General features: G+C 45.2%; 3 protein-coding genes and 1 pseudogene across 5 annotated transcripts; 2 read left to right on the forward strand and 2 right to left on the reverse strand.

The window, feature by feature from the left end:
• Positions 1–13,007: 13,007 nt before the first annotated feature.
• MYH10 (myosin heavy chain 10) lies at positions 13,008–87,906 on the forward strand. Of its 2 annotated transcripts, XM_069952593.1 has the most exons (43): positions 13,008–13,106; positions 20,564–20,934; positions 35,270–35,426; positions 47,758–47,785; positions 55,108–55,210; positions 56,342–56,371; positions 56,942–56,959; positions 58,838–58,930; positions 60,010–60,073; positions 62,882–62,980; positions 63,114–63,257; positions 63,426–63,521; positions 65,940–66,058; positions 66,381–66,533; positions 68,336–68,509; positions 68,645–68,818; positions 69,456–69,570; positions 70,157–70,350; positions 70,865–70,986; positions 71,214–71,283; positions 71,367–71,527; positions 71,784–71,892; positions 71,981–72,112; positions 72,238–72,444; positions 75,956–76,093; positions 76,442–76,565; positions 76,660–76,831; positions 76,967–77,179; positions 79,036–79,180; positions 79,283–79,489; positions 79,915–80,019; positions 80,522–80,674; positions 80,779–81,027; positions 81,127–81,339; positions 83,959–84,171; positions 84,261–84,422; positions 84,510–84,638; positions 84,768–84,856; positions 84,960–85,083; positions 85,316–85,524; positions 85,667–85,775; positions 85,857–86,029; positions 86,583–87,906. In XM_069952593.1, the coding sequence occupies exons 2-43, from the start codon at positions 20,590–20,592 to the stop codon at positions 86,734–86,736; spliced, it is 5,988 nt and encodes a 1,995-aa protein (XP_069808694.1). In that variant the 5' UTR covers positions 13,008–13,106; positions 20,564–20,589; the 3' UTR covers positions 86,737–87,906. The 2 variants fall into 2 exon arrangements, with proteins under 2 accessions (XP_069808694.1, XP_069808695.1); XM_069952594.1 differs by lacking the exons at positions 56,342–56,371; positions 56,942–56,959.
• A 16,800-nt stretch (positions 87,907–104,706) lies between these two features.
• Positions 104,707–110,478, forward strand: LOC138772230 (nuclear factor 7, brain-like). 2 transcript variants are annotated; one of them, XM_069952482.1, is made up of 2 exons: positions 104,707–104,785; positions 107,990–110,478. In XM_069952482.1, the coding sequence occupies exon 2, from the start codon at positions 108,021–108,023 to the stop codon at positions 109,623–109,625; it is 1,605 nt and encodes a 534-aa protein (XP_069808583.1). In that variant the 5' UTR covers positions 104,707–104,785; positions 107,990–108,020; the 3' UTR covers positions 109,626–110,478. The 2 variants fall into 2 exon arrangements, with proteins under 2 accessions (XP_069808583.1, XP_069808582.1); XM_069952481.1 differs by lacking the exon at positions 104,707–104,785 and adding an exon at positions 107,281–107,343.
• A 16,196-nt stretch (positions 110,479–126,674) lies between these two features.
• On the reverse strand, positions 126,675–130,864 carry LOC138772078 (E3 ubiquitin/ISG15 ligase TRIM25-like; annotated as a pseudogene).
• Positions 130,865–138,272: 7,408 nt separating this feature from the next.
• Positions 138,273–141,428, reverse strand: LOC138772260 (nuclear factor 7, ovary-like). The gene has a single exon (XM_069952534.1). It carries the CDS (start codon positions 141,412–141,414, stop codon positions 139,867–139,869), a length of 1,548 nt encoding a protein of 515 aa, XP_069808635.1. The 5' UTR covers positions 141,415–141,428; the 3' UTR covers positions 138,273–139,866.
• Between the last annotated feature and the right edge of the window lie 2,751 nt (positions 141,429–144,179).

Raw genomic sequence — 144,179 nt, forward strand, 5'->3', positions numbered from 1 at the left:
TGGAACCCTAGCAGAACTGTGCTACCTACCCAGGATATCAGATCGTGTAATTAGGCCTCCACCAAACTTAATCCGGCCCTGGGGACTTCCTGATAATCGGCCCATGTAAAAGGCCTATATGTTATAGTGTATACCTTCCCTCCATATAGTCCTGTCTAAAAATGATGGGAAGCCAGCTGATACATGTAGGGGCAGGAAGAATCTCACAGGTAATTGAATCCCCCTTTTTACCCTCCTCTACCAGAAGAAAAAAAAAAGTATACATTTATAGCTGGAAAGTGAATATAAACAACTTGAAGTCCTTATGGGGAGAATGGAACCAGCCAGCAGCAGCAGCCATAGACGTCACATTACATGACGCAGCTCAGGTCCTAACCTTGTGTCACATTATCAGTCAACCATGGACACAGATTGCAGAGAGACAACAATCTGCTTGGAGAGTCTCTTCAGTCACTTCCCATTGTCTCCCCTGGGGTAAGCCCTCAGTCTTCACATCCTACTACCAGCAAAAACATGTACGCCTGGTGACACATTCTACCACAAAGAACCTCAACATAAAATCATGTTTTAGGACTGAAGACATCCGACTGCTATCCTTATATAAATAAATATATAATTAGTAAACATAAAATGAGCTTCCTTTATACATGTAATACATATCCTGTACTGATCCTGAGTTACAGCCTGTGTTATTCTTCAGTGCTGCACTCACTATTCTGCTGGTGGGGTCACTGTGTACTTACATTACTGATCCTGAGTTACAGCCTGTGTTATTCTTCAGAGCTCCACTCACTATTCTGTTGGTGGGGTCACTGTGTACTTACATTACTGATCTTGAGTTACATCCTGTATTATACTCCAGAGCTGCACTCACTATTCTGCTGTTGGGGTCACTGTGTACATACATTACATTACTGATCCTGAGTTACATCCTGTATTATACTCCAGAGCTGCAGATGCACACTTCACAGCAATAATCTCCCAGCATACCCTGCTTGTTCGGTGTCTGTATTTGTGGTGATTTACATTATGGACAGTCTATATTAATCTTATGTAGAGAACAATAACCCTCTGTATTAGAGAAGCCGCAGCCGCCATGTCAGGTCATTTGTATATAGTGTTGATCTACAGTATAGGTATTCCTATAGAGACTTCTATATAAACTTGGTCAGGCACGCTATGCCTCAATAGTGTACGGTATAGCGGCCTGTGCAGGATAATCTGTCAGATATCCCAGAAAGAAGCTGCGGCGCACATATAAAATTATCTATTACTGTAACCATGGCAACTAGATCAGCATGACACTAACAGATTGCTCATTGTGTAGCATGTGTGATGCAGCGAGGGGGTGTCCATGCCACTCACTGCGCACCATGGCAACTATAGGGGGCAGAGGGCACTGAAGGTCATCAGAACAGTCATTACCACAATGTGTGTGTGTGTGTGTGTATATATATATATATATATATATATATATATATATATATATACTGTATAGTTCAGGGATATATACAGGATCTAGATGTGCAGGTAGATGCCCCATAGTTGTAAGGGTATGCTGCATTATTTGCAACAATAATAAAAATTCAGTTCCCTATAACAGTGATTGCCAACCTGAGGCTTCCTGAGTATTGCAGAACTACAACTTCCAGCATGCCCTGATAGCTTGCAACTGTCCAGGCATGCTAGGAGTTGTAGTTTTGCAACAGCCGAAAGGCGACAGGTTGGGGATCACTGTCCAACAGCAAGCAGTGTCTTACCAATTATTCATAGGATGTAATGCTGAAATTGGCCTCTAGATGGCAGAATTGTTACAAGGAGATGAATTTTACCTTTTTTTTTTTTTTTTTTTAGTTTTCAGATACTAGATAGAATTCATGTTACAAAGAGCTTTATACATAGCTGACTCTACAGAGAGCAAATATTTCGTTCACATATTCTTATACAGCATGGGTACTTACCTGGCCCTGCAAATAGAAAATGGTCTTTATGTCTCACAACCTTTGTTATTATTGTAAATGAGAAAACCAGAGGACTAAATAAATTGAGAGCAGATCGCAACATCAATTAAAGAGGTTATCCCCCTTAAACTAACTTGTCCCCTATCCAAAGTAAGAGATTGTGGGGGTCTGACCTCTGTAGCCCCCTGGCAATCTCCCTGGCGCCATAGGAATAGATAGAACTGCGGGTCACCAGCAACTATAATCATTTTTAATAGCGCATGTTAAAAGCCAATGCACAATGTCGGCTGATCGTGGTTGTTCAACATGTTGAAATGGTCAGCAATGGTCTGCTGCGCAAATTCAATGGGCCAGCCGGACAATCTACGCGGCAGCTCCTCTCGCATTTCCCCGCTTGCTGTCTGTGTGTGTAATAACACAGGCAGCGAGCAGGGAACAAGGAGGAAGCGCTGACCTGTTGCTTCCTCCTTAATATTGTGCCGTGTAATACGGCCTTTACTTGTCCCTTATCCTGTGGATATTGGGCAAGTTAGTTTAAGGTACTGCAGTGTCCCAGCACATAGGTTCTTTCTTTCTGAAGGCATTCTGTTAGTTTAGTGCTGGAAAGAGTAATAGACACTGGAAAAGCTTGTTTTATGTTGCCCCCCAGTGGTTAAGTCTGGTATTGCATCTTATTCTGTGATTATACTACTCATGTATATCAATTTGCTTATTTGTTAGTCATGTGGTGTGGTGATGCAAGAGGCCTAGTGTCACGTGATCCCCTGCTGCCATAGCAACTCCAATAGCTATCAAGCTTTTGGCTTGGGGTTCAGTAGAGTTCCTCTCTAGTCCTCAGGAGAGAAGGTCCGGTACCACCAGCCTCGTGGTGTGGACGCTTCGCTACCACTCCTCTGTCAGATATATATATATATATATATATATATACCCATTCCGGTCCAGTCAAGACCCGCTGTAGTCTCCAAAACTCCTGTCTACTCCAAGATCTGGGTTCCTTGTTCAATTCTCCATATTCTCCTCATCATCGCTAACTGAAAGTATTCTTCTCATCACTACTATACCCAGCATCAGTATCTCAAGGGAACTACTACTCCCATCCTCAGTAAAGATTCTTCCTAACAAAAGAGACACTTACAGTTCACGGCCTATTGCAACCCCACCCATCTCTTCAGTTATAACTAATTCTGTCTACTGCCAAGTCCATTATTCCTGATTGCATCCAGAGACTGTTGCTGCTCAAATAAACATACAACTACCATTGTTTCCGAACCCTGGCATTGGCCTCGTCATTGGTGCCTTGACTAGGGACAACGAAGAATTGGGCTGCGTGACCAGGCTCCTGTGGACTAGCCACATACCCTTGTGCCATAGCCGTGACCATACCACCTTGCAAGTGGAAACCCGGGGCCTGGTTACCGCAGTACACCTCAGATCAGACCCATAAAGTTGTCAGACCTCAGATCAGAACCATAAAGTAGTCAGACCTCAGATCAGAACCATAAAGTAGTCAGGCCACAGATCAGAACCATAAAGTAGTCAGACCACAGATCTGAACCATAAAGTTGTCAGACCTCAAATCAGACCCATAAAGTAGTTAGACCTTAGGTCAGACACATAAAGTAGTCAGACCTCAGATCAGAACCATAAAGTAGTCAGACCTCAGATCAGACCCATAAAGTAGTCAGACCTCAAATCAGACCCATAAAGTTGTCAGACCTCAGATCAGACCCATAAAGTTGTCAGAGCTTAGATAAGAACCATAAAGTAAGGCAAGTTCCTACTCCTGATCAAATTCCCCCTGCCTGCTGCCAGATTTTAAAGATGGCTGGACTTCTCCTTTTAGCTGATTCAGATCCCAACTTTGTGGGACCAAACACAAAATCCTGGTGGCCAAGAATATAACTACTATATAAAGATGGCTGTCTATTGTATACAGGGACCTCCCGAATCTCCTGACAGATGAGACGGATTGGATACGACTGATTTTGACTACCTGATCCGTCCCTTCTCGGCTGTTTTTGCCAGCTTTCCTTTGCTCCTTATTGTCGGGCTTCTTACAGAGATGTTTTCCTGGGATGCAGAGCGATCATTTCCCCATATATGGCTACGAAAAAAAAGAAGAAAAAAAAAAAAAAGAAGTAGAAACAACTGAAAACAATAAGTGACAAAGAACAACCTTAGATTAGTGGAATTTTCATCCAGAACAAACAGGCAATAAATCATTGCTCAGATATTAATAGCTGCGAAATTGTGGCCAAATTCCTACAAAAACATCCAAACTCCGCAGTTTCCTCATCACTTGGAGCGCACAGTCTATGATAAGAGAACAGACTCAGATGTATCCATACAGCCTGCCCCATTGTGACATATATCTATGTATGAGACTATGTATGTATCTATGCTATAATGGACTCTCACAATGAGCACTGCACCAAAACAGTGGTCTCCAGCCAAACTACAACTCCTATCAGGTTCTGGTTATGGAGGATAAGTTTAGCGATAGATCTGCTTTCCTTTACCTTTAGGGTAATATAATATTGCACATGTTATAGTACAGACTGTGTGTGGTCAGTAGATAAAAAAAAGATCCCTCTTTGGACGTTGATGGGATCTGCCAGCATCTAGTTGGAGTCACAAGAGACTCATCTCTGTTGAACCTTCCTCCTAACCCGACCAGCTCCTGTCCCTGTCACACTTAGCTAATTTACTTTGGCAGAACACCAACATCCCATGTCATTCCAGAAGCTCAGAGATTGTTGTCGGAGGCCGTGATGTTTTGAACAGATGGGCTGATAGGACAAGTGAGCTTTTAAAGAACTGACTTTTATAAGACTTGTTTATATTCAAATTTGAAGGGGGAGGGGGAGGAGGGGTCAATAGCACCCCAAATGTCTAGGTTAATTGTAAAAAAGTGCAAGAATGTACAAGAAGACTGCCCCATGTACAAGAATATAACTACTATAATACTGCCCCTCTATGTACAAGAATATAACTACTATAATGACAAGTCAGTAGAGAGCAGAGCCCACACTAGAGGTGTATGCGGCTATATGGCTAGGCTACAGGTGTTCGACTTGTGTTATCCAGTGAGCCGAAAGCTAGGGTGCAATGGTGGAATCCAAGACTGTGTATGGCATAAGCAAACAGAGATCAACAAAATCCAATGCACTCACCAGCAGGTACGGTCTTCACGGGTTTAATGAACACACATCACAGGCGGGAGGGGAAGGTGGAACAGGTGCGGGAGCGGAGATAGACTCAACAGTTTCACGCCGCAGCGCTTTGTCAAGTGAGAAAGCGCTGCGGCGTGAAACTGTTGTGTCTATCTCCGCTCCCGCACCTGTTCTACCTTCCCTTCCCGCCTGTGATGTGTGTTCATTAAACCCGTGAAGACCGTACCTGCTGGTGAGTGCATTGGATTTTGTTGATCTCTGTTTGCTTATGCCATAACTACTATAATACTGCTCCTATATACAGTAATATAACTACTATAATACTGCTCCTATATACAAGAATATAACTACTATAATACTGCTCCTATATACAAGAAAATACCTACTATATTACTGCTCCTATATACAAGAATATAACTACTATAATACTGTCCCCTATACAAGAATATAACTACTATAATACTGCTCCTATATACAAGAATATAACTACTATAATACTGTTCCCTATACAAGAATATAACTACTATAATACTGCCTCCTATATACAGGAATATAACTACTATAATAATGCTCCTATATACAAGAATATAACTACTATAATACTGCCCCCTATATACAGGAATATAACTACTATAATACTGCTCCTATATACAAGAATATAACTACTATAAGGCCTAGCGGCATTAGTATCAGCCATAGATGGGATGTGCAGCCGTTCCATTCTCTACAGTTCGTGTATAAATACTATAATACTGCTCCTATATACAGGAATATAACTACTAAAATACTGCTCGTATACAGTGGCATAGCCACCGCGGTCGCAACGGTCGCACCCGGCGGCCCCCCTCCTTGCCAGAGCACTGCCCTGGCGTCCCCCGCCGGCCTCCGACGACGACCGTCCCAGTGATCGATCACTCTTGTGACCGCAAGCAGTGTTTTGCTTGTGGTCACAAGAGTCTGTGTCGGACTGGCCCCCGGCTGATCCTGGCTCCCTGGGGGTGTCCCCAAGATTCCCGGCCAGCACGCGTACCAGGGAGCTGTGTGTGCAGCGGCTGTTACTTCCGGGTCAGGCAGCGCTGACCCGGAAGTAACAGCCCCAGCGCACACAACTCCCTGTTGCGCCTGCTGCCCGGCAATCCAGGGGACACCCCCAGGGAGCCAGCATCAGCCGGGGGCCAGTCCGTAAGAAGAGAGCTGCGACGGGGGACCTAGGTGTTAGGTGCGACTGGTCTCTGCAGAATTTGTCAAACATTTTAGACTCCTCACTCTGGCACCATCCTTATCTCTTTTTAAACTCCACATCTGCATTGGCCCCTTTGTGTCCTCACATAGAGGGTAGGCCCAACTCTGTGCCCCTATATAGTTTTATGCTCCTATATGCAGCTCATATGTAGTATTATGCCCCTAAGTACAACTCCTCTACAACTCTACTTGCAGGCCCCATATAGTATTAGGCCTCTCTATGCATCTCCCATAGAGTAAATGGCCCTCTTTGTTAAGGCCCAACATAGTAGATGTCCCTCTGTGCTGCTGCTGCCCCCTAGTAGACAGTGTCAGACCTACCGCCGCATCTGGGGACCTGGTGGACTGATTCTTTAATGGACTGGGCCCTTTGAGATGACATCACTTGCAGCACCCAGCGGCCGAGCTGGCCTTCCAGGTGCTGCACATAGTCTTCCCAATGTCCGGGATTCGGCACTTTAACTGCAAACGCTCCTGATAACTGATAAGCGCTCGCAACTAAATGCAGGGCTGTGATTAGCAGGGTCATAAGCCAATGGTTCCATGCCCTGCCAACCACACTTCTGCCTCCGACCACAAGAGGCCACTCCCTCCCCCAGTTTTGAGCTCTGAGTAGGGAAAGGAAGGAGACGCTGGAAGCTGCAGCTAGGTGAGTATTGTTTTTTGTTGTTTTTTTTTCCACATGGGGATGTCTGCACTGGTGAGGGGGGAGTATACTACCTAACAAGATGGGATGGTGCCTACATGGTGGGAGAGTGATTCATTTAATGGGGGATGCTTATATGGTGGTGGTGGGTTTATCTTACAGGGGTATGGCCTGAAAAGGGAGAGGGTTAATTTAGTTAGTGCCTACATAGAGTATACTACATATCAGTGGGCATACTACTGGGAGAGAACGTTACTTACAGAGCAATGCCTACCTTCCAGGGACACTACAGATGCAGGAAATAGTCAGAGCAGCAGTTGCATGTGCGTCTTAAAGGCGCACACACCATTGAATGAAATAGTGAGCTTACCTTTGGCAGGCAAGACAAGACAGGAGCAACTTAGAGACAACTCTGTGAATGTCCTTGAGTGGCCCAGCCAGGGCCCTGACCTGAACCCAACAGAGAGACCTAACAATGACGTCCACTGACGGCCCCCATCCAACCTGACAGGGCATGGGAACAAAGGGCAGCATAACAAAATGGGAAATAAAAAGTGAAAGCGCCTGAAGACTTTCTTAGTGTCTTTAGCTACTCTACCTCCGCTGCTCGTCCATATACACCATGTCCCCTGTGCTCTTTGTACAGTCAGGGAGATGTCGGCTCTCTCGTAGCATTCCTCCTCTTCCTTGCCCGTTGTGGTGCAGGTTAGAGGACTGCAACTAGTTAGGACTGGCCAGCAGCCAGGCCTTCTGGTAACGTTTAACAATGGGCCTGGCACTGAGCCAGGCGTTCTCGCTACAGAGAGATGACTGCTGTGACACAGCGTCTACAAGACAGGACGGCGTTAACCCATGCCAGGACATACCCAGCGCCGTACAGTAATCACTACCGACACTCTGCCCCTGGGCGGCTGCGTCTAAGCGCATCACATACAGTCAGTAGGCAAGGAAACTCCACCATCTGTATCCTCAGTCCCCACCAGCCTCTAGAAGGGGAAAATACTCTTTAAGTTTCGATAAAGTAATATCTCCTTTTAAGAATGCTGGGTGAAAACAAACATGGCTGACATGGCAATATCCCCTTCATACAGATGTGGAGGATGTATAAATGTATAAGTAGTGACATTGGAGACCTAAATGACAACCTGCTGTATGAGGGGTCATGGCATTGGTAGCCAACTTTTTACTCCCTCAAGGGTGGTCACCCAGTCACAGCGGAGAAGAGGATCTATACAGATTTGGCTGACTGGACACCTAACAGCCATACTAAATCTTTCTCTTTTACATCAACAGTAAGTTGTATAGATTTGTAATTTATTTTTATTTAAAAATCTCAACTCTTTCAGTACTTATCAGCTGCTGTATGTGTGGCGCTGTCTTTAAAAATCCTGGAAAACCCCTTACATTCATCAATCCTCTGGGCCCAAGGAGAACTGTAATAGCGGCCATGTTAGTGGTCACCCAGATATTTTAGAAACAGATATGACCTATGACTTCCATCTGGGGAACAGGTGATCATCCTCCAACACGTCGGCCTGAGTCACCGCAGAATAGTCTCCATCTAGGTTTAGCCAATACCGGTGAGTAGGTGAAAACTAGACTCATTGTTATTCTCACCTCTGACAGATTCTAGTCCAAGTATTTGGCTGATGGTGTCATGTCCATCTCCCGGGAGTCACAGCTCCGCACCTCGGGCCGTCCTCCTGATTTTCCAAATATTAGAGTGGGACAGAAATAGCCTTTGAGTTATTTGTACTAGCCTCAAACTCTATTTATATCTGTCATATATATAGTTATCTATGTCCTATCTATCTATCTATCTATCTACCTATCTATCTCCTATCTAATCTATCTATCTATCTATCTATCTATCTATGTATCTATCTATCTATCTATCTATCTATCTTCTATCTATCTATCTATCTATCTATCTATCTATCTATCTATCTCCTATCTGTCTCCTATCTATCTAATCTATCTATCTCCTATCTAATCTATCTATCTCCTATCTATCTCCTATCAATCTATCTCCTATCTATCTATCTCCTATCAATCTATCTCCTATCTATCTATCTATCTATCTATCTATCTATCTATCTATCTATCTATCGATCGAAGGGGCTCAGTTGCGAGTCTCAAAACATGGGAATAGCCATATATCTCTCTCTAGAGAAGGAAGCCCATTGCCAAGGGGTGACTCCTAGTAGGGAGAACACCAAACCACCCTGATACGTAGCCCCAAAGGTCCTCACTGTTGCGAGCACTGGGACCCAAATAGGGAAACACCAGGGTGGCCCCTATAAGTCAAGTTGAAGCCATTCCTGTTCCACTGGGAATTCTGGGAAGGAGGATATGCAAAGCAACTCTCTGGTGCCACCTATTGGAGGTGTATTCTAAGGTTTCTTAAAGGAGCCAAACATGGAAAGCCACCTCCAATTAGTCAGCCATTTTACATAAAACTATAAAAGTAGTTGTTTCCAATTGCCTTGGCACTCATCATTGTATAGGCACTGCATTGCCTTTCCTCTGCTATATAGACTGTACAGGAAGTTACAGATACTTGGTAAACTAGGTAAACACCTCATATTTCTGGAGGTTTATTCTTTTCTGTGCTCTCTGCTGCCACCTCTGTGCGATGCCCTGACCCGTGAGGGTCACTTTGCAGTGCAGGTGTTGTGAGCGGGCAGGAACAGGGGCAGCTGCAGGGTATAGGATTGTCACAGTGCAGGGCCTGAGGATGGCACAGCTGAGGGACCGGTCTGCAGATACTGCTGTATACTTGCTACTGGGCATGCGATTCTTCGCTGTACCTAGTCAGGGCACCAGTAAACGGACACCAATGCCAGGGTTCAGTAACAGCGTGCCAGATGATGGGAGTAGTAGTGAGAGAAGAATAGAGATGCTGGGTGGACTTAGAGTACTTGCGGTATAAATCTTAACTTGATGAGGAGATGAATAACAGGAACGACACCCAGATGAGAGGATACTCCAGGCACTTGAGCAGATGGACAGCCAGGATCTGTTACAGCAGAGCACCAGGTCCACTCTTCTGAAGGTGAAGAGAGACACACAGGAACACAACTTGTCTCCTGAAGGTGGAGTACAAGACTGAGCTAGAACAGGAAGTCACATGGTACTCCTGGCCAAAGCTCGACGGCCATTGGAGGAACCATGGTTACAGGGCTTGGTCACGTGATCCTCAGCCTTTGCATACCACTGCACAGAGTTAAACACATGTACAATATACATGAACCTGAGAGAAATAGGGACTACCTAGTAACAGTTGCAGTGCAAATAGAACAGGCATGGCTGTAATGACAAAAATAAACTGACAGTGAGAAACAGACAGCGTGTTCTGGGACACTGCATATGTCCATGTCAGGAACTGTCCAGAGCAGCAGCAAATCCCCATAGAAAACCTCTCCTGCAGTCTCCATTCTCCTCCCCAGGCATGACATTTGCCCCTCTTTGCTGGGTCCTGGCCCATCTACTTCCATATACCTTACCATAGGCAATAGGATGGCACGTAACCCCATTATGTTCTGTATGGGTAGCGGGTCACTGCAATGGCCACATAAGCCTTATTGGCTGAAACTTGACCCCTCTGCAGACAACGTCGCTCTCCCGCATTCTCTTGAGATGACTTTGTGGCCAGCAATGGTCTTGGAAAATAAACTGCTAACAATCCATCAGGTTCTATGTATAGTCCGACGTATCTCCATCTATTATAATATGGACAAGTATGGCATCAAGCCTTGTATGATCATGGCCACTGGTCATCCTTCGGAGCAGCGCTCTTATATATAACCAGACACTCACCCCCGGTGAATTTGTGAATGACTTTATAGCTATGTAAACAGAATGACACATGAGAAGCAAGAAAATATGACCCCATGTAAGATGCCGCGAGGGATGTGGCGTCACTGCCAAGTAGTAGGAGAAATGGATCCTGGAGGAAACAACGATGTCCTGAGGTCTCCCATACCCAAAACTACAAGTAGCCTGACAGGATAGCTGGGGTACAGGATAATAACACCCTGAAACTTGGGGTACAGGATAGTGACACAATGACACTTGGGGTACAGGATAGTGACACTTAGGGTACAGGATAATGACACGCTGATACTTGGGGTACAGGATAATGACACGCTGATACCTGGGGTACAGGATAGTGACATGCTGACACTTGGGGTACAGGATAGTGACATGATGGCACTTGGGGTACAGGATGATGATACTTGGGTTACAGAATAGTGACATGCTGACACTTGGGGTACAGGATAGTGACACGCTGACACTTGGGGTACAGGATAAGGACACGCTGACACTTGGGGTAAAGGATAGTGACATGCTGACACTTAGGGTACAGGATAAGAACACACTGACACTTGGGGTACAGGATAGTGACACACGCTTCGGTTAGTATGTCACACGCATAGGTTACTATGTCACACACATCGGTTAGCATGTCACACGCATCGGTTACTATGTCACACTCATCGGTTACTATGTCACACGCATCGGTTAGTGTGTCACACGCATCGGTTAGTATGTCACACCCATCGGTTACTATGTCACACCCATCGGTTACTATGTCACACACATCGGTTAGTATGTTACACGCATCGCTTACTATGTCACACGCATCGGTTAGTATGTCACACGCATCGATTACTATGTCACACCCATCGGTTACTATGTCACACACATCGGTTACTATGTCACACACATCGGTTAGTATGTCACACACATCGGTTAGTATGTCACACGCATGTTACTATGTCACACGCATCGGTTAGTATGTCACACGCATCGGTTAGTATGTCACACGCATCTGTTACTATGTCACACGCATCGGTTACTGTGTCACACGCATCGGTTACTATGTCACACACATCGATTAGTATGTCACACGCATCGGTTAGTATGTTACACGCATCGGTTACTATGTCACACGCATCGGTTAGTATGTCACACACATCGGTTAGTATGTCACACGCATCGGTTACTATGTCACACACATCGGTTACTATGTCACACACATCGGTTACTATGTCACACGCATCGGTTAGTATGTCACACGCATTGGTTAGTGTGTCACACGCATCGGTTACTATGTCACACGCATCGGTTAGTGTGTCACACGCATCGGTTACTATGTCACACACATCGGTTACTATGTCACACACATCGGTTACTATGTCACACACGGCTTGTACGCCAATGTAAGCGACAGTAAAAATTAGGCCACGTGTCAGAAATAAAAGGGAAAGACCAGCAGAGACGACTAATGGATGTGACAGTGCGACACACCACCAGCGCCGCACCGTCTATGAACCTACATCCAGATACTAACGTCAAGGCGGTTCACACCCGCGGCCCCAGAATCGTTGTGACGTTTAGGAAACGTGATCGTAATTACTGCGTGTAGACGGCGTGCGATGGATGGAAAGTGACAGGTCGGTCAGGTGACTCTATAGAATGATTCTCACAGGGACAGGAGTGGTGCAACCAAAAGTCGCAATGTTCCACTGTGTGAATTGTAATGGTTCTGCCATGTAGGCCTAGAACATGATAGAACATGATGGACTCCATATTGGGGTCCACTATGAGGGGGAGTCAGGATAATTCATAGAGAGATCGTGACAGAAGAGACGTCGTGACCTGCGACTATTCTAATCAGCATTACACCCACGTGGTGCTCACACAGCTGTCAATCAAACATGCGCAATCCGGTCCAAGTGGCCCCGCCTACCCTACCGGGTTCCATGGAAACCCCATTAGCCAATGAGAAAGCCGAGTTAATGATTGACAACCGCCTCCAGCCTCTTTCCTGCAGGAGAGGGCGGGTAAAAGGGGGGAAAAATGATGGAGAGGGAGCGAAGTAACGGTTTCGGAATGACTGACGGCGCCGATGGCCAATGAGGGAGCTGAGAGGGGTGAAGGAGAGAGGGCGTTGGCCAATAGGAGAGACGGAAAGGTTAGAATGGCTCCGCCTGGTGTCGGTGGGCGTGGTTGCTGAGTTGACGGGCTGGTGGTTACCGGGAGGCGCAGAGACGGAGAGAGGGAGCCCAGGAGCCGCCGGTAAGAGGGGATGGCGGGATGTTAGCACGGTAGATGTAATTATGGTTCTGCTACCTCACCGGGTGGTTAGCGGGGCGCCCCTCACACTCCCGGTATTACCGCTCCTCTCATTGTAACCTTTATACTGTTACCTGGGCTGTGGCTCTGAGGGAAAACAGCGCCGGTATAATACCCCGATAGAGGGCAATTCTCTGCCGATGCCCCCACACTACAGCAGTGCAGCCTCCTAATACCCCATGCATGTAGTTACCCCTCACTGATACCCCCATGTATGTAATGCCCCTCACTGATACCCCCATGTATGTAATGCCCCTCACTGATACCCCCATGTATGTAATGCCCCTCACTGATACCCCCATGTATGTAATGCCCCTCACTCATACCCCCATGTATGTAATGCCCCTCACTCATACCCCCATGTATGTAATGCCCCTCACTCATACCCCCATGTATGTAATGCCCCTCACTGATACCCCCATGTATGTAATGCCCCTCACTCATACCCCCATGTATGTAATGCCCCTCACTCATACCCCCATGTATGTAATGCCCCTCACTCATACCCCCATGTATGTAATGCCCCTCACTCATACCCCCATGTATGTAATGCTTCTGTGTTTCTAATGTAACGCCCCTAACTACTACCCTCAGGTATGTAATGCCCCTCTCTAATACCCCTATGTTTCTAATACACCAGTGAAATGCCCTTCACTAATACCCCCATGTATATAATACCCTAGCAGATGCCCTCTAGCTAGCTAAATACCTTAAGTGCCCTATGCCAGTGATACCATCCTTCACCTGCCTAATGCCCCCATGTTATGCCCCTTCTGCATTGCTCTGTGCCCATGTTATGCCCTGTGCCCATGTTATGCCCCTTCTGCATTGCCCTGTGCCCATGTTATGCCCCTTCTGCATTGCCCGGTGCCCATGTTATGCCCCTTCTGCATTGCCCTGTGCCCATGTTATACCCCTTTAGCATTGCTCTGTGCCCATGTTATGCCCCTTTAGCATTGCCCTGTGCCCATGTTATGCCCCTTCTGCATTGCCCTGTGCCCATGTTATGCCCCTTCTGCATTGCCCTGTGCCCATGTTATGCCCCTTCTGCATTGCCCTGTGCCCATGTTATGCCCCTTCTGCATTGCCCTGTGCCCATGTTATGCCCCTTTAGCATTGCTCTGTGCCCATGTTATGCCCCTTTAGCATTGCTCTGTGCCCATGTTATGCCCCTTTAGCATTGCTCTGTGCCCATGTTATGCCCCTTTAGCATTGCTCTGTGCCCATGTTATGCCCCTTTAGCATTGCTCTGTGCCCATGTTATGCCCCTTTAGCATTGCTCTGTGCCCATGTTATGCCCCTTTAGCATTGCTCTGTGCCCATGTTATGCCCCTTTAGCATTGCTCTGTGCCCATGTTATGCCCCTTTAGCATTGCTCTGTGCCCATGTTATGCCCCTTTAGCATTGCTCTGTGCCCATGTTATGCCCCTTTTGCATTGCTCTGTGCCCATGTTATGCCCCTTTAGCATTGCTCTGTGCCCATGTTATGCCCCTACTTTTCTTGTTGCCCTCATTCTGCCCCTTCTGTACAACTCCATGCCTGCTTTGGGCCCCTCTCTGTACTCAGTTTATGCCCTGTCTCCATTACTCCATGCCCAGGTCATGGCCCTTCGCTATACCCCCATTTTGCCCCTTTTCTATTACACTATACCAAACTTAAGCCCTTGTTTGCCCCATTTGCCAGGATCCTTTGTGCCTTTAAACTTCAGTTTACAGATGCCCCTTGAAATACCAACTCCTAACTGTTAAGGTGCCACCCTACCCTCCAGGTCTCAGGCATTAGCTCCTAGATTCCTTTTCTCTTACTTCTTTTAAAAGGATGCCCACCCAATATTATATGTTGTGGGGTGATGCCAACCTGTAGGGATCAGACAACTGCTATCAGGTGATGCCAGCCTGTAGGGATCAGACAAGTGTTATCAGGTGATGCCAGCCTGTAGGGATTAGTCAAGTGTTATCAGGTGATGCCAGCCTGTAGGGATTAGTCAAGTGTTATTGGGTGATGCCAACCTGTAGGGATCAGTCAAGTGTTATCGGGTGATTCCAACCTGTAGGGATCAGTGAGGTGTGTTGTGGGGTGATGCCAGCCTGTAGGGATCAGTCAAGTGTTATTGGGTGATTCCAGCCTGTAGGGATCAGTGAGGTATGTTGTGGGGTGATGCCAGCCTGTAGGGATTAGACAAGTGTTATCGGGTGATGCCAGCCTGTAGGGATCAGCTTAGAGTGGCACAAGTTTTCATGTTGTTGCATTGGTTTATTATGTGCCAAGGTGTTTGCCCATCAGGAATATCTTGCTGTATTTCCCTGTATGGGGTACACCATTGTATATTGTGTGTGGTGCACTCTTTGTACCCTCCGTAGTGACCCCTCCCTCAAATTCCTTTGAGAAACCCCTCCCCTTTTTGGGGTGGTTTAACCCCTAAATGATGGGTCAATCCTGGGTCATTGTGGGTAAACTAAGGGTTAACTATTTCTGCTGTGCTCTGCAGAGCTGGCGTGTGTAGGGATCTGCCAGGGAAGATGCCATGCTGCCGGCTGGTCCTCCCCCATTCATTCAGTCACCCTGGAGGCGGCCATGTTTTGCTTGCTTCAGCACATGATGGGTTAATGAATTGGCCATATGGTTTACTCGCTGGATGCCTTCAAGGGCAGCTTGATCTTTACCCCCCCTCCCCTCGGTCTGGTGCCCATGTGTCTCGGGCCTGGGAGCACGCTGCCGTCTGCATGTGGTGGGCACTTAGCGGGTGACATCGTCAGCCGGGGCTTGTGGCTCAGCTCGTAGTCCCCCTCGCAGAACATCGAGCGGCCGCTGCATGCCGATGAATAAATCAGGGGCACCACCCAGGGCCTGCTATTCAGCTGCTGTGCAGCCTGGATGGTGGGTTTCGCTTGACCTTGTTTAGGCAGCGGGAGGGGGAGGGGATGGCAGGAAAGGGGTTAAGTCCGAGAAACAAGTGTGGAGAACAGTTACCCGGCACTAGGTGGGCGGCTGCTCAGATCTCTTATTGCAGCAGCTCCCAGGGAACAAAGAGCCTGTCTACATCATGACTTGCAGCTTCCATGCGCTCAGTCAGTCCTCCTCTGCTCTGTCTAGCCCCCTCCCCTGTGCCCCCCCACCACCAGCCTGCCCACCTCCTACAGGAACCGAACCAGCAGGCCCAAGACGCTCGCCCCTCTCCATATACCCCCCCCCCCCCCATCCTGCCCCAAATATCAGCACCCGCTTTGTCTGCAGCAGCCATGCGCTTCACGTAACATTTGGGGTCTGGGGGCCATTCCTAGGCGTATTAACCTGTGGACGTCTGGATCCGGATTATTAGGTGGCGGTATTATTATGAGAAGCATCGCTCTGTATGTAATCTTCCCACAAGCCCCCCCGACCTTATAATCGCCATTGTTAGAAGCTCGGATGCAAATGTTATAATCAAGGTGGATTTATTCCTCTTTCCTAAGAAGTTTTTAATTCTTCTCATATTCCGAATCCTGGAGGCTGAGTGGGCCCCCCCCCCCCCCCCCCCCCCCCCCCCCGCTGCTGGCGGAGACGTGGGCCAAGTTATAAGATGATGGATTTTACTGTGTTACCTGGGTATAAGCTGTGAACGGAGGAGGGGGCATTACTGGGTAGGGGTTGTTGGAGTAGGCATGGGGCATTGGTGACTTGTATAAGCAGTGGAGGGATATAACCAGTGCATTGAAGATATGGTGGTAATACTGGTCTAGTTTGCTCCACGTATTGGTGCTCTTGGCCCCCTGGGTAGTTGCAGATGATCCTATACAGTTGAACAGGACTTCTCTACGTGACCAAGGGCCAACATATAGGGACCCTTGTGAGTGGGGGTCATCTGCAGCTTCCTTCACAACCAGGTGGCTGGGAGGGACCCTTGTAGATCCTGAGAAGGATGGTGACACGGTAAGACTGTTCACATTTGGTAAGAGACCGGCCGTTCTGTGACCCGGACGGTCTCAGAAAAGATCATTCCGGCTGGTACTGCATTACCGGCCGGATGATCTTTAGCGCCGCTGAGTTCAGATGCGGGTGCATCAGTGCGCGCCCGCATCAGAATTCCCCACTGCACACAATGGAGCATGCGGCCAGAGCCGCATGCTCCATTGTGTGAGCTGACAGGGTTTTCTATTCAGTGGATATCGGCCGCAGAAAACTGACGTGTCAGTTTCTCGCGGCGCCGCTAGGGATCCCGGACGAAGTGTATACCATGAGTATACACTCCAGCCAGGATTCCCTCAGCCTGCAGCACTCCGTAAGTACCACAGAAATCACGGCCATTTTAACAACAGCCGTGATTTCTGCGGAACTTACGTAGTGTGAACATAGCCCAACAGTGTAATCCTGGGCACTAGTGCAGAATGACTCTCATGGTGGTGCTCTTGGTCTTCACCTGGAAGCTGCAGATTATGTCAGTTTCTTACACACCTGCAACTTGTCCCCATTCAAGTGCAATACTGTGCAGGAAAAACAAACGCACAACTGTTATATGGTCCTGGGTTATACATCTTCATGGTCTCCTGCACTTTACACAGTGTGTTGTTGCAGGCGGCCCATGCAATGCCAAGGGTTGCTGTGTAGCATCGCAGCTCATGAAGGTGAAAGGGTCGCATTGCAATACACACAAGTCGCTGTGACCTCAACTAGAAAGAATGGACATCGTGTTGTGTCATTGTAGTGCCAAGCCATGCTTGAATGGTAAAAGAAAGAGACCACCCAACGTATGGTGTGTGAACACTGCAGATATCTCACATTTACTAATAGAAATAGCAGAGGTCACAGGAGCCATGACCAAGGGATAGGCCAGACAGCCAGGTTATAGTTTCTTTAGTAGCCAGGCACTAAGGATTTCAACATCAACTTAAAAAGTTAAAGGGGTTATCCATCTTTAGAAAAACATGGCCATTTTCTTCCAGAGACAGCACTGCTCTTGTCTCCAGGTCAGGTGTGGTTTGCAATTAAGCCTCATTCACTTCAATGGAACGAAAACTCGCAGCCAAAGTGGAGGCAAGAGTGGTGCTGTCTCTGGAAGAAAGTAGCCATGTTTTTCTAACGCTGGATAATTCCTTTATGTTACTTGCAAATTTCTAGGTGCATTGGATGCCTGGCTATGCCCAGTCATGCAAAGGGGCATTTTTTTGGGCATGCAGTGTTTGTGTGGTATAATCATCACATTGTGACCATTTACTGGGGACCCCTGGAACCCTAAAAGCCTTACTGGGAGCCAGGTGTGATCACTGTTTTAGAAGAGGAGTCGGGCTATATTTACTTGTATGGTTACTACACATCAGTGGGCATTAATCAGGGCACATGCTATGTAGGGGGCACGATGTTACATAGGCATATATAATAGTGCATGGCACGTCAGGTTTTAGCATTTTATAAGGATTGTGATTTTTAAGGTGGGGCATTAATACTTCAGAGTATTGGTTCATGTAGATGGGATATAATAACAGGGCATGGGGTATGAGGTCAGGGGTGGTACCTGCAGATTGGGTACTTGGGAAGGGGTTGCTATAGCTAGAACTCAAAGGAAGGAATCTCCAGTAAAATGATCTGTAAGGGTCCTATTACACAGAGCAATAATCAGCCGAATCAGGCAGATTATCGCTCTTATATAGAGACAGCCGGTGACTACAGTCCTGACCTAAAATCATTGGCCACCGATCGCGCATTGCGAAGTGTAATAATAGTTACATAGTTACATAGTTAATACGGTTGAAAAAAGACACATGTCCATGAAGTTCAACCAAGAATATTGCGTGGCTTACAATTGTGTAAAATATAGAATGGTGTCTATGGCATGGGCGGAGAGGCGCGTGGCCGTGAACTGGTACGAGCAACGGAATCCGTTGGAAATTCTCCGCTCGGGTTCCGTAGTGTGAACCTACCCTAAGACAGCAATACAATTACTGTGAGGAAGACGAGGTATCAGCCTCCAGGACCAGCTCATGGTTGGAATCGAATAACAGGAAGTTGTGAAAATTCTTGACCAGCTCAAATAAGTGTTGGGCAAGTTTTTTTTAATAAGTTTAATAAGTCCATTGTTCCAGATATGGTGAGGGTTACGACTTTAAGGATTTTCTCTTTTGGCACCTCAGTGAAGTTTAGATGAATTTCCCCCTTTAGGATACAGATAGATGAGTTTGGTGTTTAGTGTTGGGTTTCTGGTCCTACCACTTTTTACTTTGCCGTGATTGAATTGTCACCTCTCATTGAGCATGTGTGGGCACAGTGGTTGCCAGGGGTCCTCTATATTGATTATAGTTTGGGGGAAGGGAAGGGGAGATCTTCGAAGTTCAATGGGATGATGTTATGGTTCTGCAGTGGCCTCAATGACACACACCAAAGGCCTCCTGTAGTTTTACAAGGGTCCTTGTGTCTGTGCCAGGAAAGAAGCGACAGGTGAAGTCATTAGTCACCCAGCTCTGTAATAAGGGAAGACTATATCCAGTCTGATTACTGAGTACATCCCCTACTGTGAGACAGCGAAATCCAGACTCTTGTCCAAGTAGGATGTCTCCTGGGATGTGCTAAAACTTGGCTGCTGTCGATTGGGAGGCTGTAGTTGTTATTCACTCAGTGATGCATTGTCATGTTTCCTAAATTACATGGTAACGACATAGGATTTATGTATGAGGCTAAAATAATACTGTACAAGAATATACTGACTAATATTGTCCCCTATATACAAGAATATATTCCCCCCCCACCCACCCACGCTAGACCTGGAAGTGTTGGTGCACTATACTTACCGCATTCGTGTCGACCCCCGTCCGCCATCTTGTGACAATGATGTCGTCTTCGGGAGGCCGGCTGAACCGCTCCATCCATCCCTCATGCTGGCCCCCCATGCCGCGTCATCAGCTGCTCAGCCGCGATTGGCTGAGCATAACTGTGCTCAGCCAATCGCGGCTGAGCAGCTGATGACGCAGCAGAGGGGGGACGGATGGAGCGGTTTGGCCGGCCTCTCAAAGACGAGGTCATTGTCACAAGATGGCAGACGGGGGTCGACACGAATGCGGTAAGTATAATGCACCAACACTTCCGGGTCTAGCGTGGGTGGGGGGAAACACTGGGAAGGGGGCCATTCACATACATAATACGCATTACAAAGTTGTATACCTTGCCAGTATATCCAGACACATGCCAGTATATCCTTGGATATGGACTCCCTGGTTTCAGTGATTTCTGAGGTTCTTCTGCTATATGGAGATAAATGCCCAACACAACTAAAACATCTATTACTTTTTGCTACTTGTTTCTTCTGTGTCTAAACCTATCATGTGTCATACTGTCTGCAGAGCAAATGTGTCCATTAGCTGTGTGTAACTTACTGCTGAGCTGATGTATCTAAGTGTACAAAGTAACAAACTGACTTCTCTTCTCTCCTCAGGTGTTTCCTAGAGACTCCAAGTCACAATGTCTCAGAGAGTGGGGCAGGATGACCCCGAGCGATACCTCTTCGTGGACCGCGATGTGGTCTACAATCCAGCCACACAGGCTGACTGGACGGCCAAGAAGCTGGTGTGGGTGCCGTCGGAGCGGCATGGGTTTGAGGCAGCCAGCATCAAGGAGGAAAGAGGTGACGAGGTGGTGGTGGAGCTAGCCGAGAATGGCAAGAAGGCCATGGTGAACAAAGACGACATCCAGAAGATGAACCCACCCAAATTCTCCAAGGTGGAAGACATGGCAGAGTTGACGTGCCTCAATGAGGCCTCCGTCCTGCACAACCTGAAGGATCGATACTACTCGGGACTCATCTATGTGAGTTTCATTAAATGCAGGAACATTGCTACTGTTCATTTGTTCTTCTGGGTTAATAAACTGTTGCTTTCTTCCAAAAACAGCACCACGCCATCCATAGGTTGTGTGCGGCATCTCAGCCTAGAACCGTTCTGTGCCATACCAGATACAATCCATGGGCAGGCGTGGCTCTGTTTCTAGAAAAAAGCAGCCATGTTTTTCTAAATGCACCAATGTAATGTTTTGTTTCTGGCCTCCCATGTTTACCGTCAGGGGTCACACCAGCAGATGCAGGGAAATGCAGCCAGAGATATGGACTTTGTGCACTGGACGCTTTGTGTTTAACCTGTTCAGTACCGATGGCTGGAATGAGTGTTCTAGATTAAATGTGCTATGTAAATCTCAGAGCCAAGTTCCCATCTGCAGTCACATAAACAACATTGTCATCTGCTTGGCCACGCATTTGAGCCGCTTTTCATCACCGAGTGCTTATTCCCATCTACAGGATTAGTCATTATTCTGCAGTCGTCATTAGTAAAACCCTGCAGGACTTTCTCTAATCAATAAGCGTGCATTAGGTCATTGCGTACACATGCATGTTTATGTATTGTAGTATATATGTTAAGGGGGCAGCCATGACAGTGCTGCAATGGGTGTGACTTTTATATAACGTGCTGCCACGAGCATTTTTTCTGCTTTTATGGGTATCCTAAATATAGTGATGTCACTTAGTGACATCATGTCTCCCTAAAAAGGTTTATGCCTTTTAAGATGCCCATGAGACGCCTTTCAAACTTTGGAAATTGGTTTGCTCGTACTTGGGGGTGGGGGGCGGCTGCCATCTGACTACTCATCCAAGACCCTACTGGGCTGACTTTCCAGTGAGTTCTTGAGCGCAGGTGATGGTCCTTCTAGTCATTTGGCAGAGCTGGTTGAAATCACGTGACACTTCTATAAATATATCTCTGATTCCTATGGTGGTGTGGTGGGGCTTAGGGCCCTATTCCACCGGACGATTATCGTTAGCATAATCGTTAACGATTAACGATCTCAAACGACCGCTATTGCGAAAGACCTGAAAACGTTCACTCATTTCCATGGAACGATAATCGTTACTTATGATCGTAATTGCGATCGTTTCTTCTTCCGTATTTCTTTGCTATTGCGTTCGTATCTATTGTGAACGACCGAACGATGTCTTATTCAATGCGAACGATTTGCGAACGTTTTGCGAACGAGCAACGATAAAAATAGGTCCAGGTCTTATAAAGCGATCAACGATTTCTCGTTCGGTCGTTAATCGTTACTGCATTTCAACCGAACGATTATCGTTTAGATTTGAACGATTTAACGATAATCTGAACGATAATCGTCCGGTGGAATAGGGCCTTTACTCATAGAGATTTTAAGGGTCATTTTAGTAGGTGCAATAGCAACCTGATCAGGACTATAAGGAGTGTCCCTCTGCAAAGTGACAGATTCCCTTTAAATATGTTATCTACTTTTATAAAGTGATGTTATGGTTTAAAGGGCTTCTCCGCTTTTAACAATCCCTGCTTGTTAGAAAGGTCTCTTGACAATAGGCTGATCACAAGATATCTGTGTTGGGAATCCCAACAATCAGGTGTGATCAGTGGTGGAATCTGGCATAAGTGTTAATTTTCTCTGCAGCGCCACCACAGGGGAAATTTGGTATTGGGGTCCGTTCACACTGAGTAAAAGTAGCAGAATTCCACGCGGAGCCCCAGCAGTGGACTCAGAATCCCACCTGCCTCAGTGTGTCAATTTGATGCTCGTGACATGTCAATTCTTTGAGCGCATGCGCGTGAAGCATTGCGTCGACGCACTGAGGGAGGCGGGATTCCGAGCAAAGTCCATGGCAGAAGCTTCGCGCGGAATTAGGCCACTTACTCAGTGTGAACAGACCCTTACACGCTGTGGATGTAATACCTGGACAGGGCAGGTCAAACAAACTGTTTTCCATTATGGTCAAGAGATGAAGATCCTTTATATCAGATTTTCTAAACTGGACAATTCCTTTAAGGTGTCCTCACCTGCTCCTTTAGATTCCTAGAAATGCTTTATGCATTAATAACCATTTGTCCTGATCTCATTTTTATGTGTGAGGCCTTGATACATCTAACATTACGTCTCCATCCCTATAAAGCCTTCACACGGATGTATGGCTAGGTTTTTGTGGTCCGCGGGCAAGACATAGCAAGACACTGCCAAGAAATGGTTGTGGTCTGCCCAAGTATGCTCTGTGTAAGAGGTAAGGAATGGAAGCTGTCACCGGTGTAAAGGAATGGCGAGCGCTTGCCAGGAGATAAGCTGTCAGACGCGGGATGCTATAGAAAGCAGACGTCTGTCACTTTTCTATTCCAGTCTGCGTCTGGAGGAATCCATGGAGAGCCCTTATCTGCAGCAGTAGATAAGTGGCGGCTGGTGGAGGGGAGGGATCGCCTACTAAATAAGATTGCTTCCTTATGACCTAATAAAGTTGACTGAAAGGAAGAAAAATGCCCGACTGATGTTGATGCTGGTTCTCTTCCACCTTGTGACACTTTTGTCTCACACATGTTATCCCCTGCTCGGCTATGACTAAAAGACCCTTTTTACACTGGGCCTATCATTGGGCCTGTGAATGCTCGTTATCAACAATCAGCATTTGTAAAAGGGCCAGCGCATACACTTGTTTTTTGAATGAATGGATCTTTGTGCAGCCAATTTATTGCATTGTTGTCGGCTGCACATTGCCCGGTGTAAACATGCGAAGTGTGGCTGACAGTGCATTAAATGGGCTGAACAATTACTATACCTTCATAAGGCATGAGTAAACAATTGCTGATCAAAGTTTGGTGCTCATTTTCTGTAGTCCAGGGGTGTCAAACTAGTGGCCCTCTGGCTGTTGCAAAACTACAAATACTATCATGCCTGGACAGCCAAAGCTTTAGCTTGATGGTAATTGTGCTTTTGCAACAGCTTAAAGGCTGTGGGTTTGACACCTGTGCTGTAGTCCATCAGTCCCTTTAATGTAATGAAAGAGCTCCTTTAAGGGCCACATGTCCATGGGGTTGAGGAGATCAATCTGGGATCGTTCTGCTAAGTGACTATAGGAAGGTTTCATTCTGCACCTTTTAAAAATTGCAGATTCTCTGAAGTTATTTTAGTCTCCTTCTGACTTCCTTTGGGTTAAGTTTTTTTTTTTCTCTCTCTTTATTCCGGGGAATGAAAAACATCCTCTCGGATTGTCTGTCTTGAAAAGCCTGTGCAGTGTGTATGAGGAAATACTCTTTCCTGTCAAGTCAGGACGAGAGGTGTCTTCTTGATCTTTTCCTGCTCACCATTTTTTTTGTTTGTCGCCAGCGATCCATGACTATGTCCCTTTTTCCCCTTTTGTAAAATATCAGGTTTGAAAAGTCTTCTGATCACTGAAGAAATTGCGTTCCCTGCAGTGCCCCTACAGGTATAGCCGAGTATTGAGCGTGCCGACCCCTAGAGTCATTTCTAGTTCTAGGTGAGGGAATCCCAGTTGGGGGCATTGATTATCTTATAGGAAGGTGCTTAGCTTGGGTTTTCATTACAGGGACAATTCGATTTTGCAGGCATGATGTGTTACTCAACACTAGCACCCTTTTCCGCAATTTACATTTTGTGATTTTGGCAACTGCATTTGGCTCCCGTGACCGTAAGTACTTGGATTGTGGATATTCAGCTTCTCCAACATTCAGGGGAAAAAAAAAGGTTTTGCAATACTATGAAAAAAAAATAAAGGACAACTCTACACGGTAGTGCAAATCATGTATTCCTCATGGTACTCTACAGTCTCCTTGGTGTGTGTATACCTCCATGGTAGACAATAGCACACTAAGCAGTTCGACAATAGATATTTGTACGTGTGTGTGTGTGTGTGTGTGTGTAATATATAGCGGATGCTGCTGTACACTAGCTTTAATAATAAGCATAGTATATTTGTTATTTGTGCAGTTTCCTGATCTTTGCATCCATAAGAGGGTCCAATACTTAAATTCGTCTTCCCCCTCAGCTCACATAATGGCGGCTGCCCTCCGACCGTAGACCATCCCTGTAGTTGTCCTGGAGGGTGCCTGAATACGGCTGCTGCTGCTCACAACCACAGTCCTTCCCTTTTTAGCCACAGTTATGTCAGGGTGAGGTTTGGCACTTCCTGCCTGCAGAGATTTCAGAATTGCACGCCTATCAGGGTGACATGGAGACAGCGCTGGATTACGCGTGACGAGGGGGGATGCCACACTTGTGTCTCATAATGCGTCCAGCTTTAGACCTAGAGTGTTCCCACTTCCCCTCACCACCACCGCCTACATACTGTACCTCTAATACAGGAAAAGGGAACCTTGGCCCTTGACTGTGCACATGACTGTGCGATGTATTAGAGCAGGGGTAGGGAACCTTGTCTCTCCAACTGTTGCAAAACTTCAACTCCCATCATGCCTGGACAGCCAAAGCTTTTGCTTTGGCTGTCCAGGCATGATGGGAGTTGTAGTTTTGCAACAGTTGGAGAGACAAGGTTCCCTACCCCTGCTCTAATACATCGCACAGTCATGTCGCCATCCAACTTTTCTAGAGTCCTGAAAGGCAAACCTACTTAATTATGCAGGCATAAGTCTACATCCAGAAGATACCAACAAAACACAGTAATCACTGAACTCAAGGAGAACAGCGAAAAAAATTCCAATGAAGTATCAATCAAGAGTCTCCACTGATGCCCCCAAAAATTTAAATATGCAAAACAAGAGTCCGTGGAGCCTCAGTTACGAGTCTCAAAACACGGGATAGCCAGATATCTTAGCCTGTTGCCAACGGTGTGCCTCCATGATGGGGAGAGCACCACACCACCCTGATAAATAACCCCTTAAGTCCCACTCGGTTGCGAGTATTGGAACATAGACAGGGAAACAACAGGGTGGTCCCTTTTGTCAATGTCTAACTCAAGGTGCGAGTATTGCGATCATGACAAGGGCTTGCAAAGGCAACTTCCACCCACAGACAGCCGTTTCAGGGTTTTTGCCCCTCGTCAGTGTGGGGTAGGATTCTGGCTAGTTGGGGCAATGAAAAATCAACCAACAAAACACAGTAATCACTGAACTCAAGGAGAACAGCGAAAAAACTCTTGTTTTGCATATTTAAATTTTTGGGGGCATCAGTGGAGACTCTTGATTGAGTACTTCATTGGAATTTTTTTCGCTGTTCTCCTTGAGTTCAGTGATTACTGTGTTTTGTTGGTTGATTTTTCATTGCCCCAACTAGCCAGAATCCTACCCCACACTGACGAGGGGCAAAAACCCCGAAACGGCTGTCTGTGGGTGGAAGCCTGCCTTTGCAAGCCCTTGTCATGATCGCAATACTCGCACCTTGAGTTAGACATTGACAAAAGGGGCCACCCTGTTGTTTCCCTGTCTATGTTCCAATACTCGCAACCAAGTGGGACTTAAGGGGTTATTTATCAGGGTGGTGTGGTGCTCTCCCCATTATGGAGGCACCCCGTTGGCAACAGGCTAGAGATATCTGGCTATCCCGTGTTTTGAGACTCGTAACTGAGGCTCCACGGACTCTTGTTTTGCATACATCCAGAAGATAGACAGACAGCAGTTACCCAGCTTTCCCAGGATCAGAAGTGTGGGAAGGCCTGAGAGTATCTGGACTCCAGGCGATGCTGTACTCTATACTAATACATAGTGGTAAGCGTTACATACAGTTCTGCTTTATTTGAGGTGTGAGCGAGGGTCCGAACACGGCTGATACTGTGTAAGTGATGCTACCTTAGTCACATTCTCTCATAGACTATAAAAGCCCAGAGATTTATAGCACATTGTCAGTTCTTCCACAATCCGTCGCTTTACCGTCTGCCCTAGCCGCACGGCCTCCATTAATATCACAGTCCAAGTCATTGGTCTAATCCCAGCGATCTTCTATGTTCCAGGCCTGGTTCCAGCTCTGGAGTACATAGTAAATCTTCCATATCTCTGTACTGGCAGAGGGGGGTGCTTTACCTTCCAGTATTTCCCAGGGTTAGTTACCCCTGACCTGGCTATTGATGGTGACTGGTCCTGGTGGGTGAGGGTGGTATTTGAGTCCCTGGCGCGGGGCCAGGCCACCACACATTCCAGCATTCCTTGCTGATAAACGGCGCAGAATACGCACATTCCTGACCCGATATGTGTTTATTTCCCTTCCTGCAGCGGCCATTCATCACCAGGGACCGATGACTGATCCCCCACCACAGTATTGAGTCCTAATACGTCCCAGGGCACAGGCTTAAGCAATGCTAAGAGTTGTAGTACGGCATCACAAGTACTTACAAAAGTACAATTCCCATCATGCCTGCCTTTGCAGCTGTAGAGTTTGATTTCCCCTGGTTTAGGATTTCCATCCACTCATTGTCCCTATGACAACACTGCATGTGATAGAAGTCAGACAGATATGTTGTCATGAGATTCTTACAGTAGTGCAGCCTCAGGCTTTGGGCCTGTAACTTCAAGCTATCTTGTTGTAGCCTTTTTAATGATTGAGTAATTTTCTTCTATTCAGTTCTGTTATCTTTACATGATGATTCTCGCTGTTCTTACTTCCCTTCCTCTGATCCCATAGATACAGCCGAGACCCCACAGGTAAACTTCCTATTAGGAAGCACAGACATCCTGAATGGTGGCTTTAAAAAAGAAAAAAAAATCTTTGGTCCCTTTAAAATGTAGCATTCATTTGATCTGTATTCTTGTTACTGCAAGGCTGGCCGCAGAGCAGAGCCCACTGTGCGCTGCCGCTACTCAAGGACAATGGTTTCATATGCAGATGGTAAATCTATACTAGTCTATACTAGACATCTTCCTGTACATTAAATACATTAGCTCAGAATCTCTCTTGCCCTGAGGGTTTGCTACAATGTATCAGGCTACACTGGGTACAGTCGTAACAAACTCTGACTGGGCATGCTAGGAGTTAGTAGTTTTGCAACCACTAGAGAGCCACTGGTTTAAAGGGGTACTCCGGTGAAAATCTGTCTTTCAAATCAACCGGTTTCAGAAAGTTACATAGATTTGTAATTTACTTCTTTTTATCTCAAATCTCAAGTTTACCAGGGCTTATCAGCTGCTGTATGTCCTGCAGGTAGTGGTGTATTCTCCCCAGTATGACACAGTGCTCCTTGCTGCCACCTCTGTCCATGTCAGGAACTGTTAACATAAGTAGCAAATCCCCATAGAAAACCTCTCCTGCTCTGGACAGTTCCTGACATGGACAGAAGTGGCAGCAGAGAGCACTGTGTCAGATTGGAATGTAAACTTCCTGCAGGACATACAGCAGCTGATAAATAATGGAAGATTTTTTTTTTTTTTTTTGTAGAAGTAAATTACAAATCTGCATAATGTTCTAAAACCAGTTGATTTGAAAGAAAAAGATTTTTGCTGGAGTAACCCTTTAAGACCACTGCTATAGACATTATTTAGTGGTCTCTCACCTGACAGTACAGGCCAGTGGTCAATTCCTAAGCAGGTGGAGCAGGCTTTGTTGCTTTATCATTGGAGTCCGCCTCAGATGGGAGCCTCTGCTCCCCGGGTTCCGCTATATAGGTTGGTTCTTGACACGTTTCCAAAAAAGAGGTTTCTCTCACTGAATTTCTCAGCACTTCGCTCGGTGCCAAAACCAACAAGCCTGGTGATATAGGGTGTCGGGGGGGGGGGGGTATTTTAAGCAGCGGGGCTGACAATCTTGAGAGGGTTTCCTGAATGTAATCTCAGCAGCTCAATCCCTCTGTTCTGGAATGTCAGGAAGCACAGAGACGGCAGGGTGGTGGGTCCAGAAAGGGCTTAAAGGGCAACACTGCTTCGTCCAAAGGGGTTGTGTGGGCGGATTGGGTGATAAGGAACATTGTAGGACCTCCGTGGTTTGGGAACCATGCATATGACTATGCAAACCATATACATAACACTAAACCAAGCAATGGCCAGACCACTATTATGGTCATAAACTCCTAGATTACCAAAGGGCTGTACTGGGGGCTACTAGGATCACAAACACCCCAATATGCACAACAAGTATGTGGAAAAAAAGGATTGATAAAAGTATTAATAAAGTTATAATACAAGATTTTTGCTTTCAGTCTGTGAATGGAAATCTTTCCATTTACATTACAAGGCTAAAAGCTCATACAGACCCCATCAGTTGCATCTGGTCCAGACAGCACTAAACACAATAGCACTGGGGGTCCAGTGTAGGCTGTCCTAGGAATACATTGCATCCTGTGAAACAGGAGAGGCCAATTTATACAATGAAAAAAGATATGCAGAGCAGCTCTTTCCCAATACCCAGTCATGTTGTAAGGCGGGATGGGGAACCTTCGGCTATTGCAAAACTACAATTCCCATCATGCCTGGGCAGCCAAAGCTAAAGCTTTGGCTGCCCAGGCATGATGGGAATTGTAGTTTTGCAACAGCTGGAGGGCTGAAGGTTCCCAATCCCTGATCTAAGGCTTCCAAACAAATACTGACTTGAAGGGAAAGTTACTGTCAAATGATGGCGTCCGACAGCTGCTTTGCCTATCCTTCCTCACATAATTCCCAGTGGATTTGGGGTGCTCTGCGGCAGTCCCACTGAAAAACAAACAAACCATTCACTGACAGCAAGCGGAGATCTTAAAAATTACATTGAAATGCAAAGTGCATAAACCCCTGCATTGTGGTGCTCCTTCCATCTTTGAGGTCAATGCTGTTCTGCTGCCTCCTGACCATTACTTTCCTGATGGTCTATATATAGTGGCCGTGCACCTGGCCGTTCCCCTCCCCGCTGTTATATTCCATCCCCCTCGCCATCTCTTCCACACGTGCGCACATATACAATAGGTCTTCCTGCACACCTGGCCACACATCCTCCCCTATTGTCAGATGGATGGTGACGCTGCAGCCGGCTCTACCACACATGTTTTCACTTTGGCTTTATAGAGCGGGCATTCCTGGCTGGTAATGACCCCCTCCTGATGCAGGGCTCCTGACCGCCACTCATTACCCGTCACACTAATGAGCGACAAATTAAAGGCGCTCGTAAAACTGCGCCATCCCACCTTCCTGGAAATGACATCATGGCTGCCGGGCAGCTGCTGTGATATTCACACCCTGTGCTTAGAGGGGCACTGAAGGCCGTACATTGCTTAAAGGCACGGTTTCTAGAGCATCGGAAGTAAAATGGGAATAAAGTCCTTTAACCCCTTAGAGCCAATTTCGATTTTTGCACTTCCGTTTTTTTCTTCCTTGTGCTTAAAAGGCCATAGCACTTCCATTTTTTCACCTAGAAACCCACATGAGCCCTTATTGTTTGCGCCACTAATTGTACTTTGCAATGACAGGCTGAATTTTTTCATAAAGACTGCAAAACCAGAAAAAATTTGTGGTGAAATTGAAACAAAACAAACAATTTGTTTATTTTGGGGGTATTTGTTTATACGCCGTTTGCCCTGGGGTAAAACTAACTTGTTAAATAAGTTCCTCAAGTCGTTACAACGATATATAACATGTATAACTTTTATTGTATGTGATGGCCTGTAAAAAATTCAAACCATTGTTAACATAAATATGTTCCTTAAAATCGCTCCATTCCCAGGCTTATGGCGCTTTTATCCTTTGCTCTATGGGGCTGTGTCAGGTGTCATTTTTTGCGCCATGATCTGTTCTTTCTATCGGTACCTTTGATCGCTTTTTTATTACAATTTTTCTGGATTTGATGCGACCAAAAATGAACAATTTTCCACTTTGGGATTTTTTTACGCATACGCAGTTTACCGTGCGAGATCACGAATGAATGCGATAAATTAATAGTTCGGGTGATTACGCACGCGGCGATACCAAACAGGTTTGTTTGTTTATTTTTATAACATGGGGAAAAGGAGGGTGATTCGCACTTTTATTAGGGGAGAGTTTTTTTTATCAATAAACACTTTGTTGCTCTTTTTTGCACTTATACTAGAAGCCTCCCTGGGGTTGGGGTTATTCCCCCCTGGGGTTGGGGTTATTCCCCCCTGGGGTTGGGGTTATTCCCCCTGGGGGACTTCTAGTATATGCACACTGATCTCTCATTGATCTATGCTGTATATAGTTATACAGCATAGATCAATGAGATCGGCACTCGATTGCTTTCGGCTGCTGCAGCCGAAAACAACAGAGTGACAAGCCGGGATCAGCGCCATTAAGGTGCAGACCCCGGCCTGCAGAGGAGGTGCTGATTGCTCCTCCAGGACAATGTCCCGGGGGGGGCGATCCACCCCACTAGACCACCAGGTAGGAGGGACAGCAAGCAATCAGATGCAGCTGTCAACTTTGACATCTGCATCTGATTGCTTGAATAGCGGACACGGCGATTGGACCGGGCCCGCTAATAGCCGCAGTCCCGGGCTACATGCGGCACCCGGACCACGGCCTCTCCGTGCGGCCCCCTCTAAAGTCCCTGAGGCGACCACAGGGCGTAAATATACGCCCTGTGTCGTTAAGGGGTTAAACAAGCATTCTATTATATGAGTGATTATTATACAATACCATAATATAGGTCTGTGAAGAAAGAATTATGGGGGATGAATAGTATTGATGGGTGGCTGTCATCATTACTGACAGCTCATTATCAGTGGCTGATACATATTACTATGGCAACTGTGCTATTAGTCACGCTAGTTGTCACCCTGGTAACTGCCTCCTCACTGGTTGCTGGTAGTTGACACCATGGTAAATAAGCCATTACTGCGGATGGGATAATTGTCACCTGAGTCCTTAAAGGCAGATGTGGTTATCCCCATGGTTACTGGCATTATTGGTCACTAATAAATTTCCCTGTAATAAGTGATCCTTTATTGGGGGTAGTTGTCACCATGGTAACCAAGTCACATGATGACTTGGTTATCTCCATGGTAAAGAAGCATTTACTATGTGAGTGTAGTTATCACTCTACATGAGCTATTAAAGCTTGTGGTAATTGAGCTGTAACTCTTGGCTGGCAGTTATCGCCTTGGTAACTGATCCATAACTAGCGTTCACAGTTATCACCATGGTATCTGAACTGCTACTGCTGGGTTGCAGTTATCGCCATCGTGACTGTGCTGTTGCTAGTGCTGGCAGTTATTGCCATGGTGACTAAGCTGGTTTACTAGTGCTGGCAGTTATCACCATGGTGACTGAGCTGTTACTAGTGCTGGCAGTAATTGCTATGGTGACTAAGCTGGTTTACTAGTGCTGGCAGTTATCACCATGGTGACTGAGCTGTTACTAGTGCTGGCAGTAATTGCTATGGTGACTAAGCTGGTTTACTAGTGCTGGCAGTTATCACCATGGTGACTGAGCTGTTACTAGTGCTGGCAGTAATTGCTATGGTGACTAAGCTGGTTTACTAGTGCTGGCAGTTATCACCATGGTGACTGAGCTGTTACTAGTGCTGGCAGTAATTGCTATGGTGACTAAGCTGGTTTACTAGTGCTGGCAGTTATCCACATGGTGACTGAGCTGTTACTAGTGCTGGCAGTTATTGCCATGGTGACTGAGCTGTTACTAGTGCTGGCAGCTATTGCCATAGTGACTGATCTGTTACTAGTGCTGCCTGCTATTGCCATGGTGACTGAGCTGTTACTAGTGCTGGCAGCTATTGCCATAGTGACTGATCTGTTACTAGTGCTGCCTGCTATTGCCATGGTGACTGAGCTGTTACTAGTGCTGGCAGCTATTGCCATAGTGACTGAGCTGTTACTAGTGCTGGCAGTTATCGCCATGGTGACTGAGCTGTTACCAGTGTTGGCAGTTATTACTATGGTGACTGAGTCTTTACTAGTGCTGGCAGTTATTGCCATGGTGACTGAGTCTTTACTAGTGCTGCCTGCTATCGCCATGGTGACTGAGCTGTTACTAGTGCTGGCAGTTATTGCCATAGTGACTGACCCGGTGCCCTTTAGTCTCATTTTATCCCGCCAATGGTGTTTCCTGGCTCTGACCTTATGCCCTCTCCATCCAGCCCTATAAATTAGCTCTTTATAAGAGATGAGTGTTATTTGGCCGCTGATCCTGCAGTCTGGGCCCGCAATCTAACAAGCAGTGTGGCCCAGCGCCAGTAACCAGGGAGGGCACCGGTGAGGCGGCGGCACCACACGGCCCGCTCCTCATAGCCTCAGCTGTGTTATATCACTGCTGTCACCGCTGGGTAAAATAAATATCAGACTTTTAGCAAGGAGGCGAATAAATATCGACCTCTGATTGGGAGCCCGGTCCGAGCGGCACTTTCCCACACATCTCTGGGGCCTTCCGTGATGGAGAAAGAATTCTCTGAGTAAACAGAAGTAGAAATCACACCGTGTTTTCTCAGCAGAGCTGGACCCGTCCTGCATGAGAGGGGTCGTGTCATTGGAGGGTGAATACAGTATATAGATGGATGCTGGGCTCCCTGGCATCACTGATGTAGTATATGTAGCAGAGCTGAGCGTGCCATGCCTGAGTTGCAAAGATGAACGGTTGTGCTAGCCATACAACTCATTGGGGTAACTGCTTTTACATAGGACTGCCTCTTTTATAGTGTAAAGTCTGCCGCTGTGCAGTTCAAGTCCCTGAGCGCTCCAGCTGTAAATTGTCTGTGACCTCTGAATACTTGGTCTCCTCCCCCAGAATGCACCAGGGGAAATGCCCCCTTTTTTCCCCTCTCTGCAGACGCCCAGCATTCTCATTACAGCGGCTGCCTCTCCCATCCAGTGACTGTGCTTGTCTTGAATGGACAACCCCAGCATCTTGTGGAAGGAAGATAAGGGAGAGGTGTGGGCTCCACATGGCCTGCAGGGCTGAGGACTTATCAGGCTCTGGGCCTCCCCATGGATGTCTGCAGATGGAGCAGAGTTTGTTTCAGTGGAAACCCCTAAATAAATAAATGTACTTTATTACTATAACCACCGGTTTACCACTCATTGCTTACACAGGGGTCCCAAGTCTCCTGGGGGGGGGGGGGGGGGGGGGGGGGGGGGGGGGCTGCAAGGCTGTCTATCTATGGGAGTTATGAAGGGAGCCAAACATAGCCTACCTCTGCAACTAGGATGGCAAGTGAAGTATGCTTGTAACTAGGTTTCAACAGTTTTTTTTTTATTTGTACACAGCTCCTATGCTAACCTATGTGTCCTGTAAACTACTACTATGCACTCTGCTGTGTCCAAATAAAATAGCTGTCTCTCCCATTGCCCTATACACATGCATGCAGATCTCAGCTGAGTGTGCACACGGTCCCAACTGGGAAAAGGGAGGGCATTTTAGAACTCGCCAAGAAATAATTTGTCCGGGGGAGATTTAAGAGCTCCTCTTAAGGCCCTATTACACAGAACGATTATCGTCCATATTCGCCTGTTACGGCCGATAATCGTCCTGTGTAATAGAAGGCAACGAGCCTCCAACATGAACGATGTCAGCTGATCGTTGCTGTTGTTTTGTCTTACAACATGTTGAAAGACAAACGACTATGATAGCAGCGATCTGCTGCCGTCACTCTGTGGAATAGGAGCAGCTGCAGCAGACCGCCGCTATACTCTATGGGCTGCCCAGACGATCACCCAGGCAGCCCCCCCCCCTCCGCAGCTCCCACGCCCCCCCCTGCACTCATCCACTTGCTGCCGACGCATGTAATAGCGGCCAGGTTGGACAGTCCTGGCAATTATCTCTGGTTATGCAAATATGTAGATCTTAGATATAAAAAAAAAAACGTGTACATACCTCTCAACGCTTCCTGATGTGTTGCTAGCTTTGGCCTCCTCCGTGAAGTGTCTGAAGTGAGAATCACTGACCGCAGCATTGTCCCGGTGATAGGCCTAGCAAGACATCTTGAAGCATGGAGAGGTATGTATAAGTTTATTATTTTACACTTGCAAGGGCTGCACGGACATCGCTAACGATATATATTGTATATACAGGCCTTGCTGCATGATTATCGAGCAGTATATGGGGCCAGTAAGCAAGCGCCAAACCATCGGCGCTCGCTTACATCAAGTCATCGGCCCTAAGTGAGAGCTGCAGTGTAGGATTACACTAAATGGCTGCGAGCGCTAAGAAAGGGGAGGAGCAGATCCAGCAGTCTTCCTGCCTCCTGGTGGACACTTTAGGAATTTTTTTGGACTTAATTGCGCCAGTTTAGCATGAGGCTCGCCTCCGGCTTTACTTGCCGCCTGTGCAGTAGTACAAATTTGTGCCCGTTTGATATCTTAATTACATTCCTTAACGTTAATGGCGTAATTTATGGCGCTTGTCATCGCGGCATCGAGGCGGGTATTAGTCATTTACTGAAGACAAGGTTTTTAATTATGGTTATTTTGTCTCCCTTTGGTGTCTAGACTTACTCCGGGTTGTTCTGCGTGGTGATCAACCCCTACAAGAACCTTCCTATCTATTCCGAGAATATCATCGAGATGTACCGGGGGAAGAAGCGCCACGAGATGCCGCCACACATCTACGCCATATCAGAGTCTGCGTACCGCTGCATGCTCCAAGGTGAGTGCATAGCTGGCTTCAAAGGTCCAAAAAAAAAAAATGACAGCTGTCTTCCTAAAATGGCGCCACTCTTGTCAGTGGGGTATGCATTGCAGTTTAGCTACTGTGAAGTAAATGGGGCTCATCTGCAATACCAGGCACACCCTGCGGACAGATGTGTTTGAGTCTGTACTGCTCCTTAAAGGGATGCTTCACATCAGATTTACAGAACAGTTTAAAGACTCTGTTTAAAGAATCTGTAAATGCCTTGTGGACATTATGTGCCCTCTCTGGCTACCCAGTGAACTGAACTTGAAAACCTTTTACCTATCCAAAAGATAAGTATCTAATAATGGTGGTCTGACTATTGATTATCTTCAAGGGGTAGTTCACCAAAAATATTTTTATTTTTTTCTTTCTAATCAGCTGGTGCCACAAAGTGCCAGAGATTTGTAATTTACTTCTATTTAAAAAAAAAATGTCAAGTCTTCCAGTACTTATAATCTGCTGTATGTCCTGCAGAAAGCGGTATTCCTTCCAGTCTGGGGAGCAGAAGAAGTTTTTAATGGGGATGTTCTACTGCTCTGGACAGTTCCTGACATGGACAGAGGTGGCAGCAGAGAGCACTGTGTCAGACTGGAAAGAACACACTGCTTCGTGCAGGACATACAGCAGCTGATAAGTACTAGAAGACTTGACATTTTTTTTTAATAGAAGTAAATTACAAATCTCTGGCCCCAGTTGATTTGAAAGAAAAAAATTATGATGAACTACCCCTTTAAGAAGTCCCTTCGTGATTGGAGCATGCTGCTGCGCCATTCACTTAGGAAACAAGCAACTCCTGTCCTGATTTTTGGGCTTTCCAGTGGTCTAACCAATCAGATAGTTATTACATATCCTATGGAGAGGTCATAAGTTTTAATCTTTGGATAACCCTGTAAAGTGTTTGCAAAGGTATCCCCTTTCTGTGTGATGGCGCTGTCCAGTTTGGTGAGGGGAGCCATGACGTGATATTGCCTGCAGCCTAATCGGGCCTTTTTGTTAAGCTAAAATCCTCTAGTAAGTAGATACACCCTGATACACCCTATACAGATGCACAATGGAAAGTTGACTGTGGATGTGACTGGAGTCATCAGACTAGATCCGTTTGTAAAGCTACTTATTTCTTGTGGAGGAGGCGACTGTCGGAGAACATGATGAATGCGTCTTGTCGAGTTATCTTCTCTCGCCCTCTATAGATACTTATCTATTATTAATCAAATATGGCATTTTCCCGGTTCTGTATATCCTCACAGGGGAATATTTTGGCGCTCACTTGCCACATGTATATACATTCTGCTGTTTGTGGAATTTTAATGTAAATCGGCCTGTCTAAACAACGGGAGGCGAAGCATCTGTGTGTATGGATACTGCTAAGCACCCATCTCTTCATACACTACAAGTATAGGAAAACTCCATTAGCATCTCGCCTTCATCAGTCTGAGGTTTATTTGTATGCCAGTTGTGGCACAGTGTTTCAGCACTTGTCCCATATGTCATGTTTTGCCTGCCTTCCTTTAACTTGATAATATAATTACTTAATGGGGTTAACGGGCGCTAGCACATTTTTAGCATGTTGCTGCCATATAGAAAAACATAACAAACATAACAAACATGTTATGCTTACCTCTCTGCACTCCCCTGGTGTCCCAGTGCGGTCGCCAGTGTCCCAGGACACTGGGGGAGCACAGAGAGGTAAGTATAACATGTTTGTTTACTTATAAAGCAGCAACATGTCAAAAATGTGCTATTGCCGGATAACCACTTTAAGCCTCGTCCTCACACCTGTGCATGATTGCGGATGGCCACTGATTTGAAAGGGAAGCCCAGACCACAAAAGAGACCATAAAAGTGTAGCTCCGACTTTTTTGGGGTCTGGGCTCCTGGCACACAGACTTGTGTGCATTGGCTTATAGACTGTAATGTGTCCTATACAGTCCATGGTCTCTTGGTCTGCAGCGCAGTGGGTACAGCCTATAGCTAGTTCATCCTTAGCTTTCAGGTGTAATTATAGATTTTTACCCTCTAAGGAAGCAATTTTTTAACCTGTTTCAAAACCATTGCTCCTGGCATGCTTGGAGTTGTAGTTTGACAATAGTCATAGCTGTAAGGGAAGGTTGTGTATGTCAGACCTTTATCTCTATTTGGTGCCAATAGGCCTGTGCTCTTCGTGACAAAGTAAAGTGCCCGTTTCCGTATAACGCGATTAGTGCGGCCGACCCTTGGCGCCCGGCCAGCAAATGTCACTTCGTATCATGAATCCAGCAGCTTTTGCCACTGACTGTTTCCTCCCTCATAAACCCTGCAGAAACCGCAGCAGACGTAAGGATGCGGGCACTCTGAGGTCAGGACACCAGACCCCGAGCTGTACCCCCACCCCACCCCCTTTCACTTCCTTCCAGACTCCCCCCACCTCACAGGGTTTGTAATGTCTGGAGAGTCTTGGGAGTCATTGTTTTAAGAATGTGGACTTGCTTAACCCCTCGATTACCTGGACAGAAATCAATTTCCCCAGCTGTAACGTATGTGGGAATACAACAAATGTTACATTCGTCTACAGCACCCCCTTTGGAGAAATGAGGTAATGCATGGCTGATATAAGCTGGCTGTCCGTGCAATGCAGAGACTTGCGGGGTCCTCCAGAGAGGCTCCTCTACTCTTCTCTATGTCTTAAAGGGCTTGTCCAGCCTCAGATGTTAAGTGATAACACTTGTGGTGTATGTGAGTTAGGACCCAATTCTTAGAGCGTAGGGACTATAGACGACGCATGGGGGTTGATGGATAGCATTAGAAAACAGTTACCCAGGATGCTTTGTGGCTTTGGCCCCTCATCTATGTATGCATGCGGCCACAGCGCTGGTGATAGACTCGTGACATCTGGGATTTCCTTCCGGTTGGTGCTCTCCTCCGCAGCATTCCAAGGATTGGCACATGGATGAGAGAGATCTGCTTGGGAGTCCGGTCCCAGTGGCCGCCCGCTCTGGCCACTTGCCATTTTTGTTCAGCCAAGCTGGTGCTTTCCCTCCTCTAACAATGCCCGCTCTGTTTTTGGGCATTCTGGCTGTGTGCTAGAACTGGCAGAACACAGTGCGGCTGGCAACCAGGCCTAGTGATCAACATCTTGCTTTGAATATGAGTGTACAGACCTGAGCGCCCCCATCTTGATGTCCATGTACTCATGTATATAGGAGCAGTATTATAGTAGTTATATTCTTGTATATAGGGGGCAGTATTATAGTAGTTATATTCTTGTATATAGGGGGCAGTATTATAGTAGTTATATTCTTGTATATAGGGGGCAGTATTATAGTAGTTATATGCTTGTATATAGGGGGCAGTATTATAGTAGTTATATTCTTGTATATAGGGGGCAGTATTATAGTAGTTATATTCTTGTATATAGGGGGCAGTATTATAGTAGTTGTATTCTTCTATATAGGTGCAGTATTATAGTAGTTATATTATTGTACATAGGAGCAGTATTATAGTAGTTATATTCTTGTATATAGGAGCAGTATTATAGTAGTTGTATTCTTGTATATAGAAGCAGTATTATAGTAGTTATATTCTTGTATATAGGAGCAGTATTATAGTAGTTATATTCTTGTATATAGGAGCAGTATTATAGTAGTTATGTTCCTGTATATAGGAGCAGTATTATAGTAGTTATATTCTTGTATATAGGAGCAGTATTATAGTAGTTATATTCTTGTATATAGGAGCAGTATTATAGTAGTTATATCCTTGTACATAGATGGCAGTATTATAGTAGTTATATCCTTGTACATAGATGGCAGTATTATAGTAGTTATATCCTTGTACATGGAGGTGCTGTAGTTGTATTTTTGTCCATAGGTGGTACATGGGGTCTTCTGGCACTAGGCAGGCCTCAGAATGTGTGTGTAGCCAGTATTTGCCAGGTAGCACACACCAGTCCATCTCCCAGGACACCATGTTTTATAATCTGGAAGCATGACCCTAATCCTCTTGTAAGGCCACCTCAAGACTGACTTTTGGTACTTAGTCTCAGTAATTCCTGCTTACGTCCTTGTGTCTCATCCCCAACTTGTGCCAAGAAAGAAGCTTATACAGATACAGAGCGCTCTCGTGCAGATGTGCTGCGTCTGCAGGGTGGCTTGTAGTTATACTGGGTGATGACTATACTAGTATAGGGGACCCCGTGAATGTTGGGTGCTTTGTTATTTTCCATATTTAATACATATTTTTTCTATTGCAGTCCTGGGATGGTTGAGGCTCTAGACTATAGCCATGCACTGTAACATCTTTTCTTTATAGTTATAGATGGTTGTCTAAAGCTTGGAGATCCTATCAGGATGGCACAGAGCTGGCGGTGTATCATTTTTCTACTGCTTTGTCTACTGGACAGGCAGCAATACATTGTATTTTCCATGAAAGCAGCTTAGGCCATCTTTTTAAGGCTTATGTGCAAATTCTCTTTTAGGTAAGTCTGTGTGTGACTGTCTAAAGCAGAGATGTGGGACCTTCGGCCTTCCAGCTTTTGCAAAACTACAATACCCATCATGCCTGGAGAGCCAAAGGTTCCCCATCCCTGGTCTATAGATTCCTTGAAGCATTGTGCAACGACAAGGTGAGAGCCAGTTCTTACTCGTGAAGAATTCTGTATGTTCTCTGCGTAATGAAAACCAAACGCCACCAAATTGCTTGACGCCCGTCCAATAATCCTCTCGTAGAGTCTCGGAGCAGCTCTCCAAACAATGACTTTCCCAAAGTCTTTTGAAGTCCTGGAAGTCCATTAAGCGATAACATTCTTCCAAGGTGCCGGAATGCTTCAGCCTTTTGACATATTACTCGTCTGCTTTGGAGGATTTGGCTTAGTTGTTTATCGGTCCATGGAAACAACGGGACACAGACAGTCTATACCTGCCTGGCTGCCGGTCAGGGCCAGAGTATAGGGAATCACCCTACACCCCCCCATGCACTAGCAGTAAAATTTAACTTTTAGATGTTTTTAATGCTTATTTATGCCAAGGATCATAAGTTAACGTTTCTTTTTAATTCGGCTTCACAATCCAGATGTTGATCCAGCTGTATATATGGTGGTGTACACTCGGCTTCAGCGCAGGGCAGACACAGTATTACTTAGCCAGTGTCTGGAGTATTAAAAAATAGTTTTTGATCCTTTACTTCTTTGTGGTCATGGCGCTCTCCAAAAGGATGGACCACGCTGACCAGTCAATATAGTCACGGTTAGACCTATAGCAGTTGTCTGTCTTGAGTTGGGTTGTCGGACGTTGACGTTTTTTTTAACGTTTTTGGAGACATTTAAACAACTTCATTTATGAAAGTGAGTTTTCATGAGTTTTCTGACCAGAAAGGATAGGTGGCCATATCGTCATAGATGCCAGGATTTATTCCTAATGTTGCCTTGTTCACCAAAATGTTTTTTTTTCTTTCACATCAACTGGTGCCATTGTTTTGTAATTTACTTCTATTAAAAAAAATCTCCAGTCGTCCTGTACTTATCAGCTGCTGTATGTCCTGCATGAAGTTGTGTATTCTTTCCAGTCTGACACACTGCTCTCTGCTGCCACCTCTGTCCATGTCAGGAACTGTCCAGAGCAGTAGCAAATCCCCATAGAAAACCTTTCCTGCTCTCCTGACTGGAAAAAGTACACCACTTCCTGCAGGACATACAGCAGCTGGCATGTACTGGAAGACGTGAGATTTTTTAATAGAAGTAAATTACAAATCTCATGGCACTTTCCAGCACCAGTTGATTTGAAAGATTTTTTTTTTTTGTGTGTGAACAAACCCTTTAAAGTGGATTTCCCCTTTAAATTGTTGGCAGTCCGACAAGAATACAGACCCTATGTCACTTAGACCCCCTCATGCTATAAAGACAGGCCGCTCGCTTTTCTATAAATGGATCCATTGTATGGGGCTTCTCTACAGTGTCTACATGAGGTTAATTTTTGACTCTAAGCCAATTCTTCCTAAAAATGTTTCTTTTTAATGTTCTTTATATAAAATCCAGGAAGGAAGTAATACTAACATAACCTCCTCAAGTCAGAGAGTGGAATTTCCTGCCATGATCATCTCTTGCAAAGGTATAATACTAAGGGATTTACTAGCCGGGCCGTCTACGAGGGGGTCAGTGCTACAGTATTGATGGTGTTGGTGTCAACATTGACGTATCAGACTAGGTGCCCTGTAGACACTACTCCTTTTTGGAAGTAGCTTTCCTGTTTGTTGACTTCCTTAAAGAGCCCTGACATGACTAGAGCTTCAGCCAGAATAGATTCTCTTGTGACGGGAATCGGACCATAGCCGTTTAGTGGGTCTTACACCTTAACACTGGCTTGGCAGGTGTCCCTTCACATATCAGAGGGGCGATCCTATAGTAACCTCCTTGAGAAGTGTATGTATACTGATGTGGCGTTCTTAGTCCCTGGGTGGCCTATTCGTGTGAGATGAAGGTGAAGCCCCCATTATATCAGCGTTGCACCTTTTTTGTTGGTCCCCCTTGATGGCACGCTCCGAGGTTATCATATAGCCAGTCTACATCTGCACTGCATTTATTTTAGTGTTTTTGTTAAACAGAACAATCTGTACGGCCCCATCTGTAGTCAATTTGTAGTGTTTTCTGCCCGATGGTTTATTTTTAGGGCACGTAGCCCCATCCGTCCGTCCGTACGGAGCGCAATCCTGTTTATGTATTGCTTCTCGCTGTGTAATGAGCTGCTGTAAACCACAGGAATGCAGGTCTCCGGGGGATTACTGCGGCCGGTCCCCGGGCTGTCAGCAATGGCGTATTAGGCACCCTGACTACGCCTGATGTCAAAGCTGCACTTCAGTGTATGTCAGCCACACACAACCTATACTAATGGATGGCCTTAGGAGTTTGGTGGTGGTGTGCTTTATGTTTTTGGATTTTATTTGCATCCTGTTATATTCAACCGTGGTCTCTGATTCCCATTCCGGTCAGGGACCATTAACCTCATCCGTCACCAGTTTGCGGAGCCATGCGTCCATTCCCCCTATCAGCTTCTGCCCTTTAGACATCTTCAACATAAAATCCAAGGGATGCAAACTCTATAGACTTGTATCCTGTATAAACATGGATGGAAGTAAGGTGGATCGCATGGATATTGTCTTGGTGGCCGGTGATAGAAAGTAGTGTCATAAGAATTATATCTGCTTCATACTGCTTTTATTATTTCTTCTACATCTTACACTCATGACTCTTAAAGGCCCCCATACATATTAGAGAAAGGTTGGCTATGGTTTGTGTATGGGCGGATGCACTGATGGGTCCCCTTTTGGCTCTGGCCGCCTGCAGACTATGAGAAGGATCAGTATGTTAGCTTTTAGCTCTTCTATATATAAGGTCTATATCCTTTGTCTTGTCCAGAGTGAGGAGACACCTCTCTGCAGTGCAGCCATGCTAGGGTTAATATCAATTACACTAAGAGCATTCATATGAACGGCATGTGCCTGATGTTATCCGCAACAAACAGGATGGAACGACAGGTGCGGAACAAGGATTCCTGGATGCCGGGATACCAGATATCTCATCCTGCACATACATTACTTATGTGAGCTGCATTACCTTACTGACTGCCCCAGTATATATACAGTATATACTCCCTCGCCCTCCTAGCACTGTATTCCCTATGTCAGAGCACATGTAATGTATACCAGAGGAAAACAAGGAAAAGATGGCAGGAGTAACTAGTTAGCCTATCATTTCCTAGAATTCAGATGTTGGATTTATGTGCCCCCAACCATCTCATGTGTGTGGTGGTCTCCAAGTCCCTGGACGTTAGTAAAGGCTCAGGCATGCTGAATTACAACAACCCCATCCACTTCTTAATTCCCCTGCATACATGCGTGTTCATCTCAGAAGATTGTCCATGTGCTTGCAACAAGGAGAAAAGCCGAAGCCAGACACGTCTAGTGGTGGTCAGAAAATCAGGGGTGCCCATCTTATCTCTGGGTATGGGACACCTTTAGGCCTTTGTTAGAGCGCTTCTAATGCATGCGCCATGGAGTTTGACTTACATGATGGAACCGGAGATGTCTGACCTTGTCTTCCTCCCTATAGAAGTCACTGGTAGAGTCCTTGACTGTAGCAGTTGCTTAAAGCTCTGGGGACCCAATGCAGATTTGTAACAGGCCCCGTGTACATTATTAGTGTTGTATTATATTGTAGGGGGCAAACACAGCCTTACACCCCCTATAGTTGTAACCCGGCACTCTGGTGCCCTGATGAGGCTGCGTTGTTATAGATCCTTTTAGATCACATGATGATCTGAAGAAGTACCGGTGACCGTGACTTTTTATTTAGTAATGCTTCTCATAGTGACCCCGGGAGATGTCATTTATTTCAGCGTCTGTGTCATACTCCTCTCATTGCCTTGCATGGCCCAGTAGTGACTCCTATGATAACCCTGTCACATGACTGAATGAGGTAATAATAGTGTGAGGCAGAGCGCCTACTAGTGGCTGCACTGCCAACTCTGCTTTTATTTGGGGCCCAGTGACCAAACTGGATTCCTGAATAGATTTTAGTGAGGGATTCTCCTTGTTGGAAAGTAACATCATCCACACTTAAAGCACTGGGAGCTGATTCTCCGTAGTGTGATCTTACCTAGGACTTAAAGGGATTGTTTAGCATTAGTGAAAACATGGCTGCTTCCTTTTTAATAGCAACTCCACATTCATCCATGGGTTATGTATGGTATTGCTGATCAATTGAGTAGCATGGGTTTGAGCTGCAGTACCTTAAACAAACTGATGCCAGAGATGGTGCTTTTTCTTTTTTTTTTTTTTTTATTAAATGCTAAATGACAACATAGTGTTACATTGTTGACACCTCTGTAGGAAGCCATTAAAGGGTTTATCCAGCGCTACAAAAACATGGCCACTTTCCCCCTACTGTTGTCTCCAGATTGGGTGGGGTTTTGAAACTCTGTTCCATTGAAGTAAATGGAGCTTAATTGCAAACCACACCTGAACTGGAGACAACAGTAGAGGGAAAGGTGGCCATGTTTATGTAGCGCTGGATAACCCTTTTAAAGGGGTTATACATTATTTTAAAAAAGCCACTTTCTACCAAACAAAGCACCAAAAACAGCGCCACCTCTGTATCCAGGTTGTGTGTAGTATTGCAGTTCAGCTCCATTCACCATGCAACTGAGCTGTAATATCAGACACAAACTGATAGAAAGAGTGGCACTGTTTCTGACATTAGAGCAGGAATGGGGAACCTTCGGCCCTCCAGCTGGTGAAAAACTACAATTCCCATCATGCCTGGACAGCCATTGCTAAAGCTTTGGCTGTCCAGGTATGATGGGAATTGTAGATTTGCAACAGCTGGACTGCAGAAGGTTCCCCATTCCTGCATTAGAGCTTTAGCTTTTAGTCGACTCCCATGATGCATCACTTCCAGCTTGTCTTTTCTTGGCGGAGGTTAATTAAAGGAGGATTCCACTTATAGTTAAGATGGATGCTAATGCTGCGTTTCCTTTATCTTGGGATGGTCCTCCAGTACAGGGACCAACCAAGACATGATGTTGATATAACTAAAGGAGAACAATATCGTCCATTTAGACCTGCTCAGAGGCCACAACCAGATGTTCTTAGCCTTCATTTTGTCTATCAGGATAACATTACTGACCATGGGTGAGCAGGTTGTTAAGTGCGTGTTCCGTGTCGGTCACCCTCTGAGGACCCGCGCAGCTATTGCATATAGGTCACATGAGCATGTGTGCAGGAATCCCTCCGCTCCGCTGGGAACAGCTGTGTATAGAGACAACTGTCCTGCTGCCGCTGCTTTTATGTGCCGAGCTCTAATAGAGAAGTGATTTACTGCAGGGAACAAACACCCATCATCCGCCTGTTACTGTATAATGGCTTTATTATAGAGGTACGGCCGCCGTGACATATTCCAGATGTAAGAGGCTGAAACCTACAGGGATTTGTGTATTAGAGTTTCCTTGGCCTGATCTAGGAGGAAGAGGTTAATGCATACAGAAGAATTCTACTCATACACTGCATACATCCTGTAGCATACCCCAGAGCTGCACTCACTATTCTGCTGGTGGGGTCACTGTGTACATACATTACATTACTGATCCTAAGTTACATCCTGTATTATACCCCAGAGCTGCACTCACTATTCTGCTGCTGGCGTCACTGTGTACATACATTACATTACAGATCTTTATCTATCTATCTATCTATCTATCTATCTATCTATCTATCTATCTATCTTCCACACTGACATGTTGAGGCTCTGGGATGACTCTGGACATGTCGGGGCTTCATCCTGGTGTTTTTCCCCTGTGCTGGCATCAGATCAGTGCTTTCTGTGTTTTGGTGACCTGGGCTCTTATTGTTGTTGGACTTTGGCGCTTCCTCCCTTTCCCCCATGTACAGGAATCTCATTGGTAGCGCTGATTCTGTGATGGTGTCGTCCTGCTGCCTGCAGATTCCCCATATAATATCCTGATTCCCTCAGACCCCTGATCATGGTGATGATCCCGGCCCCCCAGGCCTGTGTACTCAGATCTCCCGGAGTCCTGGAAGACATGGCTGTCATTGTGCAGCATACTAGAGAGGAAGATGTGACGTTCAGAGCTCTGGGAAAGCTGTGTCATATCCATTTTCTCATGTGTCGTCCACCACCTGTGAGCGTGCAAATCTGATGTATTGGGGGCTGCTGTATCTATACTGACATACAGGTCGGTGTGGTGACTGCCTGGTGAGTCAGGGGGCAGCTTGTGTCCTGTTACTGATCAGCCGCCCCCACCCCCCACCTTGTGGCAGATGCTCCTGGCTGGTGCTGGGAACGTTTAGCCATGTCTGGGCCGCCAGGAGCACACGCGGCCCCATCCATTACCAGCCTGTCTGGTGTCTGCCAGGGTCTAGTAGTCGATGACAGATGTTGCACAGATAGATAATGCTGGTCACTCAAGTGAAATGATGGAGAATCTGTACATGGTGCAATGCTCTGCAGGCCAGAGTATGGAGTAGTGGTATGCTGTGGCAGACGTTCATTGTAATGTATTCAGCCCAAGGGAGAGGAGTCGTTGGTGTTGGGGTCCCATGTGCATCACTGTTATGCTGTTCTAGCGCAGTGGGCGGGGTTAAAGGGATTGTTCATCATGGTGATTTCTGTTGCTTTCGTGCATGTGCCCCCCTGTTACATGCCAGCAGCCATCTTGCATTTGAAGGTGGGGTTCAAGGGATTTTTCATCATTGCGGCCTCATGTTAAGTATATAATCCAGTGCATCCATACCCATATGTCGGATAAGTATGGCCGTTATATGTTGTATCCCCAAGAGGTCATCCCGGGTGTGAAAGTAAACTTCTTAAAGTGCCACATCTTGGCTCTCCATAACTTAAAGTGATAAAGAATCTGCAGTCATCGGGCTGCTCCTGTGATGTGGCCAGTGTGGTATCTGATATGTCTGACCAGATATATGCCACCATCTACCAGAGTTGCACCCACCCTCATGTATGGGATGTGGTTGTGTCATATTGGGGGGGGGGGGGGAGAAGCAGCTGCAGTCTCCCCTTCGATGGTTGTCACCATCCTAACTGGTTCATATATGAGAGGAGCTTTTCCCTGCATTAGGAAAGATGAGTGACCCCCTTCTGGGTGATCTCTAATGACGGCCTTCATGGTTGTCACCCTTACTTGTGTATTTCCTGAGGCTCTAGCGGAGACGCCTACCATGCCCCTTTATTTGCAGTGTTTTTAGTCTCCTGACTGGCAACCTCGGCCCCGTCACTGTGCGGACGGCATTAAGATGAATCGGCAGCTGCTTGTGATCCTTGGCGTTTGCTTATAATAAGTGTCTGTTTATAAGCCTGGCTCAGAGCGGCGGCGGGGGTATATACAGTAGCCATGACATCACACAGACCATGGAGATTAATGGCCGTATAAACAGTCCTCGGCTACAGTTTCAGGTGTCTGCTAATGGCGGGATGATAATAATAATGTGTGCTTAACAGCCGCCATTCATCATCCTGGTGATGACACATGACTACAACATGGCAGGCGCTCAGACAGCAGATATACACAGACATATACTCTTACTGACTGCAGGCTCAGTGTAAGGGCCCTATTCCACCGGACGATTATCGTTCATAAACTCGTTCGTTCAATCTGATTGCTGATATTGATGCACGGTCCTTATAGATAGGTCTGTTCTGTAGAGCTGGAGAACCCCTTTAAGCTTTATTCACATACAAAAGGAGCCTCTTAAAGTTGAAATAAGATGCAGAATTTTAATATTTTCTTTCTTTCTTTTTGTCTTTCAGATCGTGAGGACCAATCAATTCTTTGCACGTAAGTTAACACCGGAGTTCATGGTTTGTGGCATTCCTTGACGGAAGTGCCATATTAATCTAGAATAAGGCTGTGGCCTTGGGCACCCTCCCCCTGAAACTTGGGCATCCTGATGGGTCACTAAGGCATGCCAGAAGTTAATTTTATGCTGGATTTCCCCTTTAAGCGTGGCAGCCCCCCGCCCGACATTGCTTCTGTCAGCTGACGCTTTTACACTGTTGAACTAATGGAGTATTTTCCTTGTGAGCATTACTATAGTATGGACAGCGCACGGCGGCAGACACAGGCCTCATTTGTCATCACTACAAGTAACCTTTTGTTTCCCTCCTAGACTTTTATAGTCCGTATGTTTCCTGAAAGTGCTGAGTGGTTTATGGCTTTTTTTGCCTGATTTGTTGGTCTAAACCCACAATACGAACTCTTAAAACAATTTTTTGGTGGGGGGCTGTCTGTTCTGTTAGATACTGTCTTATGGGGTCACTGACTGGAGATGTGATTCACTACTGGTGCAGGAAAACCTACTGCCCCCTTCATTATGGGAGATTAGCTAAAATGTGCTAAGCAGAATAGTGAGTGCAGCTCTGGAGTATAACACAGGATGTAACTCAGCATCAGTACAGGATCAGTAATGTATGTACACAGTGACCCCACCGGCAGAATAGTGATTGCAGCTCTGGAGTATAATACCGGATGTAACTCAGGATCAGTAACGTTATGTACACAGTGACCCCGACAGCAGAATAGTGAGTGCAGTTCTGGGGTATAATACAGGATGTAACTCAGGATCAGTAATGTATGTACACAGTAACTCCACCAGCAGAATAGTGAGTGCAGCTCTGGAGTATAATACCGGATGTAACTTAGGATCAGTAATGTATGTACACAGTGACCCCGACAGCAGAATAGTGAGTGCAGCTCTGGAGTATAATACCGGATGTAACTTAGGATCAGTAATGTATGTACACAGTGACCCCGACAGCAGAATAGTGAGTGCAGCTCTGGAGTATAATACCGGATGTAACTTAGGATCAGTAATGTATGTACACAGTGACCCCACCAGCAGAATAGTGAGTGCAGCTCTGGAGTATAGTACGTGGAGTGGCAGAACTGACCCTCCAAGTTTGCCCACTATCCAACCAAGGCAACAAAAGAAAAGCACAAAAAAATAAGTTAATGATATTAATAATTATGATTATTTTTATTAAAAAAACACAAAAACTTAACTGCAAAGTTGCCATCACACTTACCGAGTTTGAAACCACTGTGAGTTTTGCTGTGAAATCCGCTGCTGTACTCGGTACCATTATAGTCTGTGGCCCTCCATCCTCACAGCAGATTTCCATTCCACTGTGAGAATGTAGCGACAGTCTTGTTTAACTACTTAGCTGTCATGGCGTTATAAGTGATAAACAGCCGCTGCTTACCTGACCCCGCTCCCGCCTGCTTCTCAGGGTCACCAGTCTGAAATCCTGTTCAGCCAATTACTACGCTAGTCCTGTCGCAGCCAGTGATTGGCTGAGTGCGTTGTCGGTGACCGGGGACCCTGAGACCCAAGCAGGGAAGTGCAGGCAGGTAAGCAGGGATTGTTTATTATTTTTAACCTAGGACATACCAGTATGCCATTGGTGACTGTCCCCAGATGACCCTGGGCGAGCGCGCTTCATAGCAGGTGGGCGCCGGCTGCAGGGAGCCGCCCTGCCCTCACCGTTAATGACAGGCTGCAGCCACGATCGCGGCGTGTAAGTGACAAGGGCAGTCCCTGTCACCTACCGATCGGAACCCTCGCAGTTTGACTGTGGGGGTCCTGATCGCTGTATCGGCCCGCCGGAGATCTCTTACCGTCCTCCTTGCGGTCCGATCGGCTTTCTGCTCATTGAGTCTGCCACAGGCAGGCTCAATGAGCAGAACGCCTATATCACTGATCAATACTATGCCTATGGCATAGCAGTGATCAGTGTATGCAATCTAATGATTGCAGGTAAAAGTCCCCCAGGGGTACTTAAAATGTGTAAAAAAATACAATACCCCAAAAGCCCCTCCCCCAATAAAAGTTAAAATCACCCCCCTTTCCCATTATATAAATAAAACATATAAAAATAAATAAACATTATATACTGTAGTGTGCGTGACTGTCCGATCTATTAAAATATAACAATCGCTATCACGAACGGCGAACGCTGTGTGAAAAAAGTGCCATGATTGCCGATTGTTTGTTACATTATATTTAAAAAAAAAATGTATTCAAAAGTGATCAAAACATCCGATCTACACGAATATGGTATTAATAAAAAGAAGAGATCATGGAGCAAAAACTGACACCCCATACAGCCCCGTAGGTGAAAAACTAAAATTAAAAAAAATATACATATATAACATTAGAGAATCTGTGTAACCTGCATGTGGTTGTGTTCGGACTGTCTATAGAATAATGGTATCCTGTCTCTTTTACCATATAGTGCATTACGTAGACACAGGAACCCCCCAAACGTTACCATATTGCATTCTTTTTTTACGATTTCACTTATTTATATCTTTATAAATAATATATTTGGGATTCCATCATACATGTTATGGTAAAATGAAAGACGTCATTACGAAGTACAACTATTCCTGTAACAAACAACAAGCCATTACATGGCCTTGTAGATAGAAAACTGAAAGTTCTAGAGCTCTTAGAAGGGGAGGAGGGAAAAACGAAAGCGCAAAGATCAAAATTTGCGCGGTCCACTGGGTCATTTTGGGCCTCAAAGGGTTAAGCAGTTAAAGGGAAACTCCGGCCCATCTTACTTCGTGAGCAGCTCTGCCAACGGAAGTGTGACGTAACAGCATGACTGCTTTCCAGCACCGCCATTCTGTGCTGTGACATCCACTGCTGTGGCCACTTCTTCCTTGATGTCCCACCCTCATCTTCACGCACTTCTAGTGATAAGCAAGGGTACGGCTCACAAACGTCTGAAGATGAAGGCGGCACACAGGATCGGAAACAAGAAAACGGCAGACAAGTGTCTAAAGATGAGGTTGGCACACTTCCGGCAGCAGAGCTGCTCAGGAAGTTAGATGGGCCCGGAGTACCCCTTTAAACAAGCCTGTCACTAAGTTCTCATAGCGAAATGGAAATCTGCTGCGAGAGTGGAGGGCCATAGACTGTAATGGTACCGTGTGAAGAGAAGAATCTAACCTCGGGTCCTCCAGGTCGAGAACGGTGGCCATCAATGGAACTGAGCAGCTTGGCCAATGATCTCTTCATTTGCTTATGAATTTTGTGTGAGGAGCGGCGGAACCCACGGTGGAGGCACCAACGACAGATGACTCGGTAGATCCTCAGGGCAGGGAATCCCACTGGAGAAAGCAGCCGCCATGAGATCTTGAAACTACTAACTACACGAGAGAGCGGAGGGGCCTGGTCTAGAATATTCCTTTGGCCTCTGTATAAGAAGCTACAGCCAAATATCATAGTGTAAACACAGGAAGGAGATTTGTCTCAGGAGTTTGATGACAAACAATTTATAGTAATAACAATGTCTGCGTTGTCTGGTGTGTGTGTGTGTGTGTGTGTGTGTGTGTGTGTGTGGGGGGGGGGGGGGGTCATGCTTCTTATATTAGCAAAATCATTACCCAGATTACTCAATCAGGATCAACAATAATTCTAGTAACAATATATTTCTACCAAAGGGGTTATCCAACGCTACAAAAACATGGCCACTTTTCCTCCTCTCGTCTCCAGGTCAGGTGTGGTTTGCAATTAAGCTCCATTTACTTCAATGGAACGGAGTCCCAAACCCCACCCAAACTGGAGACAAGAGAGGAAAAAAAGTGGCCATGTTTTTGTAGTGCTGGATAACCCCTTTAAGCCCATTGCAGTCCTAGTTTTTCAACTTTTTAACGGGGCCTCATTTTTTATAAATTCACCAAAGGCAGTGCCTGTGTGTATTTGGGGCATCTACTCATGTATAAAGCTCTAGAGTATAATACAGGATGTAACTCAGGATCAGTAATGAGATGTATATACACAGTGACCCCACCAGCAGAATAGTGAGTGCAGCTCTGGAGTATAATACAGGATGTAGCTCGTAGCTCAGGATCAGTAATGTATGTACACAGTGACCCCATCAGCAGAATAGTGAGTGCAGCTCTGGACAGGGGCGTAACTAGAAATGGCTGGGCCCTATGGCAAACTTTTGATTGGGCCCCCCCCCCCCCCCCCCCCGACTGACCACTAAACGGTCAAGTGAAGTCATAACTACATAACTGCTAGCTCTGGTCAGGAGTGCTTGCAGTTAAAGGGACATTTGCAAAACCCAGGAGACTAGCAGGGCCACCCGGTGCTGCAAATGATGACTGCTCAGGGGGCCCAGTGTGTTGTAGGAGCAGGCCATGGGGCCCCCTGATGTGGCGGGCCCCATAGCAGCCGCTATGGCTGCTATGCACAGCAGGTAGAGAATGATGACGTTGCGGCACTCACTTGAAATTCATAGGAATCTTTATTAATATATTGTGGATTGCAGAGCACCACGCCAAGCTGTACGCTAAAGCAGACTGACCATAAGGGTGAGCCACAGAAGCAGTTGATTGTATACGGAATGTATATCTGTGTAAGGGAGTAGTGCCAAGTGAACCTTCTTGATTTTCTTGCTATGGCTGCTATAGTGGTAGTTACGCCCCTGGCTCTGGAGTATAATACAGGATGTAACACAGGATCAGTAATGTATGTACACAGTGACCCCACCAGCAGAATAGTGAGTGCAGCTCTGGAGTATAATACAGGATGTAACTCAGGATACAGTAAGTTCTGCAATGTATTTAAAAAGTCACTCCACTTTGGACGTCTCCACTGCACCAGGACGTTACTGAACGTCCTCGTGCCGCTATGGGAGTTCAGAGGGGGGTCGCGCGGTCCGATCGCCGTGCCCGCTAATTAAGTACTTAGAAGCAGCTGTCAAAGTTGACAGCTGCTTCTAAATACTTGCTCATATCCATCCCTGGTGGTCTAGTGGGGGGATCGGCCCCCTGCGGCGCGATTGCGGGGGGGGGGGGGGGGGGGGGGGCGATCCCCGCATCCATCCCCGCATCCATCCCCGCATCCATCCCCGCATCCATCCCCGCATCCATCCCCGCATCCATCCCCGCATCCATCCCGGGCCGGGGTCTGCGCCGTAATGGCGCTGATCCCGGCTCGGCATTCTATTGCTTTTGGCTGCAGCAGCAAAAGCAATAGAACACCGATCTCATGGATTCATGCAGTATAACTATACTGCATGGATCTCTATGAGAGATCAGAGTGCATATACTAGAAGTCCCCCAGGGGGAATAACCCCAACCCCAGGGGAGGAATAACCCCAACCCCAGGGGGGCTTCTAGTATATGTGTAAAGTAAAAGAAAAATGTATTTTTAATAACACAAAATCCCCTCCCCTAATAAAAGTCTGAATCACCCCCCTTTCCCCATTTTATAAATAAAAATAAATAAATTAATAAACAAACATGTTTGCTATCGCCGCATGCGTAATCGCCCGAACTATTAATTAATCACATTCCTGATCTCACACGGTAAACGGCGTCAGCGCAAAAAAATCCCAAAGTGCAAAATTGCGCATTTTTGGTCGCATCAAATCCAGAATAATTGTAATAAAAAGCGATCAAAAAGTCATATATGCGCAATCAAGGTACCAATAGAAAGATCACATCATGGCGCAAAAAATGACACCTCACACAGACCCATAGACCAAAGGATAAAAGCGCTATAAGCCTGGGAATGGAGCGATTTTAAGGAACATATATTTTCTTTAAAAGGTTTTAATTTTTTACAAGCCATCAAATCAAATAAAAGTTATACATGTTACATATCGTTGTAATCGTAACAACTTAAGGAACATACATAACGAGTCAGTTTTACCCCAGGGTGAACGGAGTAAAAACAACCCCCCCCCCCCCCCCCCCCCAAATAAAAAAAAAAACATTTTTTTCTTCAATTTCACCACACATATAATTTTTTTCTGGTTTCCCGGCACATTTTAGGCAAAAATTACATCTGCCATAGCAAAGTACAATTAGTTGCGCAAAAAATAAGGGCTCATTTGAGTCTCTAGGTGGAAAAATGCAGGCGCTATGGCCTTATATACACGAGGAGGGAAAAACGAAAATGCAAAAATGAAAACTGGCTGTGTCCCCTAAGGGTTAACGTTTCTATCACCTTTAAGACCACCCACACAGCACTGCACTTCTTCCTTTCCATTACTATGTACTGGTAGCAGCTATAAATCGAGTATATTTCCTAACCCCCGGCCTTGGGTTTCTCTGTGGCCATATACTGTATACCTTAGGGGCCTTTTGATTGCAGTAGTGTCTTGCCCTCACACAGTACAGAGGAATGAATGAATATTCTGCAGCTGTCTGATGTCCGGACTTCTCATCAGACCTCGTGTGCATAAGCATCATGTGAGTGCCCAGTGTCTGTCTGCTCCAGCGAGCCCTGTGGCCTGATGGGATGCAGCAGATGTGTACCAACCAATGCTCTGGATTTTATCCACATTCCAGGCCTCTTAGGTGTCACATTTGCAGCTGCCCACGTAGAGACTTAACCCTTTTACTGCCAGTCGGAGGAATAACTCACAATCCTTTTAATCCTCAGAATGACTATAAATTTTTTCAGCAGTCCCATTTTTGGCAGGAATTTTCCTCTGATTGATGACTGGACCATTGGCGCTCACATTTTCTGCCTTTTTAGTAACAAGAAGAAAGTCTTTAGTCTCTGCACCCAAGTCCAGCCATAAAAGGAAGGTCCGCGGCCAGACGGCACAATACACGTGAGCCAGAGATAGTGACTGGTAACAATTCGTGCCAATAACTGCACTAAATACCAGCCATCTTGTTAGTGTCTTGGTCGACAGCTGCAGAGAAGGTTACCGTGATAGAAACATGTACTGATCCTGAGTCATTGAGTGTATTACACTCCTGCACTATTATAAATACAGATGAGTGAATCTCGAGCGTGCTCAAGTCCATCCGAACCCGATCGGTCGGCATTTGATTAGCGTTGGCTTCTGAAGTTGGATAAAGCTCCAAGGTTGTCTGGAAAGTGTGGATACAGCCAATGACTATATCCACGTTTTCCAGATAGCCTAAGGGCTTTATCCAACTTCAGCAGCCATCAAATGATGAACGCTCAGGTTCGGATAGACTCCAGCATGCTCGAGGTTCACTCATCTCTAATTATAAACCATTGTCTGTAGTGAAGCTTTGATGGTTTTTTTTTTTTTTTTTATACCTTGGCCAGTTTTCTTGCCCTTTTTGGGTAAGTCGACTTTCTGTTTCTGTTTTCTTAGAGGTGAATCTGGAGCTGGGAAGACGGAAAACACCAAGAAAGTCATCCAGTACTTGGCTCATGTGGCTTCATCACATAAAGGAAAGAAGGACCATACGATTCCTGTAAGTTGTTGGGAGGAGCCCCATCCTGCCCCCTTAAGGCCAAGACCACTATTGGTGGTCTTCAGATGTGGATTTTCAGCCAAACATGAGCCGGCGTGGTTCCCTGTGCTGGTGCTTATCCATAAGAGCCAGCCGTACACATGAGATTGTCTTCAGAAAACCAAGATGTTAAAAGGGTTATCCAGTGCTATAAAAACATGTCCACTTTCCCCCCCTCTCTTGTCTCCAGATTGGGTGGGGTTTGCGACTCCATTTGGGAGTTCCATTGAAGTAAATGGAGCTTAATTGCAAACCACACCTGAGCTGGAGACAAGAGAGGGGGAAAAGTGGCCATGTTTTTGTATCTTTAAAGGGGTTATCTAGCCCTACAAAAACCTGGCCACTTTCTTCCAGAGACAGCACCGCTATTGTCTTTTAGTCAAGTGAGGTTTGCAATTAAGCTCCATTCACTTCAATGAAACTGACTTACAAAACCTGCACCCAAACTGTAGACAAGAGCGGTGCTGTCTCTGGAAGAAAGTGGGCATGTGTTTTTTGTTGCGCTGCATTTCCCCTTTAAATGGGCCCTTCATTACTTCTATGGTCATCCTGCTCAGGCAATATGGGAACCATTTACGTATGTAGCCATCCCATCGGGGACCTTGTAATGGTGCCCCAGGAAGGCATTGCTATTAAGGACGCCTGGTGAGGAGAACATGAACCTGGAACTTGGATGAAATCTTTGTTGTCACCATTGACACTACTGCTGTTTTTTTACTTGATGGTTGGAGTTGTCCATTGTGTATATAACATGGTACTCTGTATAGCGAGGGATGTACCATTAGAGCAATGGATAGGGGTGGCTGGGATTTTCCATGTGTGTACTGCAAGGTACTCTTCTCTAATCTTACATCCCTGGCTATACAGAGTACTATGCTATATACACAATGGGCAACACCAACCACCCCCATACATTGCTGTAATGGAACACCCCTCGTCATACAATGTATGGGGGTGGTTTGTGTATCCATTGTGTATACAGCATGGTACTCAGTGTAGCGAGGGATGTACCATTAGAGCAGTGTTTGGGGGCTGGTCAGTGATAAGTAATTTCCTCCTTACTAACTTGAGTTTATTTGTTTGCCATAACAGACGGAATCCCCTAAACCCATCAAACACCAGGCAAGTGGATTTCCTCCTCTTACCTCTCCTCGTACTTTCCTTTGTAGCTCCCTACCCTCACGGTAAAGGCGGCCATTCTGGCGGGCACCATTTGTTCCCTTAGCCTATATACTGGCCGCTTGTATTGTGACTGGTTCCTCCACCCTCTCCTCTCTCTCTCTACCCATAACGTATTCAGCTCCATGTATCTCACTTATAGTCCCATTAACAACGTAACCATTCCGTTCCTGGTGCTCACCTCATCTTAACACACTCAGCGCCCGCTCCCAGCTCGGGCAGGTGTCGGCCAGTTCTGTCCCCATAGACTTGCATGTGAGCAGGGTGACAACCCCCTTGTGGAGTCACGTGGTTCACTCTGCAGGAAGTTGTTAACCCCTTAGCCACCATCAGGCCTAAATTTGGGGTGTAGGGGGTTCACTAGTTGGCCGCACCTGCAGGTCCCCGTCTACCATAATGGGGGGAGGGTCTCTATGTATTACTCGAATCCCTGTGTTATATTTGGTGTGCTGCATAAACCATAACCATTAACGTATTTTTTTTTCCCCCCACTGTCATTTTGTTAAACTACAGAGTGGATCCTTGTTGTATGTGAGTAGCATGTAGCTCTCCCCTCCCCCACACTTACCCGCCCCCCAGTTTTGAATCTCTCATGCTCTTTTCACTCCTCCTCCCCCCTCACCACACTCACCCCCATCCCTGCCCGACCCCATCTCCCGCTATCATCTCACCTCCGTCCTCGCTCATTCCGCGCTCTGCATGACGCACTCTGCCTGTCTCCTGTCTAACTTCATCCGACTGCTCAAAGTAATCGCCTTTCCTGCCATTTTATAACCAATTTTTATCCCTCTAATTGGAAAAGCCTGAGGTTTAGGGTTTTGCTTGCTTTTCTGTCGCTGCAAAATGTACAATGATCCTCCCCCCCCCCCCCCCCCACACCGTGTTTACTGTGGTCTGTTCCTTTGCAATGGCCGGGAATATTCTTATGTGCACCTGCTTATAGGTGAAGGGTAAGAACACACTGGCAGGTGTTTACAGCAGTCGTAAAGTGAGAGATAACGCCAAGATATGTTCAGTTTTTACGAAATATAATTTCACTAAATCAGTATGTAAGTTTAATTTTTTTTTCTCCAATGAAAGAGCCGAAGCTGACGTACATGAGAGCCAATCAGAGGCTCAGAAGTAAGCTCCGCCCCCAGCTCTATCTACAGGAGGCACTTCCTGTCAGGGTAGATGGAAAGAAGTGTTGACTCTCCTGAGAATCTACATAAACAGAATCTTGGCAAATGTTGATCAAATATGAACTGATCCAGTAATAGTCTATTTCATCCTCTAGACCCCACCAGCAGAATAGTGAGTGCAGCTCTGGATAATACAGGATGTAACTCAGCATCAGTACAGGATCAGTAATGTAATGTATGTACACAGTGACCCCACCAGCAGAATAGTGAGTGCAGCTCTGGCGTATAATACAGGATGTAACTCAGGATCAGTAATGTATGTACATAGTGACCCCCACCAGCAGAATAGTGAGTGCAGCTCTGGAGTATAACACAGGATGTAACTCAGGATCAGTAATGTAATGTATGTACACAGTGACCCCACCAGCAGAATAGTGAGTGCAGCTCTGGCGTATAACACATAACTAGTGACATAGCTGTTTATGTAGATTAATGTTACACTCTATTGGCCTTCTCGCTCAGTATAGTCACTTCCATTCTTAATAGAGACTATTCCTGTCCTCTCCTCCCCCCCAGGCATTATTCTTCCCCAAGGTGTTTCTTGCAGTACTCCCCCTCAGTAATCACTCTCTGCAGGGTTTTTCCTCAGCAGCTTGTGAGACGCCAATAACTTACCCATAATTCCTGGCGTTCACCTGCCTGGTTGATAAGTGCTATTGTTTTAGACAAAGCCTCCTGCCCTGAGTGAGCTGCTGGGGCGGGCGGGTGGAGAGAGGTACAAAATGGTTGATGTATTGTTCAATGAGGACGTTTACATAGAAGTGCATTTCCTGTGTATTCCGCGCTTTGTTCTGCGCTGTGTCACTTACACGGAGGTATTGTATCGGGGGGAGGAACCTGCAGCGACGCCGGCTTGTTAATCGTGAAGGAATAGTGACGGGGGAGGGGGATAGGAAGTTGCCATGTAAATTATTCATCTGGTTATACATCCTGGGCAGCTGTTGCTTAGTTATTTTTGTTTCCAGGAAAGCTGGGTGCAGTTACCGCCTTGTCCAGGGGTTGTCACACAGCTTTCCCAGACCCCTGAACATCAGATGTGTAGACTATCCTGAAAGGTGATACACTGTTTAAAAACTTGCGTTTTTTCAAGCTTTTCTGTAGGCCCCTTGTCTGGGCATAACTTCCCATGGTGCCTTGCTGTGCAGTAGTGACCACTGTATGGTGATGCTTGTCTCTACTCTCAAGCGCTTTCTGATTATTGTGTGGCTTTTCTTTCTTCTCTCTGCAGGGTGAGTTAGAGCGCCAGCTGCTGCAAGCCAACCCCATCTTAGAGTCTTTTGGGAACGCCAAGACGGTCAAGAACGACAACTCATCCCGCTTTGTAAGTGACTTGAGGGGGCGTTAGAACAAGCTAGGCTATCCATACATCTCCCAAGTCTTTATAAAGCCTGGATTCACGCTAGCCTAAAATAGATGTATGGTTATGATCTGAATTGACAGCTGACCAATGGTCAGGCCAGGATCTACATCTGTATTTGGCTAGTGTAAATCCAGCCTGTGTGGCCAAAGAGGGGGACACTGTTCCTATGTTGCTAGGACATGGTACAGAGAGGGAGGTTAGCCATACGTACAGAAGCATCAGGCCTCTGCATTATAAAGCTCATTGCTGAGTCCTAATGCCCGGCCGGTGTCTGGTTCCTTTGAGGTAATCCGTCCAGCAGAGTCTCCCTTGTCCTGACGCCACCTGATTACATGACCGCCCTGCCGCCCGCCTGAAAGAGAAGCTCATCCTGTGAGCTCACCCAGCGGCTGCCCCCGGGGAGGCACAGCATCTGCCTTCTCTATTTCACAAATTCAAGTGTCTGCATTGGGTTTCCTCATTGTCTCCTGAAGCCTTCAGCACTGTCATATAGAACAGCTTCAGTCTGAAAACTAAATTAAAGGGTTTGTTCACAAAAAAATAAAGTATTTTTTTCTTTCAAATTAGCCGGTGCCAGAGATTTTCTTTCCAGTCTGGAGAGCAGGAGAGGTTTTCTATGGGGATTTGCTACTGCTCTGGACAGTTCCTGACATGGACAGAGGTGGCAGCAGAGAGTACTGTGTCATACTGGAGAGAATACACCACTTCCTGCAGAACATACAGCAGCTGATTTTTTTTTTTTTATTAGAAATAAATTACAAATCTCTGTCACTTTCTGGTACCTGTAGATTTGAAAGAATAAATATTTTGGTGAACACTTCCTTTAATGTTCTCTATTGGCTATTGTTATATACCTGAATCTGTAGACCCAGCAGCATTTCTATATCACATGATTGCAAAGCTGCATTTCCTGTCATGCCTGAACTTTTCATCCTACAATGATCATGTGATTCCCACCCTGAGAGCCGTAAGATGGTTGTGAATGTTGACGATTTATTGGTTATTGATGGAAAGTTGTTTATTTTTATTTTTCTATCCAGGGCAAGTTCATCCGGATAAACTTTGACGTGACCGGTTACATTGTTGGAGCCAATATCGAGACCTGTATCCTTTCATTTCACCCGTGCCCTCCATTTTGCCTCCTACCCGACCTCCGAGCCCCACGATATTCAGGAAATAGCAATGAGAAGTCGTGGCCGCTTTCAGGCATAATATAAGCTCAGATTTCCTGTTCCTCCACATGGCTGCCAAATTGGGTTTAGCTCCCAAATCTGTGTAAACGCTGCAGGTCCGATACAGTGAATTTATGGCGCCCGCTATATCGCACCAGTCATGGATCTTTGCTGAGAACTTCCTAAAATAGTCAGACTCGCACCCGTGTTGTGATCGGAGTGAGGAGAAGTATTTTTTACTTTCTTCTGGTCTGGACTTGGTACAGACGTTGTGTTCCTCCGCCAGCTGGGCGTGCTATCTCTCTGATTATTTTTATAACTGGGATGGGTAGACACGTTCCATGTAAAACGGATTGGCATGTGCAGAACTCATACGTGAACAGTCTTGTCAGTCATGCTGTGAATGGGCTCATTGGTCAGTGGGTAGAGTAGCCTGCACTGATCGGGGGGCTTATGTCTGCACTTTGTAGAGGATGGAAAAGGAAGCTGCGACCCTCCAGATATAGCAAATCTACAATTCCCATCATGCACGGACATCCAAATCTTTGGCTTTCTGTCCAGGCACGATGGGACTTGTAGTTTTGCAACCGCTGGTGGGCTGCTGGTTCCCTTCCCTGCTATAGGTTTATATGGGGAACTATAGCTGAACTTGGCCACTATGTGTAGTTGGCGCTCTTAGAGAGTTGGGTATACTGTTTTGCCAAATGTGGTGCAGGTTGGCAATTTGGCCATTTCCATTAATTTAATGGAGAGCGATGGCATGCATGGAGCCTCAATGTGTGGCTCTTGGGTGAAGCCAAGGCTCACCCCTAATGCCCCCCCTAACTATGTGTTGACCACTTTGGCAGTGAGCTGCACTCCCCGACTGGCTGAAGATCCAACTTTCTCCCTCCGTAGCCTGTAATGAAGTGAAGGAGTCAGGTTTGATTGACAGTGGAGGAGAGGCGCACGGTGCCACACACTCCTCTCAGCTGTTGAGACAAGCTGCCATCAGTCACTTTTGACACATCTGATGACGTGTCAGAAATTAGCATGAATGACAGTAACACTTTATTATTTCTCCTGCGAGTCTTCACCTCATTTCCACAAGATTATCATCTCCCCAGGAGCCCTGGCCCCAAAATCTCCTTGGGTAGCAGATTGCGCTCAGAGGACGGCGCGCCAGGAATCTCGTGTGCGCATTGTCTCATGTTACCGCCCTGGGAGTGTGGGTTTATCCGCCATGCCACAGGCTGTTATTAGTAGGGTCACCGTGGAGGGAGCGCGGCCCAACCTGTGGCATTTCTCAGCAAAAAATATCTCTACGGCAGGGAAATTAAATATCATTCCTGGGATTCCTCCCCGCGCCAAGTTCAGGATGAAACTCAGCTTTTCTTAATTAAAACCACTCGGCTTCCCTCCGATGCTGAGCTGGTTTAACACTGTGCTAGCCTGGAGATGATAAGGGGCAAGGTGGCTATATACTTAGTCTATAGATGGGTAGAGACTTCTGTCTGTAGCAGGTGGAACTGGTGTTTAGTAGTCCGGACATGCCCTGGAATTATAGCATTTAACCTGTATTACTGTGTAGCGGCACCTGTTCACCTGACCCAAGTACCTATCAAGGGTCGCTAAATAGCTTCACCTTTGCCGTAAAGCAAATCACTCCACCTTAGACACCAGTGAAATTGTGACCACCATGAGCCATTACCTGAGTACTTTTCTTCCTGCTGAATGGGGGAGGGGTCTTTATATCTACATTATTATAGTATTACTAGATGAATCTAACCTTCCTATTGCTCAGAGGGTGCCAAGGAGGTAGGTATGTCTCTTACTTTCTTCCTCTGAGCCGTTCCTGTGCTGTTAACAGTGTAATCCTCGGTCTGGAGCACCGTTAGAGCACTACCCCGCCCTCAGTTCCCCTGCTGCCCTGAGACACCTCCTGTACATAGGGCGGGTCCCTCAAAGCCAGGCAGGTCGGTGACATCACGCAATCACATGATCAGCTTTGCATATAATAAAGGCTTGCCAAATTTAAAGTGACACTGTCACACCCTTTGTGCTTTCTGACATCTCTACACAGGTGTAAAGGGTAAATCTAGCGTTTTTCATACCTTATTTCATATCATATGTCATGGTGCTTGTTCAAGTAAAAAGTGTCCTTTTATCAACTTCAGATCGTATTAATTGGGCGTGGCCCCGCCCCCTTGATGCCCATTGGTTGGCCGACATAAAGGGGGTGGGGCCTAGACCTTTCGACCAGCCTGTTCCAAAGGCTGGTGAGGGGGCGGGGCCAACCATGCCGTTGTGGGCGGGGCTAAGTGGCGCTAATGTCGCGAGGCCACGCCCACTTAATGCAATCTGCAGTTGATAAAAGGACACTTTTTACTTGAACAAACACCATGACGTATGATATGAAATAATGTATGAAAACCGCTAAATTTACCCTTGACACCTGTGTAGAGATGTCAGAATGCACAAAGGAGGTGACAGTGTCACTTTAAGCTAATTAGTAAAATTTAAGTTGCAGCAAAGCATGTTTGTTAGTAAAATGAAAACATAACTTGGAAAACCCCTTTAAGGTCTGTACCAACAAACCAGCAATACCCAACCATGGAGAATTCTCCTCAACTATCTTATCTCTACTGTAAAATGTTTCTTGCCACTTCTGTCTTTTCCTGGTTAGGAAATGCTGCATTACAGTCAGGAGATTGCACCGCAGATGTCCTGACCCTCGTGTTTCCTTAGCTTCACTCTCCAGACTTGCTAGAAAAGTCTCGGGCAATCCGACAGGCCAAAGATGAGAGGACTTTTCATATCTTCTACCAGCTGCTTGCAGGATCAGGGGAGCACCTGAAGTGTAAGTCATGTTCTTGTCCACTCATCCATCACATGTTTTTGGCCTTGTGCTGGTGGAGCAGACCTCAGTTCACCTTGCTAACAAATTCAGGAGAGGGGACACGTTAACCTTTTCATTTCCCCCCCTAATGTAGCTGATCTGCTGCTCGAGGGCTTTAGCAACTACAAATTTGTCTCGAATGGCTATATACCTATCCCTGGGCAGCAGGACAAGGACAACTTCCAAGAGACCATGGAAGCAATGCACATCATGGGCTTCTCTCACGATGAGATACTGTGTAAGTAAATTACGATACATGGGCATGGTGAGAGTTGTAGTTGTTGAGAGTTGTAACGGCATGTTGCATGAGTATTAGTTTCAGAAGACTTATAGGTTCAATGGTGTAGATCAATGGTGTAGGGTTTGCAGTCTAACCAACCTATTTCCTATCTCCCCTGGTCCTCAGCCATGCTCAAGGTGGTCTCTTCGGTTCTCCAGTTTGGAAACATTGTCTTCAAAAAGGAGAGGAACACAGATCAGGCGTCGATGCCGGAGAACACAGGTTGGTGCTATGTGGATTAGTGATGCTGCAACTGTGGTCACTAGGATGACGAACACCACGATATTACAAAAAGAGTTCAGTGTATATGTAGAATATCTGACGTTTTGGGAAGTCTTCCTGTGGTGAACAAAAAGGGTCTGATCGGTGACCATTGGGGTCCTTTGCCCTGCCCTGTTTCATTGCGTTAGCAATCGGACATGCACAGTGCCTCTCCAATTAACTCTGTAGTCCTGACTAAAATGGCCAAGTACAGTGGGACCCACGTTCTTTCTGATCAGTGGGGCCCCAGTGCAGATCACTTTCCACCCGTCCTCTGGTAACTGTTTGAGAAATTGGACCTTGATAAGTTTCTATGACAGCACAAAACTGCCAACACATAATTTAAAGGCAGGAGATAAATGGGTATTATAGGATCCCATTTTCCACACTAGCAGTGTTATGACTGCAGAACAGTGATACCCCAGCACATACCATGCTCGGACCCTCGGAAACAGCCCACGTGCCCCTCCCTTCTGATGATGTGCCTCTAATCCATCTCCAGAAGTTGGGGGTGGGAAGGTGGGTCTGGACGTGCGGTGGAGGCCGAATCTATGTAGCTTATTCTAAGTGTTTATTTTCATTGGGTCCGGACTGTAGAGAACAGAACTGAGGCCAAGAATCTGCAGCCAAACGCTCCAAACCCCAAGGGATGTGTGTACGCCAAAGAGAAAAAGAAATCACTCGCTGGACCCTCTAACCTATTGTTTCCTGCAATGCAGGAATGTATTGAATGTTCTAGTCCAGCAGTGGAGCAGTCACAGAATGGTTTTATGCTGCCCTTTAAGAGTCACCCCACTGGCGGTTACCACCCCTGATCCCTGTTTGTCAGACCACATAGATTAGTATTCTGCAACCCACAGCTCTTTAGTGGTGGTGGGACTACAACTTCCAGCAGCTCCTACCTATTTGATTTTATGCATTCTGGATTAAAGGCTCTTCACTGTACCTGGCTGTTGCATAGCCTGTCCTGATCTATCCCCCCACACATGTACGTGAGTCCACAGTAAAGTCCCCTCTCCATTTCCTTCATTTCTGCTGTGCCAAAAAGACAGTAATTTAATATTGGTTACTTCAGGCCTGCGCTATGCGCTTCTCCCCGGAGGCCCATCGTTCTAAGCACATAACGAACTCGGAAGTCAGAAAACTTTCTGATCTTACTCCGACCTGAGCTTAAAGGAAGCTGACATCTTCAGTCTATTCCTTGATGAAAGCAGAGATTATATGACGCTTGCTGTCGAGGAGCATTTATGTTAGGCAGACTATGGTTTGGCAAGTACAGGTATAGAACGGTATGTTTTTAGAAGGGGGAACTCATATTACAGATAGCTGTTACCCTCCATGCTCTCTCTCAGGCATACTGCAGAGCCAAGATAGGCTGGTGACACACAGTATAGGCTTTAGTATGATATTTAAGATATTATGTTATATTGCACTATATATATATTTATATATCTTGCAGTTGTGCAGGCTTTCTAATCTACATAAAAACCTTTACTCTAATAACTTGCCTAGTTAAAGGGAACCTGTCACCCCCCGTGGCGGGGTGAATGACGCCCGACCCCCCGCTAGAGCCCCAGATACTTACCCCATCTCGCCAAGTCCCGTTTCTGGAGCCGTCATTCTCTATGGGCATCGGACCCATCTCAGCAGCGGGCACGCCGGGCTTCAGACGGGGATATCTCCGTCCCGGGACCAGCTCCAGGAACGGGACTTGGCGAGATGCGGTAAGTATCCGGGGCTCTAGCGGGGGGGTTGGGCGGCCTTCACCCCAACACGGGGGGTGACAGGTTCCCTTTAAATAGCTCAAATTCACTATAGCCCACTGGATCTATGATAGATTCTAAGTTACATGCACTTGTCAAATAAGGCCATCTCATTTGTACAAAGAGAGTTAAATAAGGACTTTTTAGAAGGGGTTGCATATAAAATTAAAGAGGGGGGCTCAATAATGCACATAGCCGTACCCACTTTGAGCCGCCTTTCATTCTGCAGAGCTAAGATACACTGGTAACACACTTTGTTACAGGTTACAGAATGTCACCCGAGGACTCACTGACATTTTTGGGGACATTTACTGAATGTAGTTGTATTGCACAAAACCTATAGGCCATTGTTTATATAGTTGATTTAAGGTATATGCACTGAACAAATCCAAGCCCTCCCCAAGCACCACTCAGCAGACATGGGCCAGATCTGTTCTTGTGGGTTATTACTTAGCAGAATGCGAGGGGCTGATCTCCAGCAGCTGATAGCTGTTTGGCTCTGGACCCCCGCCGCCCCATACTACCGGCCTCATTCAGACTGTGGGGGTTACGGGGAGGTGAGCTGTTTGCTTGACATAGACCAGGTGCAAAGCCTCATCCTGTGTTCTCTCCACAGCCGCACAGAAACTCTGCCATCTGCTGGGCATGAACGTCATGGAGTTTACCCGAGCCATCCTCACTCCACGCATCAAAGTGGGCCGGGACTACGTGCAGAAGGCGCAGACAAAGGAGCAGGTGAGCCGAGGCTCTGTCACAGGCACGATGCCAGCGGAGGAAGCTGTGAACCGGGCACCGGTCTGCCCTGCCGCTGCAACACAAATAGTCTGGTGTTTATATACCTGAGGTTATCCAAACACACATACACATTGGAGACTTAGATATTTAACCTTAGATTTTATCCAATAGAAAGTATATGGCACTGAATTTACCAACGTTGTCAGAGCTCCAGGGATGTTTGCACTTAATTAAATGATGTTTGAGTTGGAGGAGCTCTTATATACAGATCATGTCTTATAGGAACCCTGACCCTGTTTTATCCTTTTTTTTTTTTTTTCAGGCGGACTTTGCCATAGAAGCTTTGGCCAAAGCTACCTATGAGCGGCTCTTCCGCTGGTTGGTTCATCGGATCAACAAGGCTCTGGACCGGACCAAGCGCCAAGGAGCCTCCTTTATCGGCATCCTGGATATCGCCGGCTTCGAAATCTTTGAGGTTAGTTTATATTTGAGGTGAAGTGGGGGTAGGGGGGTTGGTTGCATTAAACCCCTCTTGACATCATAAAGCTGGGAAGCTTGTACGCAGCGGTCTCGGGCAGAGCCTGATCCATACATGGCAGGTTCTGGTTGTTTATTACTGCTGAGACCCACTCTGTCAGTAGTAGCCATGTCTTCTAGTGGTGACAACCTTGTCTTTCAATCAAACCTTTTCTACATGATGCAACAAAGAGCCAAGATGAAAGCGCTTAGTACTACTATGTTAGGTTAAAGGGGTTATCCAGCGCTACAAAAACATGGCCACTTTTGCCCCGCTCTTGTCTCCAGATTGGGTGGGGTTTGAAACTCTGTTCCATTGAAGTAAATGGAGCTTAATTGCAAACCACACCTGACCTGGAGACAAGAGTAGGGGGGAAAGTGGCCATGTTTTTGTAGCGCTGGATAACCCCTTTAAAAAAAAAGGGGTCCCAGGCAAAAACAGATTGATGCCCTAGCCACAGGGATAGGTAATCAATCACTGATAGGCTGGTTGTCCCCTGCCAATTAGCTGTTCAGGTCTGTACTACAGAGCGGCCGGGACAGGAAGCAGTTGTCTCCAGTCACTGTAGTGTTTGGACCTGGTTACTGCAGCTTGGATTCTATTCACTTTAAATAGCAGCTGACTTGTCATGGCTACACAGTGAATGGAAACAATTGCTTCTGGCCCTGTTCACTGTGTACTGCAGGTGGTGAACAGCTGATTGTCCTTGGCACCCCACCCATAAGTGACTGATGAGCTGTACTGTTGATAGGACATCTATACGACTATACTTTTCCCATTTATTATATGAGAACAAATAAATAACATAAGATGTATCATGGCATCCAGAAATAACCTGCTGAATGCCACTAGAGAAGAAAAACAATCGCTGCAATCTGAGGCAGTGTTTTGCCACAAGGACAGAACCCTCACAATGCGGCAGAATTGCTGCTTTTCATCCTATTTCACCATTTGTAGGTATGCAGTAAAATGAAGCGTGTCATTAAAAAGTACAACTTGTCCCATAAAAATGTGGCCCTGTTGATGAAAAACAAAGTTATGGTTCTTGGAAGTCAAAGAGGAAAAAAAATTGTCAGATTCTCCAAGGGGTTTATTTGATGTTGAATTGTTGCTCCCGAGGTCAGTCATTTGTTAGTGATTTGCCCCAGTTTGATGAGGACGTCACCGGTGGAGGATTCATGACTCAGGATTCATAAATAGGTGCTGTGAGGTGTTACATCATTCATAATCCAATAGACTAGATTACAGGACATAAATCTTGGTATCATGAACTGGAGAGGTCACACTGTGCCAGGGCCCCTGAATATTAAATATAAAGAATATAATAAGTAATGCAAATATATTTGATTTTCTGTTACTTTCACAAAGGTCTATTTGTATCCAGAAAATCTTATGTTTCCCTGCTGCCTGTACAGACCAAGAACAATGTATTGAACAATGGCCGTTGTTTGATACGGCCATTGAAATAATGAGCATATCAGTTATTTCCAGTCATTGTGGATTGATCACAATTTTCACTGCAAAGAACGGCCATTGTTTGGCACCCAATAAAGCAGCCGTTGTTTGCACGTTGTGTGAACATAGCCTTATATTGTAGGTAAATTGCTGATAAAAAATTTTATGATCTGGTCTGAGCTACCGGGGCTGGGGCTGGTTCCTGTCTGTATTATGCTGACCAACTCTCAGAAACCATCAGATTTATGAGAGCAATCTGCTTTTCTCCATTAATGTCGCCACTGAATGATCCTTCTGTTTTGCAGCTGAACTCCTTTGAGCAGCTCTGCATCAACTACACGAACGAGAAGCTGCAGCAACTCTTCAACCACACCATGTTCATCCTGGAGCAGGAGGAGTACCAGCGCGAAGGCATCGAGTGGAACTTCATCGACTTTGGCCTAGACTTGCAGCCCTGCATTGACCTCATTGAAAGACCGGTAAGCCCTGCAGCCTACTCCGCTTAACCCAGCATTGGTTTTGTACTAGAAAGACGTGATCATCTTTGATGCCATTATTCATCTACTATGTGTATTAATGCCCCATCTGATGATGTGTGTATGTGTTGTGTGCAGGCTAACCCTCCCGGGGTCCTGGCTCTGCTGGATGAAGAGTGCTGGTTCCCCAAAGCCACAGACAAGACTTTTGTGGACAAGCTGGTCCAGGAACAAGGCACCCACTCCAAGTTCCAGAAGCCACGGCAGCTGAAGGACAAGGCCGACTTCTGCATCATCCATTACGCAGGCAGGGTGAGTCACTGTACCGCATTGTGGTGATTATATTGTGTGGACCTGTGCTATTCTGTCTGCTCATAGAGCATCATTCTAAAGGTAGCTTCACACGTATCGCTGCTGATTTTCTGCTGTGGATCCGCAGCAGACTAGACTAAATGAATGAACACAGCATCAAATCTGCTGCGGATCCGCAGCAGATTCTACAGTGCGGATTTAATGCTGTGTTTATTCATTTAGTGAAATCAGAAAATCAGCTGCGTTACGGTACGTGTGAAGCTACCCTTAGACAGGATTCCCCAAAATGTGGTTCTCCAGCTGTTGCAAGACTACTACACCCATAATACACAGAAAGCCTTTGGCTGTAAGGCATGATGAGAGCTGTAGTTTTACAACAGCTTGAGTGCTATATTTAAAATCAGTATTGACATTCAACATGTTATCAATTGTGTTAATTTGGCTTTGTCGTCTTGCATTGTGGGAAATGTGGTGTTTCCACCAGAGTAGATCATAGCATTAGTAGGGAAGCTCAGCTGTTGGGGTCTGTACTAGCAGACAATCTTTAATGTAGCTTTGGATGTGACTGGAGCATAAGACGTGATAATATTGGTCTGCTGTCTGTTTCCTGTTAATCATATTCAGTTTTCACCCATAGGTGGACTATAAAGCAGATGAATGGCTCATGAAGAACATGGATCCCCTGAATGACAACGTGGCCACCCTGCTCCACCAGTCCACAGACAAGTTTGTGGCTGAGCTCTGGAAGGATGGTACGCCCCCACACCACCATTTCTGTATACCCTAATGGTTTGGCAGACAGAGAATATTTTATTGTCTCGTCCTCTGCGGACTCTGATCAATTCTTGTGTCTTCTTTCGCATGCCTAGACATACAGACAGTCCAGAGAGCTTCCTTTTATGACCACTTATGTGGAGGTGATTGTATAGATGTAGTCAGCTTCTTAGCGTAGCCTGCATACTAGGAGAACAGTAAGGAATAGACTGCGCCCCATAGAAGGCAGAGAAGACTTTGCATAGGACACTGATGATGATAACCTCCTTCTTTTGCTGCTTCTATCCTATTGTTAGCAACTTTCTCATTTACATGTTAATTTCTTGACCATTTTCCAAATCTCTGTTGCTGTCAGTGAATGGAAATGTTCCTATTAACCTTCAGATTGAAGTGCTTCTCATATTAATGTGCTGCAGGCTTGTTACTGTGTATCATTGCCCTTATAATTTATCAGGATAGGCGTTCTGTCACTGATAATAATGGATGTTTCTATTCACTGATGTTTAGAGATCTTATTGTATATTGTAGAACACCCCTTTAAGTTGTCCTTTCCTCTTTTTGTAGTTGATCGTATCGTCGGCTTGGACCAAGTGGCTGGAATGACGGAGACAGCGTTCGGCTCTGCATACAAAACCAAGAAGGGCATGTTCAGGACCGTGGGGCAGCTGTACAAGGAGTCGCTGACTAAACTCATGGCAACGCTTCGTAATACCAACCCCAACTTTGTACGCTGTATAATCCCTAACCACGAGAAGCGGGTGAGTGTGCCCAGTGATAGCATGACTCCAGAGCCTACTCATACTCTGCTATATCTTGCCATATTATCAGTTTTTAGATGCAATACAGCTGAATTAGGCTTTTCGTGAGGGCGTTTTCTGACTTTTCATTTCACCACATATGCCTTGGCTAGATCATTAATGTGTCAGGGTCAAGTGTCAGGGGCAGGTCAAAGTGTGGGCAAATCCTGTGCTAGATGTCATTGATTAAAACAAATTTATCACTTTCTGGAGAACTTCCTTAGGTGATATAGTTGTGGTATGATGCCCCCTTGTGGTCAGTACTAGGATTAACAACCAAGAGTTCGTTAAAAAAAAAAACTTTGCAAGACTTATGACCTGTAATGCATAATTCAGGGCAGTGATCTAGTAATAATACTTTGTATCAGTTATGTCTACACTGTTCCTTTAATGTTGCAGAACTTCACTGCTGTAATTACTTTAGCGTCTGTTCTCTAATGTGATGTATACGACCCTATTCTTATGTCTGATACAGGCTGGTAAGCTGGACCCCCACTTGGTGCTAGACCAGCTCAGGTGTAATGGTGTCTTGGAAGGCATCAGAATCTGCCGACAGGGATTTCCTAACCGGATCGTCTTCCAGGAGTTCAGACAGAGGTAATGGAAACATGGTTGTTAATGGCTGTTAAGGGTTAAGGGCTTGTTAAGGGCTGAAACTTTTTTTTTTTTTTCATTAACAATTCAAAAAGAAAAAGACAAACTGTTAAGGCAAACATGTCTGGAATATAACATAGAAATCAAGCGGTGGCATGGTTTTGAGAATAGCATGGCTTGTTCTTCACACCAAGTCAACTACTGTGTTACATTTTTTTTTCCTCCTCTAGATATGAAATTCTGACTCCTAACGCCATCCCTAAGGGGTTCATGGATGGGAAGCAGGCTTGTGAACGGATGGTAAGAAAGAGTACTTTACAAAGTGACAATCTTATGTTACTATCTATGGTTTATATGCTTAGGATTGTTACATTTTGCTACAGATCCGCGCTCTGGAGTTGGATCCAAATCTTTTCCGTATTGGCCAGAGCAAGATCTTCTTCCGTGCAGGTGTGCTGGCGCACCTGGAGGAAGAGCGGGACCTGAAGATTACCGATATCATTATCTACTTCCAAGCAGTCTGCAGAGGCTACATAGCTAGAAAGTGAGTGTTGGAGCCCCAGGATATTGCTACCTGTTAACATTGTGTCATGTGGCCCTGAGCTGTTAAATTGCAGTCAACAGAAGTAGGAAAGTATTTTATTGTTTCCTGTGTTTGGCACTTAAAGCTGCCATGTTGTCCAAGTTTTCCCATGTCACCTTACAATTGTACTAGCATCATAAATTAAAATGCTTTTTATGTTTAGCGTCCCCTCTAGTTAGTTCACATGAAGTAACACATGGGCTCCTCCATCTCTTAGGGCCTTTGCCAAGAAGCAGCAGCAGCTAAGCGCCCTGAAGGTCCTACAGAGAAACTGTGCGGCCTACCTGAAACTGCGGCACTGGCAATGGTGGAGACTGTTCACCAAGGTGAGTCCTCCTTTTTACCTGTATTCAGGTTCGGTCTCCAGCGCCATCTTCTCTGCATCTGTGGACACTTCTCCTGTTGGTTTTGTAGGTAAAACCACTGCTTCAAGTTACCAGACAGGAAGAAGAACTTTTGGCCAAAGATGAAGAACTATTAAAGGTGAAAGAGAAGCAATCTAAAGTTGAGGGGGAACTTGTGGAGATGGAGAGAAAGCACCAACAAGTAAGATATATATATATATATATATTTATAGAGGTCATCTGGTGTATGGACATTTACATGGTAGTAAAGTCCTAGTAGCGATGCTGTGTCATTGTGGCCTCCTCACCTCTGTTCTCATCCTGTAGCTGGTGGAGGAGAAGAACATTCTCGCCGAGCAGCTCCAAGCTGAAACAGAGCTGTTTGCAGAAGCCGAGGAGATGAGGGCCCGTCTCGCTGTAAAGAAACAGGAACTGGAAGAGATTTTGAGAGATCTAGAGATCCGCATGGAGGAAGAGGAGGAGAGGAACCAGGTCCTGCAGAATGAGAAGAAAAAGATGCAATCGCACATCCAGGTATAAAAACCAACCGATCCTTCCCGTAGGATAATAGTAAGAGTCAACCATGTTCTCAGTCACCACATAAGTGCTAGAATGATACCTCTATACTGGTACTGAATAGATTAGCCAAAAAAATAGCATAAACAATAGGCCACCACTGTTGCATATAAAGGCTACTAAATTAGTGTAAATAAGTGGATATTGGCCTGAGCCGTGATACTACCTCAATATAGCCCAAACGTATAACCAAAAAAAACAAAATTGAGTATTGTAGCAAATAATTTTATTTAAATCATGTTAAAATACAGAAAAAAAGAGAAAAATGAATCAACACTTATAAAAACAGGGTGGCAATCCTTGAGAGATTTCACGTATACATAAATATATAAGAGCAATATAGGAGCAATTCATAAGAAAGAACACTGGGACCGGGTATAAAGTGCTATGTGCAAAGAATTTTGTTACATGGGGAACAAAACCCCTATATCTGATGTAAACACCCTTCCCACCCCATATAAGAATCGCTCTTATTACCAATAAATCACAAAGTCCGCTCGCTCTCCAGGACGCCACCACCCCTTTGACGCGCGTTTCGTGTCCTTCGTCCGGGGGTAATGACGTAGCTCAATATCAAACAATCACGTGTGGCTCGGCAGCGCATGAACGCCGCATACCCACTTCCTGTCACAACCGGGTCACTCCCCGGAAGTACGTCATGACTCCCGGTCACGTGACCCATCACATGATCGCGGGAATCAGCGTCGTTCCGGGTTGCCGAGCAACCACAGCAGTGGGTTCCGTGAGTGGAGACGGGCATGCGCATCACCAGGTATCTGAAAATAGGAGCAGGAGGGATATATGCAGCTCTGTCCCTGTTACAAAGTGACCAGTGCATGTCAATGTGCTGAAAACGATGATATACATCCATAACATTGTGCAAGTTACAAAAGTTTCACAACGCAATTAAAGTGACTTATGCATAAATACTACATAATACCTTTGAGAACTAAAAATATAATTATATAAAAATATGGAAATAAATAACAAAAAATAAAAGATAATAATAATAGTGGCCAGTGTAGTGACTATATCAAAAATATATATGTGCATGATATATATGAAAAAATTAATAGATAATGTAAATACATAATGTATTCAAAAAGAAAAGTGTATAAAGTGCAATGTGCTAAAAAATATACATTCTATGATGTGAAAATAAATAAAAATAATAAACACACGTGAAAACAATCGCACTTAGTACGTGAATAAATCATCCGATACTGTGTCAAAAGTTAATGTGCAATACCAGACTGAAAAACACCATGAAAAACAAAAAACGCATGAAAAACGCATAAAAAAAAAAGAAAAATTCTGTGATAACGAGGAACGGAAAATATTGTTACAGATGGTTTCTCCTCCTGCTGCAATTAACAGTTCACTTGCTCATGGCCACATGATTATTTCATCTATAGATTCGAGGATCCTACAAATCACAAAAGATTAAAAATTAGTCCATCATAAAAACTTAAACATACAACATTACTTCTGCTAAAACCATAAAGAAAAAAGAAAAACACATATGAGGGAACTGAAACCTACTGGAGGAAAGGTGCGAAGTTCAGAGCCTCATTGAGTCCCATCGGAGCCATTGTTTTGAGTTTCCATATCCATTTTACTTCTTTTTGTGCCAGACGATTCGTTACATTACCACTACGGATTCCACTGTTAATTTTGTCTATGCCCTTCACCTTCAAAAGACGGGAGTTACAATCATGGAATTTCTTAAAATGTCTTGCTATCGATTTCATTTTATTCCAGTCAGCTTCATTACGTGCCAATTCAATATCTCGCATATGTTCGCGAATTCTTACCTTCAACTCGCGGCTCGTTAATCCAATATAAATCTTCCTACAAGGACACATTGCGTAGTAGACTGGGTTTCTTTTCCGGTTAGTGGATTTTAGATAACAAATTTTTTAGATTACTGGCTCGTCTTGCGGTAATAGATGGAGTAGTTGGTAAATATTTTCTCAAAATTGGATCTGCCATTAAGACTGTCCAATGCTTTCCAATTATTTCTCTCATTCGAGACCAATGACTGTGATAGTTTGTTACATATCTTACTTGTGTATCCGTCTTCCTCTCCGTCACTGTATGTACCAGTCTCTGTCGATTAGTTTTCTTTGCTCTCATATAGGCCCGGTTTATTGTTCGTTTACCATATCCTCGGTTCCGAAACCGCTCCTTAAGTTCTTCTGCTCTTTTCTCAAAGTCTTCATCTGTGGAACAAATGCGTTGTATGCGTAAGAATTGTCCAATTGGTACGTGATGAAGTTGCATGTAGCAAAGAATTGACAGATGTTGGCTCACGATAGACGTCTGTCTGCAAAAAACCACAATCGTCTTTTTTAATCATGATGTCCAAAAATTCCATTTCATTTGCATCATATTTGTAGGTAAGATGGATATTGCGTGAGTTCCTATTCAGCGTGTCCATAAATTGTTTTAAGTCGTCCGCTGTTCCCTGCCAGATCAGGAATATATCATCCATGGGGTGGTGGCGTCCTGGAGAGCGAGCGGACTTTGTGATTTATTGGTAATAAGAGCGATTCTAATATGGGGTGGGAAGGGTGTTTACATCAGATATAGGGGTTTTGTTCCCCATGTAACAAAATTCTTTGCACATAGCACTTTATACCCGGTCCCAGTGTTCTTTCTTATGAATTGCTCCTATATTGCTCTTATATATTTATGTATATGTGATATCTCTCCAGAATTGCCACCCTGTTTTTATAAGTGTTGATTCATTTTTTCCTCTTTTTTTCTGTATTTTAACATGATTTAAATAAAATTATTTGCTACAATACTCAATTTTTTTTTTGTTTTATGGTACTGAATAGAACACACAATAAATATATTAATATCCCCCCCCCCCCCCCATCACCCCTAATATGGTGTCAGTTTCCAGCTGTACACCGGTCTTGTAGAGTGTGATTACAGTACAGTTACATATAATGATGGCTCTAATTGTGCTAGTTCACCATTTGTGTCTTTTTCATCCAACTCTGATCTGATCTTCTGGCCGCTACTTGTCTAAGTTTTCCACACTTTTCCAGCACCTTCCCCGCCTTTTCTCCAACTACGGTTCCCGTGTCTGCTGCTGTGCGTTGTTTCCTTATAACTAAAGTTAATTCCAATAAAATAGTGCCTCTCAATGTAACAGTGCTCTGTAGCAGGATTACCACAATACTTAAGCTTCTATGTAGTTCTAGTGTCCCCTTTCGTGTCAAACAGTAATATTGCCTCTACAAAAGGAAGGGAAAAAGAGTATTCACCTAAACCCTTTCACACAATACCAATGCCTTTAGTTGTCATGGTCCAGGTAGGTAGATCACAGTATAGGGCTGTGTTAAGTCTTCTAGGCTGCAGGTTTTAAAGTGCTATCTAATATATTACCTGCCCATTAGATGATTTACATTCTTAAATATTACCAGATGGCTCAGTGTGTTCATTTTCCCTGTTTAAGGATCTGGAGGAACAGCTGGATGAGGAGGAAGCAGCTCGGCAGAAGCTACAGCTCGAGAAAGTGACGGCAGAAGCTAAAATAAAGAAGATGGAGGAGGATATTCTGCTGCTAGAGGACCAGAACTCCAAGTTTATAAAGGTGCGGTGCTGCTTGGATCCTGTAGTTGTAGATATCTGGAGAGAAGACTCTTTTTTTAGTAGCTTAAACATTACTTTGCTTTATCAATATTATACTCCTCTAGAGATGCTTTAAATTACACTCCATTCACATTATACTCCTCGCAGTGCTGTATACAAGAGTGCAGCACATTGTAGGATCTATCAAGTATGTTGTTAGGGGGTAAGTGGCAGCTAGCAGTATTCTGGTAGCAGCTTTTGATGTGAATGGAGTAGATTTTACACCGCTTGAGATCAGGACAAGCTGCTAAATAAAGAAGAATGTGTGAAATGGTTTGACAGGGTTTGTAATCTCTGAGTATTTTTTCAGGAGAAAAAGTTAACGGAAGAGCGGATTGCAGAATGCACAGCGCAGCTCGCTGAGGAAGAGGAGAAGGCCAAGAACCTGGCCAAGCTAAAGAACAAGCAGGAGATGATGATCTCTGATCTGGAAGGTAACGTGCCAAGATTTCTGGAACCTTCTATTACTGGATTCAACCTCCAGATTTACTTACTTTTGTGTCTATTACTTTTTTTTTTTTCTTTTAGAGAGGTTAAAAAAGGAGGAAAAGACCCGCCAGGAGCTCGAGAAGGCCAAACGGAAGCTTGATGGGGAGACCACTGACCTACAGGACCAAATAGCTGAGCTGCAGGCACAGATTGAGGAACTTAAGTTACAGCTGGCCAAAAAGGAAGAGGAGCTGCAGGCTGCATTGGCAAGGTGACATAAGAGATGACATATACACCATATCTGTGGCTGTCCCAGACCACCCTAGAGGGGACACACTAGCCGTGTCTATCTCTACTTCTTAGACTCGTTTAGTGATTTTCTTTGCTGTTCTCCTCTTGCACACAGAGGGGATGATGAAGTGGTTCAGAAGAACAACGCTCTGAAGTTGGTGCGGGAGCTGCAGGCACAGATCGCAGAACTACAGGAAGACCTGGAATCAGAGAAGGCTTCCCGAAACAAAGCTGAGAAACAGAAGAGAGACCTAAGTGAAGAGCTGGAGGCCCTGAAGACTGAGCTGGAGGACACGCTGGACACTACGGCCGCACAGCAGGAGCTAAGGTACTGTCAATGTGAATGCTGGACATGTCGTCTGTCAGTGTTAGAGGACCTGTCTGCCGTGACATTGATGTATGGTTCATCACAATGATATCTGATACCATATAACAAGCCCTACACCTGTCCCAGTTTGGATGTTCAGATCATGTCTGAAAAAGAGAGTGTCTCCATTTATCAACTTCTTTGGGAAGTTTACTTTGACTGCCTAACCTCAGAATATTCCATTAAAGGGGTTATCCAGGATTAAAAAAAATACAGCTAGTTATTTGCAAAAACAGCGGCACCCCTGTCCTCTGGTTGCGTGTGGTATTCACTCAAATGCTGCAAAACCACGCTCAAACTGAGGACAGGGGAGGTGCTGTTTTTGGAAGAAAGCAGACATGTTTTTTGAGCTTGGATAAACCCCTTTAACCCTTAGGGGACACAGCCAGTTTTCATTTTTCCCTCCTCGTGTATATAAGGCCATAGCGCCTGCATTTTTCCACCTAGAGACCCAAATGAGCCCTTATTTTTTGCGCAACTAATTGTACTTTGCTATGGCAGATGTAATGTTTGCCTAAAATGTGTAAAAAAATTATATGTGTGGTGAAATTGAAAAAAAAAAATGTTTTTTTTTTTTAATTTGGGGGAGGGGGGGGGGGTTTACTCCGTTCGCCCTGGGGTAAAACTGACTCGTTATATATGTTCCTTAAGTTGTTACGATTACAACGATATGTAACATGTATAACTTTTATTTGATTTGATGGCTTGTAAAAAATTAAAACCTTTTAAAGAAAATATATGTTCCTTAAAATCGCTCCATTCCCAGGCTTATAGCGCTTTTATCCTTTGGTCTATGGGTCTGTGTGAGGCGTCATTTTTTGCGCCATGATGTGATCTTTCTATCGGTACCTTGATTGCACATATATGACTTTTTGATCGCTTTTTATTACAATTATTCTGGATTTGAGGCCAAAAATGCGCAATTTTGCACTTTGGGATTTTTTTGCGCTGACGCAGTTTACCGTGTGAGATCAGGAATGTGATTAATTAATAGTTCGGGCGATTACGCATGCGGCGATAGCAAACATGTTTGTTTATTAATTTTTATTTATTTTTATTTATAAAATGGGGAAAGGGGGGTGATTCAGACTTTTATTAGGGGAGGGGATTTTGTGTTATTAAAAATACATTTTTCTTTTACTTTACACATATACTAGAAGCCCCCCTGGGGTTGGGGTTATTCCCCCTGGGGGACTTCTAGTATCTGCACTCTGATCTCTCATAGAGATCCATGCAGTATAGTTATACTGCATGAATCCATGAGATCGGTGTTCTATTGCTTTTGGCTGCTGCAGCCAAAAGCAATAGAATGCCGAGTCGGGATCAGCACCATTACGGCGCAGACCCCGGCCCGGGATGGATGCGGGGATGGCCCCCCCCCCCCCCCGCGCAATCGCGCCGCAGGGGGGCGATCCCCCCACTAGACCACCATGGATGGATATGAGCAAGTATTTAGAAGCAGCTGTCAACTTTGACAGCTGCTTCTAAGTACTTAATTAGCGGGCACGGCGATCGGACCGTGCACACTAATTGCCGCAATCCCGGGCTACATGCGGCACCCGGGATCGCGGCAGTTCAGAGGGGGATCGCCGCATGACCCCCCTCTGAACTCCCATAGCGGCACGAGGACGTTGAGTAACGTCCTGGTGCAGCTATGGGTTAAGGTTTGATCTGTGGAGTCTGACATCTGGGACACCTGGCAGTCTGCAGAATGGAAGAGACCACGGTACTCAAGGAAATGCTGTATCCACTTTTTTTTATACACAGATAAGCATCTCAGTCCTATTCACTTGAAATAAAATGTAATTCATTTGTAGGACGAAACGTGAGCAGGAGGTGGCTGAACTGAAGAAAAGCATTGAAGAAGAGACTAAGAATCATGAGGCCCAGATCCAGGAGATGAGGCAGCGGCAGGCCACAGCCTTGGAGGAGCTTTCAGAGCAGCTGGAACAAGCCAAGAGGGTAAGAAGATGGTGGAGACAGGAGCGCAGCTGGTTTACATCCATGGCTTTTCATTCTGTAAAATAGTTTCATTCAACATTAAATGTTACTACTTGACCGCAGTTTAAGGTGAATCTAGAGAAGAACAAGCAGACCTTGGAGTCTGACAACAAGGAGCTGGCCGGGGAGGTGAAGGTCCTGCAGCAGCAGAAAGCAGAGTCCGAATACAAGAGGAAAAAGCTGGAGGCGCAGGTGCAGGAGCTCCACGCCAAAGTGTCCGAAGGGGACCGGCTCCGGGCAGAGCTTGGGGAAAAGACCAGTAAGCTCCAGGTACTGTCTCCAATGTATAGGTTCTCTATTCTAGGTACCCTCACTACTTACATGGCAGCCACCTCCCGATGGGGTACATAAAAGTTGAGAACTTAATATCCTAGGTGACTTCCTAAGGGCCTGTTCACACAGAGCAAAAGAGGAAGAATTGCAAGCAGAGCCCGCACCACGGACACCGCTTGAAATTCTTCCTGTTCCATTATTTCGATGTTATTTTTTGTGCGCCTCGCTCTTGCTCTGTGTGAATAGGCCCTAAGTTTTTTTTTTTTTTTAATTCTTATGATTTTAAATTCTTTTCATAATATCATGCCTCATAGAGCACAACGTCTGTACTTCCCCATGTACAAGAATATGACTGCTGTACTATAACACCAGTCCCTTCAGTGATGGAGATAGTAATTCATTTTGTTCTGTTTATTTTCTAGAATGAGTTGGATAATGTCTCTAGTCTGCTTGAGGAAGCAGAGAAAAAGGGTATTAAGCTGGTGAAGGATGTGACCGGCCTGGAGTCCCAGCTGCAGGATACACAGGTAGGAGTCTGTAAATATATACATTAGTATATGGACTGTGCTGCCCATCATCGTGAGAGTCTAATTAGTTTCCTGTATAATATATGGATGTAAAGACTCTGATGTTGGAGGATGGAGATGACCGCTTCTTCTAAATAAAGAATTGATCCTCATCTGAGTGGATCCTCATTTGAGTTGTGTGGATCCGCTCAATGTCTCATTGCTGGCTCCTAGACCCGAATAAGGTTTCTTCAGGCCTGATCTAGTACCGGCACTTATAGAAGATGATTAGCTCTACAAGATCTGGTCTGAAACCTTGTTACCCTCCTTACAGGCTTCAGCCTGTCTGCAGATTCTGCTTCTAAAGAACAGTTTTTCTATTTTGGCTCTTTTAGTTTTGCTGCCCAGCTGCCATCATCATTTGTGTCCTTTATCAACCAGCATTGCTCAGGAGCTTGGTTTAATGCTGTAATGTGATCTGTAAAGAAGCTCAACCAAGTGTAACATATTCATCCCCGGTTAGGAGCTGCTCCAAGAGGAGACGCGACAGAAGCTGAACCTCAGTAGCCGCATTCGACAGCTGGAAGAGGAGAAGAACAATCTACAGGAGCAGCAGGAGGAAGAGGAGGAGGCCAGGAAAGCCCTGGAGAAGCAGATCATGACCCTCCAAGCACAGGTAAGGTCATAGTCAGGTGGTGGGCACAGAAGTATCTGTGTATGGCAGCAATTTCTGCTCTTACTACGTCCTTGCTCTTTTTTTTTTTTTCCCACCCTGTTTAGCTTACTGACGCTAAGAAAAAGGTGGAGGATGATGTAGGAACTATAGAAGGTCTGGAAGAGGTCAAGAAGAAGCTGCTTAAAGACATGGAGTTGGTGGGTCAGCGCTTGGAGGAAAAAGGCCTGGCCTACGAGAAGTTGGAGAAAACGAAAAACAGACTTCAGCAAGAGTTGGATGATCTGATGGTGGATCTGGATCACCAGAGGCAAATCGTGTCCAACCTGGAGAAGAAACAGAAGAAGTTTGACCAGGTGGGTTTGCTGTGTCAACATTGGAGCCATGTTGTTCTCCTCAGAAGGTGAGTGTATAGAATGAGAGTTTTATCATCTTCTCTTTGTCACTGCTTTCAGCTTCTTGCCGAAGAGAAAAACATCTCTGCCCGATGTGCTGAAGAACGTGACCGAGCAGAGGCCGATGCTCGGGAGAAAGAGACCAAGGCCCTCTCTCTGGCCAGATCCCTCGAAGAAGCACTGGAGGCTCGAGATGAGTTTGAGAGGCTGAACAAGCAGCTGAGAGCAGAGATGGAAGACCTCATGAGCTCAAAGGACGATGTTGGCAAGAATGTGAGTACTATTTAGTCTATGGGTCTGTGTGAGGGCTTGTTTTTTGAAACATGATCTGTGGTTTTTGTCGGTACTATGTTTGCATGCAAGTGACTTTTTGATGACTTTTTGTTCTTTTATTTGATCCGAAATCTACCTTATTTTGTATCTTTCCACTATTACACTGTTGACCGTGCAGGATAAGCAATCTGGTAATTTAATAGTGTGAATGATTCCTTATGCTCAGATAGCAAATGTTATATATAATGTACAGCTGTATTTCTCAAATAATTGAGTATACTGTAGATACGGCGCTTGTATGGCAAGTTGTAGCTCGCTGCTATGGATGTTGGTTAGGGATAGACCCCTGCTTCCCAAAATAAGCATTAGTCTTAATATTATATATACATCCAGCGCATCTACCTAAACCCTGGTGTAGTCAGTGTGATCGTAATATAGAATCACTTACTGTAGTCCGCAAGAAGAGATGCACTTCCATTCATTAGTTTAGTTAGTTCAGTATAATGATTATTCGAACTGGGAACTAGCCCCGGCCGGCGGCATAGTTTGTACCAGCTTTGCCGTTCCGTTAATGTTTAGTGTAGATAGAAGAGATAGGGGTGCACAACAGAAGTAGTTGGTGCTAATCACGGACGGACTTTTCATCCAAGTATAATCCAATATAAAGAATCCGAAAGCACTCGTTTTCATATGCATAAAGTGTTCACAAGTTTATTAACAGCGTGAAAAAAGGCAAGGCCAGGAAAATAACAATACTTTCTTTAGGAAAACAATTTTGGTTTATGGCGACAGTGGACGTTTTGACCCTATCCAGGATCTTTCTCAACGTCACTGTGGAGAAAAAATACGTACGTAAGTAACCAGTAATTCTCGATAATTGATATGAATAGAGTCCTAGATGGAATGAAGTTATGTCTCAATATGTGTGTAAGTACACTACAGTGGTATACATCATGTGAACCTGAGTTATAGTCAAATGACGGTCTATGATGTTGAAAATATGTATACTGTAGGTTGGATATAGAGTGGAATAACATGTACATAACATAAGAACATACGTGGCGGGATGGATACAGTACAGTACAGATACTACAGAGAGACGTATTTGTAAATGCATGACATGCCAAAAATAAAAACAAATGAAAAGCATACTACCTACAGTAGGACCCCTAAATACCTATCCTTCCATAAGCACAGCTCCAAAATATATACCTAACAAAAGATAACAATGCTGGACAATGATTCCAAATATACCAAAAAAATCTCTTTATTGATTACATAGCAAAGATAAGAACAGTTCAAATTTAAAAAAACAGGAAGCAAGTACATACATTGGAGGGATGGTGGGCAAACAACAAATTAATAATATGTACAAAAATGCATTAGTAGCTATATGTATATAATATATGGTTATGTGGTGGGAAAAACAGATGGAAAACAGAAAAGGGAACTAAGAAGAGGAAACAGGGCCACAAGGAATAACACAATACTTGTAAATAGGTAAGAAAGTCCACATATGGGCCCCAATTGGTAGCTTCACATGACCAGTTAAAACACCTCACCACATGGGCTCAAAATAGAGCTATTGCCCAACACCACCACTCACCACAAATGAAAAGCAGATAAAAATGAAAAGCACTATAACAGGCTGCATGTATAGGACAAGTAATGACCTATATCAAGCAAACAGTATAGAGCAATGATCGGTCACATATGCATAGGTAAATAGTGTATGGCATGCTGTAAGTCTGTGGGCAATAGCATGCTGGAATACACAGGGGGACACATGACCAGTTAAAACACCTCACCACATGGGCTCAAAATAGAGCTATTGCCCAACACCACCACTCACCACAAATGAAAAGCACTATAACAGGCTGCATGTATAGGACAAGTAATGACCTATATCAAGCAAACAGTATAGAGCAATGATCGGTCACATATGCATAGGTAAATAGTGTATGGCATGCTGTAAGTCTGTGGGCAATAGCATGCTGGAATACACAGGGGGACACATGAGGAGGATGGAGTAGCCAGAGTAGTGTGTACTTACACACATATTGAGACATAATTTCATTCCATCTAGGACTATTCATGACATTTCACGTACCCATATATCAATTATTGAGAATTACAGCTTACGTACGTATTTTTTCTCCACAGCGACGTTGAGAAAGACCGAAACGTCCACTGTCGCCATAAACCAAAAATTGTTTTCCTAAAGAAAGTATTATTTTCCTGGCCTTGCCTTTTTTCACGCTGTAAATAAACTTGTGAACACTTTTTGCATATGAAAACGAGTGCTTCGGATTCTTTATATTGAATGTTTAGTGTGGCGTCACAAGATTCCACTCCGTAGTGGAATTTTTTTTTTTTTTTTTTTCTTTTCCTATATTTTCGAAAAGTTATACATTTTTTATTAACCTATGGTACTTGGTGAGCAGTCATTCTATTGCTCTTACAGATTTTGCACTGCATTGATCCATTGGATCAGTGCTGTATTGGTTCAGCCTCCCAATAACACCATGATGTAACTGTATACCTTTGTGCAGGAAGGAGGTACTGTATGTGTGGGTTTGTGGTCACTCCCGACAACTGCTCACTTTCTTACTTTCGCAGGTTCATGAGTTGGAGAAGTCTAAGCGCACTCTCGAGCAACAGGTGGAGGAAATGAGGACTCAGCTGGAAGAGTTAGAGGATGAGCTTCAGGGCACAGAAGATGCCAAGCTTAGACTGGAGGTGAACATGCAGGCCATGAAGGCGCAATTCGAGAGGGACCTCCAAGCCCGCGATGAACAGAATGAAGAGAAGAAACGTATGTTGGTGAAGCAGGTGAGTGAGGATGAGGATGCAGTCATCTAATGGGCCTTATACAGGAGCATCTATACAAGATAGAGTCTTACTGCCTTTGCTTCTCCTAGGTGAGAGAAATGGAAGCAGAGCTGGAAGATGAACGCAAGCAGCGAGCTCTGGCTGTTGCCGCCAAGAAGAAGTTAGAAATGGATTTGAAGGATCTAGAGTCACAAATCGAGGCAGCAAATAAGGGCCGGGAAGATGCCATCAAGCAGCTCCGTAAACTGCAGGTAATGTCACATGATGATGGACACAGAATGGAGGGCAAGGTGACCCACCCAATTCTAATAGGCTAAAAAGTTTCTGTGTGTTGTCAGGCTCAAATGAAGGATTACCAGCGGGAACTTGAAGAGGCGAGAGCTTCTCGAGATGACATCTTTGCTCAGTCAAAGGAGAATGAAAAGAAGTTGAAGAATCTTGAGGCAGAAATTCTCCAACTCCAAGAGGTAACTCATCATAGGACGGTCTATGAAAACCTGTATGCCAAGTGCAGAGTTTGAAGTGTAGAGGTCTTTATAGACTCAGAAGCCGCTTCATTTGCTTCCTGTTAACCATGTCTCTTCTAATGTCCACAGGAACTTGCAGCTTCTGAGCGATCCAGACGTCACGCAGAGCAGGAGAGGGATGAGCTGGCGGATGAGATCTCCAACAGCACCTCAGGAAAGTAAGTCCGATTTACAGATTGTGTTGGTTCAGTAATGTTTGTGTGGTAGCGATCACATCTGGGTCTTCGCTGGACATAGACTTGACCTTCTTATCATTGACAGATCTGCCCTCTTGGATGAGAAAAGACGTTTGGAGGCCAGGATCGCCCAGCTTGAGGAAGAGTTGGAAGAGGAGCAGAGCAACATGGAGCTTTTGAATGACCGATTCCGCAAAACCACTCTCCAGGTAAGTGAACAACCTTGATCTCCACATTGTAGCCATGGCAGGGGGTTAGGATATTATTTTTGGTGATACTTGTCTGTTGTCCTCCACGGAAGACAATGAATATCGTATTTTTTTTTTCCATTTGAAAAATGGACTAAAATAAAATGGCCGGCTAAATAATCAGGTCAAAGGTCTTCATCGAGATATAAGCATAGTTTTAGTAAGTAGTGTCCACATTTGTTTCCATCACTAGGTTGACACTCTGAATGCCGAGCTGGCCGGGGAGCGCAGTTCAGCCCAGAAAAGTGAAAACGCTCGGCAGCAACTGGAGCGACAAAACAAGGAGCTGAAAGCCAAACTCCAGGAATTGGAGGGGACTGTGAAATCAAAGTTTAAAGCCACTATTGCCACTCTTGAATCAAAGATCTCACAGCTGGAGGAACAGCTGGAGCAGGAGGCCAAGTAAGTATTTATGGGGTGCCATGTCCATCAATGGTTAATACAGTCAATGTAGAGATCTGGAAGGAACATGATGCGTCATACGTGAATGTAAAGACAAGTTACCTGTGTATCTCTGATCTGATTTCTGCATCTCTTCCCACAGAGAACGAGCCGCATCCAACAAGCTTGTGCGCCGAACAGAGAAGAAACTAAAGGAAGTCTTCATGCAGGTGGAGGATGAACGGCGACATGCTGACCAGTACAAGGAGCAGGTACATATGTGATGCTCGGATCACCATTACTTGGTTAAATCTTCACAAATATACTAAATAAATCCCTGGTTAATTTTACAGATGGAAAAAGCCAACGTCCGCATGAAACAGCTGAAGAGGCAGCTGGAAGAAGCAGAGGAGGAAGCCACTCGTGCAAACGCATCAAGGCGCAAGTTGCAGCGGGAGCTGGATGACTCATCCGAGGCCAATGAGGGTCTGATCCGTGAAGTGTCCACGCTAAAGAACAGGCTGAGGTGAGAGAACCAAACTGGGGTGGGTGGAGAGAGAGGAGCTTTCAGTGGACCGATAGCTGTCATAGCTGTGACCTTACAGATAAATCTGTCTGTGTAAACAAACCATCAGGGTCCTTTTACACACACAGATATCTTACAGATTATCTGACAGATTTTTGAAGCCAAAGCCAGGAACAGACTGAACAGAGAACAGGTCATAAAGTAAAGACTGCGATTTATCCTTTTTTCAATCCATTCCTTTCTTTGGCTTATAAAATCTGTGTGTGTAAAAGTGTGCCAATCACACTTCCTGATATCTCTGGCACACTTATGGACAATGAATGGCAGCAGTGCACATACTTGACCACCTGTTCATTCATCTTAAGTGGGGTTCAGGATCTCTGAGGTCAGATGCCCTCAGTCATACACTTAATCCCTATCAACAGAATAAGTGATAATGGTTGCAAAACCCCTTTAAGATTGCAAAGTTTCCTGTATCGGGAAGCGTTCTTCTATGTAACCTTTTACCAATGGTATCTGAATGTTACTAATAATGCTATGTTACCTCTTGCAGGAGGGGTGGTCCCATGTCCTTCTCAACATCTTCTAGCCGCTCCGGTCGCCGTCAGCTCCAGATAGAGGGCGCGTCCCTTGATCTTTCGGATGATGAGACGGAGAGTAAAACCAATGAAGTCAATGAGACATCTGCTTCTTCCCCAGCTGAGTGACTTCCTTCCCCAGCATTCCTCTGCCCGAGCCAGGGCCGCCTAGGGAGCAAGAATGAAGGGACATTAAACTGCTCGTAGAAGCACCAAGGGGTCAGCTCGTCTGGAGGAGTCTGTATCGCTCTTCTCTCCAGACAGCTTTGGCCGCTCTTATGCTAAAACACAAATCCGTTTTGAACCAGTTTCCTGCAGAATTTCTCGATTTCTGCAGGATTGAGGTGAAGACTACCTTCCTTCACCCCCATACACAGAAGGCAGGCATCAAAGAGATTTTACTTATTCCAACTCTACATTTCCTTTAAAGGCGTCTGTTTTAAGACCTTTTTGCTTTTTCTTTATAGCATCATGTGGCTAAACATAAAGCCTACACTACATGTCCTTATCCCATGTGGGCGATGACGGGGGTGAAGGGAAGATGCGCGATTCCTCCTCCCCCATGCATGTTGTATCAGGTCCCTTTCTATTCCAGTCTGTGGTGGACTGCAGAACAAGAAGTTTCTTGACTAAACTGTGAATCTGCCAGATTTTATCATGTCTCGGTAACTGTAGGAACCGGGCCGGGCACAGACTCTACACCCGGCACCAGCTATTCCGCATTCTGCCAACACTGTGACGTTGGTAGCTTGGATTAATTCTATCCAAATTGCATTTCAATTAGCGATTAGCACTTTGTTCAGATCCCACTTGCAATTTTTAAAAACCTAAAAAAATGTAAAAAAAAATATTTAATGACATAAACGGTGCCTTAGACACTTAGTCAATTGAGAAATTAAAATACATATCCACTTCTCCCAGCAGATCGAACGAGATTATCACGTTACTGTGCATTATATCACTAGGAAGTCCTATCCAGAAGTCAGTATTACTCGGAACACGTGCTGGAAATATCATGTTTTGTTTTTTGTTTTTTTAATTTGTATTAAAAGCTTCATGCTCTCTGGGTGTAGGAGGGGTGATGTCGCCCCCTCCTGGACCACTGAGGGTTAATACAGGTTATGTGTGCGCATAAATGTCTGTCTTATTATTATTATTATATTTTTTTTTAATACGTAACAGCTGCCGAAATCACCCGCCCATTCCTCCCAGGATCTCCCTTTTTCCCCTCACCCCCGTGTATATCCCATATTTCTAGACAACGAATTTTGTAAGACAATAAACGTATTCATTATAGAATTTGCCTTGACTGTCTGGTTGTGTTGCATCTATGACCAGTATACCTAGTACATTGTGAGAACAAATGATAAATAGCTCCATCATGGGGTGGGGGTCTTTTTTACGTGGTTTAGTCTTTGGATGGGAGGCAGCACAAAAATGGAGGGCACCAAAAAGAACCATGTCTCTTCTATAGCCACATCATTTTGCTTAGGGTACAGGGTATGGCCGCCTTTCGACTGAAATCGACTCAATTCACTAAAGGGGTAAATGCCCCTTAAAGGGATTATCCAGCGCTACAAAAAAATGGCCACTTTTTCCACTACTGTTGTCTCCAGTTCAGGTGCAATTTGCAATTAAGCTCCATTTACTTCAATGAAACTGACTTTCAAAACCCCACCCAATCTGGAGACAACAGTAGGGGGGGAAAGTGGCCATGTTTTTGTAGCGCTGGATAATCCCTTTTAAATTTCGGTGTGGGGACAAGAACAAAGTGGCCAAGATGGAGGAGAGAGACCACATAGATTCATTGGTACCAGACTTAGAGGGTTCTGTGGGGGTGGTATAAAAAATAGAAAACCTATAATACTAACCCTCTCCGGTCTTCTTTAGCTGCCACACCTATATTTTTGGTCATCTGCTGCTCTCTACTCCTCAGGCCTACTCAGCCAATCAGTGGCCACAGCAGTGTCCCACCTCATTCAAGAATTGGCAAAGCAGACAGGACCTGTGGGGTCTGGACAGCACAGAGCTCTGAAGCAGCAGAGGAGCAAGAGTGGTCAATGTGGTTCATGGAGGTTGTACTACCACAAAGAGTCCAATAGGGGTCTCTGTTTTCCTGTCACAGGTTCCAGTTGCTCTTTACAATGCACCACTGCTGATTTTGATGCAGCTTTGTGAGCCCCAAAGCCAGAAGTGTATCTGAAGGGAAGTAGAGACCTTTCCTTTGTGTTCCTTTTCGTTCATAAAACCTTCAAGGTGCAGTTCAAGAAACTGCACGAACAATTTGCATAGGCATCCTCTAGTGTGAGCCCAAAGGGAATGGAAATGCTGGGGATCTGGGAGCAGAAAATCATATATAAAATCCAAGGTTACATCTACGCTGCATGCACTGGTGTGTAGCTGGGCCCAGTTTGTTCATCACACTGTGGGAGAATGTGGATTTTCTGGACAGACGAGTTGTGGGCCTAGGGCACAGCAGACCCCCAAGCCACGCCTCTTTGACACTGTAGCACAGTATAAAGTGCATTTTTCTACATAATGACACTGACATAACAGTACAGATCTTTATTCTAGCTCTGGCCACATAAACACATCCCTTGTCCCGTCTGCAGCTACTGGCGGGACTTAGGGCTGGGCGATATAAACGATATGCCAAAATATCGTCATCAATTCGGTTGACGATATAGATTTTTGGCATATCATCATATCGCGATACATGCCCACGGAGCGGTAGTGAATAAGCTTCTCACTTACCGCTCCGTGGTACCGCGCTGCAGGGCCTTCCGTTCACGCATCGTCAGCGCGCTAGCTGACGATGCGTGTGACGTCAGGTCTCTCCCAGTGCATGCTGGGAAGAAGACGCGCCCCGTCTCGCCTCGCGGACTCCATCAGCCAGCCCTGGAAAGGTAAGTAGCAGAGGGGTCGGGGGTGGCAGATGGCTTGGCATGGGGCTGATGATGGCCCTGGCTGGGGGGACATGATGGCTGGCACATAGGGAAAACTGAGAGGGGGGGATGACTGGCACTGGGGGGGGGGGGGCTGATGACTGGCAACGGGGGGCTGATAACTGGCAAAGGGGAAGGCTGATGACTGGCAAGGGGGGTGATAACTGGCACAAGGGAGGGCTGATGACTGGCACAGGGTGGGCTGATGCACACACACAAAAAAATTGATATATCGTGATATATCGTTATATCGTGCATGCATCAAATTATATCGTGATATAAATTTTAGGCCATATCGCCCAGCCCTAGCGGGACTACACATGTATGTCCACAGACCCCTTCACCCAATTTTTTTTTTTTTTTGTGGCACAGATCCCAGCCAAGACGCATCCCTAACATGTACGAATCTATGTTTTGGGCCATAGAAATTAATGGCACTTTAATAGATACACAGCTTGTTTGCTATGGGTTATGAATCTAATTAAAGGAAACTCCAAAGGTAATCTAGTTTAATTAGACTAGATTCTGCTTACGAGGATCTTAACAGCTGACTGGTTATCCAGTGAAAATCTTTCTTTTCCTTTCAGATCAACTGGTTTCAGAAAGTTATATAGATTTGTAATTTACTTCTATTTATTAATTTCAAGTCTTCCCATACTAACGAGCTGCTGTATGTCCTGCAGGAAGTGATGTTCCTGTCCGAGACTTGAACTGTCCAGAACAGTAGCAAATCTCTATAGAAAACCTTTCCTGTTTTGGACAGTTCCTGACATGGACAGAGGTGGCAGCAGAGAGCACTGTCAGGCTGAAAAAGAAAACATTTCCTGCAGGACATACAGCAGCTGATAAGTATGCTCGTCCCCACGTGCTCCTGCTCAATTCTCCGCCCGTGCCATAGACCACATTCTATTGCATGGATTCTGCCATCTGCACAAAGAATTGACATGAATTTTATGAATGTTGGTGGTGCTTTTACACTCGTGGTAGCATGAGATGGACTCTACAACCACACAAGTGGCTCAGGTAGTGCAGCTCATCCAGGATGGCACATCAATGCGAGCTGTAGCAAGAAGGTTTGCTGTGTCTGTCAGCCTAGTGTCCAGAGGCTGGAGGCGCTACCAGGAGACATGGAGGAGGGCTACAACCCAGCAGCAGGACCACTACCCTTTGTGCAAGGAGGAACACTGCCAGAGCCCTGCAAAATGACCTCCAGCAGTCCACAAAAGTGTACGTGTCTGCACAAACTAATAGAAACCAACATCCACAGATGGGGGTTGTGCTCACAGCCCAACACAGTGCAGGACGCTTGACATTTGCCAGAGAACCCCAGGATTGGCAATTTCGCCACTGGTGCCCTGTGCTCTTCACAAATAAAAGCAGGTTCACACTGAGCACATGTGACAGACGTGACAGTCTGGAGATGCCCTGGAGAGCATTCTGCCTGCATCTTCCTTTAGCATGACTGGTTTGGCAGTGGGTCAGTAATGGTGTGGCATTTTTTCGGAGGGTCACACAGCCCTCAATGCTCTCACCAGAGGTAGCCTGACTGCCATTAGGTACCGAGATGAGACCCTCAGACCCCTTGTGAGACCATATGCTGGTGCGGTTGGCCCTGGGTTCCTCCTAATGCAGGACAATACTAGACCTCATGTGGCTGGAGTGTGTCAGCAGTTCCTGCAAGATGAAGGCATTGAAGCTATGGACTGGCCACCTAATCCCAAGACCTGAATCCCATTGAGCACATCAAGTTGAGCAACAAGTATGTTTTAACATAAAAATTTGATTTAAACAATAGGTAATTTTCTCATGACACATTCTTTTAAAAGTGTCATAGTCATTGCCAAAAACTTTTAACATGTAATAGAGACATACAAAAAAACAGAAGGTGCAACAGCAACCCACAGGTGCAAGGGCCTGTTGGCTTGCACTTCACCCATGTCCCAAGGGTGCTATAAAAAGAGATTAGGGACCATGTCTCGAGGACGCCTTAAAGGAGAAATCCAGTGAAAATCTTTATTAAAGTATTGTATTGCCCCCCAAAAGTTATACAAATCATCAATATACACTTATAACGGGAAATGCTTATAAAGTGTTTTTTTCCCCTGCACTTACTACTGCATCAAGGCTTCACCTCCTGGATAAAATGGTGATGTCACGACCCGAGTCCCAGAGCAGTGCGGACTGTGGCTGCTGGAGAGGATGATGGCAGGGGGACACTGAGGGACACAGGGCACTGGAGGGACACTGAGCATCCCTCTGCCATCATCCTCTCCAGCAGTCACAGCCCGCACAGCTCTGGGAGTCGGGTTGTGACATCACCATGTTATCCAGGAAGTGACATCACCATGTTATCCAGGAAGTGAAGCCTTGATGCAGTAGTAAGGTAGTAAGTGCAGGGAAAAAACACTTTATGTGCATTTCCCGTAATAAGTGTATATTGGTGATTTGTATAACTTTTGGAGGGGCAATACAATACTTTAATAAAAATTTTTGCCGGACTTCTCCTTTAACATGGCGACATGGTACACTCTGTTTGATCAAATCGTTCGCTAAGATCCTCACTTTTTAATAGACCAGATAGCTCTCCACAGTGGTCCTTCCTGGGCCCTGGCCCTCTGCCAGGTCCCCCTGTAGAGAAGAGTCTTAGTCTTAGTCAGTGCCCCGCATGGGTAGGTCGCAGGACAGGGCTCTCTTACAAACCTTTTCATCAGTGCCTAAACCCTGCATGATGCAGTGTATAACCCCTCGGGAGAGGACTGGCCAACAGATCATCTCAACCCACGCCATGGACTAGGGGTACTACAGTGCAGGACAGTATCCACTGAAGAGCTAGGAACTGATCCGAGTGGAGCAAAGTTACTGGAAAGTCTATGAACTCCATCTCGCAGCTCAAGTGTCAGCAGGAAACCCTCAGAACTCTGCTCATCCCGGGTAGCAAGGTCTGGGGCCTGTCTCACCCATAAGCACTGTTCAGCTAACGCTAGTGGGCATAAGGTGGCGTGAAAACTATAGAAAGGTCAGTACACAGGCTTTCTCATTAATCTTCTTCTAAAAGTATTCTTCTATACACTCCAACATCCTGGCAGAGCACAGTACTACATGGGTTGAGACCCTCACGGCATCCTCCTCTCTTCTACGCTGCCTCAGACCAACTCTACTATATCCTACTGAGCCCTTATCCAACAGATCTGGTGGTTCTATGTTCAAGTATTTTTTTGGAACTGTATCAAGTGTATATCTGAGCTCATCTGTATCACCTGTTGCAAATTTGCCAATAGTAAATCAAGTCAACCACGGTTATCCACGGAGTCTGTGATTATTCACTACCACCTGCACAGCCTATACACAGCAACCTTGGGACATCTCCCCTTTCTGTGGGTGGCAGGTCCTATTATCCGAGAGGGTCATTACAATGCTCTGGCTACCTGTTATTACATCACCCGTGACTACATTATCCCAAGGGACCTGCCAGCAACCCGACAGGACACCGACCAGAGGGGGAAAGGGTACAACCGGCCTTACACCTTAAAAGCAGGCGTGCCATCACACCTGTGTGCCCACCAGGCACTGGCGTCACATGAGAAAACCATAAAGGGGTTATCCAGCGCTACAAAAACATGGCCATCTGGCAAGTGACTGGTGGTCCCACTGCTATAACACCATCCGGGGGCTCATCACAGATGATTATCACAGGGAATGATATGGTTGGTGGTTGTGGCTTGGAGGGTTAGTTGTCAGGTCTGATCTAGTATTGGATCCTTAGGTTCTAACCCCCAGGCTTCCCCCTTTTCTTTGCATCCATAAATCATAATTCCTCATTTGGCTTACATTATTGACCACTAAGCCGTGCGTTGGTGTAAGACATTTACGACTCATTGGTAAAGTCCCTGGTTGGAGTTGCCTTGTGTGGCTGTCGGCTTAGGCTGCTTTGTGCAACATAACCTGGAACATTGGAGAGGAGGAAGACAGTCAGTCTAGAAGACGTCTTAGCTGTAAGAACATCAAGGGTCAAGGGCTGAGTTTGAGATTTTCTTTTTCTTCTTTCTCTCAATGTTTAACCATTGTATCTATTCTTTATAGGACATTTATAGTCACTGTTATGTGTCCTTTGTTATCTTTGACTAATGACAATGAGAAGTATCAGTTAAGGTTCCCAACCCTGGCTGTGGGTCAGTGGTATGTAGCTGTATGTTTAATGTGGGAGACCAGAGTTCTAATCCTGTGTTCTTCTGTTGTTATGAGGTAATCCATTTAATTAGACCTTCTCCTTTATAATAACTATTACTCAGAGCAGTATGTGGCTCAGGGGGTTAGCCAGGAGCTCCAGCCAAGATGGTGGAAAACCCTGGTTCAAATCCTCCTAGCTCCATGCAGTAGAAGCTCAAAGTCCCCATTGGTTTGGGACTCCTAAGTACTAGACATGACTATAATACAGCTGCCAGAGGGAGGCAGCAAAAACACCTTTTAGGGAGATAGACTTTTTTTTACACTTCCTATATAATACTAATGATTCAACTGTGTGAACACAGTCTTAAAGCTGAGATGCCAGTGATCTTAGGAGATTTGAACCCAGATCCCACTACATGACATGCAGAGCACATACCCGCTGAGCTATCAGGCTATCCATTAATAACCTCCACATTTAGGTAATAATGACATTTAGATTCTCACAGAGGACAAGTTCCAGTCCTAAGGTTGACTATGTTATTGGGAAAAATGGAGAGATGGATCTCCTGGGGTTCACTCCTGTATCCGTATCAGAACTAGAAGTGAAAGTTCCAACTCAGTTCAGATCTAGCCATTCATCAAGTGAGTCTAAAAAGAGAAAGAGGTAATAGCATGCGGGCATGATAAAGTGCAAAAAAATAAGGTGCTTTATTCCATTATGGCATACAAACAGCGACGTTTCGACCTACCTTTTTCAGCTTTATAAAGACCATTTAGGCTGAAACATCGCTGTTTGTATGCCATAATGGAATAGAGCACATTATTTTTTTGCACTTTATCATGCCTGGATGCGGTTACCTCTTGCTCTTTTTATACTGATTTTTGAAGCTAAAGCCAGGCATGGATTTGACCTGTGTAAACGCACCCTTAGCCCTTTTTGGACTACAAGACTGGTTACTTTGTTTCATCCTATTTTTTGGGAGCTAGCAGTGGCTGGTGCGGATGTGCTGTGGTATTTTTTCTTTTATTGACGCTATGTGAAAGAAATAATCGGAGCACACTCACCCATTAAAATCTTCTCTTTATTTCTCCGAAAATATAAAAGCAATCAGCTCGGCTCGAGGATGGTGGACATACCAGATAGCTAAAAGTCACAGTCGTAACAGCTGCTTCGCACTCTCCTAGCGCTTCTCAGATGGGCGACATCTGAGAAGCGCTAGGAGAGCGCGAAGCAGCTGTCACAACAAGAATGGTGTAGTTTCTGGAAGAGAGCAACCATGGCCATCACCAAGACCATGTTTTGTTTCATCTGGGGCTCCAAAATGGACAGAGTGAAGTGGACTGTTATGTACATGGAGCCCCGAAAGGGTGGAAAAGTTGTCCTGGACATCCCCACCCAGCTGCGGGCAGCCTTTGTATGTGACTGTGTGTGGAGGACTTAGATTCAAAAGAAAGGCTCTGTGTGCAGGTCCATGTTTCTCTTGCCCCTTTGGGGGCAAGTGGGACACTCCCTGGTTCTATGGAGTTGTCAGGTTTGTGAGGGACTAAAAACTGGAGAGACTCAATCCCGAGTCGCAAGCTCATCGGAGCACAGAACACCCTGGAGCTCGTTCCAGGGCTCACTGCTGCCACTGCAGAGACTGTATGGACTAATGTGGCTTTGGCGAAGTTGACCAACAGGCCCAAGGTTTTGTCATAGATGGCCATTCAGGGGTCATTCATGCATGCCCGCAACCTGAGCAACACAAGGTTCTGCCCCAGGTGCCCCTTCACAGAGGAAACATCTTTGCACTTTGCAGTGTTCCTTTGCTCAGGGTCTGTTGAACGCCCTGGAACTCAAACGCAGAGACAGTGTACCTAGAAACTGGCTGACGTACCAGTCGGTGCTGTACAGTCTGTTTCATGGGAATTATGCAGATGAGGCAACCTGGGAGGCCTGGCACCTTATGAACTGTTTTAAGGACGCTACATTGCTTGCCTGGAACCGCCTCATCTTGAAGAAGGAGAGGATGCCCATTCTGGATGATCCACAGCCTGATCAGAGACTATTCCATCATGGATAGATTGGATAAGGAAGAAGAGGATTGATAGCTTTAGTCCTGTGATTTCCCCTCCCTATCCCCTCTTTCCTTCCCCCTTTATCCCATCACTTTCTGATATGCTTTATTGTTTTTTGTTTAGGATAAGGTGTGTAGTATGTGGTATGATGTATAGTTTAGGGAACCTGTGCTGTATATTGTCTTATTTATTTGGTGCTGCCTGGCAGCCTGCGCTGCGTCACAGTACATTTATATATGTTTGATGATGACTGATGACAGGGATGGGGAACCTATGGCCCTCCAGCTGTTCCAAATGTACAATTACCATCATATATGGGCAGCCAAAACTTTGGTTGAGCATGACAGCCATTGTGTGCCATCACTAACCTTTAGAGTCTTTTCTGTGGCAGAAACTTTCCTGACTTTTCTTCCCTCCTCCATTTTCTGTCCAAAAATGGTGGGCACCAAAAAGAAGCCATGTCTCCTCTATAGCCATTCCATTCTGTTTGAGGGTCCAGAGCAGAGATGAGCGACCTTACAGTAAGATCAGTTTCACAAAACGGAGAACGTTTGGCATTTGACTCCCAGTGGCTGGAGAATATGGATGCAGTCCTAGGCTTGCCTGAAAAAAATGGATATAGCCATAGGCTGTAGCTTCACTCATCATTAGTAGCTATGGATCTGTAGAATGAGAAAACCTCTGTGCCATACAAATATAGAAGTATATGCTAAAGATTAGGGTCACAATAATTGGCCACTGTCCAACATCACATTATTCTGGATCTCTTTTTGGATAGATCCCCTTAACATAATGGCCGCGGGTTCCTCTTGGGGATCTGGAGTTTGATAGCTAGCCCTACCCGAGAGGGAATTAGGAAAGTGTGAACAGAAGCTAACTCTAAGAAGAACGATACAATAACTTTCTTGACTCTGTGTAATCCTAATAAGACCCAAGTTTCGTATTGGCTCAACCATGGTTCTTTTAAAACAGGACAGGCATAACCTCCCGAGGATATACAGTAAGTTAACATTTATTATGTTAAATTGTTTTCCCTTAGTCCTATTGGCATCACAATAGCTGGGGTGTTCTCACCCCTGTGGGCCACTAGGACGAGTGGAATTTTAATGATTACAAACTTGTTGCTCCTCCCACCCCAGTATATAAGGCCCCTCTACCTTCCACCTGTTGGTTTATTAACAAGTCAAATTAATTTAAAGGGAGGGACTCTTGTGATGCCAATAGGACTAAGGGAAAACAATTTAACATAATAAATGTTAACTTCCCTGTCGTCCTATTGGCCTCACAATAGCTGGGGAATTAGCAAGCAAAAAACGAATCCCCTAGGGTGGGATATCAGACACAGAACCGAGAATGGATTTTGCAAACCCGGTAGTGGCTGAAAGTAAAGAATCAATCCGATAATGTTTTAGAAACATGATAGGGGTAGACCATGTAGCAGCCATGCAGATGTTTTCCATAGGAATAGAATTCCTTTCCGCCCATGAGGTGGAGACTGACCTGGTAGAATGTGCCCATAAAAATCCAGGAGCTGGAACTTCTGACATGTTGTAACAGACTCTGATACAGTCACATATCCATCTAGAGATGGAAGGTCTTGAAGCCTTCTTACCTCTGTACCTTCCCTGGAATAGGATAAGAAGGTTTTTTGTCCTTGCGAAACTGGCTTGTTCTGTCCAGATAGATCTTTAGGCATCGCACTATATCCAGGGAAGAGATATCCATATCGTCTTCATTAGGTGCAGGAGTATATACTGGAAGAGATTTGGACTGGTTAAGGTTAGAATAAGAGGCGACTTTAGGTCTGAAGGAAGGCAAAAGCTTAAAGAGTCACTGTCGTATTTTTTTTTTTTTTTTGCAGAAATCAATAGTCCAGGCGATTTTAAGAAACTTTGTAATTGGGTTTATTAGCCAAATCTGCCATTATCTGCATGTAAAAAGCCTTTTCCCAGGTCCCCCCCTCCTTCCTCTTTTTCATCCACTCTGAAAAATCTGAAAATTGTGACTTGTTGCAGGAGTCGTACCCTGTCTGTTCTAGGGAGAGGGGAGGGGGGAGGAGGAAGGAGGGAGTTAGCCGGCAGCAGAAAGCAGATAACAGAGGATTACAGGCACGGAGCTGGGTGACAGCTGTAATCCGAGCTCAGACAGGTCACTGGTGACTGTCACAGGAGATATCCCATGAGGGATTTGTAGATTAACTCTTTGTTGTCCTGTTTTGGTCTTTTCTTTAGCTCTCTCCATAGGAGAACAATGAAGACAGGGGGGAGAGCTTCAAACTGCTTTTTCATGATAAAAATGCATTTTTCGGATAATAAACCCAATTACAAAGTTTCTTAAAATCGCTTGGACTATTGATTTCTGCAAAAAAAAAAATTCACGACAGTGACACTTTAAGTACAACTCTGTCATTGAGAAAGAGAACGTATGGTTCCTTAGAACCTAAGGCTTGAAGCTCTCCTACACGCTTAGCTGAAGAAATAGCTAGGAGAAAAACTGTTTTTAAAGTCAAGTACTTCAAGTCCACCTCCTGCAGAGGTTCAAAAGGAGTTGCGCATAAACCTTTGAAGACTAATACTAGGTCCCAGGGTGAAACCGGTCTTACCACTGGAGGTCTTAATCTGTCGGCTGCTCTGCAGAAGTCTCTTATTTCTTGTACCTGCAAAAGCTTTTTATTGGAAAAAACTGACATAGCTGCTACCTGTACTTTTAGAGACTTAGGTCTTAACCCCCTATCAAAGCCATCCTGAAGAAAATCCAGAATCTGGGCAATAGATGGATTTTGAGCATCAACCTGTCTGGAGGCTGCCCAAGTCTGGAAAATTCTCTGAATTCTTGCATACGATTTTTTGGTTGCCTGACTCCTTGAGTGAGAAAGCGTCACCAACACCCTTTCTGAGAGACCCTCGGTTCTCAATAGGGACCTACTAGGAGCCAGGCAGTTAGGTTGAATGATTTCAGATTCGTGCATAATTGCGATCCCTGCGAGAAAAGGTCCGGTCTCAGTGGGAGTCTCCAAAATTTTCCTTGACTCATCTCTAGAAGGAGAGGAAACCAAGATCTCTTGGGCCAGAATGGAATCACTGCTATGACGGTTGCTTGATCCTGCCTGATCTTTAACAATACAAGTGGTATCATTGAGACTGGTGGAAAGATGTAGGCCAGGTCGTATGCCCAAGGAATGGTCATGGCATCTATCACAACTGGTTTGTCTGTGGGGTAAAGGGAGCAGAATTTCTGGAGTTTTGTGTTGTTTCTTGTCGCCATTAGGTCTATTTGGGGAAGTCCAAACCTCTTTACAACCTGTGAGAATATATCTTGATTGAGACTCCATTCTCCCGCCACTGTCCCCCTGCTGAGGCGATCTGCTAATACATTCTGCTCTCCTTTGATGTAGGATGCTGATAACCTGGTTATCCTCCCCTCTGCCCAGTTGAAGATCCTCCCCACTTCTTCCAGAAGGGATTGGGATCTCGTGCCTCCTTGTTTGTTGATGTAACAAACCGACGCCATGTTGTCTGTCCGTATACGAATCGCCTTCTGTATGATCTGCGAAAAGAAATGTTTGAGGGAGTAAAATATTGCCTTCAGTTCCCTGGTATTGGAGGGGAGATCTGTCTCCTCCTTGGTCCAGATTCCCGATACCTGTTGATCTTGTAGATGGGCTCCCCAGCCAGTGCCCGAAGCATCTGTGGTAATTATGGTCCAACAAGGCTCCTCTAGACTCTTCCCTTCGTTCAGATCCTTCTACCACAATAGGAACTGTCTGCTTCAAGTAGATAACACTATCTTCTTGTCCAGCGTAGCAGGATCTCTGTCCCATGCTCGAAGGACTTCCATCTGAAGAACTCGAATATGCCACAAGGCCCTGGGAACCGCATCTGCAGAGGAGGTTAGTAGACCTAGAAATCTCATTAGTGTTCTCAAAGATACCTGTCTTGGAACTTGTCTTAGTTGACAATCCAACCTAAATCTTGTAGAAACTGGAGAATTAGACGGACTTGGGTGTCTAGGAGGTCCGCAGACTGGGCTATGATTAGCCAGTCGTCCAAATAAGGGATGACTCTCATTCCCTGAAGCCTGAGTTCCGCCACCACAGCGGATACCACCTTGGTGAAAACAAAGGGTGCCGTGGTTGTGCCGAATGGGAGTACCTTGAATTGTAGGTGCGTCAGCTGACCATCGAGATACACCGCAATCCTCAGGAATCTTCTGAACTGTGGATGAATCGGGATATGAAAATAAGCGTCCTGTAAGTCCAGAGATGCCAGGAAGTCCCCCTGTGAGAGAATAAACGGAACAGACCTTATTGTTTCCATCCTGAATTTTTTCTTTATTATGAAACGATTTAGAAATCTGAGATCTATAATAACTCTCCTACCTTCCAGAAGGCTTTGGCACCAGGAAGACCGGAGAGTATATTCCCTGTTGCCTTTCTGAAGGGGGAACATCTTCCAAGGCTGCTTTGGAGACTAGACTTCTGATTTCCTCCTCCAGAATTTCTTTTCTTGGAGAAGGTGGGGGATTTGAAACAAAAAATTTCTCTGGAGGGGGGGGGGACTCCAGAGGAAGGGAGTAACCCCCCCAGGGAGTAACCCCCCCCCCCCCCCCCGAATGATCCTGAGTACCCATGGATCCTTTATCCTGGATTCCCAAATCTTCACAAAAAAAACTTAAACGTCCCCCTACCTGTTGGGGATAGTCCGAAATCTGGCTTTTTATTTCCTTTGGACTGCTGTCCAGCACCTCTTTTATTGGCATAACCACCTCTACCCTTTGTGGAGTAACGAAACTGTCGCACTCTTTGGGGAGTTCTATCCCTGTGAAACTGGCGACGACTTCTTTGCTCATAAGGGAGACTCTTCCCTTTTTTATCAGAGAGATCCAGCATTAACTGGTCCAACTCCGTTCCAAATAGCCTCCCTGGACTATACTCCAAGTTACACAAATAATACTTGGAGGCACAGTCACTTGACCAGGGCCTCAACCACAGACCCCTACGGCTCGCAGTGGACAGAAACATAGATCTGGCGGCTAGCCTGACCTGTTGAGAGGCCGCATCACAAAGAAAATCTATTCCAAGATTAACTTTCTTGAAGGCGGTAAGTATCTCATCTCTCCCCACTCCTGACTCGATATCCTCCAGCACTTTCATAAGCCATTTTCTTAAGGCTTTCCCTACTTCAAAGGCTGAAATGGAAACAGCACCTTGAGCAGAGGTAAGCAGAGTAACCTCTTTTAAGAGACACCTCTAAGCGCCTGTCCATGGGATCCTTCAGACTGGACCCGTCCTCAGCTGGAACCATGGTACGCTTGATAGTTTAGCCACGGCTACATCAACTTTAGGAGGCGTGAGCCAATCTTTGGCCTTGTCCTCTACCAATGGAAACATAGCCTTAAACCTACGGCTTATTACAGGAGCCTTCTCAGGCTTGAGTCATTTATTCTTTAACATAAACATAGACGTGTCATCCACATCAAAAGCTCTTCTAGATGTGGATGGTCTATCTTCATCATCAAAATCCGGTTAATTTTGCTGCTTAACCACCTTAATACATTTTTGCATTTTTTTCAACAGGAAAATAAGTTCTTGTGGTTTCAATGTCATCATCATCATCATCATCAGTAGATAAGCCTATTTCATCCACTATCTTATATTCACGTCCAGATGGCGAGACACACATGGGCTGCTCATCCCTCCGCGACCTCTTGGATTTTTGGAAGGATTCTTTTAATTCAGACACAGAGTCCTGAATCCCCGTCAGAGACTGCTTCACCCACACCACCTGTGGGGATAGATATATGTAAGTACCACTTATGGACTATAATAACGGATAAACGTCAGGAAGGGGTTAACATACCACATCATGAATGGTAGGTTCCTCCTTTGTGGCTGCCATACGACACTCTTGGCATTTTAAATATTCCCATCCTTCAGGAAGGTCTTTCTCACAATCGGCACATGAGAAATGCTTTCTCTTAGCCACAGTCTTCCTGCCATTAGAAGCTCTCCTCTCAGAACCCTCCGTAGAAGACATCTAACAATGCATTAAAATGAGTAACAAGTATAAAAAAGAAAAAACTAGCTCCAAGAGCGTCGACTTACATTAGCTTAAGGGAAGATAGAAGAACGCAAGCAATCTCTAGGCACGTCCAATTAGCTAGAGAGATCCAGTAGTACTGGTAAGGATCTGGGTAAGGCAGAGACCTAAAAACGCCGATCTGGCGCCAAAATTGTAAGCCCCGCCCCCAATACGCCCCCACGGGCGGAGCTGAGATCGCATCTACTAAACAGTAAAACAGACCTCAGACCAGCATCCTGGAAAGGCGCTCCAACCAGACAGCGCTTAGAAGAATCCTAACACAGAAACACACAAGCCTGGAACGACTATACAGAAGCGACCGCTCCGAGACCAGAAGTGCGTCACTGACACTTCCGCTTCAGTCTCCCAGGCTACGCCAAAATGGCGGCCTCCAAAGCTGGAGACAAAACTGAATACATAGCGGCCCGGACACCACAAGATGCCGGACCACCGTACAATACTCATCTGGAGTATGCTGTCCAGTTTTGGAACCAGATTCATAAAAAGGACGTTCTAGAGCTGGAGAGGGTACAAAGACGGGCAACTAAACTAATAAGGGGAATGGAGCATCTTAGTTATGAGGAGAGATTAAGAGAGTTGAATTTGTTTAGTCTGGAGAAGAGACGTTTAACCCTTAGGGGACACAGCCAGTTTTCATTTTTGCGTTTTCGTTTTTCCCTCCTCGTGTATATAAGGCCATAGCGCCTGCATTTTTCCACCTAGAGACCCAAATGAGCCCTTATTTTTTGCGCAACTAATTGTACTTTGCTATGGCAGATGTAATTTTTGCCTAAAATGTGCCGGGAAACCAGAAAAAAATTATATGTGTGGTGAAATTGAAAAAAAAAATGTTTTTTTTTTTATTTGGGGGGGGGGGGGGGTTGTTTTTACTCCGTTCGCCCTGTGGTAAAACTGACTCATTATATATGTTCCTTAAGTTGTTATGATTACAACGATATGTAACATGTATAACTTTTATTTGATTTGATGGCTTGTAAAAAATTAAAACCTTTTAAAGAAAATATATGTTCCTTAAAATCGCTCCATTCCCAGGCTTATAGCGCTTTTATCCTTTGGTCTATGGGTCTGTGTGAGGTGTCATTTTTTGCGCCATGATGTGATCTTTCTATCGGTACCTTGATTGCGCATATATGACTTTTTGATCGCTTTTTATTACAATTATTCTGGATTTGATGCAACCAAAAATGCGCAATTTTGCACTTTGGGATTTTTTTGCGCTGACGCCGTTTACCGTGTGAGATCAGCAATGTGATTATAATTAATAGTTCGGGCGATTACGCATGCGGCGATAGCAAACATGTTTATTAATTTATTTATTTATTTTTATTTATAAAATGGGGAAAGGGGGGTGATTCAGACTTTTATTAGGGGAGGGGATTTTGTGTTATTAAAAATACATTTTTCTTTACACATATACTAGAAGCCCCCCCTGGGGGACTTCTAGTATCTGCACTCTGATCTCTCATAGAGATCCATGCAGTATAGTTATACTGCATGAATCCATGAGATCGGTGTTCTATTGCTTTTGGCTGCTGCAGCCAAAAGCAATAGAATGCCGAGTCAGGATCAGCGCCATTACGGCGCAGACCCCGACCCGGGATGGATGCAGGGATCGCCCCCCCCGCAATCGCGCCGCAGGTCCCCCCACTAGACCACCAGGGATGGATATGAGCAAGTATTTAGAAGCAGCTGTCAACTTTGACAGCTGCTTCTAAGTACTTAATTAGCGGGCACGGCGATCGGACCGTGCCCACTAATAGCCGCAATCCCGGGCTACATGCAGCACCCGGGATCGCGGCAGTTCAGAGGGGGGGCGCCGCGCGACCCCCCTCTGAACTCCCATAGCGGCACGAGGACGTTCAGTAACGTCCTGGTGCAGCTATGGGTTAAGAGGAGATATGATTAACTTATTTAAATATATAAATGGCCCCTACAAGAAATATGGGGAAAAGATGTTCCAGGTAAAACCCCCTCAAAGGACAAGAGGGCACTGCCTCCGCCTGGAGAAAGAAAGGTTCAATCTCCGGAGGCGACAAGCCTTCTTTACCATGAGAACTGTAAATCTGTGGAACAGTCTACCCCAGGATCTGGTCACAGCAACAACAGTAGAGGGCTTCAAAACAGGGCTAGACAAGTTCTTAGAGCAAAATAATATAGATGCATATGTATAGAACCTATCGCCCCTCCCCCTTCCCTGTATCCATCCCCTCCTTGGTTGAACTTGATGGACATGTGTCTTTTTTCAACCGTATTAACTATGTAACTACCCGAGGGCAGCAGCGGAGCTACCTTCGGCCCCGGAAAACTCCAGGACCGGACATAACCACTCGCCCCTGTACCCAAAGGGACGAAATAAAAAACTGACAGGTGGAAGGTAGAGGGGCCTTATATACTGGGGTGGGAGGAGCTACTAGTTTGTAATCATTAAAATTCCACTCGTCCTAGTGGCCCACAGGGGTGAGAACACCCCAGCTATTGTGAGGACAATAGGACGACAGGGAAATTCTCTATACACTCCCAGCAGAAGTTGTGTCCATGTTAGGAGAGGAGAAACAAAACTTAAAGGGAATGTGTCACTTTTTTTTTCTTTTATTATTATTTTTGTTTCATTTCATTAATATCTTCAAAAATAGCTAGACTTTGATTTGTTTTTATGCTTTGTAAAATGATGCTTTTGCTTTGTACAATAATGTGCTGCCCTGGGGGCTGCCATTTGCAATAGCATCTGTGTATGTCTCCCTGCACGACACATACACAGTTGCTTTATGGCAGCCCTCAGTACATAGGAGTCAATGGACGGCTCCTGACATGCGCAGCTCACACACACAGGGAACTGAAGAGGGAGCCAGACGCCATACTGCTGGAGCCCCCAGAGAAGGTGCCCAGTGACAGCACTGACCTCAGCAGGTAGCCCGGCTCTCTCTCCTCCTACTGGGACTATTCTGATAAAGAGCCCGGCAGCCGGGAGGAGGGGGGAGGGGAGCCAGAGCTTCATGGTGGGACAGGGGAAGCTGGAGGAGATAGTGAGTGCAGGAGGCAGAGAAGTGTCACACTGACCAGAGGAATAAAGATAAAAGCTGTCAGTGTGTTAACCCTTCCTTCCCAATGTCAGGACACTGCCGATAGCTACTACACTGCATCTGTATATGTAATGCAAGGCTAACATGATGTAGATGGGTTTTATATATGACCTGGCAAAGATTTTCAATTTCAAGAGGTTCTGCAGCAGCTGAGGTGTAGTATGGGGTTCTGTTGCAGCTGAGGTGTAGTATGGGGTTCTGTTGCAGCTGAGGTGTGTAGTAAGGGGTTCTTCAGTAGCTGAGGTATGTGGTACGATCTCCCTGCGTGAGCGTGCGTGTAGGATCTCCCTGCGTGAGCGTGCATGTGCGATCTCCCTGCGTGAGCGTGCATGTGCGATCTCCCTGCGTGAGCGTGCATGTGCGCTCTCCCTGCGTGAGCGTGCATGTGCGATCTCCCTGCGTGAGCGTGCATGTGCGATCTCCCTGCGTGAGCGTGCATGTGCGCTCTCCCTGCGTGAGCGTGCATGTGCGATCTCCCTGCGTGAGCGTGCATGTGCGATCTCCCTGCGTGAGCGTGCATGTGCGCTCTCCCTGCGTGAGCGTGCATGTGCGCTCTCCCTGCGTGAGCGTGCATGTGCGATCTCCCTGCGTGAGCGTGCATGTGCGATCTCCCTGCGTGAGCGTGCATGTAGGATCTCCCTCTGTGAGCGTGCATGTAGGATCTCTCTGTATGAGCTGTCTTAGTGTACACCAGGAAGGAGCAAATTAATGGTAGTAGTGAAGTGCTTCGCTTCGCACGTCCGTCGGCTTGTCAGCTGGCTGTATTTGAGCTCTGCTCTGGATGTCTGGAAAAGTGGGATACAGTCTTGGTTGAAGTTTGCAGAATTGTATCCAGATTTTCTAGATATCTGGAGCAGAGCTGAGGTGTATTATGAAGTTGGCTGGGGACACGCTTGTTGTATCTGTACTGCTATACAGACAACAACAAAATGGCACTGCTCCTTTCCCCTCTTTGTTCTGTGAAAAGAGGGGGGAGGTGAAGATGTCACAGCAGTTGAGCAGAGACTGCTTTTTCTTTTTTCAGCACTGCCGTATTTCCGGTTACTTTTTATGAGCAGTTTCCTGCTGGATCTCCCCCTGGTGGCCATCCCTGGGAAATATGACAAATTACATTGTTAATTTTTCATATTTCCTTACTTGTAAAAAATATAAAAAAAACACATATAAATTAACAAAAACAACAAATGCAATTTCAACACTTTCCAATTTTTTTTTTCTTTGTGACACATTCCCTTTAACTACTGTGTAGGCGTTTACCCGTATGACTCCAATTGATAAACCTACTGGCCCTGGCTGAGGAGGAGAAACGAAACTTACTGTGTAGGTGTTTACCCGTATGACTTGAATCAGTTGAAGATGATTAACCGCTTGCTATCCAGCTACATAACATCTAGGTGATAAGTTCTATAAGGAAAGAGGGGATTTCAATGATCCATTGTGCAGCACTAAGATGGTGCCCAGCTGCTTGTTCTTATTTACTGGGATTTTTAAGGCTGAGTTTAGTATTTGACAGACTACATCCCTTGAGATTGTTGTTCCTTATGCCAGACACATAATGTTACAGCTTGTCACTGCCACCCTGGAATAACAAAAAAAATGTGGTGACTTCTTGAATGGTACCTCTTATTTAGGGCTGAAAACCACAGCATCTCAGTTCTCCACTGCTAAAGTGAGTTGTTTACTGAACTGGAGGACCACTTGGCATTGGATTACTGGTGGCTGAAGAAGTTGGATGCATCCATGGAGAGTCCTGCAAAACATGGATACAGCCTATGGTCCTGTACTCATCTGGGGCTCTTTTTGAAGATAAGGCCCAGGGAATGTGGGGGATGCTGGCGACGCCTGGTGTGTTATGTGTACGATTCACTTCTCCGTTATTTTCTTTTTTCTCCGTATTCTGTTATGTGCAACTGTTCTATATTGCCTTGGTTATGTATGTACCATTCAAGTTGCCTTCGGGCGCAAGTTTTTCTCATATGTATGGACACTCTGGTGTGTTGTTAGTTTTCCCTGCTCTCTCTCTCTCTAAATAAAGAGTTAAAAAAAAAAGAAAGAAACAGAGATTTGCATTGAGGTGTAAGGCACCAGAACAGGGGTGGGAGGGTGAGGTGGATAAAAGGTATGACAGGCTTATGCAGGCACTGCATCCGTCTGTTCACTGATCATAAAGTGAAGAAGGGGGGAGGGCAGGGGGAGATAGCCTGGCAGCCGGGCAGACACTGGACACAGGATGCAGGGGGCAGGGATATAGGCTAAGAAGAGGAATATGAATATTCAGAAGGTGGGTGGGACAAAGAGGAGAGGGGAGTGTACAGTAGGCGTGACAGAGGAACAGCAACAAGGAAGAGGAGCTGGGAGCTCAGACAGGAAGTTAGGAGAGACCAGGTGATGAGGGGGTCAGAGAGTTGCGATTCTGGGCTCAAACTGTTACTATACAAAAAGTGTACATGATCCCTTGTTTATTTGGTAATTGTTTTTTTTTAACAGACCCCGGAATTCTCCTTTAAGTGTCCACCCATAGTAGGTGGACACTTCTCCCTGTAATGGGGGCAATTGGCATTTGCCTCATAAGGATTTTTGGGATTACTTTAGGTCAGGGATGGGGAACCTTCAGCCCTCCAGCTGTTGCAAAACTACAATTCCCATCATGCCTGGACAGCAAAAGCTTCGCTTTGGCTTTCCAGGCATGATGAGAATTGTAGTTTTGCAACAGCCGAAGGGCCGAAGGTTCCCCATTCCTGCTTTACGTTGTAGGTTGAATGTAATGGACTCTTGTCTTTTTTTTCTCAACCTTATTAACTATGTTACTACAGCCACACTCCCTGAGGCTTTGGACAGCTGGGAACAGATTATCCTATGACTGCAGATGTAAAAAAAATAAAAATAAATAGTAATAATAATAATAATAATAATAATAATAATAATAAACAACTAACAGACAGTCATCTACTTTTGTGAAAGAGAAGTAAAATTCCATGTACTATCAGGTGCACATAGAGTTAACTCAGAATATCTTATTCTCCTTCATCAGGAAGTAACCAGCTAGAACCCGCCCCACCGAGATGTCCAGCCGCACTACTACAATGGCGTTTGCAGCCCTGAAAGATGAACTGACTTGCTCCATCTGCTTGAATATCTACGCAGACCCAATAGTGCTGAGATGTGGGCACAACTTTTGCCGACTCTGCATTGATCACGTGTTGGATTCGCAGGAGACTTCTGGAGTTTATAGCTGTCCTGACTGCAGAGAGAAATTTCTGGAGCGTCCTGCACTGCAAAGCAACCTAAAGCTAAGTAACATATCAGAGCACGTCCATTCTACTCAGCCAGCACAACCAGAGACAGAGATCTTCTGCTCTAACTGCCTAGACTCCCCTGTGCCCGCTGTTATATGCTGCCTGCATTGTGAGGCTTCTCTATGTGATAACCACCTGAAAGTCCACAGCAAGTCTCAGGAACATGTCCTAATGGAGCCTTGTAGTTCACAGAGGATGAAGAAGTGTTCTTCTCACCAGAAGCCCCTCACCTACTATTGCCGCGATGATGACTCTTGTATCTGTGTTTCCTGCTTGCTGAATGGAGGACACCGGGAACACCAGGTGATCGATATAAATGAAGCATTTAAAAAGAAAATGGGAAGTCTGAAAAGCATAATGGCGAAAGGAGCTTCAATGAGAGAGGAAGTGGAGGAAAAAATCCAAAGTCTTCAGATGCACAAAGAGAGGACGGCAGCAAAAACAGCAAGGCTGGTGGACCATACTAATGTCACCTTTAAGGACATCAGAAGACAGACGGACATCCTGGGGAAGAGAATCCTGAGCGAGATCGCAAGACGTGGAGAACAGACGTCACTGTCCATCTCTGATCTGATCCAGAGACTGGACATCAGGAAGGATGACCTGTCCAGGAAGATGCGTCACATGGAGAAACTGTGTAACACGACTGATCCACTAAGTGTCTTACAGGACCAAGGAGCAGATGATAAGTACTTCTTAGACCGCGAGCAGGCCGACATATGCACAAGAGTTGTTGAAATTACTAATGCTGTAGATGATTTGGATGAAAGTCTAATCTCAAAGATGGTGCGCAAGGGTCTGTCTGGAATTATGGGTGATGGTGGCATAACAACATTTTTCACAGCCAATGAGGCTACCGAGATATTACTAGATGTCCACACCGCGGCCAACAACCTGCATGTGTCTGGTGACCTGAAAACGGTATCTTGTTCAGAGGAGCACCAGAATCGCCCAGAAACTCCTGAAAGATTTGAGGAATATAAAGTATTAAGTACAAGGAGTTTTACGTCAGGTCAACATTACTGGGATATGGATACCTGCAAATCAGGAGGTTGGAGGGTGGGTGTAGCTTATCCTAGTGTCGAGAGGAGGGGGCCTCTAGCCTTAATTGGGAAGAATACAAAGTCTTTGGGTCTACGCAGGTCTGGTGACAGTTACTTTATAAGATACAACGAAAAGGAAAGCAGGATAAACCACAAAGCTACGTGTGAAAAAATTAGAATATATCTTGATTATGATGCCGAGCAAGTTTCATTCTACGAGCTGAGTGACCCCATCGCCCTCTTACACACCACCAATATTGCCTGTACTCAGCCCATTCATGCTGTGTTTGCAGTTTATGATGATGGGTGGGTCAGATTAAGAAACTAAGGGCTGTATTGGACAACCCAATCACTATAGTAAATGAGCGCCGATCTGCTAGTTTACTGAGCAGTCTTTGCTTTAAAAGTGAAGTTCATACATTACCTCTTCACACTCCCCGGTGTTCTCTTTGCTCCTGTCCACTGCCCGCAGCCTCTGGTGCAACTTCAGAGCCTGTTTCTGAAGTGACAGGCCGTTCTGCCAATCACTGGCTGCGGCAGTCCCATCCTGGCCAGTGATTGGCGGTCCCATCCTGGTTAGAAACAGGCACTTAAGTTGAACCAATTTCAAAATGAATGACTGGAGACTGTGGTTTTCAAATGCAAGTGCTCTTGTGCATAATTTATGAAGAAAAGGTGTAAGCACAGACAGAATGTCCAAAGTTTTGGTGGTGAAACCTTTATCTAGGAGTCTGTGCTTTAGCGGTTTCAGAGCTCAGTGCATCATAATGACACAGATCACAGATGTGTAAATCCAGACCAAGATTGCCCTTATGTACAAAAAATATACTAAAATATTGCTACAGATCTGTATAAGGGCTGTAACCCGTGCTACAAATGGTGCAGATCCCACATTACAATCAGTGGATCTGTGCAAATACCCATATGCTGTATGTACTTGCAGACAGGATAACTGATGTGTGAATAGGGCCTTACTCCTATTTATCCACTTTTCTTCTGTTATGTCTTTACATCTGCAATGTCATGTGATTTCAGTTACTGTTGTAGGTATCAATATGTTTTTTTTTAGTTCTGGAGCTATGCAATTTTCTCCATATTCGTGACATTTTCCTCCAGTAACCATGTCAACATATGTCTTATTTCTTTTGGAAATTAAAAATAAAACATTAAAACCAATTATAACCCCTACAATACTGTCCCTTTGTTGCAGACTACCTCTTACTCTATGCACAAGAATATAGCTACTATAAAACTGCCTCCTATATGCAAAAATATAACTACTATAATGCAATGTAAAAGGAAAAAAGGTAATCGGCACTCACCAATTCTGATGCCATAGTAGTTCGGTTTATTGAGATAACATCATTGGTGCCGGGAGGGGAGAAAGTGGAGCAGGTGAGTACTCACTGAGTGACAACGGTCGTTTTGCGCTTGCATCGTTTCTTCCAGAAAAGGGACAGTGTCCCTGATCGGAAGAAGCAATGTAAGCGCAAAACAACCGTTATCAGTCAGTAAGGACGCTAGTGTGGTGAGTTGCTGAGGCTTGGTGGTCAGCCAAACTCTGCCAGGGATGCTATTTGTCATGACGCCAGTTTTAGGTCAGCACACAGGTGTGATGTTGGTACCTGTGTTATATATGGCCGGCTTATGTCCTCAAATGGTCGGTAACCTCCCGGTTTGTTGTGGGTCCCTTGGGCTCTTGTCACGGCAACCTGGAGTGGTAGTAGACCCACCTGGGATGTCAGTGCCCCCACCCACAAAGGGGAAAAATAACCCAAGGTGTGCGGTGATGATTGTAGAGGTGCAGGTGCAGACAGAGAAACAAAGTCCTGTGTGTTTGGTATAAAAATATAACAAAAATTGATAAGATACTGTGGCTGGCACTACCAGATTGTTCGCATTGGGTTCATGAAAAAATAGCGCAGGAAATGGAGTGTGTATAGGTATTATATGGTGGTGCTCACCCCTGGTAGAGAAGGTAGAAGAACCAGAAGGTAATTCTCCAGCCGATATCGGTGAACTTGGATTTTGGTTGGCAGGTGCACGAACCACAGAGGATGTGGAATGTCTCTCAATGTTAATGGAACTACAAGGTGCAGAAGGACATAATGTTCCGGAAAAAACTTTCCAAGCTGAATTTTTGGGAGGAGTGAAATCCACCTATGCACCCCCTATCCCCAGTGGTAGTAACATCGATCTGTTTAGAAGAAAGGTACGTGAGGCCGTAAAATCGCTTATCTACCCCAAATTACCCCCTAACACGACGTCTGGAGAACTTGCAGCCCTAAAATGGCTGAAGGAAAGGGATGACATTATTATCAAAAAAGCAGACAAGGGGGGAAATATTGTAATACAAAATAAAGCAGTTTACAAGAATGAAGCATTAAGGCAATTGCATGACAAACGGACATACCAGATGCTTAAGGAAAACCCAACTAATAAAATAAAATCTAAATTACAAAGCCTATTACGGAAAAATGTGGAAAAAGGAGTATTATCCAGGAAACGAGCAGAAAAACTGATCCCAAAATATCCCAGAAATCCGGTATGGTACCACATACCTAAGATACATAAAGGCATTATTCCACCTCCTGGTCGCCTGATTGTATCGGGCGTCAATTCCATCACAGAACCGTTATCAAAATATATGGATTGGCTGCTACGTCCACTCCTTAAATCAGCCCCTGCAATCATTAAGGACACAAATGAATTTTTGGTTACTATAGATGGTATAGAATGTCCGGCAAATGCCCTACTCTGCACAATCGATGTAGAAAGTCTATACACGAAAATACCACAGGAGTTGGGAGTAGAAGCTGTGAGAGAGTTATTGGAGCAAGCCAACCAGGGTCCTGAGTTCACCGATTTTGTCTGTGAATCCATACACTTCATTTTGCAGAACAATGCTTTCCTATTTGATAACCAATGGTTTCAACAATGCGAAGGCACGGCGATGGGTACGCCCATCGCGTGCACTTTCGCCGATCTGTACTTAGCAGTCCTAGAAAGCAAAATGATCTACACTGCAACAAATCCATTCATGCGTTACATTTTTAAGTATTCTCGATTTGTGGACGACATATTTATTGTCTGGAATAGTACCAAAGAAACATTTCTGGAATTTGTAAAATACCTCAATTCAAACAATATGAACATGTTCTTCACGTCTAAAATAGAGGAAAAAAGCATTGAATTTCTGGATGTAAAAGTCACTCTAGAACATAATATTATGAAAACCACCAGTTATCGGAAACCGACTGCTTGTAACGCCTTCCTACATTTTAAGTTTCCACCCGCATCATGTAAAAAAAGCGGTCCCCTATGGACAATTTCTCAGACTGAGAAGGATCAATGACTCAGATGAAAGTTTTACTGAACAAGCAAATCTACTTACTAAAAGACTCTTAACAAGAGGATACCCAGTGTGAGGATGATCAATATATATTCACGATCTTGAATAAAATATCCCTGATCACTCATATTTGGCAAAGCTCCTCACCCCCCCCCCCCCCCACACACACACTTTTTTTGTTTCTTTTTGAAGCTGGTGTCCTGTTTTCCTTTGGGCACTAGATGTCATGGCTAGATGGATTGGGGCCATATAGTGAGAGTCCTGGATATTAACAGGTTCGCTTATCTCTTACCAGACTGGGGGGGCAATAAAACGTCCTCATGGTGTAATGGCTTTATGACAAGGGGTCTGGCTGCAATATGCATCCAGAGTTCACGCAGGAGACAATCAGAGGTCACTGTAGACGTCTATGGAGATATTTGACCTCTTCAGAAAGATGATAAGCTGTCATATTCCAGAGGTGAGATTCGCTACAGGTCAGCAGGGTAGGGAGAGGGACCCACCATTGTAAAAGCAAGAAAGTGGCTCTAGGGGAACCCAGGGAAACCTGTAACTCCCCTAATCGGGTACACACCAGACCCATGGTTGGTATGCCCGTGACCGGCAGGTGATGCCCCGTAGTTTGATGCCCCTGGAATGCTGATCGGAAACGCGCCTGCCAAGTTATGAGGATTTGAAAATCTTCAGGCAAGCGTCTCCGGTCATAAAAGATGGACCATTAGCTCATTAGCATAGTCCCTGTCACCCCCCCTGTGAGGTCAGAGGAGGGAGGGAGACAACTGCTCTCACCATGCTTGATAAGGCAGGGAGTATGATGGGAGAGTGTTCAACACTTGGGGAACTTGTTATGAGTGTGTTGGCCCGCCGTTCCTGCTAATCCCCATAGCGTTCCAGTTCCAAACAGCCCGATAGCAAAGTAGGTTCTGGTTTTCTCCTTTTTATTTTAAGAACTGTTTTTACTGTGTATGTATGTGTCTGTATATTTTGTACCATCTCTTTTTTTATTGTGACCTGTACTGTATGCACTGTCCTTTTTTATTTGATATTAAATTTCACTTTAATAAGAGCTTTCCTGTGTTCTAAAAAGGCCCTATGTCTCTGAAGTAAAACGTTACCAGGGATAAGTGATTACCATAAGATTGTGATAGACGTAATTTGTAGTTGCCTTAGGTGTGCATAAGGGTAAGGTGTCACGTCAGCCTTATTGTGACGTGTGGTGGCAGCAGAAAACGTGTACCTGGGTGTTAGGTTCTGGTTGGTAGCTGATCCAAGACGGTCCGAGGTGAGCCCGGTTGCCTACTAGCCAGAACCTAAGTCACGGGGATCGTGACAAATTGGTGGCAGCGGTGGGATATCTTAGAACATTAAGTCTGTGGAGTAATAAATTGCTCCGTACACTTAAGGGCTGAGTTATCTGTAGCAGACTTTCTCAGTCTACAGGAAGGCTCTCAGTGCATACACTTGGTTATAACAGACATATATATATATACGTGAAACAGTTTTTCCCCTCCCCTGTTCTCTGTTCTTCTATCCTATCTTTTATTTGGCAAATCCCTGCTAAAATGGCGGAGGCATATCGAAATTACACGAGAGATGGGCTACGCAGCCTTTGTGAGCAAAGAGGTCTGGAAGGAGGGAATCGCAGTAAAGACCAGCTGATCCAAGCATGGATGGAAGATGATGCCTGGCCAGAGCAGCCTGTGGTCTCCACACCATCATCGGAGGCAGCAGAGGGTCCGGTTCTGGAATCAATGGGGCACCAACGTACTGGTAGCGCCAGTCCGCAGAATGGTACGGACTCTCCTTTACCTTTGATTCTCCAACAGATGGCCGACTGCGACCAAGCTTTGCGGTTGGAGCTTATACGGGAATTTGCAGCAGCAGCAGCACGCGAACGCCAAGCTGAACGAGAATTCACCGCACGACAGGCAGAGGCCGAGAGGCAGCATCAGCTGGAACTAGCACGTGCCCAGAGGTCCAGTAATTTCCCACCCAACCGTGAGTCCAGTGAGACGGGACACCTTAGACCCCGTTTAGATCACTTCCCGGTGATGGAGAAGGATGGGGACCTGGACACGTTTCTCAGAGGCTTTGAGAAAATTTGCAGACAGTACCAGTTGCCTTGTGAGCAGTGGGCGCGGTACTTGACCCCAGGACTGAGAGGCAAAGCCCTGGAGGTTTTTGTCTCCTTGCCCAGAGACAAGGACGGTGACTATGAGGCCATTAAGCAAGCCCTCATCCAGAAATACAATCTCTCGCCAGAGATGTATCGGAAACGATTCCGGGCTATGCAGCGTGGACCTCATGACAGTTACTCAGATGTCGTTGATGGATTGAACACCAACTTTCACCAGTGGATCGAAGGACTGTCTATCCACACCTTTGAGGATCTCAAAGACCTGATGGTCAAGGATCAGTTTTTGCACCTGTGTCCCGCAGAAGTTCGTCAGTTCATCTTGGACCGAGAACCCAGAGACGCAGCGCAAGCAGCCAAGCTGGCCGACACCTACACTGCCAATCGGGCCCCGCATTATCAGAAGCCGGCAGTGACCAGCTGGAAAGGGGGTAAGCAGACTTCTACCAACTCTGTCCCTGCTACTCGACCCTCTGGGGGTTTTACCCCTGTGGTCCCCACCAAACCTGTTGCTAATACCCGCATCTGTTTTATGTGTCGCAAAGGGGGACATATTAGTCGAGACTGTCCCGAGAGGAAGAAACCAACCCCTGTGCCCAAATCACCGGTTTCCCCATCTACTGTTTTGTTTGTGGGTGGACGGGGAGGGAAGCTCAGTGATAACATGCAGGCCATTACCGTGGGTAACAAAATCACGATGGGCTTGAGGGACACTGGGGCGGAGATCACCCTGGTTCGCCCGGAACTGGTGAACGAAGAGGACTTAATCCCTGGGAAAACACGAACTGTGACTGGGATTGGAGGAGTGAGCCCCGCTTTGCCCATGGCGAGGGTATTTCTTGACTGGGGGGCTGGGAGTGGAATAAGGGAGGTGGGAGTGACGGATCATATTCCCACGGATGTCTTATTAGCCACTGATCTTGGTTCCTTAGTCTCCCACTATGTACCTGCTGATGTCAGGGAGGATTCACAGGTTCCTGGCATTTCGTGTGAATCCCCCTCATTGGTTGGTGCTAGTGCGGAGGTCTATAAAGATGACCTCACTGTTTGTACTAACCCTTTAAATGTGATAAACATGAGTACTAATCCTGATGCCAATGACATAGGTAATGAATCTGATGTATATAACCAGGACTGTACCAGGCTTCCATCTGTCCCCCTCACCCCTGATCCTCAGCAGGTGGGCGGAACAGATTGTAAGTACATAGCTGTGGTAACGCGTAGTGGGCGGGGCCACTCTGACACAGTGAGTGGAAGCTGCCCTGCGGTGTGTATACCAGCAGCTGGAGGGTCAGCTGACAGCTCACAGCTGAATCAAGGCATCAGAGCAGACGAGGTGATGTCTGGCAACTCTCAAAGTGACTGGGCCCAATTTCAGGCAGCTTTGCTGACTGATGGGACGTTACAGAAACTGAGAGAGCTGGCTGATAGCACCCCGGCTGAATCGGATACCGAGCGGATAACCTGGGATCAGGGCCGTCTCTATAGGCAGATGATTCCCACCGAGGATCAACCGGAATGGGTGCAGAGTAGGCAGCTGGTAGTGCCTCGTCCATTCCGGGAGCGACTACTGCAAGTGGCCCATGAGATACCCCTCGCAGGCCACCTGGGTATCCGCAAGACCCAGGACCGGTTGAAACAGCGTTTCTATTGGCCGGGTATGGGAAAAGAAGTGGCTAACTTCTGCCGGTCATGTCTGGTCTGTCAAAGGATGGGAAAGCCTGGGCATGTTCCCAAGGCTCCCCTCATCCCTTTACCGATCATAGATGAGCCGTTCCAGCGGGTGGCCGTAGATATTGTAGGACCGTTAGCAGTACCCAGTAGTTCTGGCAAAAGCTACATTCTGACCGTGGTAGATTATGCTACTAGGTACCCAGAAGCAGTTGCCCTATCCTCCATCAGGGCCGATAACGTTGCGGATGCACTTCTCACCATCTTTTCCCGAGTAGGATTTCCTAAGGAGATGCTGACGGATCAGGGAACACAGTTTATGTCTAACTTGATGGAGTGCCTCTGCAAGAAAATACAGGTGCAGCATCTGGTCGCCAGTGCCTATCACCCACAGACTAATGGTCTGTGTGAGCGGTTCAATGGCGTCCTCAAGCAGATGCTCAAGATGCTTGTGGAGTCCCACGGACGGGACTGGGAGCGGTACCTCCCGCACCTGCTATTTGCTTACAGAGAAGTACCTCAGGCATCCACTGGGTTCTCTCCGTTTGAGCTCCTCTATGGAAGACGAGTACGGGGTCCCCTAGATCTCATCAAGGAATCCTGGGAGGGAGAAGTGGGTCACCCTGACGTCTCGGTCGTAGACTATGTACTAAGATTCAGGGAGAGGATGGAAACCCTGACCGGCCTGGTTCAGGAGAACATGGCCCAGGCGCAGGATAGTCAGAAAAGGTGGTACGACCGAAATGCCCGAGAGCGCATTTACGCCGTCGGACAAAAGGTGTGGGTACTAGTACCCATGCCTCAAAACAAGCTGCAGGCCGCATGGGAAGGTCCTTACACCATTCACCAGCGGGTGAATGATGTGAACTATGTCGTCACTATTGATCATATTCGCAAGAAGCACAAAGTGTTTCATGTTAATCTGATCAAGGCCCATGTGGAGCGTGACACGTGCGTCATGCCAGTGTGCAGTCTGCCAGAGGAAGGGGAGAGTGACAGTCTAGTTGACGTCGTAGCTGACGCAAAGACCGAGGGGACCCTAGCCGAGGCCCAGCTGAACCCCCAGCTAACAGAGACCCAGAAGTCCCAGCTGTGGGCGGTGCTGAACCCTTTCCTGTCCACGTTCACGGGGAAACCAGGGAGGACTAGCCTTGCGGTGCACCATGTAGACACGGGCGCGCACCTCCCTATCCGACAGTCAGCCTACCGGGTCTCCTTAGAGGTGCGGGCGGACATGAAGAGGGAGATAGAGGAGATGTTGGGCATGGGCGTGATCCAGAGATCCCATAGCTCATGGGCCTCACCGGTTGTTCTTATCCCTAAGAAAGACCGGACAACTCGTTTTTGTGGGGACTATCGGAAACTGAATGCCATCACGGTGTTCGATGCGTATCCGATGCCCCGCATTGAAGAGTTACTGGATCAGCTCGCCGGTGCCCAATACATCACGATTATGGACTTAAGTAGGGGATACTGGCAGATTCCCATGTCCAAAGAAGCCCAGGAGAGGTCAGCCTTCATCACGCCATTTGGGCTGTACGAGTATGTCGTCATGCCCTTTGGCATGAAGAATGCCCCTGCCACATTTCAGCGCTTGGTTAACCAGCTGCTCGAGGAGTTTGAAGGGTTTGCAGTAGCTTACCTGGATGACATCGCTGTGTTTAGTCAGACCTGGGAGGATCACCTGTCCCACCTGTCACAGGTGCTACAGCGGATCCAAACAGCCGGGCTGACAATCAAGCCTGGAAAGTGTCAGATGGCCATGACAGAGGTCCAGTACCTTGGACACAGAGTAGGGGGAGGGACCTTGAGACCCGAACAAGGTAAGGTGGAGGCTATTGTAGCCTGGCCCACCCCCAAGACCAAAAAGCAGGTGATGTCCTTTCTAGGGACTGCAGGGTACTATAGGAAGTTCATTCCCAACTATAGCACCCTTGCAAAACCCTTAACGGACCTCACAAAAAAGAGATTGCCACAAGTGATTAGTTGGACCCCAGATTGTGAGCAAGCTCTAACGGCGCTAAAGCGGGCCCTGGCAAGCGCACCAGTCTTGCAAAGCCCCGACTTTAACCGCCAATTCATCGTCCAGACTGACGCCAGCGCATATGGCCTAGGCGCTGTGCTCAGTCAGGTCAATGCAGCAGGGGAAGAGCATCCCATACTTTACCTGAGTAGGAAACTGCTATCTAGGGAAGTAGCATACGCCACGGTGGAGAAAGAGTGCTTAGCCATCGTGTGGGCCCTGCAGAAGTTGCAGTCGTACCTGTATGGGCGCCGATTTACGGTCATTACTGATCACAACCCTCTGAGTTGGTTACACCGGGTAGCTGGTGACAGCGGGAAGTTGCTGAGGTGGAGTTTGGCGCTGCAGCAGTATGAGTTCACCATCCAACACAAGAAGGGAAGTAATCATGGTAATGCCGATGGATTGTCCCGGCAGGGCGAAGTGGTCGAGGATGGCGTGGGATATTGATGGATGGATCAATAGTCCCGTGCCATATCTCAAACGTGGAGGTGTGAGGATGATCAATATATATTCACGATCTTGAATAAAATATCCCTGATCACTCATATTTGGCAAAGCTCCTCACCCCCCCCCCCCCCACACACACACTTTTTTTGTTTCTTTTTGAAGCTGGTGTCCTGTTTTCCTTTGGGCACTAGATGTCATGGCTAGATGGATTGGGGCCATATAGTGAGAGTCCTGGATATTAACAGGTTCGCTTATCTCTTACCAGACTGGGGGGGCAATAAAACGTCCTCATGGTGTAATGGCTTTATGACAAGGGGTCTGGCTGCAATATGCATCCAGAGTTCACGCAGGAGACAATCAGAGGTCACTGTAGACGTCTATGGAGATATTTGACCTCTTCAGAAAGATGATAAGCTGTCATATTCCAGAGGTGAGATTCGCTACAGGTCAGCAGGGTAGGGAGAGGGACCCACCATTGTAAAAGCAAGAAAGTGGCTCTAGGGGAACCCAGGGAAACCTGTAACTCCCCTAATCGGGTACACACCAGACCCATGGTTGGTATGCCCGTGACCGGCAGGTGATGCCCCGTAGTTTGATGCCCCTGGAATGCTGATCGGAAACGCGCCTGCTAAGTTATGAGGATTTGAAAATCTTCAGGCAAGCGTCTCCGGTCATAAAAGATGGACCATTAGCTCATTAGCATAGTCCCTGTCACCCCCCCTGTGAGGTCAGAGGAGGGAGGGAGACAACTGCTCTCACCATGCTTGATAAGGCAGGGAGTATGATGGGAGAGTGTTCAACACTTGGGGAACTTGTTATGAGTGTGTTGGCCCGCCGTTCCTGCTAATCCCCATAGCGTTCCAGTTCCAAACAGCCCGATAGCAAAGTAGGTTCTGGTTTTCTCCTTTTTATTTTAAGAACTGTTTTTACTGTGTATGTATGTGTCTGTATATTTTGTACCATCTCTTTTTTTATTGTGACCTGTACTGTATGCACTGTCCTTTTTTATTTGATATTAAATTTCACTTTAATAAGAGCTTTCCTGTGTTCTAAAAAGGCCCTATGTCTCTGAAGTAAAACGTTACCAGGGATAAGTGATTACCATAAGATTGTGATAGACGTAATTTGTAGTTGCCTTAGGTGTGCATAAGGGTAAGGTGTCACGTCAGCCTTATTGTGACGTGTGGTGGCAGCAGAAAACGTGTACCTGGGTGTTAGGTTCTGGTTGGTAGCTGATCCAAGACGGTCCGAGGTGAGCCCGGTTGCCTACTAGCCAGAACCTAAGTCACGGGGATCGTGACACCCAGCAAAGGATTTGAACATAGCGTATAAAAAGGCATTAAACAAAAAACGCAATGAACTTCTGTATAAAAAACAAAATGAAAAAAGAAGCAACAAAGACAATAATAAAAGCGTCTTTGCCTTCTCCTTTAAATTCAGCCCGATGGCAGAAACAATCCGTAAGGCAATCCATGACAACTGGGACTTGATTAAAGCTGATCCTGTCCTAGCAGAATGCTTAAGAGAAAGACCTGTGGTCTCGTTCAGACGATGCAGTAACCTGAAGGACAAGTTAATGAATAGCGAGTTCAAAGAGAAAAAACAAGGAAAAACGTGGCTAGACAAGATAGCCCCACATGGGAACTATAAATGCGGTTCTTGCAATTGGTGCAAATGTTTTCTGCCAAATAAAGGTATAAAACTAGGTGGTGTGGAATTTCAGGTTAAAAGACATGATATGCTGCAAAACATCGTTTGTAGTCTATGCTATTGTTTGCTGTTGCGGAGCGTTCTACATTGGAAAGACTACTCGCCCCTTGAACAAAAGGTTCAGCGAACATGTGAGATCACTGCGAACAGGGAAAGGAGTCCCACGGCTGATCCATCACATAAATGAAAAACATAGAGGTGATGTGAACTGTTTACAATACTTTGGACTAAAGCGCATACGACCAAAAGCAGGATTCGATAATAATAAACTGTTACTACAAGAGGAAGCAAAATTAATTCTGGCTACTAACGCACAGGGTCCAGCCGGACTAAATGAAAGAATTGAGCTAAACATGTTCCTATAACTCCTAAGGATAAATAGTGCAATTAATTCAAGGATCTATTATATTGTTTGTGCTTGTGATATGATGTTTTTAAACTCACGTTTTTTTAAAGTATTGATGTCTAGTGTGCGCATGCCCAAGTAGGTTATATACCGAAGGCTTTGTGACCCTAGTCAGCGTCTGTAGAAGCACGAATTACGTGTGAAACAGCTGTCACGCCCTTCACAATCACGCCGGAGCTGGCGTCCTCGTACCTGACTGAATGGACGGTTTTAAAGAAATGAAATAAAGGCTATATTTTAATGGTGAGTGCCCTCCAATTCCTCTTTTTTCTACGATAAAAATATAACAGTTTACTGTAGAATGGGGCAAATAAACAGTACACACTCTATAGACAGTATAAAGCTTGACACAGACTCAGTATACAGCTTCACTCAGTAGGGGCTTTGGTAGAAGTAGTAGTAGTGCTTTGTAGAGGTAGAGAGTAGAGGATAGTAGTTTGCCAGAGAAGTTCTTGCCTAGTGTAGATCCTGTACTCTGCCGGTACTATAGTGTAGATATGAGTAGTAAAGTGTTACTCGTACTCACATTAAGACTTGTGTCTGACCGCCTTCTGCCCCCTAGTGTCGTAAAACCCGTCCTAGGTGGGTAGCATAAGCCCCAGTCGTCGGTTATCTGTGTGTATCAGGTTCCTCAGTTACACTGTGCTGCGCAGTAGGATACATAGACCTTCTCAATATGGTAGCTTTATCCTACTGGGGTCAATTTCTCTGTTAACAGGATATCACCCTGCACGTTTTTGAGAGGTTCATGGCATAGGCTAGGGTAGTCCCAAGTGGCTGCTCTCCCCTACAGCAGAGCTGGTATCTCACACTTCCGTCCTCACAGACCTCCAATGACTAACTCTTTACACTTTCTCCCACGCGGAGCTAATTCATCCTACAGGGTTGAGTGTGTGTAAGAGAGAGGGAAAATAGGATAGGCAAGAGAAGAAAGAACATCTCCTAGTGGTCAGCACAAAACACATGACATAAAACTAGTAACCCTTTAGCTTCAGCTGTGCATAGGAAAGATACATATAAAAACAACAGTGACACCTAGTAAGGAAACTATATATTTCATCCACCACCTGAGTGAGAACGTTAGGACAGGTTCACAAGAGAAACGACCAGTAGTGGGAGACCACACTAGTAAGGATGCCAATCACAAGAGGCCAGTGATAGATTGGCCCACCGAAGGACCCTATGCTCACCGAAGGACCCTATGGTCATTCTACTATATGGGAACTGCACAGAGGGGGCCATCTACTGTATGGAAGCTGCACAAAAGAGCCAAATACTGTATGGGAACTGCGCAGAGGGGGCATCACCTTTATGGGAACTGCTCAAAAAGGGGGGGGGGCAAATACTGTATGGGGACTGCACAGAGGACTCTATACTATGTGGGGACTGTAAAGAGCTCGACATCTACTAGATGTAAGTTGCAAAGAGTGGTTGGCCGTTAACTATATTGGGACTGGACATAGGGGGCATCTATTATATGGAAGTTGCAAAGAGGAGGACCATTAACTATATTGGGACTGCAAAGAGGGGGCCATCTATTATATGAGAGCTGCACAGAGGGGGCCATTTACTATATGAGGACTGCAAAGAGGCAGACATCTACTATATGGAAGTTGCAAAAAAGGATTAGCCATTAACTATAGTGGGACTGCACAGAGGGGGGCCATCTACTATATGGGGACTGCACAGACGGACTTACTTGTCCACGATTCAGACAAAACCTGCCCCTTCATTAGACATCCCCCCCTTCCAGTCATTGTCCGGAAGGAAATTTGATTTGGTGTCACATACCCCATTACATGTCCAGCCTTCCAAAAGCCAGTCACCATTGTGTTGGTTTACAAAGGTGCAGTGTTCCTGTACCTGTTTCACGGCTACTATATGAATAAGGTTCCCATGTGGCTGAGGATTATGATATGTTTGGGCATTGTATATTCTCTGGATGTGCTGCTGTTTTACTTCAAACTGCATAACAGCATACACTGAAGGGTATTTTCAGTGCAGGGGTCAAACGTTTGTGCTGTCTTTACCACTTCCAGTCACATGTAAAGAAGTAATATTATTTGGTCGCATAATGTCTCTCAACCAAAGCAAGCAGTTCCTGCTAACCAAGAAAAGGTTGGACCTAAACCAGTCTGAGCCTGGCCTCTGGCCAACGCACATGTCTGCTAGCTAGGCTTCTGCTAATAAGAGCATTTAGCTGTAAATTCTCTAGTTTTTCTAAGTTTAATAATTAATAGTAAGAAGGTTCTGCCTCAATTCCAAAGAGATGGATTGTCCTCTTCAGGATACATTCTGCATTCTTTTACTTTCTTCTTGAAGTCCAGGGTTAGAGAAATTGCTCAAGGGCTCCTGGCATTCCTCTAGATCATTATTTCTCAACTCCAGTCCTCAAGACCAACCAACAGGTCATGTTTTGAGGATTTCTCAGGTGTTATAATTATAGTCAGTGCACTAGTAACTGCCACAGCTGTTTGTTGTATGGGATATCCGCAAAACATGACCTGTTGGTAGGTCTTGAGGATAGGAGTTGAGAAACACTGCTCCAGATTGTATCACTTCCTTATGGCCCTATTCCACGGGTCGTTTTAGAGGAGCAAACGAGCGCTATTAGCGCTCGTTTGCTCCTCGTTCGCCGCTCGCTGCCGCCGCTATTCATCGCGGCTGCAGCGAGCGGGTGAGTGCGGGAGGGGCGGCGGGGAGCTGCGGGGGGGCTGCCCGGGGGATCGCTGATCGTCCGGGCAGCCCATAGGATATAGCAGCATCTGCTGCCGACGCTCCTATTCAACGGAGCGACGGCAGCAGATCGCTGCTATATCAGTCGCTTGTTTTTCAACATGTTGAAAAACAAGCGACTGCAACGATCAGCCGACATGAACGATGTCGGCTGATCGTTGCACTCTATTCCACGGAACGATTATCGTCCGTAGCGGTCGATATCGTCCGAAAACGAACGATAATCGTTCCGTGGAATAGGGCCTTTAGTTTCCAGGTCGCCAGATTCATCACCAATCCAGCATTTATGGCGAGCCAGTATTACAACTAGGAGTTGCAGGATTTAAAGGCCCAGCTGTAACATCTGCAGGCAAATGTGGTAAAGGATGCCATACAGAACCTATAATCAACCATATCTAGCTGTATCTTATCTTGTTTCCAGGCGCATAGAATCACCCAACAGGATCAATTGTGCAGTTTTCCCCAATATACTTATCCTTTTGATGTAATATTGTAATCACATGTATATCTATACATTTCACAAGCCTCATTCCATTTCAACAACTCATATTTCTTTTTTTTGTCATTGTGTATGTCTCCGGGTGCTTACTGGAGTAGGGCAAATTGTGCTGAGCATAGGGGTGTGTGGATCAAAGGACACCAGGCCCGGGACAAGGAGTTTTGGTGCCCTAGGCAGAGAAGGCAAATTGCGCCCCCCCCCCCCCCCCGAACCCAGCGTTATTAGAATCGGCGGTCAGTTTCCCTAAAGGCCCTATTCCAAGGAACGATTGTCGGGCCATATTCGGCTGATAATCGTCCTGTGGAATAGTAGGCAACGATCAGCCGACATCGTTCATGTCGGCTGATCGTTGCGTCGTTTGTCTTTCAAGCATGTTGAAAAACAAACGACTGATTCTATCATTTTACTGCAACACATACTGTACATGCCTTCACCACTGCAGTGGGATCCGGTGCCTTGCTAAAAAACATTTTTATCACAGGTTGAGAGTGTCAGGGAGGTGGGTCTGTGACAATGTCTGTGCACGCCCTGCTCTATGGCTGCTGCATCTTCAGGTCGTCTCCACTCCTCCAGCTGTCACTTATTCTGGAGGACGTGGCAGCTTGAAGATACAGCAGTGGCCAGAGAGCAGGGCGTGCACAGACATCGTCACAGACCCACCTCCCTGGGATAAAAATGTTTTTTAGCAAGACACGGGATCACACAGCAGCAGGGAAGGTTTGAGACAGCAACTGTATTGCTTCCCACTGTGCCAGTGCTCCCCCTGTGCCCCCATGTAGTAGACAAGCCCCCAAAGCACCCCATATAAATTGGTTTGCCAAATATGTGCCCCCATACAGTATAGGAGATCTTCTTTGTGCCTCCATTTAGGTAGGGTTTAGTAGTGGAGGTATTGTGGATAAGGGGTGTAGTAGTACAGATTATAGATGAGAGGTGTAGTAGTGGAGGTATTGTGGATAAGGGGTGTAGTAGTACAGGTATAGATGAGAAGTGTAGTAGTGGAGGTATAGTGGATAAGGGGTGTAGTAGTTCAGGTACAGATAAGGGGTGTAGTAGTTCAGGTATAGATAAGGGGTGTAGTAGTGGAGGTAGAGTGGATAAGGGGTGTAGTAGTTCAGGTATAGATAAGGGGTGTAGTAGTGGAGGTAGAGTGGATAAGGGGTGTAGTAGTTCAGGTATAGATAAGGGGTGTAGTAGTTCAGGTATAGATAAGGGGTGTAGTAGTACCGGTATGGATGAGTGTTGTGTTAGTACATGCAGGGAGTTGCAGTGTTGTCACAGGCTGACAGCTAACCTGTGACAACACTACAACTCCTTGCATGCACTGACAGCCTATGACATCACTACAACTCCCAGCATGTACTGGCAACCTGTGGCAACACTACAAACCTGTGTCAACACTACAAATCCCAGCATGCACTGGGATCCTGGGAGTCAGTACATGCTGGGAGTTGTAGTGTTGTCACAGGCTAGCTGTCAGTACATGCTGGGAGTTGTAGTGTTGTCACAGGCAAGCTGTCAGTACATGCTGGGAGTTGTAGTGTTGTCACAGGCTGACAGCTAACCTGTGACAACACTACAACTGCCAGCAAGTACTGGGAGGGATACACACACATGCACTCACTCACTCACTCACTCTCACACATACATGCATACATCCACTCTCACACACACATTCCCATGCAGGCACTTACATTTCATGAGGGATCTCCTTCTATCTTCCCAGCACCTGCAGCTCCTCTGTCGTCCTCCTCACCGGCACTATGCTCTCCCGCCCCTCCCCCTCCTGTCCTGCACAGACAGGAGACTGAAGCCATGAGGTGAGAGCCGGTGAGACCTACAGACTGCTGACAGGGGAGGGAGCACGACCCCAGACTGCATCCTAGTGAGAAGGACAGCTCTGTAAATGTCTGTTCTTCTCACTAGTATACAGCCAGCAGCACCGTCCCCTCTCTGTGAGTCACCTGGCCCCTACAGCACTCCTGTCAATGCGGCCCTGGTTACAGTGCAGGGTGGGCTGGCGGGCGAGCGGGGGACAGGATGGATGGGTAAGAAAATTAATTACCCATCCAGACTGCGCCCCCTGTAGTTTTGCGCCCTAGGCCATCGCCTACCCCTGCCTACTCTTTGTCCCGGCCCTGAAGGACACATTTGCATTATCATAGAGGGGTTTATTCATGTGTTATGGAGCACATGTACAAGCACATTTTTGCTGTATACAAAGACCAATCACTAGTTTCCCAACTACATGAAATAAGACGTCCATGTGAAGAAAAGGAAAGGGTTCAAAAGACAAATATTTTAAAATACAATTCAGTTATGTTTTACATAATAGTATCCTAATATAATCTGAACTTACTATTCTTTTTTTTATACAATAAATTTTTATTGGACTTTTGTAAATTTCACAAAAACAGACAAGGATTCCCTCCAACCAGTAGGGTGGGATCCCGACAACAAAGACATAGAAACTTGTTATGAACGCATACATGTCTGATATACAGCCGTGTGAAACAGCAAGAGAAATAAATGAAGAAAATTGACATACACAACAGAACAATACAATACATCCGTGGTATTGGTGGAGAGTAAAGAAAAGAATTAGTTTAGGTGTCGGATTAACAAAGTATTCTAAATACTTCTTAGAGTGGTACATATTTAACAACCAAAGTAAAGGGTACTAATAAAGTCACTGTCAATCCAGCAAGACCAACGATGGAGGAATTTCTGGTAGGTATGGGTCAAAGTGGCATATAATTTCTCGTATGATACTGATGAGTTAACTAAGGCAATCACCTCATTAATGTGAGGTGTACTGGAACTCTTCCAATGTCTTGTAATAGTCAGTTTCGTGGACATGAGGATATGAGCTATTACTGTACGAGTAGTAGGGTGGAGTTCTTGCATATTAATAAGCAAAAGAGCCGTTTGGGGGTCTCTAGGGAGTGCCACACCTGTAACTTCTCTAATGATACAAAATGAAGCATTCCACAAGGGGGTTATTTTGGGACAAAACCAGAGTACATGGGCTAGATTTCCCATGTGGCCACAGTTTCTCCAACAGTTCGGGGAAGCAGTTGGGTAAATAGTATGCAATCTAGTAGGATAGAAATACCATCTATAGAATGATTTAATCATTGCTTCCTGATGGTTAATACTTCTAAATGAGCTATAGATAGTATTTAAAGCAGATTCCCACTGTGAGGGAGAAATAGATAATTGGAGTTCAGTTTCCCATTTCAAGAAAACAGGTGGCTTTAGAAACTGCCTCTTATTTTGTAGGACATTGTAGAATACAGATATTCCTTTTATCTTTTTCCCAGGGGTTAAGAGGTAGCGAAGGGCTAACTTATTCATAGTGAGGTTCTCCAGGGTGTTTTTGGTGAGAAAGCTACGTATTTGTAAAAACTTGTGAAACTCCTTTTTAGTGAGGTCGTATGTTGTGACCCGATGGGAAAAAAGGAGCGTATTGTCAGGGTCATATAGCTTTTCAATAGATGTGATCCCTTTTTGATACCATGATTTTAGCTGTAGGTGTGGTATGGCGTGTTATAATACATCCAGAGGTAAGTTGGTTGTTGGGCATTGGATTACATCTGATTTTTCCAACAACAATAATTCCCAAGCTTGTATTGATGCCCGGGTGGTGAGCAATTTTGGGGAAATACATGGGATATTACTCCATTTACAGATCAGTCTACATTTCAATGAAGGCATATCATCTACAGTATAGCAGTCTCTATAGCTACCCATGGTTTGTCATTATTATTATTCCACCAGTAGTACAAGGGATCTAATAATGCTGCCCAATAATAATCTTTTAAATCAGGCAAGTTAACCCCTCCTCCTTTCCTATGCTTCACTAGTATTCTTCTTGCTATACGTGGTCTAAGTTTATCCCAAACAGAGTTGGGCAGTGGCCCTGGAGAAAAAGGACTGAGGGAGGGGGATAGGAATTGTGCGAAAGAGGTACATTAATTTTGGGAGGAGTAGCATTTTATATGCCGCTATACGGCCTAGCCATGAAATATAATAGTTTTATATTGAACGATCTCTTTTTGTAGCTCTTTAAGTAGGGATGGGAAGTTACAGTCATATAATAATTTAGTTGGGGACGCCAATTGGATTCCTAAATAGGTTATGGAGGTAGGTTGCCAGTCCAGGAGGTATGTCAATTTCATAGATTGAATTATGGTATTAGGTAGGTTAACCGGTAGTATTTGTGATTTAAGATTATTTACTTTGTAATAGGAGATGAATTGCTGTATAATTTGGAATATTGCTGCCAATGATGTAGGGGGGTTAGTAGACATAAGAAGGACATCGTCCGCAAATAGAGCTATTTTATGCTCTGTAGAGCCTATTTTGATTCCTGAGATTTGTGGGTGCATTCTGATAGCTTCAGCTAGAGGCTCTATGGTCAGAACAAAAATATAGGGGAAAGGGGGCAGCCCTGGCGCGTCCCATTTGACAGGGTGAACTGGCTTGATCTCGTCCCTGAACTCACTATTCTGGTGGTGAGGTCAATTTGTACATACATTACTGGTCCTGAGTTACATCCTGTATTATACTCCAAAGCCATACTCTGCAGCATAATACAACATGTAATTTAACTCAGGATCAGTAATGTAATGAATGTACACAGTGACCCCACCAGCAGAATAGTGAGTGCAGCTTTGGAGTATAATACAGGATGTAACTCAGGGTCAGTAATGTAATGTATGTACACAGTGACCCCACCAGCATAATAATGAGTGCAGCTCTGGAGTATAATACAGGATGTAACTCAGGGTCAGTAATGTAATGTATGTACACAGTGACCTTACCAGCATAATAGTGAGCACAGTTTTGAAGTATAATACAGGACGTAATGTAATTTACTGTTTATGTAACTCTTAATATTTTAATCAAATATTTTAAACATTTATGCTATTAAATGGGTTACATTATATTATGAATTAGATTGGATCTAGATTCACATATATTTAGCCCATAGGATGTCATCTTGGTGAATCATCCAATGTAACTGGAGGGTCTAATTCAAGATCCTCACCCAGGCCTTATCCCATACAGCGATCTCTGGGTATAAAGGCTCTGTGAAGCTGGTACTGTAGGTATACAAATGCCTCATAGAATTACCCAGTTCATAAAAAGACAGCAGGCCAGCCGTATAATCCAGATATATCCTCACCTTATAGCAGGAAAGTTGAAATAATGGGATTTCTTTCCCGTCATGTCTTATTGAATACTGCTTATTAAGGCGGCGTAGACCCCATGACTTATTATTTGCACCAATGTGGGAGTATTCTCCTTTTCTTTCCATACTTGGATAGGTCATCCCGACTCTCCAGGCTCCCTCCTTACTTACTTCTACATCCCAGTAAAGTCTAACATTAGAAAAACCCTTTGTGCTTAAAACTCTATAATATTCAAATCTCTGGGGGGTTTCTGGACGACCCTGATTTATTTCGGACCAGGAAGCAGTTTTGAGGTCATCTATGTACATCATTAGACGCGGTGTCCACATCCAGTAATATCCCAGAAGCCTCCTGCACATGGTAACCCTTCTGTAGGCCGGACATTATGTTCATCATACCAGAGATCAGGGTCTTTAAGATCAGATCTTCAGCCAAATCAGCAGCTACAGTCTCTTTCAGGTTCTTGTCACCCGTTATCACATCAGTAAAGTCATGTCTATCTAGTTGTAAATAGAATAAAGGATCCGACATCTGACATAGATCTTCTATAGAACATATTTCTCTGGACAGGTTGTCCTTCTTTGATTCCAGCTGTTGGATCAGATCAGAGACAGACAGTGACACCTGCTCTTGTTGTTTGGAGATTTCATTCAGAACATGATTCTCTAAGCTATCCACTTTCATCCTGATGTCTCTGAACTGGATTCTGACTCTTTCTACAATACCCTCTGCTTTCCCAGGAATCTGCCTTAGATGGTCCTGGAGACTCTGGACTCTCTTTTCAATCTCTCTCCTTTCATTGATCACGTTGCCTTGAACAGTCCTTAGTTTTTCTTTTTGTTTTATAGCCGCTTCATTCAATAATTCCACTTGGTGTCCTCTGTGCTTGTCACCCAGGCAGCAGGAGACGCATAGACACTCGGCATCCTCGGTGCAGTAATATGTGAGGACTTTCTTGTGGTGAGAGCATCTTCTGTTCCGGATAGATTTTTTGGGTTGGATTAGGACGTGTTCCGGGTACTTGCTGTGTACAGTCAGGTGAAGGTCACACAAAGAAGCTTCACATAACAGGCAGGTTTTAGAAGCAACCACAGGTGTGTGAACACAGTACGTGCAGAGTACCTCACATTCTTCCTGTTCCTCCTGAGAAAGGACATGTCCTGCAATGTTACGTAATGTGGTGTTCCTCTGCAGCACAGGACGCTCAGGGAACTCTGCTCTGCACTGAGGGCAGGTATAAGCTTCAGATCCTTTCTGTGTATCCAGAACATTCTCAATACACTCCCGGCAGAAGTTGTGTCCACAATGAAGTGTTACCGGATCAATGTAGAGGTTCAGGCAGATAGAACAGGTCAGCTCGTCTTTTAGATAAGCAGAAGCCATTGTTGTATGGTGGCAGGAGAGACGAAGACTGAAAGCTTCCGCAAGGTGTGTTCTAGTTTATGTACACATTTCTGGGAGGTTTTTCAGGACATTACCCCTTGTTAACTCCTTGTATTCCTCCAAATTAGCTCCTTGTAACTGAAAATTAGATAAGCGGGGGCAGAAGTAACACTTATTGTCTGCATGTAAGTTACATCTTTTATTTTGGTAACTTTAGTAAATTTCTATCTAGAAGCTAAGTAATAAAAAAAAATGCATAAAAAGTGTTCATGTCAGTTTTGAGCACAGGTGGTCAATCATTCAGCCAATGCTACACCTACAATGAATATCTGTGTCCAAAAGAAATCACAAATTTGCTACCAAAAGTAGGAAAATATGAAAATCTTTATTAGATACTATCACAACCAAACATAAACACAAGACTTGGGGAGGCCATTTTACTGGGACAAATCCTGACAACATATAAAGTGCTAGTGCATCATTGCAGGTTTACATTCCATTGTGCAACAAAATATCATGCTATCAGTGTGCTGAACAAATTATAGACCATATTGTTTATCAGGATACACAAAAGCTAGTGCGGTGTCCCACCACGGGTGTTTCCTGTACGACACCTGTCACAAAAGCCCTTTACTCAAAAGTCAGGTGCTGATGAAGGTATTTATTGGTTTCACCACCAGATTTCAGTGTTTTGTATGTGGACTCTTGTATATTGCACAGCTGTAGTGAACAAAGGGTTACTGCTCCTTCTGTATTGTTTTATTTACTGTCCAATGGAGATACCTCTTTCTCTTCTGCCTATCCCTATTCTTCTCTCTTTGCACACATTTTTCTCCACCACTCACAGGGGCTCTTACACACCCTTGTAGGAAGTAGTCACTTGGTCAGTTTCCCTCTGACTCTTGTTGGACGACGACACACAGAGTAGGCATCCCTGCTGTAGTTAAGCCAGGGCCTGGCTCTACCAGGACCCCTGACCGCTACAGTCCAGCTGTGAAATGAGTCAAGACGCACGTGTATGAAGCAACTGGAGACACTCCACTTCTTCAGTCTAGCTACTATTCTCACCATGCAGTGCTAGACGCCACAAGGAGGACAAGCCAGGGAATAACCCAGCCCACACGAGAACGTACATGTCATCACCAAGCCCGCTCCTATCTCTCCCCAAGCCATACACGCATGCCTGGTGGACCGCACATAAGGCGGCCGCCATCTTGCGTGTAGGCAAGAGCTGACATATGGATTATACACATGAGGTGACTATTAGGTCGACATTGTATTATAAAACATAGGCCCAACATTGCTACCTGTCTCCATCAGAACGCAGCCTCTAATGTGCCTCAATTAAACGATCAGTGCACCTGCCCAAGAAAACTTCCCTGAAGGGAAGACGGTCATGTGACACACCCAGGCCATCACATGATCAACTCAGTCACTGTTTAACTGAGCTACAGCCATATTAGCTGCTGGCAAATGGAAGGGGAACTATAACTAGCCATGAGAGCGCCCATTATAAATAGGTCCTGTAACAATATCTAGTTAGAGAGGCAGCAAGCAGATGGATGCAGTGCAAGTTTACAATTATGGCCATGTAAATCAAGTGTAGTCATGACACCTGAAAGTAATACAATGAGAAAGCACAACGCATACCCTTTTATTACCCCCGGTCCATTATACGTGATTGACTGTCCTTATATTTCATACTATATCCCAATACATGATTATGTATATAAGTATACTCAAATTATACATGATTAATCCAAACAATGAAAAAAGAGGCATAAAAAAGTGTTCATATCACCTTAATGCCAGGAGTCATGGCATTATTACTATATTGAGGGCACAGCACATGCATGATCGCTATATTGAGGGCACAGCACGGGCATTATTGCTATATTGAGGGCACAGCACGGGCATTATTGCTATATTGAGGGCACAGCACGGGCATTATTGCTATATTGAGGGCACAGCACAGGCATTATTGCTATATTGAGGGCACAGCACATGCATGATCGCTATATTGAGGGCACAGCACGGGCTTGATCACTATATTGAGGGCACAGCACGGGCATTATTGCTATATTGAGGGCACAGCACGGGCATTATTACTATATTGAGGGTACAGCAGGAGGCATGATTGCTATATTGAGGGCACAGCATGGGCATGATTGCTATATTGAGGGCACAGCATGGGCATTATTACTATATTGAGGGTACAGCAGGAGGCATGATTACTATATTGAGGGCACAGGATGGGCATTATTACTATATTGAGGGCACAGCATGGGCATGATTGCTATATTGAGGGTACAGCATGGGCATTATTACTATATTGAGGGTACAGCAGGAGGCATGATTACTATATTGAGGGCACAGCACGGGCATTATTACTATATTGAGGGCACAGCATGGGCATTATTGCTATATTGAGGGCACAGCATGGGCATTATTACTATATTGAGGGCACAGCATGGGCATGATTGCTATATTGAGGGCACTGCATGGGCATGATTGCTATATTGAGGGCACAGCATGGGCATGATTACTATATTGAGGGCACAGCATGGGCATGATTACTATATTGAGGGCACAGCATGGGCATGATTACTATATTGAGGGCACAGCATGGGCATGATTGCTATATTGAGGGCACAGCATGGGCATGATTGCTATATTGAGGGCACAGCAGGAGGCATGATTACTATATTGAGGGCACAGCACGGGCATTATTACTAAATTGAGGGCACAGCATGGGCATTATTACTATATTGAGGGTACAGCAGGAGGCATGATTACTATATTGAGGGCACAGCATGGGCAGTTTGGGTGCCTATAGGAGGGAAAAAGGGAAGCAAGTTGCTAAAAATGTGCAGAGACTAAGATGTTTGTCTGGCAGGTTCTTAAAAGATGAAACGTTGCTGGAAGAAATCGTCATAGTGGTCTGGACCGGATGGAGAGGAAACGGAGAGTAACATTTTGGATCAAAGACGACATCACCTATGAGTCACTGAACAGCGTTTTTTATATTGTGTAGAACATTATTTAGTAGGGGTGCCCAGAGCTAAATTTTTTCTCTAAGGGCTGCCCGAGGTGGAAAAGGTTGTGAAGTACTGGTCCAGACACACACAAATTCTTAGAGACAGGAGAAGCACTCATCTAAGTGCTTTTCTCCCTGTCTCTATACAATTTCCATCTAGCTCTGGCTAAACTTACAATAAAAGACAAATCTCAAAGATCTCAGTGAGGAAGAGAGTACAGCACCAAACATTACTTACAAAAATTCAGTCATTAACAATAACATATTTCAGGGCTCACATTCAATATTTACCAATTACATGGGCCAATTATTGGCCAAAACAGGCCGATATCATATGTGATAGGACCAGGATTTGTCGACTGATCATTAAATTTTGAGATGTCTAAAAAACAGTTGTCTATGCACATCTCGATATGCAGCCCATGGCTAAGTAATGCACAGGGTAGAACAATATCACAATAGTTTACATAATTACTGAGCCTTAAAACAAGCTTAGTAAACAAGTGCCAGTTGAGCCTAGTTTACTATGTGGATAGGGACATGTAATATGACCCTAAGTAGAGTACTTCTCCCAGCTCTGGCATTCAGTAGGGGTACCCTAGATTGGGATTCTAAAGACACTCTCCTCTCTGCTACTCTGAACCTGCAGTCTAAACTCCTCTCCTCTGTTCTGGACTCTCAGCACAAACTCACCACTCTTCTACCCTAAAGGTCCTCAGTACAGCTCCTGTCTTGTCAAGTCTACAGTCTATTATCAGCTCTTGTACAAAGGCTCAGACTCATCTCAAGAGTGATAGCTTGCTCTGCCAACTACTGACTGAATTGGGACAGTGCCGCATACAATAATTGACCAAGCAGGCTCAAAGACAAACTTTTCTCGGAAGTGGCCATAGGAGCTTTCAGCAGGGGACCTGAAGACTCTGCCAGAGGACCACTGGGAAGTGTGGTTAGGTAAGAATAGGCTCTTTATTATATTCTATATAAGGGAAACAACACATGAAACATTTTTTAAAGGGCCAAAGTACCCCTTTAATTACAAATTCTCTCCTTTTTCAGCCCCAGAAATTTTCACAAAAGTCTCTCTCTAGGTAAGGCAGAAATAATGCTGTATCTAGAAGATTGGCTGTTCACTGCTGCACACCAAGCTCTCCTACAGCAGCATCTAGAATCCACCAAATAAATCTGAAAAAATCTCATCAATCACTCATCCCGTAAGCTGCTTCTAGGTCTCACATTGAATTCTACTCTTCCATTGTACAATAAAACCAAACTGAACACTCAAATCCTTCACATTATAAAAGACATCTGTTATCATTATTTGAACATCGATGAGGAATTTGGGTATGAAGGCCCACAATAGGCCATGCCCCCTTAACATGAAACAATTTCCTCAGTGCTAAGCCTCACCCACTTGGCAAGTGCATCACAAAATGGCAAAATTTCACTAAATTTGCTGTTTTTTGCCGGCTGCAGACTTTGATAAATTCTTCTTATTGTTTATAGCATCCAAATTGACACTGTTCTGTGGATAGGGAAACATTGATTTTCCTGGAATACCCCTTTAAATAAGCCTGAAAAAAGCCAAGAGGAAGTAGGTGTTCCTAATTGTGATGTCACAAAATGTATCTGTCTGGTCTGTACATAAACAAATCATAGTATGATGCAATATAGGTGAAATAAAGGTAATACAACTACAGTGGGGAAAAAAAAGTATTTAGTCAGTCACCAATAGTGCAACTTCCACCACTTAAAAAGATGAGAGGCGCCTGTAATTTACATCATAGGTATACCTCAACTATGAGAGACAAAATTAGAAAACAAACCCTGAAAATCACATCGTCTGATTTTGTAAGAATTTATTTGCAAATTATGGTAAAAAATAAGTATTTGGTCACCTACAAACAATCAAGAGTTCTGGCTATCACAGACCTGTAACTTCTTCTCTAAGAGTCTCCTCTTTCCTCCACTCATTACCTGTAGTAATGGCACCTGTTTAAAGTTGTTATCAGTATAAAAAGACACCTGTGCACACCCTCAAACAGTCAGACTCCAAACTCCACTATGGTGAAGACCAAAGAGCTGTCAAAGGACACCAGAAACAAAATTGTAGCCCTGCACCAGGCTGGGAAGACTGAATCTACAATAGGCAACCAGCTTGGAGTGAAGAAATCAACTGTGGGAGCAAAAATTAGAAAATGGAAGACATACAAGACCACTGATAATCTCCCTCGATCTAGGGCTCCACGCAAAATCTCACCCCGTGGGGTCAAAATGATCACAAGAATGGTGAGCAAAAATTCCAGAACTACACAGGGGGACCTAGTGAATGAACTGCAGAGAGCTGGGACCAATGTAACAAAGCCTACCATCAGTAACACACTAAGCCAGTGCCAGGGACTCAGATCCTGCAGTGCCAGACGTGTCCCACTGCTTAAGCCAGTACATGTCCGGGCCCGTCTGAAGTTTGCTAGAGAGCATTTGGATGATCCAGAAGAGTATTGGGAGAATGTCCTATGGTCTGATGAAACCAAAGTGGAACTGTTTGGTAGAAACACAACTTGTCGTGTTTAGAGTAAAAAGAATACCGAGTTGCATCCATCAAACACCATAGCTACTGTAAAGCATGGGGGTGGAAACATCATGCTTTGGGGCTGTTTCTCTGCAAAGGGGCCAGGACGACTGATCCGGGTACATGAAAGAATGAATGGGGCCATGTATCGTGAGATTTTGAGTGCAAACCTCCTTCCATCAGCAAGGGCATTGAAGATGAAACGTGGCTGGGTCTTTCAACATGACAATGATCCAAAGCACACCGCCAGGGCAACGAAGGAGTGGCTTGGTAAGAAGCATTTCAAGGTCCTGGAGTGGCCTAGCCAGTCTCCAGATCTCAACCCTATAGAAAACCTTTGGAGGGAGTTGAAAGTCCGTGTTGCCAAGCGACAGCCCCAAAACATCACTGCTTTAGAGGAGATCTGCATGGAGGAATGGGCCAACAGACCAACAACAGTGTGTGCCAACCTTGTGAAGACTTACAGAAAACGTTTGACCTCTGTCATTGCCAACAAAGGATATATAACAAAGTACTGAGATGAAATTTTGTTACTGACCAAATACTTATTTTCCACCATAATTTGCAAATAAATTCTTACAAAATCAGACAATGTGATTTTCTGGATATGTTTTCTCATTTTGTCTCCCATAGTTGAGGTCAATTACAGACGCCTCTCTCATCTTTTTAAGTGGTGGAACTTGCACTATTGGTGACTGATTAAATACTTTTTTCCCCACTGTATATACAAGCAGGGCTGTATTAACAGCCAAGGGGCAATTAGGTGAGCAGCATTTAACCTACGCACTTCATACCTCTCCTGAAGGTATTACACGAGGCATCTGGCCTTGTTTTTTCTATTTTCATTTATGCTGTGGAGCAACACACTGCCTCTACTAAACATTGTTTAGCAGGATAATGCTCATTACACATAGCAAGGGTTTCCTAGGAATGTCTTCATTAGGGTACATGCACACTACAGACTGGGTGCGAGCTGTTCATTCTGTGGACGGACGGCAGAATCCTGAGACGCGCGCCCACCAGACTCCACGACCGGGTGCAAGCAGTGGAATCCGCGACTGGTTTTCCGTTGTGATTACGTAGTGTGCACGTACCCTTACATTGTAACACTTTCTTGGCTGCCTGATCACTAGAACTATAGTCAATCGGGCATTTATAGGACCAGCTGAGATGGAAGTTTTGGCAACCTACAAGTGTACAGGATCTACAGACCTGGGTGCAACACCTTTGGGCACATGTGGCACATGATGCCATTTGGAACCCTTCCCCCCTCCCTTTATATTCAACTCTACCCAGACTAGAGGCAACGTGGGTACTAGATCTTCCTTTCTATTGCACAGTTTTCCCTAAGAATCCTTTCACTCTAATTATGTAAGCGCTTACATATATCATTATTTCATTCACACAAAGTCTTGATTCCAACAACTCCTTCCTGGTGCCACTTTTTTTTTTAGTTAGTATATAGGTGGGTTCACACTATGATATCCGTACGGAGAAGTTCCTGCGGATTCCGTCGCTCATGCCCGCTCATCTCCAGCCGTCCCATAGACTCAATTCTATGGGCGGGTGAATTCTGCCGTCTGCCGAAAGAATTTACATGTCCGAATCACCCAGAAATAGAATGGTGTCTATGGGACGGGCAGAGATGAGCGGGCACGAGCAACGAAATCTGCTGGAACTTCTCCAAGTGGATTCCGTAGTGTGAACCCACCTTATGTCAGAATAGGACCAGACTGCCCTTTGTATGGTAGTGTGTGGATCAAAAAACACATCTGCATTATCATAGAGAAGTTTATTGAAATGTTACGCTGCACAACACCTACAAGTAATTTGTTGCTGTAGACAAAGCTGAGTAACCCGACTGGAAGGTTAGAAATCCCATTGACCAATCACTAGTATCCGACATCATGAAATAAGGCTCCTGTTACGCAGGTGGATTATCGGTAATAACTGTTTCTTGAAACGTCCATTTACTTGATAGTCAGCTTGTGTAACAGATGTATCGATCAGCCGATAAACGAGGAAACGGTTCATTAGCCGACAATCATTTGTGCAGCCATATAAGGTATGGTTACTGGCTGCACATCTGTCTAATCAGGGGATCTGCAGCCAACAACAATACATTTAAATGGCCGCACAATCAATCGATCCCAGTAAAGGTTTCCTGCCTCACATCAGACCATGTAAAAGGTCTAAAAAGGTAAAGATAAGGAAAGAAAATTCAAAAATACAAAAATTTCAAATGACAACTCACTCAAGCATCATGTCGTACATTACAGTATACAGTATGTCCAGCCCTCAGCTCCATTTTACAAAAAGGATCAATCTTAAAATAACCTTCAATGAAAAGCTGAAGCCCTGTGTACACACTTATTTCAAGGTACAGGCTGTATTATACTCCAGAGCTGCACTCACTATTCTTCTGGTGGGGTCACTGTATACATATATTATACATCCTGTATCATACCCTAGAGCCATACTTAGAGTGCAGCTCTGGGGTATAATACAGGATGTAACTCAGGATCAGTACAGGATAAGTAATATACTGTATGTACACAATGACCCCACCAGCAGAATAGTGAGTGCAGCTCTGGAGTATAATATGAAATGTAATTCAGGATCAGTGCAAAAATAATTAAAGAAAAGCAATTATAAAGTCTACTTTTTATGTAAATAGTGTATTGATATTTCACAAGTGGGACCAAAAGGTTGATGTTTCTTCTTGAGAATAATCTCCTAAAGACATATGAAGACTTACAGGTCATTCATGCTCCACTGAAATTCTTGGAAGAAAGGATATGCAAGGTAGCTCTCACACACCAACTATTCAAGGTATATTTCATGTCAAGGTCAGTGTCTTTTCAACTAGGAGTCTTAGAACACTACTAGAGATATTTTGATGCCCTCATCAAGGAGAATTATTACCACTGTGGTGTCATGATATTAGGCCTATCAACTGCCAGACAGCACCCTGCTCTGTACTGAAAAAGGGGCAATAATCCTTAAACAGGATTATAGGCTTGGCATATACCCCTGGTGGAAATAAGCAAACCTCACCCGAACCCAAACCAAACTTTTTGGGAAACCAAACTTCTTGGTTTGACAATCGATTCTTCAGTCCATGAAAAAGATAGATATAGTTCCTGGACTTTTCGACTATTCAATCATACACCAACCCAAAAACGTTTGGGTTCAGCAGAGATTCGCTCATCTCTAATCCCTAGTCATGTTCTAAGAATCCTAGTGAGGCGCAAATCCTATTTCACTCAATTTCAACCATGTTGAGACTGTAACATGAATTAGAGCCAGATTCACCCTTGCTCCTCTTCTGTAATATTGTCCTCCCTGGTTTATCATCAGCTGTAATTGCGGGGTCTGATTCACAATACGATGAAACAATCTTAATTCAAGACCCTCATCCAAGCATTGTCCCATACAGCGATCACAGGGTATAGAGGCTCTGTGAAGCTGGTATTGTAGGTATATAAATGCCTCATTGGGTTACCCAGCTCATAAAAAGACAACAGGCCAGCTTTATAATCCAGATATATCCTCACTTTATAGCTGGAAGGTCGGATCTGCAATGGGATTTCGTTCCCGTCATGTCTTATTGTATACTGCTTATTAAAGCGGCGTAGACCCCATGACTTGTTATTCAATCCAATATTAGAATAATGTCCTATTCTTTCTATACTTGGATAGGTCATCCCGACTCTCCAGGCTCCCTTCTTACTTGCTTCTACATCCCAGAACATTGTAACATCAGAAAAGCCCTTGGTGCTTAAAACTCTACGAATCTCAAATCTCTCTGCGGTTTCTGGACGACCCTGATTCACTTCTGACCAGGAAGCGGTTTTCAGGTCATCTGAGATATGTATATCATTAGAAGCGGTGTTCACATCCAGTAATATCCCAGAAGCCTCCTGCACATAGTAACCCTTCTGTAGGCCGGACATTATATTCATAATTCCAGAGGTCAGGGTCTTGAAGATCAGATCTTCAGACAGATCAGCAGCTACAGTCTCTTTCAGGTTTCCATCGATCTCCCCGATCACATCAGTTAAGTCCCGTCTGTCTGCTTGTAAGTAAAGTAAGGGATCCATCATCTGACATAGGTCTTCTATAGTAGATATTTCTCTGGACAGATTGTCCTTTTTTAATTCCAGCCGTTGTATCAGATCAGAGACAGACAGTGACACCTGCTCTTGTTGTTTGGAGATCTCATTCAGAACATGATTCTCCAAGTTATCCACTTTCATCCGGATCTCTCTGAAATGGACTTCAACTCTCTCTACAATACCAGCTGTTTTTCCAGGGATTTGTCTTAGATGGTCTTGGAGACTTTGGACTCGCTTTTCAATCTCTTTCTTTTCTTTTATAATACGGCCGTGAATAGTCCTCAGTTTACTTTTTTTCTTTTTGCTGGCTTCAACTATTACCTCCACTTGGTGTCCTCTGTGCTTGTCACCCAGGCAGCAGGAGACGCATAGACACTCAGCATCCTCGGTACAGTAATACATGAGGACCGTCTTGTGGCGAGAGCATTTTCTGTTCCTGAAGGACTTTGTTGGTTGGATTAGGACATGTTCCGGGGACTTGCTGTGTACAGTCAGGTGAAGGTCACACAAAGAAGCTTCACACAATAGGCAGGTTTTAGAAGCAAGTACAGGTGAGTGAACACAATACGTGCAGAATATCTCACAATCTTCCTGGGAAAGGACATGTCCTGCTATGTTACCTAATGTGATGTTCCTCTGCAGCACAGGACGCTCCTGAAACTCTGCTCTGCACTGAGGGCAGGTATAAGCTTCAGATCCTTTCTGTGTATCCAGAACATTCTCAATACAATCTCGGCAGTAGTTGTGTCCACATTGAAGCGTTACGGGATCATTGTAGAGATTCAGGCAGATGGAACAGGTCAGCTCGTCTTTCAGGTCAGCAGAAGCCATTGTTGTACGGTGACAGGAAGGATGCAGACTGAAAGCTTCCGTAGGGCGTGTTCTAGATAATTTATACAATTCTAGGAGGTTTGTCATGTTTTTACGCCCTGTTAACTCCTTGTATTCCCCCAGGTCACCTCATTCTAAGCTAGAGATTAGATGAATAGAGGTAGAAATTACAGCTATTGTCTGCCTGAAAGTGACATCTTTCTTTTTGGTGATTTTTGTCATTTTTAGCTAGAAGCAATGTCATAAATAAATGCTTATTTTATACATTGTTTTTTTTTTAACTCTCTCCTCCCTTGGTGGGGGTGGAGAGGACACCAAGCTTTATTGCATACACCATAAACTACAAAAAAAAAAAAAAAAAAAAAAAAAAAAGATGGGGGGGCGGGGGATTCTTATGTAAGGTGGTAGGTTAGGTACATTAGTGTCTTAGTGTTCAAGGATTTGGTTAGAGTCCATGACATTTGGAGGAGGGGAACAGCTTTGGCTTCAGGCATTCAATAAGACTCGATGGGAGGGAGTCAGTTCAGGAAGCCCCATGAGGGTATTGTTGTAGAGAATTGGGGGAGGGAGGACATGCAGGTCCAGCTACATGAGGGTATGCTCATGTTTGTTCAGTAAACATTCTTGAAGCAGGATGTGACAGCTGTCGAAAATTGTTTGGTTTCTCATTAATTTTGTAGAGAGGCCTCTACGCAACCCATCCTTAGTGTAAAAAAACAACAACAAGGTATTGCACAGTCAGTCACATATTGGCCATAAGGTTGTTAAGCCTAACATTAGGGAAGGTAATTCCCCCATTGAACTTATCTTGCATTTGTAGTGTAGGAGTTGGGGATTGCCCTAAGGTTGGGCAGAGAATGGACCCTATATTATATTGACATAGATTTAGTAATATATTGGTTATTCTTTATTGTATTACAGAGAGGAGCCATTTTCATACACACGACTCTCAGGGAGTTACCATAGCAACACCTACTGCCTCCTTCATGTACTACACTAGCTAGAAGAAAGGTCCAGGAAGGGGGCGGGGCAATTCTAATGAGCTCCCCTCAAGAGGCAGATGTGACAGGAATTCCCGGGTTAGTCGAGTGCAGCTGGCCCTCTCTTTAAAGGGGTTGGCCACTTTATAGTAAAATAGGTCAGTACAAAGTATTAGTAAGTGTACTCACTGTATATACTGACAGCAGCTCCCTGTTTACCTCATAGAGCTAAAATCAGACTCCTCTTCACAAGGCTGGTGCCCTGCTCTGTTTCAGTCCACAAAATGGCTGACATGGAGGAGCATGTGACCATGCCCTGTCCACTGTGTTCTCCATAGACATATACAGGCTGTGGTGGACACTGGGGGGCGGGGCCTGGTCACATGCTCCTCCATGTAAGCAATTTTATGGACCAAAACACCACAGAGCAGGGCAGCCCAGCCTGGAGGAGGGGAGTCTGATATTAGCTCTATGAGGTACACAGGGAGCTGCTGTCAGTATATACAGTGAGTACAGTTACTAATACTGTACACTGAGCAATTTTACTATAAAGTGGCCAACCCCTTTAACCTTTGTGGCAGTATTTACCTCAGGAAGGGAAAAAGTTATTACCACTCGGCCTGTGACAGGATATTTAAGTATAGCCAATTACTGTCCGTTCTGGACAATAATAGTTTTCTGTAATAGCACGTTAAAAGGCCACGATCAGCTGACATGTCGGCTGATTATGATCTTTCAACACGCTAAAAAATCCCGGTTTGTGCAGCGATGGTCTGCTGTGCACCACCCCGTGCAACATGAGCGGCGGCAGAAGACTGATGCTGACTTCAACGGGCAGCTTGAAAGGGGGAACGAGGGGGAAACGAGCGCTGAGCTGACAGGTCGACGCTCACTTTCCCCTTCTTATTGTGCTATGTAATATGGCCTTATGCAGTCTGGGGAGGAGTGCAGTTAACTGACATTATGGCTTAAATGTACCTGAATGCCCAAGGGGAAAGTCATGACGTGTTGTTGTCAAGGGACTGAGGGAACTGGAAACCTTCCACTAACTAAACCTGTACAGGTTACATACATAATACTATGTCTACTGTAATATGTGTGTTAGTAAGTTCCAATAGTCCTTACAGTTTGTACTAGCGTACTATGTGCTAAGAAAGCATCTACGTATTTCTTCTCAGTAATTCCTGTACCTGAGGAGACTGTGTATGCGAATGTCTCTGGACTCACATATGAAAGCTTCATATAGCCAAGAATCCTTCTAAAGCAGATGTTGATAAATTACCAGTTACACCAGTAACAGTCCAACTGAAACCTGACACTAAGCCCCCTGGTGTACGTCAGGATCCTTTAAATTTAATGCAAGGTAAAGCTACAGCCTCAAATCTCCAGGACGTGTTAGGACACTATTACACGGAACGATAATCGGCCCGATTAGGCCGATTATCGCTCAGTGTAATAAATACAATGATCAACCGATGACAACGATCATTGGCTGATTGTTGATATAGGTTTGAACCTATAATTGTCGGGCGCCGACCGTGCATCGCGACATGTAATAGCGGTGCACGGCCAACTCAGATATTTTCTCTACTACCTTGCACTGTTTTTTAATCCTGGCAACCTACCTATCCTGACATGGTACTGCTATAATATATTGACGATTTGTTGTTGTGTTCAGAAGCAATGTAAAGACAAATCCTTATCTTAATTCATCTTTCTGGCAAAATCTGGCTGTAAAGCCTAGAAAAAAAAAAAAAAAAACTACTGTATTTTCCAGTTCATAAA

The sequence above is a fragment of the Dendropsophus ebraccatus genome, chromosome 14, assembly GCF_027789765.1.
Source record: "Dendropsophus ebraccatus isolate aDenEbr1 chromosome 14, aDenEbr1.pat, whole genome shotgun sequence".
Lineage (NCBI taxonomy): Eukaryota > Metazoa > Chordata > Amphibia > Anura > Hylidae > Dendropsophus > Dendropsophus ebraccatus.

Bases quoted from the DNA above. Each gene is read 5' to 3' on its own strand.
- MYH10 (XM_069952593.1), top strand. From the start codon at position 20,590: ATGTCTCAGAGAGTGGGGCAGGATGACCCCGAGCGATACCTCTTCGTG. The intron at 66,059-66,380 runs GTGAGCCGAGGC...TTTTTTTTTCAG, and splicing joins AGGCGCAGACAAAGGAGCAG to GCGGACTTTGCCATAGAAGC. The intron at 76,832-76,966 runs GTGACATAAGAG...TCTTGCACACAG, and splicing joins CTGCAGGCTGCATTGGCAAG to AGGGGATGATGAAGTGGTTC.
- LOC138772230 (XM_069952482.1), top strand. From the start codon at position 108,021: ATGTCCAGCCGCACTACTACAATGGCGTTTGCAGCCCTGAAAGATGAA.
- LOC138772260 (XM_069952534.1), bottom strand. From the start codon at position 141,414: ATGGCTTCTGCTGACCTGAAAGACGAGCTGACCTGTTCCATCTGCCTG.